Source organism: Trichosurus vulpecula, chromosome 7, assembly GCF_011100635.1.
Source record: "Trichosurus vulpecula isolate mTriVul1 chromosome 7, mTriVul1.pri, whole genome shotgun sequence".
NCBI lineage: Eukaryota > Metazoa > Chordata > Mammalia > Diprotodontia > Phalangeridae > Trichosurus > Trichosurus vulpecula.
The window spans coordinates 261,310,404-261,448,598 of NC_050579.1; the positions used below are offsets into that span (position 1 = coordinate 261,310,404).

General features: G+C 46.0%; 8 protein-coding genes and 2 long non-coding RNA genes across 15 annotated transcripts; 7 read left to right on the forward strand and 3 right to left on the reverse strand.

The window, feature by feature from the left end:
• Positions 1 to 5,086: 5,086 nt before the first annotated feature.
• Positions 5,087 to 9,591, forward strand: CLDN7 (claudin 7). The gene is made up of 4 exons (XM_036767698.1): positions 5,087 to 5,986; positions 8,536 to 8,700; positions 8,937 to 9,021; positions 9,171 to 9,591. Exons 1-4 carry the CDS (start codon positions 5,764 to 5,766, stop codon positions 9,331 to 9,333), a joined length of 636 nt encoding a protein of 211 aa, XP_036623593.1. The 5' UTR covers positions 5,087 to 5,763; the 3' UTR covers positions 9,334 to 9,591.
• A 903-nt stretch (positions 9,592 to 10,494) lies between these two features.
• LOC118856696 lies at positions 10,495 to 19,921 on the reverse strand. The gene is made up of 4 exons (XR_005010878.1): positions 19,495 to 19,921; positions 11,990 to 12,082; positions 11,736 to 11,836; positions 10,495 to 10,876 (listed from the first exon to the last, which is right to left on the reverse strand). It is a non-coding gene; the product is annotated as an uncharacterized LOC118856696 (long non-coding RNA).
• Positions 19,641 to 26,137, forward strand: CTDNEP1 (CTD nuclear envelope phosphatase 1). 2 transcript variants are annotated; one of them, XM_036767118.1, is made up of 8 exons: positions 19,641 to 20,413; positions 23,038 to 23,104; positions 23,260 to 23,378; positions 23,586 to 23,657; positions 24,060 to 24,176; positions 24,406 to 24,517; positions 25,238 to 25,322; positions 25,714 to 26,137. In XM_036767118.1, exons 1-8 carry the CDS (start codon positions 20,312 to 20,314, stop codon positions 25,772 to 25,774), a joined length of 735 nt encoding a protein of 244 aa, XP_036623013.1. In that variant the 5' UTR covers positions 19,641 to 20,311; the 3' UTR covers positions 25,775 to 26,137. The 2 variants fall into 2 exon arrangements, with proteins under 2 accessions (XP_036623013.1, XP_036623014.1); XM_036767119.1 differs by lacking the exon at positions 23,586 to 23,657 and having other exon boundaries at positions 19,896 to 20,413.
• Positions 26,138 to 26,722: 585 nt separating this feature from the next.
• On the forward strand, positions 26,723 to 29,740 carry LOC118856694 (GABA type A receptor-associated protein). Its single transcript, XM_036767120.1, has 4 exons — positions 26,723 to 27,492; positions 28,405 to 28,483; positions 28,647 to 28,765; positions 29,144 to 29,740. The coding sequence occupies exons 1-4, from the start codon at positions 27,403 to 27,405 to the stop codon at positions 29,207 to 29,209; spliced, it is 354 nt and encodes a 117-aa protein (XP_036623015.1). The 5' UTR covers positions 26,723 to 27,402; the 3' UTR covers positions 29,210 to 29,740.
• Positions 29,741 to 30,382: 642 nt separating this feature from the next.
• PHF23 (PHD finger protein 23) lies at positions 30,383 to 35,070 on the forward strand. The gene is made up of 5 exons (XM_036766021.1): positions 30,383 to 30,698; positions 32,053 to 32,084; positions 32,233 to 32,325; positions 33,232 to 34,075; positions 34,248 to 35,070. The coding sequence occupies exons 1-5, from the start codon at positions 30,665 to 30,667 to the stop codon at positions 34,460 to 34,462; spliced, it is 1,218 nt and encodes a 405-aa protein (XP_036621916.1). The 5' UTR covers positions 30,383 to 30,664; the 3' UTR covers positions 34,463 to 35,070.
• A 680-nt stretch (positions 35,071 to 35,750) lies between these two features.
• On the forward strand, positions 35,751 to 42,626 carry DVL2 (dishevelled segment polarity protein 2). The gene is made up of 15 exons (XM_036768781.1): positions 35,751 to 36,022; positions 37,437 to 37,506; positions 37,871 to 38,016; positions 38,164 to 38,273; positions 38,450 to 38,585; positions 38,717 to 38,807; positions 39,009 to 39,078; positions 39,236 to 39,375; positions 39,462 to 39,538; positions 39,838 to 39,905; positions 40,122 to 40,250; positions 40,447 to 40,578; positions 40,678 to 40,857; positions 41,316 to 41,534; positions 41,675 to 42,626. The coding sequence occupies exons 1-15, from the start codon at positions 35,841 to 35,843 to the stop codon at positions 42,100 to 42,102; spliced, it is 2,178 nt and encodes a 725-aa protein (XP_036624676.1). The 5' UTR covers positions 35,751 to 35,840; the 3' UTR covers positions 42,103 to 42,626.
• A 63-nt stretch (positions 42,627 to 42,689) lies between these two features.
• Positions 42,690 to 50,369, reverse strand: ACADVL (acyl-CoA dehydrogenase very long chain). Of its 2 annotated transcripts, XM_036767495.1 has the most exons (20): positions 50,159 to 50,315; positions 49,905 to 49,971; positions 49,536 to 49,698; positions 49,364 to 49,436; positions 49,199 to 49,263; positions 48,162 to 48,296; positions 47,267 to 47,411; positions 46,800 to 46,929; positions 46,514 to 46,639; positions 45,958 to 46,156; positions 45,160 to 45,264; positions 44,452 to 44,538; positions 44,213 to 44,275; positions 43,961 to 44,062; positions 43,774 to 43,871; positions 43,616 to 43,688; positions 43,450 to 43,522; positions 43,294 to 43,366; positions 43,132 to 43,207; positions 42,694 to 43,049 (listed from the first exon to the last, which is right to left on the reverse strand). In XM_036767495.1, exons 4-20 carry the CDS (start codon positions 49,410 to 49,412, stop codon positions 42,909 to 42,911), a joined length of 1,740 nt encoding a protein of 579 aa, XP_036623390.1. In that variant the 5' UTR covers positions 49,413 to 49,436; positions 49,536 to 49,698; positions 49,905 to 49,971; positions 50,159 to 50,315; the 3' UTR covers positions 42,694 to 42,908. The 2 variants fall into 2 exon arrangements, with proteins under 2 accessions (XP_036623389.1, XP_036623390.1); XM_036767494.1 differs by lacking the exon at positions 49,536 to 49,698 and having other exon boundaries at positions 42,690 to 43,049; positions 50,159 to 50,369.
• Positions 50,370 to 52,702: 2,333 nt separating this feature from the next.
• Positions 52,703 to 75,845, forward strand: DLG4 (discs large MAGUK scaffold protein 4). Of its 4 annotated transcripts, XM_036767213.1 has the most exons (22): positions 53,153 to 53,233; positions 62,393 to 62,557; positions 66,223 to 66,276; positions 66,462 to 66,512; positions 66,810 to 66,934; positions 67,136 to 67,305; positions 67,428 to 67,564; positions 67,680 to 67,824; positions 68,224 to 68,362; positions 68,557 to 68,713; positions 68,998 to 69,100; positions 69,275 to 69,389; positions 70,520 to 70,696; positions 71,153 to 71,189; positions 71,319 to 71,346; positions 71,463 to 71,510; positions 71,690 to 71,791; positions 72,232 to 72,404; positions 73,579 to 73,688; positions 74,672 to 74,763; positions 74,873 to 75,022; positions 75,055 to 75,721. In XM_036767213.1, exons 1-21 carry the CDS (start codon positions 53,204 to 53,206, stop codon positions 74,977 to 74,979), a joined length of 2,265 nt encoding a protein of 754 aa, XP_036623108.1. In that variant the 5' UTR covers positions 53,153 to 53,203; the 3' UTR covers positions 74,980 to 75,022; positions 75,055 to 75,721. The 4 variants fall into 4 exon arrangements, with proteins under 4 accessions (XP_036623107.1, XP_036623109.1, XP_036623108.1 ...); XM_036767212.1 differs by having other exon boundaries at positions 52,703 to 53,233; positions 74,873 to 75,845; XM_036767214.1 differs by having other exon boundaries at positions 52,703 to 53,233; positions 62,393 to 62,458; positions 74,873 to 75,845.
• LOC118856749 lies at positions 70,691 to 77,231 on the reverse strand. Its single transcript, XR_005010880.1, has 3 exons — positions 77,114 to 77,231; positions 71,122 to 71,222; positions 70,691 to 70,954 (listed from the first exon to the last, which is right to left on the reverse strand). It is a non-coding gene; the product is annotated as an uncharacterized LOC118856749 (long non-coding RNA).
• Positions 77,232 to 77,326: 95 nt separating this feature from the next.
• LOC118856748 (asialoglycoprotein receptor 1-like) lies at positions 77,327 to 85,971 on the forward strand. The gene is made up of 9 exons (XM_036767216.1): positions 77,327 to 77,503; positions 77,638 to 77,728; positions 83,618 to 83,734; positions 84,002 to 84,097; positions 84,180 to 84,251; positions 84,422 to 84,508; positions 84,635 to 84,789; positions 85,099 to 85,205; positions 85,572 to 85,971. Exons 2-9 carry the CDS (start codon positions 77,662 to 77,664, stop codon positions 85,726 to 85,728), a joined length of 858 nt encoding a protein of 285 aa, XP_036623111.1. The 5' UTR covers positions 77,327 to 77,503; positions 77,638 to 77,661; the 3' UTR covers positions 85,729 to 85,971.
• Positions 85,972 to 138,195: the final 52,224 nt, after the last annotated feature.

Here is a 138,195-nt window from a genome sequence, read left to right on the forward strand (position 1 = left end):
GAAAGAAAGAAATGAGAGGAAACATAGAGACAAAGAGAGACGAAATAGGAAAGAGAATTGGACTAAGAAAAGCATTTGTGTTGGAGATATGAGGAATCCCTATAGCACTTCTAATCTGTACCAAATATGCAATTGCTTGTCCAGTATTGTGTTAATATACATTGATTACATGTATATATCTTGTATCCCCATACCCAACTAGATTGTCAATTCCCTGAGGACAACAGCTATATTTTGGATCTTTAGTGTAATACGTATGCACAACTGGCAGTTAATATAGATGGTACCTGTGTTACAAAAGGGTTTCTAAAGTTCAGCATACTCTTTACCCTTAGGAACATTATTGTTGTATTATGGCCACAAATGTCTATTGACGTCTTACATGAAATAATGAGTACTGATAATGAGATTCAACCCAAACTCATCTTAACAGCACAAACATGTACAAAGCACTTTGAGGTTCACAAAGCTCCCTGCTCCCCCTCCCCCGTTAATTCTGGGAAGTTGAAAATGCACTTATTCGTTTCTTTTTTTCCCTTATTTTCCTATTACTTTCCTATTTTCTTATTTTTCTTTATTTTTCTATTACTTATTTTACAGATAAAGAGATCAGTTTTGAAAGAGATTTGATGACTTCCTCATGCAGCAGGTGGTAGAGTTAAGGAAAGAACCCAGGTCTTTGGACTCCAAATACATTTCCATTTCTACACTACCCTACTGTACTGTCATACTGTTGTGACACTAGGAATTAAGCAATACAGTAAAATGTAAAAATTGAATTCTAGAATCCTAGAGTTGGAAAAGAGATCATTTACTCTAGTTCCTGTTTGAATTATGAATCCCCTCCTAATTACAGTGTCATGATAGTTTTTTTGGGAGAGGGACATCTCAAAACCTGGTGTTTGAAGAAAAGCAGACTTAATTCAAGGAGTTTCCTGAAAGGCTTTACAAGGTTATTGCACTAGTTTCTTTTTTCATCTGATATGACTTTGAAACTTGTAGATTTCTTTTTTTCATGATAATGGTCTAGCACTAAAGCTGCCCTGGTTTATCAGACATGATTAAAGTGATTTGGGGCTTCCAAAGGGAATGAAGAGAGAGATTTTCCAGAGATAATCAGGCATGAATTGGAAGAAAGAAGAGAAAGAGAAAAATGGTAAAGGTGATAGGTTTGTACGAGCATCACTATTATCAGATGTCCACTACTGGCATAGAGGAGATCCTGGGCAGGGTACAAGTTGAAATTGAAGATGTATATAGATGATGAGGACCTTCAGATGATCCTATTTGGATACAATATTGTACTGGTTGCTTCGAGCCCCAGATCACCAAAGTCTCCTGAATGAGATTCATACACACTCAAAAAAGTTTGGCCTCACCATCTACAGAAGAAAAACCAAGGAGAGAGAGAGAATACCTACTGTCCAGAAATGCAATTTGGATGAACAGCCTCATCTTTTGGTATATATACCTTGGACAGGCACTAAAATGGACAGTGAATAGGACTCAGCATTAACCACAAGAAGGAGAGTAGGCTGGACCATCTATGGGGAATTGCAGAGCTCATTTCATGACACAATCTTCTCCCTGAAATAAAGGTCTAGATTTCTAATATCAGTATTCTATCAGTCTTGTTGCATGGCTGCAATATATGGAATACTTCCGTCTCTGAAGAATTAAAATGGATTATCACTCAGAGAAGAATGGAGAAGTACATAACAAATAAGGAACTAAAAGAAGTCAGAGTAAAAGATGCTATCAAAGAAATATTGATTGAAAAAGAATGTGCACTGGTCATAGATGGTAATGTAGTGTAGTGGAAAGAGGGTTGGAATTGGATTCAAAGGTCCTGTGTTCAAATCCCATCTTTCTCACTATCTCTGTGACTTTGGCCAAGTCCCTTAATTAGTTTTTTCAACTGTAAAATAAGAGATCTATGATCCTGTAATCCCATCTGAGCCCATTCACTGTCCCAACATATAGGGTAGGGCCCTCTGTAGCAAATTTATGAGAAGATACAGGGATTTATGAGAAGAGTCACACTAGATGGGCAGGCTTAGATGGATTGCCATTGTTGGATATGGTTAGATCATAGACTTATTTGAATTTTAGCATATATGTGCAAGAAAATATTTTGAGGGTGGAGTTAACTGAACTGTGACTGGCAAAATACAGAAGAAAGAGATGAAGTATAATATCCTATGGATCCCCTGAGGGAGAAAAAGAAGGGGATTGAGCATAGAAGTTGGGTCAGTCAGCTCCCAACAATAGTCACCAGGATGGTTACACAGGCCAAGGATAGCTTGGTTATTCTTTGGCTATGATAGAGGTGGGAAACTTTTGTATGTAAGGAAGGTTTAAAAATTAGGCAACCGCAATTTTAAGGAAGCGACTTTACTTATGGCATAACTGGAGACATAGGGAAGAATAAGATCAGAAAACAAAAGGCAAAAAAGGGTAAGATTGAAAGGGGAGAAAGTGAAGGATGAAGATCAGAACAGGGAATGAGAAGGATAAAGTCAGAGGGAAATGATTGGTAAAGACCAGAAGAGAAGATGAGAAGGGAAATAGAGTGAGAGAAGGAAAGATAGAGATGGGAAGAAGAGATGATGATTGAGAGACAGGAAGAAAAAAGGCAGAAATGGGAAAGAGAGAAAGCATTAGGTTGAGAGCTATCAAAAAAAGACAGAAAAAGAAATAGGATAGAGGGAGGAGAGAGATATGAGAAGAGAGATTAAAAGAGTGAGATGGAAATGGAAAAAAAGGTAGAAGGATGATGGAAAGAGGCACAGTTAGCAAGATTGAGGAGAAGAAAAATACGGATAGTCAACCAGAAACCAGTAATCTTGGGAGTAACTTTTGATGTTTTCTTTTTCCCTATGCCATATATCCAACCAGCTGCCAAATTCTCTTTAGTCTATCTTTGAAATCTCTTTACTCTTTTCTTCTATACTGCAACCAGACTCTATCTCTTCTTGCTTAGACTACTATAATAGCCTCATAATTGGTCTTTCTTTCCAAGGAATAAAGTACAAACTCCTTATCTTAGCATTGAAGTTCCTCTACAACTCCAACCTTTACAGTCATCTCATACTTTACATTTTATGTCCTTTTACAGTATATGTTTCCCATTGCCTGAATGGACTTCCATCATAAGGCAGTTGGCCCAATCTGATGAGATCCCTCCCTTTACAGCACAACCCAGGACTCACCTCACCCATGAAGTCTTCCCAGTTAGAAATTCCTCAGACTTCTCAGAGCACTTTGTCTGAACCTTTCCAATTAATTTATTGTATCCTTCTTGTTATAATCATGTTGATGCTCCTCCACTCAATTAGATTGTAAACTCCTTCAGAGTGGGTCTGTTTCATATTTATTTTTTTTTATCTTCAGCAATATGCTTAGGGAAACAGATGAGTGAGAAGGGAAGACAAATGAAAAGAATGAGATTTGAGAAAGTGAGTATGGGAAGAGAGCTGGAAAGAGAAGTATAAGATATGGTTAAGGAAACAATGGACAGAAGAAAAGTAAACAGTATAGAGGAGACAGAGATGAAGAAAGACTAAGTTAATATTGGCAGGATAATGGGGAAAGATGGAGAGAGATTGGGGAAAAAACTATATAGATAATATAGGAGAGGAGAATGATGGAAAGGGATAGGAAATGAAGGGGAAAGAAGTGGAGCAAGACATGAGGAAGAGATGGAGAGGAATTGGGGAGAGATATAGAACAGAAAGAAATGAACAAGAGATTGGGAGAAATAAGAGAGGAAAGATAGAGAGGGGAAGAGATATGAAACAGAGGTAATATGGGGTAGAAATACAGACAGGAAAGATAGAGGACAGAGACTGATAAGAAGATAAGGGGAAGAGATGCTGAGAGAGATGAGGAAGAAAAGACGAAGAAGGGAAAGTTAGAGCTAAAGAGCTCTATATAAATGTGAAATTATTATGGAGCCAGAGGCCAACAACACTGGGAGACAGGAACAAAATATACATGGCAGGAGTCGAGTATGATGAAGTCAGATAGGAACGAATATTTGGGAGGGGAAAAGGGGTTATAGTAGAAAGAATTGATATGGGGTAGAGACTGAAAGAAGGGGATGCAAGGGAGTAATGAGGAGGCAAAGCAATACCATCATTATTTGTTAAGCTCCTATTGTGAACGAAGGGTTATTACAAGGCGCTAAGAGGTCTAGCAGCTGAAAGGAAACTCAAGAGACCATGTGGTCATTTTGCAGATAGGACACTGAAGGCCAGAAGGGTCGTTAAGTGACCTACCCAAAGTCAGGCAGGTAGTAATGATCAGAGATGGGATTTGAACCCCAGCCAGAGGCCATGCTCTTGCCACCTACCAAACTTTCCTCCTCCAAGCAAATTTGAGCTAAAACATGGTCCCTATCTATAATATGGAGCTTACTCTAGGTAGGCGATAAGATGCAAGCATACATATACCCTACAAGCATAGCCATATATATGAGTTTTTATATACCGGATAGACAGAGACAGAGAAATGCGGAGCAGAGGAGGAGTTCAGGTCAGATAGACTTGCTTGCACTAGGAGGAGCTGGTTCCCCTAAAGCCATCCCTTTCCCCACAGGGTGGCACCAGGGGCATCGTTGTCCAGAGACAATTCTCTTGGGTGCGGCCAAACTAGGCTTCCGAGCTAGACGACTGGGGGCGGGGGGGGGGGGGGGGGGAGAGGGAAAGGGAGGGGAAGAGGAAGGAGAGGTCAGACGCAGTATAGAGGGGCCACAGGTGACTCAGAGGGAAAGCGGGAAGGAAAACCTCAGGTGGTCAGAAGTCCTCCCTTCCCTGAGGAGCCCCAGAGACCCTCAGCTTGTCCCCCCACCCACCCTTTCAGGAGAATCAAGTTCCCTTCAGAACCTCCTGATGAGAGGTAGCACTTCCCAAGGTTCCAGACTCCGTACTCCACTGTCTCACCTGTGCAGGTGTGTGTATGGGGGACTTCCGGTCTAGATGACTGTCCCTTTCTGTGACGTCAAGTCACCTTCTCCAGTCCCTCCTGGCCACGCCCCTGTCCCTCGCCCCTTCCACCCTCCCCTCCTCCCCCCTCCCTCAGGGTCGTATAAACAGGTGCTCAAGCTGCACCTGTCCCATCCTCGGGAGAGCTTGGCTGCCATCCTGGACTGCATTGCTCTGGGACTGAATTGTAGCCCGGCAGCAATTCGAACTGACCGAAGTCTGGGGCAGCTGTGGGCACGGAGCTTTGGTGGGGCCTTCCTACCGGCGGGGTGATCTGAACTAGCTACTCTATTGGAAGTCTCTAGAGACCCAGGGACCGAACGCTGCGTGCTGGCCCGATAGGCTTGCCCACCTTTTGTTTGAGTAGGGTTGGCTGTAGCGCTAGAACTCCCCGGAGGCCCCTAAAAACAAAGCCTGGGCGTTGGGGAGCTCTACCTTCTACTCTAGAGTACCTTCCCTTTTGTCTGACCCGGGGACTGGGGGAAGGGGAGCGGCGACCTCCTTTTTTTTTTTGTCTCTGGGTCCCTCCTTTCCACCTCTTCCTGCTCACCTAGGGTCCCCGATCTGCCCCCCAGGTAGAAGTCCCATCTGTTTACTGTAGCGTGTTCAAAAGAAAAAAGTAATTAGAAAATTGTAAAGGCTCTGACCGCAGAAGTACTTTTTCAGGGTTCTCTCAGAAAACGCCGCCAAGTAGGGGGGTGAGTTGTACTTTTTATAGATTTTATAGCCCCAAAGATTTTTTTTATTGTAAGATCGTCTTTTTAGGGGGGTAGGGAGGATGGCAAACTCGGGTCTTCAGCTGTTGGGGTTCGCCTTGGCCGTTCTGGGGTGGGTGGCATTGATAGCCTGCACCGCGCTCCCTCAGTGGCAGATAAGCTCCTATGCGGGAGACAACATCATCACTTCCCAGGCGATGTACAAGGGGCTATGGATGGAATGCGTCAGCCAGAGCACGGGCCTCGTCAGCTGCAAGACATACGACTCAGTCCTCGCTCTGTCTGGTGAGGCTGGGGAGCACTGGTTATTTGGGTTCCGACGGGAGATGGTGGGAGGGAAGGGCGGGAAGCGAAGGAACTGGGGGTGAGGGCGTAGGGGATCTAGGTCTCCGAAGGGAGAAGTTTAGCGGTCTAGGGGCTAAAGGCTCACCTGAGGTCTCTGGTTGAGGGAGCAGTTGGAGGAAAGTTGGGATGTATGTGAAGGAGGCAAATGGCCGAGGTGGGGAGGAGGGAAGAAAGCTGAGGCAGGTGGGGATGGAGACATCTTTAAGTGAATGAAGCCTAGGTAGGCCTAGGGAGGAGAGGGTCAGAAGATTCTGTGTTCAAGGAGGGGACCAAATTACGCGGGCTTACCAAAGGTGGAGAAGTTTAAGACCCTCTCCCTTTCACTTCCGATTTCTCGCCTTTCCCCTCTTCATCCTGCCCCACCCACAATAAAACTTTTGAAGTTCGACGTCCCTCACCTATATACTCTAGTCTCAGTCTCCTCTGTTTTTTTCTCCTCCACTAAGTGAGGGCCTTAGAGGCCACTGAGAGGAGAGGGGCCAGAAAGTAGAGCGATTAGAGTGGTTTAGAGTGTGGGAAGTTTGGGTCCTTAAGGGGAGGAGGGCGCTTGGGTTTCTTTGCGCCCGAGCCTGGGTGGGAGCAGAAGGAAGAACCCGCGTCTAGAAGCCTAACGTCTTGGTCCCGTAGGGACTTCGGCGAACTAGAGAGCAATGGGAAAATTGGGGACCGGAATGCCTGAGTCTCTGCGGCCACCGCCTCTAATCTTATCTTTCTGATTAGCTATAGTAACTGGCGGCCGAGGCTGCTGATAGTAAGGCCGGAGGGAGGTCAAAGGGTGGGGCTCGGCCCACGCAGCCGGGGCCAGGCGGGGCTTCGGGGTCTTTGGAGGGGCTAGCTCCGCTCCCCCGGGCAGTTTCACCGAAACTTGGGCGCCTCGGGCGTTGTCCGGGAGCTGAGGCGAGGCTCCTCGGGCGGGGCGGGGCAGGGACTAAACAGGAAGGCAAAGGCGCGGAAGGAGGGAGCAGCAATGGGGGAGAGGGGAAGGATCCGGCTACTGCTGGCTGGGTCCCAGGAAGAGAGGAGAGTTGAGAAGGGGAAGGGGGCCCAGGCCTGAGGATGAGAACAAAATGGAGACCTGTGGGTAGAGGGGGGTCCAGATATTGAAGTTAGGGATGGGGATTCGGTTTGCGTGATGGCTGAAAGATGAGCCACTCCCGAAGGGTACAGGGGTCAGTGGGAGGGGAACGAATGGAGGAATGCTATGGAGGAAGCTAGGATACCTGGATGCCGAGAGAAAATAAGTGTCCATGGCCTGCTAAGCATTCGTTCTATTCAATAAAGCGTCTTACTTGGGTGTAATAAGGTCCAATCGTGGGTACAAGAAATCAACTACAAAGATACATAACAGATCTTGCCCTCAAAGAATTTGCACTAGGAACCTCAGGTGGTTGCTGTGAGGAAAGTTCTAAATCAGTAAGCATTATATAAACTATAAATGTGAACTAGTAACTACAACCCAACAGTGAGGGGGAGGCATGAACACAGTTAAAAAACGGAGAATAGGTGTCTGAATAAGAGATCCAGGCCAAGTACCCATGAACAGGGAGAGCTTACTTGAGGCCTTCCGGAGCCAGGATTGAAAAAGGGCCTTGAAGGAAAAGAAGGCAGAGGTGGGAATCCATTTCAAATCCAGTCAAGGAAGACGACAGGAGAGTAGAGTCAGACAGAAGAGAGGACAAATAATCCGTCCCCTTTGGCAGACCATTAGAGTATATTTAGTGTCATAAAGTTGGAGCCAGATATTACAGATAACCTTGCATGGAAGCAGGAATTTATTCAGTAGACAGAGACAAATTGATGATTTTTGAGCAGACAAGTAATATGTGATCCGAGTGGGCCACTGAAAAGTATTATTTTGGCACCTGAATAAAAAATGGATTAGAGAGAGGGAAAGATTCAAAGCAGAGACTAATAAAGAAGCAGATTATTAAATTGTCCAGGTGAGAAGTGATGAGGGCCTAAACTACAGTGGTGGCAGTGTATGTGAAGAAGACCGGGTGGGAAAAATATTGTTGGAGTAGAATTGTCAGAACTTGGCAACTGTTTGGGGTGAGGAGGTTTTTTTATGGGAAAGGTGATGAATTTTAGTTTGAAGTAGTGGAAATCCAGGTGTAACTGCCCAGTACACAGTTACAAATGGGTTACTGGATCTCAGGAGAGCAACGAGACTAGAGAAATAATGTGGGACTCAATTAAAAGTGTTAAGGCAGAGGTGATGAGGCAGTGTTGTATTTGACTTTAATAATGGCTTTGCAGCTATTAAGACCTGGATTCAAGATCTGTCTCTGACATGGCTCGGAGAACCTAGGCAACTCATTTAAATTCTCAGTGCTCTGAGCAACTTACTAAGAATGTAACCTGCAGAGAAGGTACAGGTTAGCATCAGTAGACAGAATTTCCTCACCTGGCGAGTCCCCTCTACCGATAAATTACAGGTCTTGTTGCCCCCCCCTGAAAGCAGTAACAATAAACCTCCTTCCCTTTTCCAGCTTCCATACAGGCCACCAGGGCCCTAATGGTGATATCCTTGGTTTTGGGCTTTCTGGCTCTGATGATAGCTGCCATGGGCATGAAGTGTACACGATTCGGGAGTGACGATAAGGTGAAGAAGGCTAGGATTGCCATGTCAGGCGGTATAGTCTTCATTGTGGCTGGTAAGCGGTCCTTGTCTCTCTCCCTATACCCCAAGCCTAGTTTTCCCCTCCCTGATAGTATCTCCCCTCTCCTATCCCTGATGACAGTCTAGTAGTATTGCTTTAGACCGGGGACTTTGTCCAGGCTCCTCCTGGACAAATAACCTCCTGCTTTTAGACTCTCAAGATTTGTAAAGTGGGGTAGTAGGTTAAGGGATTCACAGGATCTCTGAATCCATTATTCTTTTCCTCATCAGGTCTTGCTGCCCTCATTGCTTGTTCCTGGTATGGCCACCAGATTGTATCAGACTTTTATAATTCATTGATCCCTACCAATAATAAGTAAGTATTAGGCTCTATCTGGATACCTGGGTCATAAACAGGAGCAGGGATTCATGGGAGTGTTGCAAGAAGAATGAAGGAGCCCTTAGGGCTTGTAGGCCAAATAATTGGATACTTTTGATAATAAACTCCTCTGTTTCTCTCCACAGGTATGAATTTGGCTCTGCCATTTTCATTGGCTGGGCTGGCTCTGCCCTGGTTATCTTGGGGGGTGCCCTCCTCTCTTGGTCTTGCCCAGTTACAGAGAGCAAAGCAGGGTACCAGGCCCCACGCTCCTACCCCAATTCCAATTCTGCTAAGGAGTATGTCTGAAAGAGCTGGGTTTCCTACACATCCCCCCTCACCCCAGCAGCCTGAAATATAATTCAAGACAGGAAGGGGTAGGGAGGAGACCAGAAGAGAAAAATCTGAGCCAGTGGGGAAGGGGGAGGGCATTGTTCTCCAGGCCCTTCTAACTACTTTTGATGTAGTCTACTGGAAGACCAGGGGAATGGGAATGGGGAAGGGGAGATGGGAGGCAAAGGGTATGAGCTGTTCTTTTTGTATAATAATAAAGAAGTTTGTTTTGGACCTTGGCTATTCTCCAGTGGGGCACCTGTCCTCTCTCATTCACTTCCATCCAACCCCTGCTGTCCGTCCTTTTCCCAAGATATTCAGCCTCTATTCCCATCTAAGGTTCTATACGTATAAAAATGTCAGTTACCTTCCATACTTATCTCAGTGCTTGCTACATTCTTATGTCGACTCAGTACTTAATTCTTCCTAAGTTCTCCTGAATTACTTTGGACACAGTTCCAAAACCATTCCCCAACCCTAGGCTCTCATAATATCTCATTCTTTGCAAGGGTCAAGAGATTTAGCTCTCTCATTTATATCCTCATTTTCTAGCTTTCTGTAAAAATGCCATTTTGTTTGGTATGACATTTCTCACTATAAGCAGCCCATCCTACTTCTCTCTCTAGGGAGGAGTTGCCCTACTGATAGAGTTGAAAAAAGATGTAGACAATAAAAGGATGAAGGTAAAAAGGTATCAGGATGAGTATCTTCCAGTCTTAAGAGGTCCTAGGCAAATGTCAGGCAGATGCTATATGAGTCTCATCACATACAATCTGCCTTGATTCAATTAAACTTGCTGGGCCCAAAAAAAGGGGAGAAAAACAATTTAAATGGTACAGGTAGAATCTGCCATTCCACTTAGTGAGTATAAGCCACGGAATGAGGTGACTCTAATGTCTCCTTTTCATTATACCCACAATCCCTTCTTTTGAACTTGGTTTCTGGTCAGTATTCCCTTGGGCTTCCTTGTGGTGACAAAAGAAAAAAATGCCCACTTTTAATAGAATAACACTTATGTATAAAGCCCTTTCGACAGTATGTTTTCTCCTGGTTATTGGTTTTCATTACTAGTTAAGAATGTATTTTTTTTTCTATTTGAGAAGACCAGTTACTTTCCTGATCAATAGTGAAGTTGAGTATAATGAAAAACAAAATTTATTTTCAATTATTTCTACAATAACAACTTCAATTTCTTCATTCTCTGACACAGACTGCCTTCCTTTAAAGAGACTCTAGCCCCTTTCTAGCTATAACTGTTTAAAGATACTATAATTCATTTTATGAGTCATTTCAAGGGTAATTTTAACTATATCACTTTGTGGCTTACACAGAGTTTAGAACCTAATCTACAAACTGAAGTGTGACTATATTCTGTATAGATGCAGGTTGTAGGTCAAGGTTAGTCAGGCATCACAGCCAGTCCGTCAGCACCATCAGATATCCAGGTCATTGTCTGAATCTTCCAGGTAGGTAGTCATCAGAATTAGACCCATAAAATATATGTATATAAGGTTGCTGCCTAAAGAGAAAAAAGGTAGTGTTAGAATAAAGGAATGTTCAAGCCTTTACACAGGGTACTCCTCCAGGGCTAATCCCTCAGTCCCTTCTGCTCTGGTGGTGCTTGCAATATTGTTAGGAGTATGTCGTATCTCCCCCAAAAGTGTTGGACTAGTGGTTTTGCTAAAGCTGTTTCCCCCCTAGTGGCCACATAATGCAACAGGTATTTAATGAACACCAGACAGTCTGTTCAATCTCCACTCTATCTGGAGCTTCCCAAGAAGGTGGTATAAGCGTTTGTTGTTATCATGTCTCTTTTTTCCTAAGTGACCAGCCCAGTCCACATTCCAAGAATTCTATAGTGGTAAGAGTGGGAGTGGGTTTTCTTTTTTACAAATAGAACAATGGCACTCTCATGAAGACTTCAAATTCCTTTTCCTCAGTTCTTGCTTACCCATCTCTGGGTAGTGGGGGAGCCACTCCCCAGACATGTCATCGGCTAGGAAAGGACTTTAGTCTCTACAGACGTTTGAGAGGTTAATCAGTAACTTTTACTTTAGGGAGCTAGATGGTCTCGTTGGAGAGTGCTGGACTTGGAATCAGGAAGGCTGGAGTTCAAAGGCAGCCTTAGATACTTACTAGCAGTGTGACCCTGTGCAAGTCACTTCAACTCTCAAACTCAGTTTGCTCATCTATAAAATGGAGATCATAATAGTACCCACCTCATAGGGTTGTTGTGAAGATCAAATGATCTAACATATGTAAAGAACTTTAAATGCTAGCAATTATTAATTTAAACCCCTCCACTGCCTGAGACCCACATATCTATCTGTAACAGCCACAGTCTTACTTCCACAGTGCCAATTCTTAAGAAGCCTTACTTTTCCAAACTGAAATGGAAGGGCAGGGTCAGGATATCCCAGGCTTCCCTTTTCTTCTGGGACAGGAAGAGGTTAAAGGGCAAATCTCATGGAATCCACACCTATAGGAGCAGAGGATACTGAGAACTTGTCCCATCCTTCAGATCCTTGGCCATCCTGCCCCCAAATTCTTTAATTCTCCAACTCCTAGGATATCACCCCAAGCCATTGCCAGTGCTTTCTTAAGCTATCAATGATCAAATACATGAACTTACAGGAACTGGATACATCTCATAGCCCTGGGGGTAAGGGGCTTCTTCAGTAGGGATTCCTATACTGAAGTTGGGCAGGATGGAGACCTAAGGAATCTAAATGAAAAGAATCAGGAAGAAAAGGATTAAAAGAAGGGAAGAGAGGTATTTAGAACCAAATTGTGGCTCCCTGGTTCCACCTCTGCCTCCCATCCTCTTTCAAGTTCCCTCTATTCCCCTCCTTCATAACTATGTAATTTCTACCGCTTCTTCCTCATCCTTTAATCCTACTCCTAAAAAACACAGGACTAACCTTTGATCTCATCCCCTAAATACCAACCCCTTCACTGCTTCCTTTCTCCTGTAATATCCTACTACATCTCTTCTACAGATACTGTCCCCCAGTTCTTCTCGGTAACCCTCCCAAAGGCCCACCTTTATCTTGTCACTTTAAACTAGGCCAGAATATATTCAAGGCACCTAAGAGACCGGACCCACACATACTGTCATGTAGCAGTCCCACCACACAAACTTGTCATATTCTGGAGAAAGACAGGGGGAAAGGAAAACAGGATATGAGTGAACTGAAGGCATTATGTAAAGTAGGGTTGGTTAGGGCAAGTATTGAAATGAGAATAGAAATAGAGAAAAACAGGGTGGACCAGGAAGAAGAGGCTAAACAGAAGAAGCAACAAAGGAATGAGAAAGGCCTGTTGTAGGCCAGGAAGAGGAACCCTTTTCAAGTATATTTTTATTTCGTCAAATATTTTCCAATTACATTTAAAATGTTTTTAAACACTTAAAAAATTTTTGAATTTCAAATTTTCTACCTCCCTCCTGTCCCTCCCCCACCCCTTGAGTAGGCAAGCAATATGATTCTACATATTATTTTCAAAATTGCCCTACTTATCTGTGCTTTTTTTTTCCCTGAACTTTTTTAAGTTCCCTGTATTTTTAAAGTGTTACAATGGCCCCCTTTTGCATACCTATTGCTAACCCCCACTGCTCCCAACTTAAAATGCCTTAACAAATAAGCAAAAGAAAGCAAAATGAATCAATCTACACAATGTCCAAGTCAAAAAATGCATGTCTCTGTAACTTCTGTCCATCAACTGTCAGGAAGTGGGTAAAATATGCTTTAGTTTCTCCAGAGATAGGTGGATCACCGCTTTAATCAGAATTCTTTTTTTTTTAAAGTTTATTTAGTCCAACCTTTTTATTATATGGAGGAGGAAACTGAGACACAGAAGGATTGTGATTTGCTGACTATGTATAGTTACAAAATTTCTGACTTCAAGGCATGTGTTATTCTTCACAGGGCTGCTGTAAAAAAAGTGCTTTGTAATCTCTAAAGCACCATAGGCATGTAAGACCTTATTAAACCTGGCATATGATTCAGCATTGATCCTATGAAATAATGCCCCAAATATATAGTGGTCATTTAAAACTGCCAAGGTTTGATTTGCATTTCCATCACAATATCCAGCATTACATTATAACCCTATGTGTAAACACCTAGTTCATGACCATGACTTTGTCTTGTTTGCAATCACAGTCACATATGACTCCTCAAGGTGACCCATCTTGGCCTCCCTCACCCTGTCACTCGGTGTGCGCTCCTAGAATTCAAGCTTATTTTGATGCTCATTTATCTATAAGAAACACAATAAGGAAGGTCCATCTGATGGGTGTTAGGGGGGAAATAACAGTGCCTCCATCACTGAGTGAAGCAGCGGTTATTAAATGCCCACTCGCTGCTCATGTTTCTTCGTGCACTCTTGCCTTCAAGGGGGCTTAGATTCTCTCCCTCACTCCAATCAAAGTCAACTGCAAGTCACGTCATCATTTCCTTGATGTCATGGTCCTCTCTGAGAATGAAGGACAAACACAACCTGTGAGTAGCCTCTCCCTCTCCCTCTTCCTCTCTTCTCCCTCTCCATGCTCTGCCCAAAGGAAGGTACGTGTCAATGGCTGAAGACTTCCTCCTTAACTTTGGCTAGACTTCTTTCTCAAAAATTGAGCCTTAAGCCCGATTCACTTTGGAGCTCCTAGACTGGACAATTAAGTCCCAACCCTCCTAGCAATGAGTGAATGTAAGTAACAAATAGTAACTGTTTCTCTTTTGGCCAGGAACTCTGAGGGTCCTCTCCTCCCAGTTTGATTTTTTTTTGAGTTTTGATTAAAGGGGCCATCCCTTGATTAACTTCTAAAAGAGGCCTATTCACTGAAGGGGTATTACCTCACTCAAAGTGAGAACCTTTTCAGGTTCCTGAAAAGTTGTTGTGTTTGTCCTTAGTTCTCTTTTATATTTATTTAATATATTTAGTTTTCAGCATTGATTTTCACAAGTTTGAATTATGAATTTTCTCCCCATTTCTACCGTCCCACCCACTCCAAGATGGCGTATATTCTGGTTGCCCTGCTCCCCAGTCAGCCCTCCCTTCTGTCACCCAACTCCCCTCCCATCCCCTTTTCCCTTCCTTTCTTGTAGGGCAAGATAAATTTCTATGCCCCATTGCCTGTGTACCTTATTTCCTAGCTGCATGCAAAAACATTTTTTTTTTGTTTTTGAACATGTTTTTAAAACTCTGAGTTCCAAATTCTCTCCCCTCTTCCCTTCCCACCCACCCTCCCTAAGAAGGCAAGCAATTCAACAGAGGCCACATGCATATCATTATGTAAAACCCTTCCACAATACTCATGTTGTGAAAGACTATATTTTGCTCCTTCCTAACCTATCCCCCTTTATTGAATTTTCTCCCTTGACCCTGTCCCCTTTCGAAAGTGTTTGTTTTTGACTACCTCCACCCCCATCTGCCCTCCCTTCTATCATCCCCCCCTTTTTTATCTTCTTCCTCCTTCTTTCCTGTGGGGTAAGATACCCAATTGAGTGTGTATGTTATTCCCTCCTCAGGTCAAATCCAATGAGAGCAAAATTCACTCATTCCCCCCCACCTGCCCCCTCTTCCCTTCCTGTAGGACTGCTTTTTCTTGCCACTTTTATGTGAGATAATTTACCCCACTCTATCTCTCCCTTTCTCCCTCTCTCAATATATTCCTCTCTCATCCCCTAGTTTCATTTTATTCAACTCACCCTGCGCCCTGTCTATATATATATATATATATATATATATATAAAATATATATTATATATATTATATATATGTATGTGCATACACACACACACACACACACACACATATATGCATATTCCCTTCAGCTACCCTAATATTGAGGTCTCATGAATCATACACCTCATCTTTCCATGTAGGAATGTAAACAAAACAGTTCAACTTTAGTAAGTCCCTTGTGACTTCTTTTTCTTGTTTACCTTTCCATGCTTCTCTTGATTCTTGTGTTTGAAAGTCAAATTTTCTATTCAGCTCTGGTCTTTTCACTGAGAAATCTTGAAAGTCCTCTATTTTATTGAAAATCCATATTTTGCCTTAGTGCATGATACTGTTTTGCTGGGTAGGTGATTCTTGGTTTTAATCCTAGCTCCTTTGACCTCCAGAATATCATATTCCAAGCCCTTTGATCCCTTAATGTGGAAGCTGCTAGATCTTGTATTATTCTGATTATGTTTCCACAACACTCAAATTGTTTCTTTCTAGCTGCTTGCAGTATTTTCTCCTTGATCTGGGAGCTCTGGAATTTGGTGACAATATTCCTAGGAGCTTTCTTTTTGGGATCTATTTGAGGAGGCGATGTGTGGATTCTTTCAATTTCTATTTTACCCTCTGGCTCTAGAATATCAGGGCAGTTCTCCTTGATAATTTCTTGAAAGATGATGTCTAGGCTCTTTTTTGATCATGGCTTTCAGGTAGTCCAATAATTTTTAAGTTATCTCTCCTGGATCTGTTTTCCAGGTCAGTAGTTTTTCCAACGAGATATTTCACATTGTCTTCCACTTTTTCAGTCCTCTGGTTCTGTTTTATAATATCTTGATTTCTCATTAAGTCACTAGTTCCCACTTGCTCTAATCTAATTTTTAAGGTAGTATTTCCTTCAGTGGTCTTTTGAACTTCCTTTTCCACTTGGCTAATTCTGCCTTTCAAGGCATTCTTCTCCTCATTGGCTTTTTGGAGCTCTTTTGCCATTTGAGTTAGTCTATTTTTTAAAGATGTTTTCTTCAGTATTTTTTTGGGTCTCCTTTAGCAAGTCATTGACTTGTTTTTCATGGTTTTCTCACATCATTCTCATTTCTCTTCCCAATTTTTCCTCTACTTCTCTAACTTGCTTTTCCAAATCTGTTTTGAGATCTTCCATGGTCTGAGACCAGTTCATGTTTTTCTTGGAGGATTTTGATGTAGGCTCTTTGACTTTGTTGAGTTCTTCTGGCTGTATGTTTTGCTCTTTGTCACCAAAGAAAGATTCCAAAGTCTGAGACTGAATCTGAGTCCATTTTTGCTGCCTGGCCATGTTCCCAGCCAACTTACTTGACCCTTGAGTTTTTTGTCAGGGTATAACTGCTTGTAGAGAGTACTTTGTTCCAAGCTTGAGGGGCTGCATTATTGTTTTCAGAGCTATTTCTATACATCCAGCTCTGCCACACCAGCACTCCTCCTTCCCCAAGAACCACCAACCCAGACCTGACTCAGATCTTAAGCAGGCTCTGCACTCCCATCAGAACCGCCACTTCATTCCTCCCACCAGGTGGGCCTGGGGCCAGTAGCAACTGCAGCTGTAGTTCTGTAGCTGTACCACCTCCACTGCCCCCGGGGTGGTGACTGAACCATGAACTCCTTTTACTCTTTCCCCGCAGCTTTTCCAACTAACCTTCTCTGTTGTCTTTGGTGTTTGTGGGTTGAAAAGTCTGGTAAGTGCCACAGCTTACTGATTAAGGGAGCTAGGGACTGTTTCACCCAGCTCCTGGTCTGGTTGGTCCACCCACGCTGGGCTTGGCTCCTCTCCACTCCCAGCTCCACGCAATAGACCTTACCCAGTGACCATCCAGGCTGCCCTGGGCTGGAGCCCTGCTTCCCTCTGCTATTTTGTGGGTTCTGCAGTTCTAGAATTTGTTCAGAGCCATTTTTTATAGGTTTTTGGAGGGACTTGGCGGGGAGGTCTTGCAAGTCCCTGCTTTCCAGCTGCCATCTTGGCTCTGCCCCCTTTAATCAGAATTCTTAAGCGTTTCCAGGTTTTCTTTATAATCCTGTTGTCCTTGTAATGTTTAATTCACTCTGCATCAGTTGACATTACCCAGGATTAACTGAAATAATCTCATAATTTCTTAGAACGTGATAATGTTCTTTTACATTTATGCACCACAATTTGTTCAGTCAATCTCCAATTATCAAAGAGACCATCTAAGATATAGGATACCTCCCTATATTCATCTATCCTCTTTTATTCTCCCATTAAGGATGAGAAAGTTAGTTTTACTTGTGACTATTCCCCACCCCATCCCCTATAGCCTTCCTCTTCCACCCATTCTCTTCCCCAATTCTAAGCTAGGTCTAAAACTTGTAAAACCACTAGGGACCTCCCTTATCTGTAGACTTTCATACTTTTGTTAACCAATCAACCAAATCAAATTTAAGGAGTGTCTATTAATCGACAGTACTGTGGTAGATACAAAAAAGCCAGAAATCAAAGTGGACACTGGGAGAAAAAAGCTTCTTAAACATAATTTGAAGAAATACAGCACTTAAAAGAAAAATTTGTGGCATTTACTATCGATGAAATAGGAGAACAGAACAGAGATCAGTGTGGGCTGGAGGCAACTTCACGGATTTGGACAGGGGTTCCACCACGATCAGTCACAGAAATGGGGCAACGGGGGGGGGGGGGGGGGGGGGGAGAGAAGGGGAAGAGCATTTAGTAAGCATCTACTAACATGCTGGGTCCTGGGCTAAGTACTTTACAAATATTATCTCCATTGATCCTCACAACGACTCTTTACAAGTTGAGGGAACTGAGGTGGACAGGAACTGATGAGAACAACGTACGATGAAAATATAAAGTGACTGAAATGGAGGGTACGTGCCAGGGGGCTGTGTACATGAGGGGAAGCCAACTATGCAGGGGGTCAAAAGATCCGGGCATAGGGAGCTTGGACTTGATCCAGTGGGAGCAGTCTGTGGCGGTGGTTTGGTGGAGTCTGGCTCTGGTGCGCAGCTGGTTTTATTTGTCTCGGGACACCTGTCAGATTCTACTGGACTCCTATTAGTGTCTTCCAAACGATCCTTCAATGAATGAACTGGGGGGTGGGGAATGCATGGGAAGGGGACTACTCACTCCACTTATGTACTGCTTTTTTTCTCATCCGCAGTCCAAACCTTCTTTGAATGCTTCTTCCCATCACCTCTCAACCCAAGACTTGAACCTCCCTCCCTCTGCAAAAGACACAGGGTGGGCTTTCAAGAGAGCTCCTTAAAGTAGAGGGGTGGGGGAGTACGGGCGCCTGAATCCCCAAAGTAGAGTGGGAGAGGGGCTACTCTTGACCCTCATCTCAGGGTTACTTCCTAAAGCAGGCTGTGGCCCCCTGGACAGTAGGGTGAGGATGCGCGGACAGGAGTTCAGCTCCAGTCGAAACCCCCACACCCCACCGAGGGCTCTCCTAAGCTTCAAGATCAAAGCGCCTGCCTAAACTCTGCCCCACAGAGCGAGATCAGAGTCGAAAACCACACGCTGCGCCCAAAGTCCCGGGTTTTTCGGCCCACTTTACCACGCCTCCCACTCCGCTTCCTCATTGCTCTTTAGCCAGCACCTTGACCTAGTAGAGGCCCCGGGGCGCCACCGGCCAGGGACAGCCGGAGTATTTTTGTCCGGTACTTGGCTTCCTTCCAGCGGGCCGGTCGCGCCTCGATGCCGTCACGGAAATCGGAAGCCTGCGTGGACGTACCAATTCAGCTCCCCTACCCCCCTACCCCCCTACCCCCCCCCCGCTTCCCGGCCCTTTCAAAGGCCCGTCTGAGCCCGCATTGTGACGTCAGCGGTTAGCTTCGGCGCCGGAGGGAGTGCCCAGGCAAGACTGGGGTCCGGATCTAACTTTTCAGTGATTCTTTTTGGGCATCTGAAATGGGGCTGGGTGTGGGGCGGAACTCAAGAATGAAAAGTCAAGGGTGTGGGGAAATATCGGAGGGATCTTCGGGCATGCTCCCTGTTGCCCACGAACGGAAGTTATTACGGGACGGAGTACAACCGAACTTAGAGACTTAAGGAAAAGTCGCCGGATTATAGACCGCGAAGCTTCTCTTTAAGAGAGAGGGGGAGGGGTGCAGCTCAGTAGGTCACGCGGAAGGACGTGAAAAGCCGTTGAGGGGCAGTTGAGGTTGGAGGTGGGAGGAGGGGCGGCGCGTGCGCACCGCGCTACTATATGCTAAAGAGCAAAGGTTTAGACCACAGCCTGAGGATACGTCACTCCTCTGGTCCCGCGCGTTTCTCTCATTTCCGGCTCCCTAGGAGTCGGGGGGTGGAAGGTAGAGGAGGAACCAATCCCCTTCATCCGAGATCCACCCTCCCCCCCACCCCCGCATCCCCCCACCCCCGCATCCCCCCACCCCCGCATCCCCCCACCCCCTCACCGTTCCTTTCCGGGGAGTGATTTAGTAGCTTCATTCAGGAGCTTGCGCAGTACAACCGGATGGGAGGAGAGTGGGTAGATGAGTCCGGATGTAGCCTCTACCACCATTGCTGGACGTGGGTGGGTCGCCGGAAGTGATGTCAGAAGGGAGGAGGAGGAAAGAGGGAGAGGGAGGACTCTAGGCGGTAAAATGGCGCCTGTCAGGCTCGGGGATGTGGCGGCAGAGGCAGCGGCCCTGCTTCCGAGCGGTTAAGGCATCCCCCGAGTGTGGGGGGGGGGAGACCAGCCTCAGGCCCGCGCCTCATACTCCGTGGCTCCCCCTCCCCTCTTTCCGCTCTCTCTCTTTCTCCTTCCTCGTTCCCAGCTCCGCGCGCACTGCTCGCCCAGCCCTTCCCTTCCTCCCGCCGGCTTCCCTGCACTCAACCTCCTAGTGCGCCTGCGTCGCGGGCTTCCCTCTTCTTTTTCCCCCTCCCTTCCCCCCTCCCCATCTGCCCCCTTCCCTCTCCGTCCAAGGACCCTACCCTAAAATCTGTGGCCCCCATTTAACTCGTATCTCTCTTCCCCCCCTTTTAAGGTGCGCTTCTCGTGGGTCCCTAAGGACTTGCCACATCTCTCCTCTTCTTTGGGGATATTTCTCCCCTTTGGGGGGACCTCCTTGAGCTGCATCCCCCTCTGTCCTAGCTGTAGCTTTCTAGTGCTTGAACCCCATACCTTTCCCCTCCCAGCAGCGGGAGGGGGAAGGGGAGGCACTGCCCCCTGGGGGCCTGGCTGAGCCGGGCCCCGGGGCCCCCAGGGCCATCAGGGCCAGGGGCGTCGGGATGATGAGGACTCAATGTCTCCTGGGTCTGCGCACCTTCGTGGCCTTTGCTGCCAAACTCTGGAGCTTCTGCCTGTACCTTCTGCGGAGACAGGTCCGAACGGTGAGACTGGGGTGTCAGCAAGCCGGCTGGAGCTCTCTCTCCTCCCCCACCCCGCTGGATTTTGGGGGGATCGGGAGAAGCAATCCGGAGTAATTGGTGGGCTACTCTCGTTGGGTCTAGGACAGGAGTTGGGTAAGCATGTATATTGTGAGGTTCCTCCTGCTGGGGGAACCTCCACCCTTGAGCTGGTTGAGACTTTAGTAGGGCAGGAATTTGGAGGGGTACTTCCTAAAGAGCCCTGGTGACAAGACCCCGAAATTTGACCTGTTGGTATGGGGGAGGGCTCTGTAAATAAACTGTAATTGTTTTTGAAGAAACTAAGTTTTACCCAGCGATCCGGGCTGGTAGAGGGGCTCTTCTGTGGAAATTTTGTGTATATAAGGGGTCCTTAAATTTCGACTCACCTTTTGTAACAAGAATTGAGTCACGTTTGCCAAGGGGAGGAGCCATTGTGAAGTTAGAATTGAAGGAGACCCCTGTGGAAAAGGACCTGGAGTTTAGGCAAGATGGTGAGGGTAAAGAGAGCCTGAAATAATAGGGGTTCTTGCCAGAGGAGACCTAAAAAGCCTTTAGGAAAAGTTCGAGGTGTGGAGGTGTATGTGGCATAACGTTTTGGTGAGTCCTCTGGGTGGTTGGTTTTCCTTATCTGTAAGTCTTAGTTGGACTGAGTTATACTTTGAGTTGGACCTCTATTAGGTGAAGCCTGAATGACCCCTTAGCTGGAAGGACCATAGAGAGGGAGAGAGAGAGAGACACACACATGTTGGGCGGGAGAACCTAGTGAGGCCCCAGTGCTTCATGGAAATGTTTGGGTGAATTACTTTTCCCCTTAGGATAGAGTTTATTAGCTTTTAGCTTTTTACTCCAGAGAAAAATCTTCTAGGAAGGGAGAATTTAGGGGCAGAGAGGGGCGGGTATTGAAGAGTCTCTAAGTCGGCCCCACAACGTTCACTGAAATTCCAAGTAAAACAAGACACCCATCCTATGAAAGGAAAGGTCCTCTGGATTTTAGGGAGTATTGATTGAGCCCTTCAGTTTGAGGCCATGGGCTTAACCTTTGATTTATTTTTTTCCTATCACAGGGTTCTGAGAGGGCTTCCACCACTCTTCTTAAGGCCTGAGCCCTTGAATACCTCTAAGAGGGGAGAGCTAGGACTGGGAAAGAGAAGTAGGGGACAGGGAATTTGAGTGGGTGGGGGTGGGGGGATTCCTGGCTCTGACACTTAATAGCTATATGACTCTTCAGCAGATTACTTAACCTCTCTGCCTCAATTTCCACGTCCTGAAAATAGGGCTACTCACAGAACAGTGAAGAAAGTTATTTTCAAACAGGTGCTACATGAATGTGAACCATTACTAGTTTTGCTGTCCCCACCACACTAGGTTTATTTTCCTGAGATACCTTTCTGCTTGACCTTGCCTTACATCCTCTTTCTCTTTACAAACCCATGCTTCGTTTTATACCAGGTATAGGAGGAGGAATTCCAGTCTGTTTTGGTTTTGGGACTGGGGATAGGGACCTCCTAAATTACCCACTGTGTTGGTCTGTATCCCAGAGCCAAGCCAGACTCCCAAGTCCTCTTATCTCCAAGTAGCAGCTGCTTAGAGCATTTCCCTACATGCTTAGCATATGCTGTCCAACATAGTATAGGGTGCCCTAGCTGTCATCTGTCCCGGTCACAGCCTATCCTGGGGTGGAAAGAACAGAGAATGGGGAGATACCATGGACGCGGGGGAATAAGACTTTTGAATTTCTAGAAGACACCTCTGTGTCAAGAAGTCTAGGTACTTATAGGAAGTAAGATCTGGGCTCAGGTAAACAAGGATATCAATCCAAGAGGGCTTTATGCTTATGTAGGGTGGGGTATCTGAGCTTCTCTAGGAGAGACCTGGGTTCAAATTCCACCTCAAGATTCAAACCTCACACTGGCTGTGTGAGACAAATCACTTAGCCCCTCTGAGCTTAATTTCCTTATGTATAGAGTGAGGAGATTGATTCTTTCTGGTCCTATGAGAACTAGGAATTAGAAAGTATAATTCTGAGCAGGGGGGAAGGAGAAAGAGCAGGATCGGAGGGAGAAGAGATATGCATCTGTCTCAACTTTCCTTGGAAATTAATGCTTTGGACTTTCTGATAAACTAATCAAATCTACCTAAAAGGTTGGGGCTTTCAGCAATTAGACTGAGCACCTAGGGAGAGTTGCCTTGGGGGCCAAGGTCCTATGTAACCCATGACTGCTAGTGATGATGGAAGTGGACAGGTGGCTGGTTAAAATAAGCTTCATGGCCCTTGGCCTGGAGAACTTAACTGACCTAACAATCTCTGAACATGCACAGGCCCAGGTGAGACAGATCCTAGGGGACTGACCCTTCAGTCCCCCTCCGACCCAAGAATTTATCCCAATCTTCTTTTCCTCAGAAGAATAGTCATTCCAATTGACACTAATCAGGGATCAGAGACCCAAGTATCTGACTCCATTTCAGTCTGCAATGTTAAAGACAATATTAATTGCTTCTATAAAACATCTTTTGGATATAGTGAGGGTAGAACTTGCGCTTGGCTCTTATTGGGAAAGGGCTTCCTCTAGTCAAAAGTCCTAATACTTCCTTCTTGTTGCCTCTAGATAATTCAGTATCAGACTGTTCGATATGACATCCTTCCTCTATCCCCTGTTTCCCGAAACCGGCTTGGTGAGTACCTGGGACCTTGGGAAACCATCGAAGGTTAAAAGTGTGAGTAAGATGGATGGAGTCTGAAGGTCACCTGCTAGTCAGTGCCTTGGAGAAGCCAAAGAACTCTGGAACAAAGTTCTCATCTGTTTATTATTTTTTTTCTCTGCTTCTAGGCCAGGTAAAGCGAAAGATACTAGTACTGGATCTGGATGAAACTCTTATTCATTCCCACCATGATGGGGTCCTGAGGCCTACAGTTCGACCAGGAACACCTCCTGACTTCATCCTCAAGGTCTGAGGGTGGATGGGATGGACGTATCTGCCACTACTCTGCCCTTTCCTTTCCGTGTCCCCATCACCTTTTATTCCTCTTCAACTTCTCCTGGGGTTTTCTGTTCCCTGTCCCTTGGGACTGGGGTAAGCCTGCTGGGGCAAAAGTCTCCCCAGGGAGGGGATGCTAGTAGGGCCTCCCCCCAGCCCCTCCTTGTCCCCCCCACAGGTCGTAATAGACAAACATCCTGTCCGTTTTTTTGTACATAAGAGGCCCCATGTGGACTTCTTCTTAGAAGTGGTAAGTCATGGGGAGTTCAAGGGGATTGGGGGGGCTGTTTTAGAAAAGAAAAATAATTTTCGGGATCTAGGAGCTGTGTAGAATTGAGACTATGCAATGAGTGTGGGGATCTGGGGAAGGGGAGGATGGAGGTTAGTTCTATGTAGGAGATTGGAGGAAAGGCAATATAGGAGTGATGGGAATTAGGGTGGTTTTATTGTGGTCTTATTCTTCAACTCTAGCTGTTGCCATGAGCTTCTGTTTATTTTTGAGCCTTTTGTCCTTACACTTTTAAATTTGGGAGCAGGATATTTTGATCCTTGAATGAAAGATGTAACCAGGGATTGTGGGTTTGGTACCCATTTCATAGGAATGATGTGAGCCTCTCAGTCTGTGGTAACTCTCCATTTCCTTCCCCTTCAGGTGAGCCAGTGGTATGAGCTAGTTGTATTTACAGCAAGCATGGAGATTTACGGTTCAGCTGTGGCTGACAAGTTGGACAATAGCCGGAGCATACTTAAGAGACGATACTATAGGCAGGTAAGGGGCCTTGTTCTCTATTAGGTTAAAGGGCTAGGGAGGTGGCTTCCCTCGATTTTTCCCTGCCACCATTCTACACCCCCACCCCCACCCCCAATTCCCTGCCATTCTCTTTTGCCTAAGAAGGTGAGAACAAGAAAAAATTTGGGGCAGGTTGGGATTTGAGGAACCAGCCCCAGAGGGGGTCTGTCTCTTCTTAGCTAATGCCCTTGTCTACACCATCTCCCAGCACTGCACTTTGGAGTTGGGCAGCTACATCAAGGACCTCTCTGTGGTCCACAGTGACCTTTCCAGCATTGTGATCCTGGATAACTCCCCAGGAGCCTATAGGAGCCATCCAGGTAGGGGGGGTTAAGGGAAACCTAGAAAGTGGCCAAGGGAGGTGTGGTGGGTGCTGTATTCAGTCCCTGACTGACTTGGAGGATGTGTAACCCCTATAAAATGGACAGACTCATCATTCCTTGCACTTTTACTTCAGATAGCTGTTGTAGGAGTAAATCAGAGAGTTGTGTAAAAGCACTTTGGGAGAGAGGCTTTTGTTTTTAACCTTGTACCAACAAGAGGCCCTAATTTATCGATATCATTTGCTTAATGTAATATTCTTACAAAGTTTCTGAGTCAAAATGTTCTAAATGCAATCAAGGAGGACACTTAAAAAGAATACTTTTGTAAACTAAATTCTTTTTCCCAAATTTATTTTGCAAAGCCGCATTTTTAAATGTAGCAATTTAATTTTAATAGATCGTAATTTCTTTCTATGGTCACATTAAACAGCTATAAAATATAGCTAATTTTTATATGTTGAATAAAGGATATTCAGGAAAGAATTAAATTGGAAAGACCACTGGCCTTGGAATATTAGCTCTTTGTTCAAATATTTAGTTGTCTAACGTTGGGTAAGTCACTTAAACTATGAGCCTTTTTTCTCACCTGTGAATTTATTGTCACCTTTATGGTGATAATGCATTGCCTCACAGGGTGGTTGTAGGGCAAATGCTTGGTAGTTAATAGTTTATCTTTTCAAACTTCCTCAATCCTGTTTTCTTGATCCCTACTTCCAGATAATGCCATCCCAATCAAGTCTTGGTTTAGTGACCCCAGTGACACAGCACTCCTCAACCTCCTCCCTATGCTGGATGCTCTCAGGTGAGGCGGCCAGGGTTGAATAATTGGGTCTGGATACTGCAGAGGTGAAGTGGAATGAATGCTAGACTTAGAGTCAGGAAGACCTGGGTTTAAATCTCACCTCTGACACTTGTAGCTCTGTGATTATAGGCAAGGCCTTTAACCTGCCATCTGTGAAATGGGGATAATATCTGTCATACTTACATCACAGAACTGTTCTGCTATGATCAAATGACTATATGTAAAGCACTTTGTAGACATTAACAACACTGTATAAAATGTCTTTCATTACTGTTGTTGCTATGTTCTTGAGGAAATTAGGGTCTGGAGGAAAAGGAGACCTAGGGATCCTGGATCCTTTGTCAATGGGTAAATGTTTATCCCCTACTGTTCCCTTCTTCCCCTACCCCAGGTTCACTGCCGACGTCCGCTCTGTGCTGAGCCGAAACCTTCACCAACATCGGCTCTGGTGACAGCCACTCCCCCCCACCCCCCCACGCACACAAATGGAGCGGGGGAAGGGAGGGAGAGCCCTTGGGCTGCTTGCTCCATCCCCAGCCCATTTCTGAGGACTGCCTGGCCTGGGCCATCTACACTCCACTTGGAGGCCAGATGGACATAGAAGCCCAGATACTGAAACAGCCTCACCACGTTCACACACTCCCTGGAAACTCCAGGTTGGGATACAGACTGTGGCCCAGGAGGGCCAAAACAGCCCCCGTGTCAGGGGTGAAAGACTGGTCAGAGGTAGGGAGAGACTGACCTGGGAGGGTCAGACAGATGCTAAACCAGCTCTGTTGTGATTTGAATTTTTTTAAAAACTCTTGTAAAAAACATCTAATTCTTCACGGCTGCTCTGAGGGGTGGGTTTGGGAGGGAAACCCCGGGCTTCTTCCAGCCTACTGATGTCTACCCTTCCTCCCAACATCTTGCCAGCTCTTCATCTCTTCCCCTTCCTGCTTGTAACAATCTTCTGCCTTTTCCCAACCCAGGTCTTCTATTCCCATTGAACCATGCATTGTAATTCTGAAATTGAAGCTACCCAGGCCCCATCTCTGGGATCTTGGGAAAGACGGTGGGTGGGCCACTGGGAAAGGGTATTTATTGCCCCCTCCTCCCGTTTTGGTGAAGACTAGTGGAGAGGAGCAGTGAAAGGGGAGGGAGACTCCGAGGTGCATCTGCACCAGGGAGAGAAGCTGGTTAGATTCAGACGTGGTTGTTTACTAGCGCCTCGCTGTGATCCAGAGTCAAGTAGGACTGGGTAGGCACACAGGTTCTGGGCGGAGCCACGTTGACAGGCTGCTCTCCATTCTCGCCCTCATTGGCTCCCTTCTACGTCAGTTCCACGCCGGATCTACTTCCACTTCCTTGTCACGTGACTCCTCCGTCTTTCCACCCCACCCGCACCACTTTTATGACGCCTCACGTATCCCTAAATCCTATGTTGACGTAGTTCGCCTCCCTCCTTCATTCTACCTCTTGGGACCCTGGCGCCCCCCGACTCCAAGGTTATGCGCAGTGTGCCCTGCATGGCGATCCTGGGTGCCTTTTTGGTTTCCGACCTCCATCTCCCTTGCCCACCTTGGCACTACTTTGTTTTGGTGTCAGCAAATTCCCTCGCGTAGCAACACACTTGGTGAACCAGCTCGTCGTAACTGTTCATTTCCTTTCGGGATCCCTAGCGGTTAAAAAGCCTGCATCTGCGCCCACCCCCATGCGCCTGAAATCTGAAATACAGTCGCCTTCTCCGTGCGTATCGGGACCGCGAATCCGTTGCCGTAGCTCCCTACAGCCGTTCCGAAGCGGTTACCCCCGTGGCGTAAGAGGGCGGCGAGGTGGGCGGTTCTTGCGCCCGCCGCCTAGGAGGCCCCGCCCCCCCTGCGCCGTTGGCGTATGCAGGGCGCCTGGGCGGCTCCCTGTAGGGCCGGGGATGCGGGGCGGAGTTGGTGAATAGGGAAGTGGCGCAGGTCGCAGAGATCGCTCCGCCGAGTGAGCTCACCCGCCCGGCCGTCCGTCTCCGTCGCCGCTGCCCCCCGCCCCGGCCCCGTCCGCCCCCCCTCCCCCGCTCCCCTCAGCCCATCCCGGCCCGGTCCCTGGGAGGATGAAGTTCGTTTACAAGGAGGAGCACCCGTTCGAGAAGCGCCGCTCTGAAGGCGAGAAGATCCGCAAGAAGTATCCCGACCGGGTCCCGGTGAGGCGGGGCGCGGCGGGGTAGGGCGGACGTTATGCTCTCCGCGGCTCATCCGGGCTGTGCGTGTCGGGACATGGGCGGGGGCGCCTAGGGATGCGCAGGGTTTGGGTGGTGGAGGCCCGAGGCCGCGAGGCCTTCCCGGGTCGGGAAGGGAATTCCCCCATCCGTGGAGGCAGCCCCGGAGAGCTGGGAGGGGAGGCGGGGGAGGTGTTGGTTTGGGGGTGTGGTTTAGGAGACGAAAATGAGACATCAGAGGGACGAGAGCCGAGTTTCTAAGAAGGGGAGCTAGATATTAGGGAATCGGTGGGAGTCGGAGCTCCCGGATTTGAGTTGGTGCCAGCGTATGAGTTACGGTCCTTGCCTATTTCACACCAACTTCCAGGATTCCGGGGTGGGCTGATGAACAGGAAGCGGAATACTCGGGCATCTATTCGTAAAACTGTACTTCCTCTATTCTGAGACAGAAATTGTTCTAGAGTGTATCTAGGCTCTAGTAAGGAGCATCGCAAGGATTCCTGTCGAGGACACCTGGGATACAGAATCTCAGAGGACCTCTGAATTCAACTTGTACCTGAACAGAAAATTACATCTGCAATTAAACATTTATTACTTCTGACACTTGTTCATTTAACTCTTGCTCCTTCGAAGGGAAATTCACTAACTGGTTTCCACTTTGGGATGCTAATTGCTGGGAAGCCTAGAGAAAAATAGGGTCAGAGGGTCCTTTTACTGGTAAGGCACCCCCCCCCCCCCCCCCCAGTGTCAGGGCTTCCAAGAGTATAGCTATTAGGGGAGATGAGATTAGATTCTAGAATGTTTGTGGAAAAGCAGTGGAGTGAGGGGAGGAAAGGACTGATCTGGAGGGCACAGTGATACTACCCTTTTGATACTACGTACCCTCTCTCTCCCCAGGTGATTGTGGAGAAGGCTCCTAAGGCCCGGATAGGTGACCTGGACAAGAAGAAATACCTGGTGCCTTCTGATCTCACAGGTAGGAGCTACTGAATAAGCTGATCCATGATGGTGGCCCTGGTGGGCTGGAGTAAATTCCAGTTAGAGGCACAAAGTAGACAGCCGCTTTCTGTGAGCCCCTGAGGCTGATCTCTAGCGTGACTCCGGTCTGCTACAACCACTCCTTTTCACACTCCTTGTAGTCGGTCAGTTCTACTTCTTGATCCGGAAGCGGATTCACCTCCGAGCTGAGGACGCCCTGTTTTTCTTTGTCAACAATGTCATTCCACCCACCAGCGCCACCATGGGTCAGCTTTACCAGGTATGAAGAGGGGGGGGTGGGAGAAAAACCCTGAAAAGGCTTTAAGGAAACAACTTCCTTCTTAAGCTCTGGTAAAATTGCCAAGGAAGTGCCAGCAGTGTGTGGGTGACTAGTTGGCTTCCCACTCAACCCTGGCCCTGATCCTTAGGAGTCAATAGGAAATTGATTGCCAAAAGGGTGGGCAGGAAAGGTTAATTAGGCCTTGTGGTTGGAACAGCCATTAGCCATTCCTTTCCTGAGTCCTAGGTCTCAGCAACTGTTAGTAGGTATAATTCTGACCAACTTTCCTGGAGCAAGCTGGGATGTATGGGTCTCTAAGGAACTTGACTTACTCATGGGCAGATTACCATCGTGCCAACATTGTCCCCCTACCCCTAGGAACATCACGAAGAAGACTTCTTTCTATACATTGCCTACAGCGACGAAAGTGTCTATGGTCTGTGAAGCTGCCTGCCACCCCTGGGTAGGGGGGGCCCTTCTCTAAGAAGAGTGAGGGTTCCCCTGTCTCTTCCTCTCCTTATCCTCTAACTACCCCATTCTCCTCAGTGTCCTCCCCCCGCTGGGAGACAAATACCACCACCTCTTGTCAAGGCCTGCAGTTTTGCAATGTTAAAGACTCTCTTTCCCTCAGCCCATTCTGGCTGGGGTTGGGGAGGGCAAGGGTAGAGGAGAGCCTCCCCTCCCAATGTCTCTATTTTCTTTTTTCTTCCTTGGATCTAAACCTTTTCCGCCCCTTCCTCTCTCCCCTCCCACCCTCCCCCAATCTCTTCTCGGTTGTCAATTCCCATTTTCTTTTTGTCTCACTCACTGATTGTTTCGGTTTCCGTTCCTTCCCAGACTCCCCCAAGGGACTTGGGTTCCTACAATTCCTCCCCTCACCTCCACCCCCTTCATCTTCCCTCCCATGGGGTTGGGGTGGAGGGGTGGGAGTGGGCTGGGGGGTGGAGAAGATCAATAAAGAAACCACCAACTTAACTGCTTTGCTTCCTGCCCTTTTTCTGCTCTTCGTCGTGGGGCCCATGAAGGGAAAAAACGGGGCCATCTTCACCCGCCTCCTTCCTTTATGCTCGTCACGGTGGGAAGGATGGGTCGATTCCTCCACCGTGAGATTAGTTCAAAGACAGTATTGTCACTTGCACATTAACACAAGTAGTGTTGGGAGATCTCTTTGTGGGAAGGGGCCCTTGCCTACTATACCTGCCCGAAAGGAAAAGCTTTGGCCCGGGCTAAATAAGACGGGAATCGTGTCTCCCAGCAGTCTCTGCTTCCGCCTGATCGGAAGCGCCCTTGACTAGTGGTGGAGAAGTAGCAAAGAGGCGGTAAGGTGGCCGGAAGCTACGTTTCTCTCTTCCTTTCTCTTTACGGTCCCGCCCAGCCTACAGTTCCCGGCAGCCTATGCGGTCCATGTCCCCACACCCCCCCCCCCCACCCTCGATCCCTTAGCTCCTCCTTTCCCCGCCACAGGAGGAGGAGGAGGAAGCGGTGCGCCTGCGCAGAGACTAGGGCTGCTGGGAATTGTAGTAACCCTGACCTTCGCTGTGCACGTACGGCTACTTAAACCAGGACTACGCACCCCGTGGTGCATTGCGCGCTGGAGGCGGAGGGCGGAGAGGAAGGGGGGAGGGGAGGAGTAGGGAGCAGGCGGCAGGCGGCAGGCGACGCAGGGGGGGGGGGGGGGGGGGTCCGGTCCGGGAGTGCGGGAGGCGGCAGGAGCCAGGCGGTTCAACCACAGGGGAAAGAGAAGCTCTGGAGAAGACAGGGTAGCGGGACGGCCCCCGAACTTGGGCTGGGGTTAGGGCTGAGACAGTCTCGGGAGGGTGGAAGACTGTAGAGGCACCGGAGACAGCACCGGGAGTCTGGGGGTGGGGGGTGGGGGGGGGGAGGGGCGGTGCGGTGGCGATGCTGGAAGCCATGGCGGAGCCCAGCCCCGAAGGTGAGCCTGGGGACCTGGAGTTGGGGACCGGGAAACTTGGGGGGCGGGGAGCCCCATAGGGGCCCAGGGGAAGGGGTGATGAGTTGGGATACCAGGACCGGGAAGCGGAGACTGAAGGAACTGGAGGGAGAGGTCGGACGTTCGGAGGGGGCGAGGGGAGGGCCGGTGGACTGGGCCGGAACGGGGGAGCTGGGCAGCTTGTGAGGAACGGCCTTTGGAGCTGCTTTTCGGTCAGGGAGGAGACCTGCTGTGGATCTGGGTGCAGTTTGGGGTTCAAGGATGGGAAGTGACTGCGAAACAGGATAAAATTGGGGGGTGCGGAGCCAGATTATTTGGGGGGACGACCAGGAGGAGAAAGGATGGGGAACTGCTGCGGGGGAGGGGTGCTGTGGAACTGGGTAACTGCTGGGGGGGGGTGGCTGTGGAGTCAGGGAGCTGCTGGGGGAGGGGAAGGGTGGCTGAGGCGCTGGAGCCGGGGAGTTGGTTGGTGGGACTGGATGAGCCATGAGGACCAGGAACTGGAGACTTGTCCAGGAGTTAGTAGGAAGGGGGCACTGGCTGGGAGAAAATGGACTGGAGGGAGCGGCTGAAGAGGCTGGAAACGGAGGAGCCAGAGGGCCGGCCTCCCTCTTTTTTCCCTCTCTTCTCCCCCCCCCCCCCACCCCCAGGCTGAGAAGCCAGAGACTGGGAGAAGGTTGGAGGGAATGGAGAGTTTGGGGATGGGGAGGTATTGTGCCTGGTGGTAGTGATAGAGTAGTGACAAAGTATGGACAGAGCAGAAGCAGAAGATCTGCAAATTAGAGAATAGGGCCCCGGGAACCATCCACTTGAGTGGGGGGAGGTGAGCCGCATGTCCAGGCCTGAGTACTGATGATGAGGAGGGGTGTAATAAAGCCAGTTTAAACTCGAGAGCTTTGAGGAGTGGGACCAAGGGATTCTGCATGAACTGGTCTGAAAAGAGAACCCAGAGAACACAGCAGTGGGGCACAGGACCTGATGGTGTGTGGGAACGTCCCAACCAAAGGATGAGGAGTGGGAGCCTTGTATGAAGGGCAAAGGAGGAGCCAGGGGCCCTTGGAACCAGAAAGGGTGACAGTGGGAAGAAATAGAGGAGAACCTGGAGAAACATCAGCATGGGACCTGGGCACATGCAAGCCAGCGCACTCTGACGAGACTGGGCAATGCCATAGGGAAGATTAGTTAGGAAGAAAGTGGAAGCAGAGTCACTCAGGTGTCTCTCCTGTGGGAAGGGAGGGAGGAAAGAGGTGGGGTCCTTAAAGAGTAATAATGTTTCCGAAAAGAAGCATGTATACTTTTCTAGTACCTTGACTCAGCTCTTTTATTGATTTTTCAGATCTTCCTCCGAACCTGAAGCCAGAGGCCCAGGTGAGATTTCCCTTCCTACTCCAACCCAAGCTTTCTTTAGGGAACCAGACATGAGATTCCTCCAGATTTTCTACCCCTTCTTACCTCTGTTCGGGTAGACCACTGTTCCCTTTGAGAATCTAGCATCTGATTCCTCCTTTTTCCATAGCCCCCTGAAAAACGAAGGCGAACAATTGAGGATTTCAACAAATTTTGCAGTTTTGTCTTGGCGTATGCTGGCTACATTCCCTCCAGCAAAGAGGTAGGGGCAATGATCTTAGGGTTGGGACATGAAGGATTTGGATGAGGGGAAAGGGAGGGAAGGCTAATATAAGATTTAGGGAGAGTGGAGGGGTGAAGGGGAGTTCAGAGGTAGTTATGGAAATAAATCCAGAAGTTACGAAGAATAAAACGGTTAGGTGAATCTGGTACTGGAGATGTGATAGGATGGAGAAACGAAGGATGTTGAAAATGGAGAAGTTATGAGGATTCAAGAGAATTAGAATTAATGGAGATAAAGTTAATGCAGGCAGTTGTGGTGGGAGGGCAAGTTAGAGAAATAGGACAGTTGGGGAATGGTGCTTTTGTTTGATATTTTGGGTATGCCAGAAAAGTTTTTGAGGGTCTTGGGGGCACTCTTGGGATCTTATGGAGGTAAGGTTGAAGATATCCGATGTTGCATTTAGTGTCATGAGATTTTGGCTCAAATCCTGTCCAAGAAAATTATTAGCAATGATCAATCTATAAAATTGGGATGATACTTAAACTGTCCACTTGACAGGGTTATAAGGAAATCCCTTTGCAAACTTTAAAAGTTCTGTGTACTGTGAATGGTTATTATTACTATTATTATGATTAAGGTTAGGATAATGGATCATGGGGGAAGATAGGGGTTCTAGGGACAAAAGAGATTTCACAGAGATGTTTGGGGACTGATTGGTTTAGGGGCTGAATTGTTGGCATTTGCAGGAAGGTAGGTGGGTTGGATGGATAATCTGAATTGGTTGGGCTTGGAGAAGTTAACTGTGCAAGAGGCCCAGGGTATTAGATGACTGCTCTAGTACCTGGTTGTGGTTAAGTCTGATGTGTCTGCAGGTGTGGGGAATGGAGTTGGAATTTTGTTGAAAGTGGGCACCAACACTTAACCCTCCCTTCCCCCCACCCCTAGGAAAGTGACTGGCCAGCCTCTGGCTCTAGCTCGCCATTTCGGGGAGAGAGTGCTGCAGATAGTGACGGCTGGGATTCAGCCCCTTCAGACCTTCGAACCATCCAGACTTTTGTCAAAAAGGCTAAATCTTCCAAGAGGCGGGCTGCTCAAGCAGGCCCGCCCCCACCAGGGCCCACCTTCCCTCGACTTCAAGCCTCTGACAATGCTACACTGCTTGAGAAGATGAAGCTTAAGGACTCTCTCTTTGATCTGGATGGACCCAAAGTGGCACCCCCTCTTGTCCCTGCACCCCCAACACATGTCCCTCGGCCCCCTACCACCCTCACCCCTGTCATTGCTTCCCAGGAGGATCTCCCTCAACCCTCCCGAAAAAAGGACCGAAAGAACCGAAAGTTGGGGCCAGGTGGGGGAGGAAGCTTTGGAGTGCTTCGGAGACCTCGATCAGCTCCTGCAGATGGTGAGAAGAGGTCAAGAATAAAGAAGAGTAAGAAGCGAAAGTTGAAAAAGCCGGAAAGGGGGGATCGACCCCCCCCTTCTGGGCCCCCTCGGGCTCTTCCTAGTGACACAGACTCTGAAGAAGAGGAAGAGGAAGAGGAGGAGGAAGAAGATGAAATGGTAGCAGTGACAACAGCAGTAGCAGGCAGTTGTGGGGGTGAGGCCCCAGCTTCTGTACTCCCTCCACCCCCTGAGGCTCCCCGGCCCCTCACCTCCACCCCCCCAGGAGGTATCCCTACTGAGAGTGAAGCCAAGGAAGTGGGGAGCACAGAGACGAGCCAGGATGGGGATGGGAGCTCCAGTGAGGGTGAAATGCGGGTAATGGATGAGGACATCATGGTAGAATCAGGTAAGAAGGGTGTTTGAGGGAAGTATACTGGGGAGTAGGGGGTGGGAATAGAGGAGGACATACACTTTTGTCCCTGAAGGGAGTGGGTTCTTTGGGATGGATGGGGGAATGCTTGAAATTCTGTAGACTGAGTCCTCAGCAGAAACCTGACCACAACCATCCCTTCTCCCAGGCGATGACTCCTGGGACTTGATCACCTGTTATTGCCAGAAGCCCTTTGCAGGGAGGCCCATGATTGAGTGCAGTTTGTGTGGAACATGGATCCATCTTTCGTGTGCTAAGATTAAGAAGACCAACGTCCCTGACATATTTTACTGCCAGAAGTGCAAGGAGTTGCGGCCAGAGGCCCGTCGGTCTGGTGGTCTCTCCAAGCCCGGAGAGCCCTAGGACCCACTCAGATCTTTCCTACTTCAAGTTGGAACTCTTCACGGACATCATCACTGAGGTGGTGTCCCTATGTTGCCACTGATCCATTGGGACTTGAACACTGTCCCATGATGGAGTGGGGATTCTCCAGGAAGGCTCGCTCGGCAATGAATGGGTCTTTCCCTAAAGCCTTTAGGACTTGAATGTTGACCCGTTGAACAGGAAGGTGTCCCTATTCCTAAGATTCCCTATTTCATCCCTTCACTGTTCTGCCAGTTGACCCTGCTTACTCCCGTATCCACCAGCCCAGACTTAGGGTTGGAATCAGGGTGGGGTGAGGCAGTTGTCTATACCTCTAGTGTAATATAGCATTGCCCACCCCTTTGTTCCATCATTTGTTTTTGGACCTTTTATTTTCTCGAATCCCCTCTCCCATTTCTTTTTGAAAACCTTTTGGTTTTTAGGCTCAGGTGGCCTAAAGGAACGTAACACATGGGTCTCTTGTCTTCTGTGTGGGACGGGTGATATTTCTATCATCTACCCACTTCTTTGTTTTAATAATATTGGCCAGCTGCTTGTACATACAGCGTGTTTGTAAATAAAACGAAGTGGGCTCTTTTGTGTTTATAGCCCTGTGACCCTTGTCTTTCCTTCTTGGAAGGTTTGTGTTCCCTCCCCCACCCAAATACTGAGATCTATCCAGTTTCCTGCCCTAGAAAATGAAAGGACTTGGATGCTCCCTAAGGTCTCCTGGTTTAGACCATCGAAGACCATAAGTGAGAAGTCCCTAGCAGCCGGCTCTCAATGAGGGACTGTTCCTGGGGGGGGGGGGGGGCGGGGTATGTATGAGGACAGAGGTACAAGAAGAGGGTTGGTGGTCCGTGAAGAAAGGTGTTTTCTTGGTCCTTGGACTTTAGTGAGAGCTGGAGGTAATTTTAGAGGCGGGACTCTTGACTGGGGATTGGGAGACTGAAGATGAGGGAAGAGCGAGGGGGTGGGAGTTTTCAGGGAAAGGGACGGCGGCACCGTGGGTGGGCAGAGACTGGGGAGTCCTCACGTGACTGAGGGGAGCTGAGAAGCCGGAAGTGAGGCGCACCGTGTCACGTGAGGGGGCGGCGGTGGGAAGTGTGTGGCGTGGGGCAGGGTTGGAGGGGCGGCGGTGGGAGGGAGAAGAGCCGGGAGGGCGTCCGCTTTGAAGGTGTAAGCGGGCCCGGGGTGGGGGGGGGGCGGGGAGCGGGCCTGGGCTCCGCCCCCTCCCCCCTCACCTAGCTTGCTCGGGTTCGGTTGGCTCGGCCGGGCGCTCGTGTGCGCAGGCGCGGCGGCCGCGGCGGCTGGGCTCGGTCTGGGGGGAGAGGGGAGAGGGGAGCTTCGAGGCGGGGTGGGCGACGCGGGCGAGACCATGGCGGGCAGCGGCGGGGCGGGCGAGACGAAGGTGATCTACCATCTGGACGAGGAGGAGACGCCGTACCTGGTGAAGATTCCGGTCCCGGCCGAGCGCATCACCTTGGGGGACTTTAAGAGCGTCCTGCAGCGCCCCGCCGGGGCCAAGTACTACTTCAAGTCAATGGACCAGGACTTCGGGTGAGCGCGGGGCCCAGGGCCCGCCCGAGCGGCGGGAGGCGTGGCGGCGGCGGGGTTCGGGGGGGCCGCTGCCTCCCGCTGGGGCCGGTCCTTTCGGCCCGCCTTCCCGCTCCGTACAAGTGGGGGTCGGGGGCCCTTGGGCTCGGAGGAGTAATGCGGCGTGTCCCAGAAGTCTTAGTGCCGTTTTGAACGCTCTCGAAATCAATTAAAGCTGATTTTACAGATGAGAAAACCGAGGCAGCGCAAGGTTAAGTGCCCGTGCCCAGAGTTACACAGGCATTGAATGTCAGAGGCAGAACTAGAACCCAGGTCCCCAGACTCGGAGCCTGGCGCTCCCTTCACGCCGACTCCTGGGGGACCGTGTTTGCGCCGCTTTTCTCGCACTCATTGTCAGGAACCAGCTGGATGGTTTAGAACAAAAAGCGACGTATAAAGGCTGCTGCTGCTCCGACGATGAGCGGTGCGCGCTGCGAGGCGGGGTTTGGATGGATCAGGTCCGGGGAGAGAATGGTCAGAGTGGCTTAGTCTGGGCTGTAGGGGAGGCTCCCCGAGTACGCTGAACTGAAAGGCAAATTACGGAGGAGACGCAGCTGGGAGGCCTGGACCGAAGAGATCCCCAGCGGGAAGGAAGATGAAGGAATTTGGGCATCCTGGGGAAAGCAAAAAGGGAGAGCTGCCGTTCCTCCGGAATTTGGGGTCTAATGAGGAGATCCCCACCCTTGGACAGTCTGATAGGGTGGCCACCTAGATGCAGACAGAAATCCACGTGTAGACGGCATATATTTGGGAAGATTTCTAGACATGGGTCAGAGGGGGGGAAAAGGAGAACTCCCACTGACTGGACAGGGCTTCAGACATCAGTGCCCGCAGGTGATAGTGGAATGGAAGGTGGGGGTATATGGCATCGGTCAAGACTCCCTTTGGAACAGAATTAGGAAATTAAGGAGAGGTGTGGATTTGGGGAGTGAGGGGGGCACATCTCTGCAAAGACTCTGATGTCTGCAGAAGGAAAAGTGGGGGCAAAAGAAAGAGGGACTATATTTACCTAACTGGGGTGGACAGGAAATTGGTGGGGGGGTGACCCTTGAAAGTTAAGCTAAGGAGTTTTACGTGGACACAAGGAACATTTAGAACAGCTGCCAGGTTCCTAACTTAGGTTGAAACGAAAAGGAAAAAGAAGCAAGTAGGAAGAATTTCTAGGTAGGGGGATTCCTAGAGGGAGATGAGAAGCTGGGCAGTTGTTTGTGAGAGAGTGGGGAGGGGAAACGACAACAGTCTTTAAAAGACACCGCCCCCCAGCTACTCCCCACCACCACCACCCCACCCCCATTAGGAAGGTCTCAGAAAGAAGGCAGAACCTTTGAAATGGCAGTTTTCATCTAGCACTGTTGACTCTGTTCCCATCTCTTTGCAGAGTGGTGAAGGAAGAGATTTCAGATGACAATGCCCGATTGCCCTGCTTCAATGGGAGGGTGGTCTCTTGGGTAAGGTGGCTTGAGCTGTGAGGGGACCCTGGTTCTTCCACATTAGCATCCCCACCAGTTTCCTTAAAAGGAACTCCTCACCAGTCTGCTTCTGCCCTTGCCCCTACCTAGGGGCTTTCAGACTTTCCTATTCCCCTCCCTCAAACAACTTTTCAGTCTCATAAGCCCTAGTTTACCATTCTTTGTGACTCTCAAGATTCTTTTCTTGGAGCTTCCAGGATTTGTTTTTCCATTTTGGGTCCCCTTCAGGTTCTCCTTGGCCTCATCTCCCTCTCCGTCCCCCCTATCATTTCCCCACCAGACCTTTTATCTTGTTCTTACCTTTCCTAAAAGTCCTCTTCATCCCTGTTCCCCACCTCTGTAGCTTGTGTCCTCAGATAACCCACAACCAGAGAATGCTCTCCCAGCCCCTGAACCTCGGGCAGAGCCCTCATCTCCACCCCCACCACTACCTCCCCTCCCTCCTGAGAGGACTAGCGGCATTGGGGACTCAAGGCCTCCATCCTTCCAGTGAGTCCTGGGGAGTCTTGTTGGTGATGGGAGTGGGAAGGAGGGCCTGAACAGATTGGGTTCTAGTTAGATTCTGGGGCTAGCTGATCACCATTGTTTTTAGGAGGAATCCCGTCACCATTTTCCCTGACCTCATTCCTTTTCTAGCCCTAATGTATCTAGCAGCCGAGAGAACCTGGAACCTGAGACAGAAACCGAGTCAGTGATATCACTGAGACGGGAGCGGTCCAGGAGGAGAGAGAGCATCGACCATGTTGGTAAGGGCAGTCACACTCCTGAATTCTGGGAAAAGGAGGCATGGTTTGTGCGGTATGCACATCTGGGTCCGAAAGGGGATAGGAGCAGTGAAAGTTGGGGAAGAGAGAAGCAGGGACACAGTGCTAGACTTCTCTGGATCAGAGGTCCAGCTCCCTATGTCCCTATATCCTACTAGGTGGGGGCCATCGGCCTAGTGGTTCTTCCCGCCTGGAGCGACACCTGGCTGGTTATGAGAGTTCCTCTACTCTCCTAACTAGTGAGCTGGAGAACACCAGCCTGGGAGATTCAGATGAGGATGATACCATGAGCAGGTATATCTTCTATCTCCCCTTCTGGTTCTGTTCCCACACTCCTGGCTTCCTTCCTTAGTTGAAGCTGATGTGATGCCTCTTTGCTCTTCCCTTACACCTCTGCTCTTTTTTGCCCATGTTACCTCTATTAGGTTCAGCAGCTCCACAGAGCAGAGCAGTGCCTCCCGACTCCTAAAGAGACACCGTCGGAGGAGGAAACAGCGACCACCTCGACTGGAGAGGGTGATGTGGCCAGACACCTGAGGGAGTCTCTGAGGGAAACCAATGGGTAGAACTGGGAAATCTCAGAGAAACTGGGTCTTCGTAAGACCTGGTGAAATGGAAAGGGAGAAGGGAGAGAGGGATAAGGGTTATAGAGCTGGACACCTTAGTTCCAGAAAGGAATGAAACTTCCTCACTGTCCTTACTTCCTCCCCATCACAGACCTCATCCTTCAGCAGCGTAACAGATTCCACCATGTCTCTCAACATCATCACGGTCACACTCAATATGGGTATGGGGGCAGTTGGAAGCCTGGGACCCTAGGTTGGGAGGAGATCGTGTACGGGAGGCAGATTGCTGGGACTTGAGTAGTGGTGGTTTAGTGGGGCATGTTCATCTGAGTCTCTAGTGGTTGGGGAATCAAACTGCCAAACAAAATGCCTCCACAGAGAAGTACAATTTCCTGGGCATCTCCATTGTGGGCCAAAGCAATGAACGTGGCGATGGCGGCATCTACATTGGCTCCATCATGAAGGGTGGTGCTGTGGCTGCAGATGGGCGAATTGAACCAGGGGACATGCTACTGCAGGTGTGCATAGTAGCACAGGTTTTCCCCCTTCCTTGGGGCCCTCAGTCTCCTTCTCACCTTGATTCTCTTGCCCCCTCCCTTCCCAGGTGAATGACATGAACTTTGAGAACATGAGTAATGATGATGCTGTGCGGGTACTGAGAGAGATTGTGCACAAGCCTGGGTGAGGCAAAGAAGCAGACCTCACACTCTTTGTGTCTTCTCAGCCTTTTTCCTGTGGTACTTCTCTTACCTCTGGCTCCCTTCCCCTTTCTGCCCACCTGGCCTTTCCTCCCGCCACCTCATCTCTCCTCTTCCTCCTTCCTCTTTCAATACCCCATTCTCCTAAAGTTCTCCTTTCCTCCCTTAGCCATTTGTTCTGATTTCCCATCTAGCATCTCTCTCAACAGCCCTAGCCCATGTTCTTTCCTTCCATGACACTATCATCCAGCCTGCTGTTGACCAGCCCTTCCTCCCTTATAGCCCCATCGTGTTAACGGTGGCCAAGTGCTGGGATCCCTCACCTCAGGCCTACTTCACACTCCCCCGAAGTGAGTTATCTCTTGTGTTTTGGGGGGAGGGGGAGGGCATACAAACCAGTGGCTTAGGAAGACAGGGAGAACTAGGAGAATCCTAGGTTTTTGAAGAAGGAACCTGAGGAGTTGTGGGGTATATATACTCCAAGGGGAGGTGGGTCAAATGCCCGGGTCTGGAAAGTGAAGTGATCCAGTCCTGATCTCGTCATGTTCTTCCTTCTCCCCCGACAGATGAGCCGATCCAGCCTATCGACCCTGCAGCCTGGGTCTCTCATTCAGCCGCACTCACCGGTGCCTTCCCTGCCTACCCAGGCTCTTCTTCCATGAGCACCATAACCTCGGGCTCCTCCCTGCCTGATGGTAAGGCCCTACTCTGGGGTGCGTCCCCAACAAGGGAAGACAAGGCCAGGATCCCAGAGCTCCCTGAAGGGTAGAATGGCTCTTGGCTTAGCAAGGCCATCTCATGTTCTTCTGACTTATTTCCTCAGCTTACTCTCTTTCTCCCAGGAGAGGCGGGTCCTGTTCTTGTCCTCAGTGAGCACGTTTTTTTCCTCAGGGTGTGAAGGGCGCAGCCTCTCTATACACACAGACATGGCATCTGTGACCAAGGCCATGGCAGCTCCTGAGTCTGGGCTGGAGGTCCGCGACCGAATGTGGCTCAAGATAACCATCCCCAATGCCTTTCTGGGTATGGTGGGCTAACACGAGGATAGGGCTGAGGCCAGCTGGGGGAGTTGGGGTTCACATGTCTCTTTATGATACCCTTCTGCATCCTTGTCTGCAACAGGCTCAGATGTAGTGGACTGGCTTTATCACCATGTGGAGGGGTTCCCCGAGCGTCGGGAGGCCAGGAAATATGCCAGTGGGTTGCTCAAGGCAGGCCTCATCCGGCATACTGTCAACAAGATCACCTTTTCTGAACAGTGTTACTATGTCTTCGGGGACCTCAGTGGGGGCTGTGAAAGCTGTAAGACATTCCTTCCTTTCCCACTTCCCAACCTGGGAGGCTTCAACCCTCCCTGATTGAGAAGCTTTGCTTCGACTTTTATCCCTCACAGACCACAAGCCTCACTCTCTGATTCAGGGTTGGGGGGAGATATGAAATGTATAGGGCAAATGGAATGTTGGACACAGAGGCCTAGGTTTGAATCCCAGCTTTGCTAACTCAATTCTGTCTGACCGTGTGTAAATTATTAGGCCAGTTTCCTTGTTTCTAAAAATAAGATCCTTTCCAGCTCTAAATCCTATGAAAATCGATTCTTCACCTGTCAAAGGGGCCTTGAGAAACGTGGACTTGCAAAACAATCCTCCTCTCTTGGTCCCAGCCATACCAGTTCTAAGATGCCCTTGAAAAAGCAACTCTCCCTAGCACAGAAGCTGAAGATCTTAGAGTCTTGAACCAGGGTGTTCTCTCCCTCCCTTCAGACCTTGTGAACCTGTCTCTGAATGACAATGATGGATCGAGTGGAGCTTCTGACCAGGACACACTGGCTCCCCTGCCCGGGGCCACGCCCTGGCCCCTCCTGCCTACCTTCTCCTACCAGTACCCAGCCCCACATCCCTACAGCCCCCAGCCCCCCCCTTACCACGAGCTCTCATCCTACAGCTACGGAGGGGGCAGTGCTGGCAGCCAGCAGAGTGAGGGTAAGTTGCATATCAGTTGGGCTTGGGGTGGCTGGGTAGGTAGAACCAAGGGAGCTACGTAACAAGCATAGATGGGACTAGACAGGGAACACTCAGTGTTTGTGTGAATATTCCAAGTACTCTCACCCCTCTCTTCCCAGGAAGCCGGAGCAGTGGGTCTACACGAAGTGATGGGGGAATAGGACGGACCGGGAGACCAGAAGATCGGGGCCCAGAGTCCAAGTCAGGCAGTGGTAGTGAATCAGAGCCATCAAGCCGTGGCGGGAGCCTCCACTGGGGTGGGGATTCCAGTGATGCCACTCCTCCACCCAGGGGACTAGGTGGGGGTGGCAGCAGCCTTCGTTCTCACCCTAATCTCCATCCCTATGGGCCACCCCCTGGTGTGGCCCTACCATATAATCCCATGATGGTGGTTATGATGCCTCCACCACCACCCCCAGCAGTTCAACCTCCTGGGGCACCTCCTGTTCGTGACCTGGGCTCTGTACCACCTGAGCTAACTGCCAGCCGACAGAGCTTCCACCTGGCCATGGGCAACCCTAGTGAGTTTTTTGTGGATGTCATGTAGGACTTTTTCTATCACTTGACCAGAGTTTTCTTGTACTATCTGTGTCTTGATTAATTCCTAGCATGTGAGTAGCCCTTCCCCCTCACATTTCTGTAACCAAGACTCACTTTTGCCATTCATTGGACACCATCAGGTCTAACATGTTTTTGTGACTTAACCCAGCCAAGGAGTTGTACCACCAGCAGTGCCTGATCTGACCCTCTTCATAGGGTTACAGGAGATTTTATATAATAAACTTTTTTTAGGGGGGGTGGGGGAAAAGATACGTTTTTCTTATACTTTTTGATACTTAAAAAAGATATTTTTCTCAAATGAAGTAGCCCTGTGACAATCCCTCCCCTTCGTCTTTGTCTTGACCCTAATGGTTGGAGAGTAGGAAAGAGTTGCGGTGTTGTGGGGACCCTATTTCCACCTGCCTTTAGAATTCAGGAGTCCCAAAGCAAGGGCTCCATAGCTGCCTATGTTGCTATTTATTTTAGACTTTTGTGTATAAAACCCTAAATAAAGCAATAGATGGGAATTTCCTATTGACTCTGGCCATTTTCTTGGTAACCCTAACCTTCAAGAAGGGAACGTCTCACACAAGATTTTCCATGTTGAATATCTTTACTTAGTCAAGGCAGAAATAAAAGATTTTTAAGCCCCTCCCTAGTAAGAGGAGATAAAGAGGCCTGGCCGCTTCAGGTCCCTCAAAGCCATCCCCTCTCTCAAGGGCCTGGCTAGTGTGAGGTAGAGATGAAATGAGAAACCTGGCTTTGGCCAAAGAAAAGGCACATGAAGGGTAGTGTGAAAAAGGTTGAGAGTGCTTAGAAGCCAAGGGGGTTGCTGGTAACCACACCTCCCTTTTCCACCATTGCCTGAGAGATACCCTTAAAGTTGCGAAAGAGCTGGTGCTGTTTGGGGTCTGAATACAGGCTGGCCATGGTCTCCTGGATCCGGGCTGCTGCCTAGAAGAAAACAGATGAAGAGGGAAAGATTATTGTTCCTTCCCTAACCCCTGTTCTCTTGCAACCCTTAGCCCTCATATACCTCTATACACCAGGTGTCACAGAGCATCTTCTCGTGTTGGGCTGTGGGGTGGCCCTCACTCAGAGCTCGGGAGGCCCTGAAGTGTGAGAGAGGTGATAAGAAAGACAGAATGGAATAGGCCCACCTTACACCATGCTCCAGACTTGGCTGGCGTCTTCTTACCTGGAAAGTACCACCACCATGGCATAGAGGTCAATGGCGCTATCTGCCAATCGATGCAGGAGGAATTGCTCATCTGGAGAGGAGATAGAGGGAGTCTGTCTGGAAATATAAGGCACTTAGAGGAGATTGGGGGAATAGTCTTGGTGTCTTACTTACTGACAATCTCCTTCTTGTATTTTATCAACTTGGCCTCTACTACTCCAGCGAATTGTTCCAGAGCTCCTACTGCCTAGAGGCAAGGGAAGATGGGGGTGAGAGGGGTCCACACATACCCCCAATTACCCCAACGCTATCATCCCTCTACCTTAAGTCCCCTACTCACCAACTCACCACTCCGACTCAGATCTGGGTGGACGATCCCGCTCAGACTTAGGCCGCTGCCTAGACCTGCCCGGCTGGAGGAGGGATACCGTAAGGCAACTTAACTTCTCAAGTCCCTATCCTCCCCCTATTCCCTTCAGCCGCCTTTCACATCCTTACCGCCTGAACTGCTTCCCTGCCTCTCCTAGCAGAAGGCCAGCATTTCCAAAGGGATTTTTCAAAGCCTTACCAAGACCGGTGAGTTCCTTTCCCTTGTCCTGTTTGGGGTGGAGGGGGAAATATAGTAACAGGACCCTCCGTTCAGACCACTCCACTGCCTCTTCTCCCCAAGTCTTCCGTCTCTCACCATACATCCCTGAAGGGCCACAAACAACCTCAGAATGTCATTTGTCCCTTCAAAGATCCGGAAGACACGAACATCTCGAAGCACCTTTTCCACACCTGGTTCCTAGAGGCAAGAAAATGGGGCACTGTCAGAATGCTGGGGCTGTTTCCTCCCACCCCTAGAACCACCTAATTTGTTCACAATCAGAGCCTGGTCATGGCTTCAGGCCATCTCCACCCATAGACCCCTATGGGATGAATCAAGGATGTCCACCTGCATAAAGCCCATGCCACCCATGATCTGGACACACTCATCGGTCACTGTCCACGCCGCTTCCTGAGAGTAGAGAGACAAGAGAGACAGGGTCAGAGCCAGTTATGCCCTACCCATGCCCATTTTATACCTTAGCCCTGCTAACACATCTTCCACACTTACCTCAGCCTCTGCATCCTAGCGGACCCTCTTTTCCCTCCCTTCCATTGCTCTTCAACTGGCACATCTTGGGGACTCACCGAGCCAAAAATTTTGCTGATGGCTGCCTCTATCTGGAAGTCTTTAAATCCCTGGTCCATGTTGGCGCTCACCATATAAGCCATAGACTGAGACAATAAGGTTGGGGATGGGAGAGAAGAGGCTAGGTTTATCTCTGAAATCTCCCAAACCAAACAACATTTAACCCATCTATTCCTCCCCCCAAAATAAATAAACCCCATTTAGAAAAACACAAGTCTTTTCCATGTCTGGGGACAAGCCAAATTATAATTCCCCGGGGGGTAGTGGGCAATTTTAGACCCATATAAATAAGCATACCAGGGTTTATTGAGAATAGTACTTAACTTCCAAAAGAAGAAAACCAAGGCTCTAGTGAAAGGTATACCCCTCTTGGGTGCCTTTCTAACCCCGGAGAGGGTCACAGGGTCACCATCTTGTCAGTCTACACATCAGAATAACCAGAATACAAGTTTACAGAATCTGGGCCTCTCACCATTTCAAAAGCCTGTCTTAAATTCTTGTCCAGGGGGCTTTCCAAAACAGGAGGGGATCGATCCATGAAGGACAATCTCATCTACCTTTAGCTTCTCTATCCTCAGCAAATCCAGTAATTCTTGGCATTAATGTAAGATGCTGGTCTAAGGGGTGGTTAAGGCTGGCTAGCCTACAGTGTCCCAGGAAGAGAAAAGGTAGATGCCCTGAAGTCTTTGATGGGGAGAGCCTCTCACCTCAGTCACATACTGTAGTACAGCCATCCGAGCCAGCTTCTCCTGGATCAACCCAAAGTTATGGATTTTATCCCCAAATTGGGTGCGATTGGCAGCATGGTCCACCTGGGGCAAAGACATGGTACACTAGAATCCCAGAGAACAATTACATATCCACACCCAAGATCATTAATCCCTGACCCAAGTCTCACCCTGACCCTTCTCTGGACCTATCCACTCTTATTCCTCCTAACCAGAAGATTACGGGATAAGATCTTAAGAACAGGCAAAAAGTCTCCCACTATGGAGGTCAGGGTGTACAGAGACAGTTGGTGGCACAGTAGATAGAATACTGGACCTGGAGTCAGGAAGACCTGAATTTAAATTTAGCCTCAGATACTCATTAGCTTTGTGACCCCAGGCAAGTCAGTTAACGGGTCTGCACCAGTTTCCTTAACTGTAAAATGGAGACCATAATAGCATCTACCTCTCGGTGTTCTTAGGAGGATCAAATGGGATGATACTTGTAAAAGTGCTTAGCACATCGCCTGGACACGGGGAGGCGCTAGAGAAATGCTTATTACTACCCTTTCCCCTTCATGCTAAAGTTGCATCCAGAGGGTCATACACAAGAAAGCTAGAGCTGGTTCTAAGCACTCGGACCCTTGAGGCAGGCCAGAATTGGGAGCAGAGGACCCATACAGGATAAGATTATCAGGAGGAGCCATTCAAATTAGGCCTAAAAGCAACATGTTGACAGACTTGAAGAGACAGAAAAACTTGGCCAAACTGGCAGACCATGGATGCCTGGGAACTTACTGCTTTGGCAATGATGCTCTTCATGGTGCCAGCTAGGGCAGCAGCCATGCCAAACCTTCCATTGTTGAGGACATGCATTGCAACCTTGAAGCCACCTCCAAGTTCCCCCAGCACATTCTCTGTAGGAACCTGCACCCCATCAAAGTACACCTCTGCTGTGTTGGAAGCCTTGATTCCCATCTTCTTCTCACCAGGCCCACTACATGAGTATGGAATGGGAAAATGGGAAGTGACAGACTAGAAAAAGTAGAGGAACCATTCTGTGGGGACAAAGCTATATATAGGTCCTTGCATAAACGGGGCTGAAATCTATAACTCCCAGAAAGAGATTGGTGATGGGGCTGGGTAAACAGTATTGGTTCTCAGCCTGTTGAGGGGACAACTCCAGCCTACCTACCCTGGTGACTTAATATTGTGATGAAACTACAACTTCTAGCATTCGTGAAAGAAGAAACTGGTTCTGGGTCCCGAGGTCCCATTAGGTTTTATTTTCCCAACCCTGTCCCCTTCCCTCCCTCTCCTGCCCTCCCTCACCGCCCCACCCCAACACACTCACCTAGTAACTCCTCCAAAACTCCTTTCTACCACGAAAGCTGTGATCTTTTCCTTCACTACCCCACTGGATGCATCCTTCAATGGTGTCTTGGCAAATACTGTGAAGATCTCTGCCAGACCCCCATTACTGTGGAAGGGTGAGAAGGCATAGGATCAGATAAAGGGAGTATAGGCAGCGATGGAATAGAGGGGAGAGAGATGATCCAAGGGAAGAGGGGAGCCAAGTACAGCCCAAGATGGGAGAGGATAGAGGCACAGGGCCTAGCCAAGAGGAGGGGGCTGATCACCTAATCCACAGCTTGCTGCCATTTAGGGTGTAGTACTTTCCACAGGAGCTGGGCACAGCTGTCATTCGAATGGAAGCTGCATCAGATCCACTCGAGGGTTCTGTTAGACAAAAAGCTGCCAAGTTCTCTCCTGTCAGGGGAGGAGGAGAGAGATCATTATGGAACAAGGACCATGTAACCCCATCCCAATCCCAATATGCCCTTAGTCCTCAGCCCCAACCCCTAATAACTCCCTCATCCTTTCACAGTCACCAATGGTTTTAGCATTACTGCCAAACTGCCAACAGTCCTGTGTAGCCTCTTGCTAACTAGAGCTCTTCCTCCAATAATATCCAACCTTTGACCCCTTCAAATCCCACTGATCCCCTCCTCTACCCCAAAGATGAGTCCTTGGCTGTCCGGGGAAGGCTCTTAAAACTCTGATTCCAGCTGAACAAACTTTGAACCCTTCTGTGGGCTTCACCTACCAGATGCCAGTTTGGGGAGATATTTCTTCTTCTGGGCATCAGTGCCAAACAGCAGAATACCTTTGAAACCGATGGACTGATGGGCCCCCAGAACGATGCCCACAGCAAGGTCATGCATCCCTACAATCTCCACGAGGCGGGCATACTGGGAGGAAAGTGACTGGGCCTTAGCTTAGGTTTGACTGGGGCCGGCAACCAAAGATTATACATCCTGTCCCCCCAACCCAGAGTAGCCAGGCCACAAGGGTGAGGTAGAAGATGAATCTGATTTGGCCTATACTTGTGCAAGTATGCTTAAAGCTAGTTGGAGGGGCCAGAAGGAGGAGAGAGATGACGCTTCTGGGAAGAGTCTCAGTCTGGATCTATAGGTCTGGGGACTCCTGGAGAGGGTTGAGAAAAGGGAACTCAAGTCCTTCCCAACTTAAAACCTATGATCCTATGATCTTAGCTAAAACAGAGAAAGGACTGAGACTCCAGGCTAAGAAGGAGCTTAAGGAAAAGAAGACAGGTTTAGGGCACCGAGGAGAGAAGAGAGGGAAGGGAAGCTATGGGAGGCACCTCTTCCCTCTCTGCTTCAGGTCATGAGCTTCTGCATTACCAGACCATTTCCAGGGATCATGCTCCCTATTAATCATCCTCTCTCAGTGTCTGGTCTCAAGGGTAAAAGAGGCTCAGGCCTCACAAAGCCCCTTCCTAAGGAGAGTCTCCCCTTAGGAAATAAAGAAGGCATGTGGACAGAAAAGCTGTCTGTAAGTCTGTATGGCAGTCTTTAGAGACACAGTAGAGAAGATGTCATAGAGATATGGAGGGTAATAGATATGGAGGAGTTGGGAGAGTTGGGAGAATGGGAGACTCTGACTTAAAGTCAGGTTAGGGATAGGGTAGAAAGTCTTACCTGGGTGTTACAAAGTCCCACACCACCCAGCTCAGAAGGCACTTGGAGCCCAAAAATTCCCAATTCCTTTAGCCCCTGCATGGTGGAGTCCTCCACCTTTTCTAGGCTGTCATTCTTGGCAGGATCATTCACCTCCTACATATAAGAGAGAAAACCACAAGATCACAAAATCTTAAACAGTAGAGAAGGCCTTAGGCCAAGCCAGACTTGTATACCAGAATCCCCTCAACAACACCTCTGGCATACATAACATGTTGAATTTTCTACAGACTTACAAAAATGTGCCACATGTAACAGAGATTTGCAGTTTTGTGTATAAATCCTCTTTTTCTGTTCCTATACTAAATGGAAATGTTTCTATTTGTTGATGCTTGTCAAGTTTAGTATAATGACAAACTGAAGACAGCCATTATGTGTCCCCCTGCCCCTCAAAGAAATCTCTTCTGACAGCTAACATCCCTATTTCCTTCAACTATATTTATTGACTCGGTTTCCTGTCCTCTTACCCACCCCCACCTCACTCACCATCTTCTGGTTACACTCTAGCTTGTTGACGTCCTTCCTAAAACACAGCAACACTAAATTCCAGATGAGGACTGACCTAGGGTGGAGCACAGCAGGGCTTCCCTGGCTCTGGATGTTAGGTTTCCTACTCTCCTATCTTATGATCAGGTTTGGTTTTGGCCACCATATTCCCCTGGTAACGAGGACTGAACTTGCAGTCGACTAAAGCCCTCAGATCTTTTTCATACAAACTGTTTCTAGCCATGCTTCCTTCCTCATGAAGCCGACTCTTTGAACCCAGCCGTGGGAAGTAACAATTTTCTCTATCAAATGTCATCCTAGATTCAGTCCCTCTTTCCAGCCTGTTGAGAACTTTTTGGATCTTCATTGTGTTGTTCAGTGTGTTAGCTGCACCTCCCCGATTCATCTTATCCACAAATTTGGTCATCCGTGCCTTTGTGTAAATCACTAATAAAAAACACGGTGGCAACCACCCTCCCCTCAACTGACCCACCCCCATCCACAGCCCTCACCTCAAAGAATCGAGACACAGGCCCCACCAGCTCTTTCAGGAACTGCATCTGCTCCTCCTTCAGGACTATGAAGATCGGGGGATCGGTTAGATCGGACATCCCCCTAAGAAAGCTGGCCTTCTTCCTCTACCCGCCCCCCACCCCGGCCTGAGGAACACAATCTACCTGAAGGGAACGGAAACACCTGCTCCGTAGTAAGTTGTCCTTTAAACATCCCTACGGCGAATGACTTGGACTCCTAGGGCAGGAAGAAAGGGGAAATGTCAGGAAGTCGAACGGAAGAAAGGGAGCCCCCCTCCCCCTCCCCCCCACATCACTCAACTCAGGTGGCACCTACCACGTCACTGGGGCTATCTAAGGCTGATGGGGAACCCGAACCCGTTTTGCCCGGGCTCACCTATGGGCGAAGGGAAGGATGAATCAAGTGCTGGGAGCTGTAGGGGCAGGAATGGAAGGCCTCCTTACCTTCCAACCCTGGATCTGCGCCCCGGAAAGGAGACCTGGAAGATGGGAGGGTTTCAAAGGCAAGGAGGGGGCTGTCTAAGAAGGGATAGGTGGGGCAAAGCAGGTTCTGTAGCCTTTACCCTAATTTCTTCCCCGTGACCTTTCCCCCAGTTTCATCAGCAGGTGACCCAGAACAGTCAGATCCCAGCAGGCAGCCAGGGGGAGCCCCCAGCCTTTGGCCCGGCGCACCCTTCAAGCTTACCTCTGGGGCCCTGTCGGTGTAGTGACGGGCGACCCGCGTGCCCTGAAGTGAACAGCGGCTCTGGGGGCTGGGCGAGGGGGCAGGGCCATTAGCCTTGGCCCCCTTGACCCTACCCCCCCCAAGTTCCCAGCTGCCACCCTTGTCCCACGCTAACTCTTCCTTCCCCTCCCCCGAAGCTCCTCAGAACCAGGGGTTAGACGGAGGAGCTCCTGTCCCACCTTCCCTGGACCCCCGACCCCCCATCGCCAGCTCACCTGGCCCTCCCCTGCCTCAGCATCTGGAGCCCCACTCTGCGGACCCTCCCTGCAGCCTGCATCTTAAGACCTCCTGCTCAGCGTCTCCTGCCCGGCCTGTGCCTCCCCAGAGAACCCCTCTCTTGACTGACCTTGCACTTCTCCTCCCCCTCCCACTACATAGACTGGTCCAGCCCCTGCCCTCCCCTGACTCATCACCCACAATACAACTGGGGGTGGGCGGGGCTTATTGCCCCCAGGGCATGCTGGGATGTGTGGTCCTTAGGTCCTTTCCCCATCCCCCTGGGCTCTTCTTGCCTTAACACTGGATTCAAGTGTGCCCCTTGGTCCCCTTCTCTCATTCCCCCGTGAAGGCCCGGATCAGGGCAGGAGAGGATGAGATGGATGGGGAGGGAGGGGGGCTGCAGAGAGAAAAAACGCCAACATTGGAGAGATGTAGCCTAGACCTGAGAGGACATCCTAGGCTTAGAGTGATCTTGTCTGAGAGGCTTGGTCGGATGTGTCTCATATTCAGCCCCTTGCCTTGAAGCAACCCCATTCTCACCCAAGACAGACAGGTGTGAGCGCACACGCACACTGTGGGAATCAGTGGAATTATAAGTGTGTGTGTGGGCCTGCTCCAAGTGCCTCCTTTTCACAACCCACCTCCCCCAACCCCCCCAGACGGAGGAAGTCCCTGTGACTTTCGGACCTGGCAGTCTACAGCTCGGGGTTAAAAGGAACACGAGAGGTCATTTCAGCGCGGCTACTCCAAAAGTTCCATCATACTTAAGGACTGCTAGGGTCTTCTTAGTCCAACTGTGGAGGGCATCCTTTCTACTGAGAAGGATCCCCGCTCTTCCCCTGACTGGGAACTGGAGATGGAAATATCAGAAAGTTCCCTAAGCAACATGTACTCCTCATGGAGCAACCCATTTTCTTCCAGCCCTAAATCTAAGCTGAATCCCTTTTGCGGGAGTCTTCACATGAGTCAGGCCTAAGGAGAAAAATGCTAGTCATTCCTTGTTCTTTCTGCCGCAGCCTCCTCCAGAGAGGACCCCTGCCCTCTCCCTTCCTCTCTTCTTTTCCCCACTAAGCGGGACATCCACAATGTCACAAATACATCTGGTTAGGAGTTAGATAGACTGAGAGAGCACCGATAACAAGGGGGTTGGGAGGCCTAAGGATTTGGGAAAGAGTAAATACATTACTTAACAATCTGGGCGGGTGGAGAAGGCAGCTTAACTCAAATCCTGATGGATTAGGGAGATTAAAATGACCGAGAGAGATGCCAAGGGAACCGGGAGGTTAGAGACAGGGGCTCTGGAGGGAGGTTTTGGGATTGTAGGGGTCTGTAGAAGCTTGGAACATGGGATTCCTCTGTCGCTGACTGGGGTGAGAGGGACAGAGGGATAGGGAAGGATTGTGAAGGGATTAGCACGTATTTCTCTAGGTCATACCCTGTCTCTGTTTCACCCCAACAATCTCTCCAGTCTCTAGATCGGCCCTTTGGCTTCTGGCTCCCCCACTCTTGCAGTGGGCACCCCACCTCCTTGCGGTGCTGCACAGTGACCTCTTCCAGGCTCTGCTGGGTGAGTAGAAGAGGGGCTAAAACTATTGGACCCCTGGGAGGGTGGATTGGGGGAAAGGGTGATAGTGGTGGTAGTATTCAGGATAGTTGCTAAGGAAAGCCGGGGTGTGCAGAGCTAGATGACTGGGCAACTCACACTTGTCCCTCATAGATATCCTGGATTATTATGAAGCTGCTGTCTGTGATAGTCTGGTAAGGGTCTAAATGCCTTTATCCTTAAGGGAAATCTGTTTTTGAGGGAAGCTGGGTGTGGCAACAGAAGGAAAAGAAATATTGGAATTAAACTGGGGCAAGAAACCGAAGCTCTAGGGTAGGAGTGCAGAGCCCTGTGTCCTGGAAGGTAGTGGAAGCCAGAGATGCCACTGGCTGAATATCTCTGTTCCACCCTTCAATAGCTACTTTTCTCTACATCCCTCCCTGATTCTTTCTGCTTCCCTCTAGAGTCCTGGACATAGTCACACTTCATCCCTGCCTCCTAAAAACCACCCCAAAGGGAAGCCAAGGCCATCAGCTCCCCCCCCCACCCCAATGCAGGCAGTCAGGGATTCAGAATCCTGCCTCCTAATCCCTCTTTATCTCCCTCTCCTCCTCCCCACCCTTTGCCTCAAGAATATTTTCAGGGTCCCCTCCCACTCACAGGTGCTCCCCACCATACCATTGCCCCTGCCAAAAAATCCAGTCGGTTACATGATTTTTTTTTCCTCTGCCTTCATCCTTTTTTTTTTTTTTCTCAACGTCTCTATGCCTTTCTCCTTGTGTCTCCGTGACTCTCTGATTGTGTTTTTCTGGCTGTGACTGTGTCTCTGTCTCTCTTTGTCCTCATCTGTATGTGTGTGTCTGTGACTCTGTCTTCATCTCCGCCTTCATCTCCATCCTCATCCCCGTGTATCCGGGCTCCCCCAAGCACTGAAGGAGTTAACCTCCCTTGCTCCCCCCCCATCCCTTGCTCCCTCCCTTCCTCCCCCCTCTTCCTCTCTCCTCTCTCGCCTTCCCTTCTCAGCTCCTTGCTCCCTTGGCCGTGGCTGCCGCCTCCAACCCCCCCCTCCCCATTCCCCCTTTCCCAGCTGCCAGGAGAGACCCTCCCCAGCCCCTCTCTCAAGACGCTCCCCCCATCCCAGCTTCTCCCACCCCTTCTCCCCCTCCCCCTCCCACCCCAGCTCATGTCTCAGCCTCCGGCCCCTGGGGCTTCAAGCCCCTTGCGCCCCCACCCTTCCTGAGATTGGGGTGGGCACCCCCAAGCTCTCTGTCTTCTATTCGGGGGACCACCTTTTGGGGCCCCTCTTCCCCTCCCTCCCACGCTTCCCCTCTCTTCCTCTTCTCCCTCCCCCTCCCTCCCCTCCTCACCCCTCCCCCCACCCGCCCCCCCAACAAAAGTGGGGTACGGAGGGGGGAGGGGGGAGAGCTGGCTGAAGGGGGGAATGAGACCCTAATGAAGTCAGAGCCCCCCACACGCCACAGCGTCCAGCCCCCCAAACATGGACTGTCTCTGTATCGTGACAACCAAGGTAAGCAGGATATTGGGGGGGGGGAGTGGAGAAAGGGGTGTCAAAAGACTGATATCTAGAGGGAACAGAGTTTGTAGAGAGGTACCAGGTAGGCCTTATCTGGAGCCTAGGGTCCATTAGGGAAAGCTCAGTAGAAGTAGGGTGCTTAGGATTTGTCTCCCTGGATTGGGGAAACACAGGGACATAGATAATGCAGGGAAGACTAGAGGCAGCCATGGGGCACCCTGGAGTGATTCCCCAAGTGGCTATATGGAGCACAAATGTGGGGGGGTTCTATGGCTTGGGGGGGGAGCCTGGCAGTTTGGAATTTGTGGGTGATGTGGGAGATGCTTATCTTGGGGGAAGCCTGGCTCATACTGGGAGAGAAGTTCATATGTTTTAGGGGTGGAGGGGTCTTCACTGGTGAGAGAGGGCAGGCTTGATTTTAGGGACTATATGTCAATCTGGGGGGAGAATTAGAGGCCTTGAGAAATACTCTTGGGTTTGGGGAAATTGCTTAAAGCCCACTGGAGGAATATAACCACAGTTTGAGGACCATACTCATTTTGGGGGATCGCTCAGTATGAGGGTGACTGGGAGTAGTAAAGGTTCAGTGGGTCAAGGCCTGTGATAGGGAACCATTTTAAAGAACCAATCCAGATGAGGTTAAGATTTGGGGTGCTATATCATTGGGGATCCCCAACTCTAAGACAAGGGGAAATTAAGAATCTGAGATGGGCTTACAGGAATTGGCTGATTTGGGGTGTCATGTGGGTGGTGAATTTGGGAGACCCCCAGGCAGGTGTTCTTTGCCTTTGCCCATTCACTTTGCTCTAGCTCTCACTCCTGTCCCCAGCAGGAGAGAGAGGGAAGGAGAGAAAAGCAGATAGAAAGACAAACTCCAGCCCTGCTCAACCAGGCTCTTAAGGGGGAGGGATGTGAAGGACACCCTGGATTTGGAGGGTGACCCCCCCAGACCAAGGAAAGGATCTAGGCCTTAAGGAGTTGGATGGGGCTTGGGATGGAGGCAAATTGAAGGTAGGCAGAATGAGGGGGAGTAGTAGAAGGGGACTGGGGGTGGTGGGGGAAATTGGGGGAGTCAGGGAGAAAGCTGAATGTGGAGGGGCTAGTCTGTAAAAAGCAGAAAGGCCTGGGTGATGTTGGGGGTGGGGGAAGGAGGCCTGGCTCCCTTATGGGAGAATCTGAGATTTGGGGGTTAGATGCCTCTGTAGAGGGTTAGGCAGGTGGCAAGCTGGGAGGGTGGGGAAGAATAGGAGGGACAGGAAGTGGCGGCTGGGGATAGCAGGGTCTGGGTGAGTCATAGGATGGGGAAGGGGTTATATTTAGTGGGAGCTACAGCATCCAGGGGGAAGGCTACTCACATATCCCCCCATGCACATGGATGTTCATGTGCACACGCTGGCATAGAGTTGGGCCTCAGGAACACAGAGGCAGGATTCATGGAAACCAAGCCTGGATACCTTTTAGTCTTAGCATCTGCTACCCCAGCTCACACCTTTACCTTTCTCCACACAATTTTTTGGGCCTTTCCTCGGGGCTCTTATGCCTAATTAATCGTCTTCCTGTTTCTGCCACTTTTTTTTTCTGTTTGTCTTTCTGCTTCTGTTTTTCTGTCTCAGAGCCATGTTTTATGTCCTTCATGGCCCCCCCCCATCTTGTTCTCATGTTTCTCCCGTCAGTATTTTCCCTTCTGTGTCCGTCTTCCCCCTTTCCTACCCCAGCACATTGGGGAGACAGGAAGGAAAGGCCTGAGCAAATAAGGGACACTTGAGGACATGCCTCCTTCTCTTCTCTCCCCCTCCGCTTCCCCTCTGCCCCTCCCCACATGCCTCCCCTGGTGATGTTTTGTGTAGATAGATGCGAAGGGAAAGATCCGCGTTAAGGTATTTAGGTACAAACCTTTCTGACTAGCCATGTGAGGATAAAGAGGAAGAAACAGCCTCCCTTTATTCTGATCTAGAACTGAGCCAAAAGCTAAGAACCCCGGCACCCCCGGGTCTCCACGGGGAGCAGGAAGGAACACTTGACACATAGGTTGCTCAGGGGGAAACAGTAGATTTCTTTGCCTTGAAAACTTTTCAGCGCTGGTGAAGGTGGGACTCCAACTCCCATGAGTCCCTGGGGTAGAAGGCCCCTAAGTACACTAGAACGGTTGCCCTGGGACCTGTTGGGAGTCGTAGTCCTGCCCAGGCCACAGGCTCAGGGGGTAGAACGGGAGAGGCCGGCAGAGGACGCTATGTCCCAGCGCTCTTCGGCGGGTACTGCGTGCGCTCGTTCCTCGCCCCGCTGAGGCCTTTGCCTCTGGCCCTCTTACCCTGACGTCGGCTTCCATCTCTTGTTTCTATCTCCTAGTCTGTCTGTCTGTCTCTCCCGCCCCCGCCCCCAACCCACTTGCCTCCCCCTTCCACCTCCTATTTCCACCTCCTATTTCCCTGCGCTGGCGCCGTTGCCATGGTAACCGGCGACGACTAGAGCGGCTCGGCAGGCTGGCGGGCGGGGCCCACGGAGGTTGGGGGTGCGAGCACGGGGGCGGGGCCGTGGGGGAGGGGGCGGTTGTCTTTGACCAGAGACCTGGACGCTAAGCAGTTAAACCCTCCAGGCGGTCCTAATTGGGCAACTCGGGGACGCCGGGGGCGGAGTCGGACCGGCCACCGGCCCATGCTTATTGGCCGAGATGGGCGGGGCGGGGTTGGAACGGGGAACAATGGGGGTGAGACCGTGGGAGCGAATGGGGAGGGAGGCGTGGCCTCATGGAGGGTGGTGGGCGGGGCACTGGGGGCCGAGTTACCAGCCTAAGGGGCGGGGTTGGCCCAGAAGAAGGCGTGGCTGCGCCCGAATTAGAGAAGCTTGGAGGCGGTGGGCTTCAGGGCCGCTGAGGGAACTAGGGTCTTTGGGAGAGGGAATCTGGCAGTGGGAGTCCTCACGCCTGGACTACCTAAGATGGAGGTCTGTTCGGATAGAATCAGACACCCCTCCCACCTATCTCGTGTCCCTGGGAGACGGTTGTCAAGGCAATGGCAAAGTCCTTGATTGCTGCGTTGCTAGGCAACAGGAAATGGAAAATGGAGGGAAAAAAGGAAATGGGGGTGGGGTGGGAGGCTGAAAAGAATATTGCCCCCTGCTGGAGACCTGGGAAGTTTGTACAATTCTCCCCACTTCCCCTTTCATCCCCAGATCGTGGACCCAAAGATCCCGATTCTCCCAGCAGCCATCCCCTTCAGGGATTCATGCCTTCTCTTATTTAGAGGCTTTTCTCTTTCCGGGAAAGAAGGAACTTGGGAGCAGGGTTGGTACTTTGGTCCACGAGGAAAGCTGAACAAGGGGGGTGAGAGATTGGGAGTTTGGCTGGGCATAGTATGTCTTGGGCGGATTAGCTGGAATCTTGAATATTCCCTGGAATTTAGTGTTCATTTTTAAGGTGGGTGAGGAAGGGTTCTTTGGGGAGGTCCAAAATAGGGCAGGACCCCAGAAAGCCACGAGGGAACGCTGCCCTTTTAGGATGTCATTCCCTGTCACATTTTTTCTGACTTGGATTTTGGGGCATCACTGAAGTTTAAGGGCATCTATTAGATTAAAAAAAGTCATCCAGATCAATATGCCTAAAGAATAGTGGGAGCCCTGGGTGTCATTTTGGGGTCTGGATAACTATATAGATGGTAAGTAAAAAAGTTGATATGGCCACACTAGATTTTGACAGATGCCTCTGCTCTGAAGCGTTTTAGAGATACCAGAAAGCAATTTTTTTTAACCCAGAAAGCAAACTTAAGGTAATTGAATTTGGGGGAGCTGGAAAATCTGGGGGTTCAATGGGAATTGTTTTGGACAACTCCCTTGGAATCTGATGACAGTTTTGGGAATTTTGAAAGGTTTGGAGAAATGACAGCAATCCGTTTTAGGCACTCACTGAAGATGGTGGTCCCTCTCTGGGATCTGAGAACATGTGGTCAGTAGCTTTTGTTACTAAATTTTTGAGGAGGTAGAGGGCTTTAAGGATCTTCTAGATCATGGGAAAATGTGGAAACTAATCAGAGGCAAATATAGCACCACTTTCTTCTCTCACCCTACCCCCCCTGTATGGAAGGGAATTGTATAAGAAGGGGGTATGTCTCTGGGAGTTTAGGAACAAAGAGAAGAGTTTGGAAATGTCTCTGAAATTCAGTTTTGAGGGAGTCATGGGGGAGGGGCCACCGGATTCCAGTTGTAAAGGAAGTACCCCTAAATTAGAAAAGAGTTAAATCTTTTTAAGGCAGTTAATGATAGGTTGCATTGTTCCCTGAGATAAAGTAGGTGATTTTGTATTAGAAAGTTGGAAATGGGCCATTTCAGAGAATCCAGATAGGGAACCCCAAATACCTGGGGGACCCTAATTTGGGAATTTCAAGGGTCCTTGATTAAATTAAAATGTAATTTATTACACTATAGGTTACTCTAATTTTGTGGTATATTGGGGAGGGAAGACTCTCAGGTTCTAAGAAAGCTGAGGAAGATTTGATGGGGTTTTGATGGGCATGGATGGCATGAGAGACCCGGAATTTTTAAAGGACGCTAAATGTGGAAGGATTAGGGCTGCTACTGGACCTGCGGTTTCATTGATGTAGGGAATTTCTCAACGAGGCACATTTATTTCATTGATGTAGGGAACTTGTGAAGGAGGCACTCCCACCCCGCCTGCAGACCCGGCACCAGCTCCGCAATTGTAAATTTGAGGCCGTTGTCCAGGGCACTAGGAGGTCTGACTTATCCAGGGTCACACAGCTTTATCTGCCGGGGCTGGGCGTCCACTGACGCCGCCTCTCGGCAGTTTGGAGGTCACCCAATTTGAGGTTTCCCTGGGCAGAAAAACTTATATTGGGCGGGGTGGAGCTGGTGGGTGGTGGGACTAGGGGTTCGCCAGTGATGGGGGGTCGCGAAGAGGTTGGTTCAGGACCCGTGGACCAGCTGTGCGCGGGACGGAGGTTTCTGGAGACTGCTCGGGGAGGGGGGGGAAGGTGCGGTCCAGAGAGGGACTGCGGGGTCAAGTTTTGAGGATGTGTGGACTTGGGGCGGAGTTGAATGGGGGCGCCCAAAGGAAGAGGCAGCCTGGGGAACCCGCAGCCGGGAGGGCGGGAGGGGAGCGCTTGACTCCGGGGGGGTCTCTCCTCACTCCTCTCCCTCCCCCCCATGACGCTCTCCCGCACTGCGCAGGCGCTGCTCTCCCCCCTCCTCTCCGGCCGCAGCCTCCAGTTGCCGGCGCCGCAGCCCCCGCCCCTCCCCCTACCCTAGGACCCCCCCCCCCCCAATATCCCACTCTCCCTTCCCCCATTATCTCCCTCCCCTCCTCCATGTCGGCTCGGAACAGATTCGCCTCCATGTGTCTCTGCGTGGTACGTGCGGCGGGGTATGGGCTCCCCGCCCCCCTCCCATTTTCACGACCCCTCGGAATCTCGGGGTACAAGCTTCAAGAGCATCCCTTTCCCTGTACTGGGCATAGGGTCCCGAGGGTGGAGATTCCTTGGGGATTCTGCCCTCATTTGCTTCCCTTTCATGCCTGGGGGGCTGGGGAGGAGGGTCTCAAGGGATGTGAGCAAACAGAGCCCCTTTCTCACTTTCTCTTCAGTTTTATCTAGAGCCTAATATGGGGGAGGGGGTGTAAACATTTACCCCAGCTTCTTTCCTCTGCCCTGGGCCTCAGAGATGGTGAATCCCAGTGGGATTGGAGCAGTTGCCCTCCCCCCATCCCGTTTTACTTCTTTGGCATCTATATTTTTTGGGTGCAAGCCATAGCCCCAGATTCATATGCAGGGCCTCAGGGGTTAAAGGGTCTCAAGGAGAAAAGAGCAACAGGGTCCTTCCTGCCACTTTTGTTGCCCCTATCCTCCAGTAATTTGGGGATTCAAGCCAGCCTTCTCTGCCTCTTGGTAAGGGTGAGTTTCAGAGGAATGAGAGCCATGTCCATTTTTTAAACTGTTTCCTGATATTGGGGACATAAAAGCTTCCATCCTGGTCCCATTTTCACTGCACTTCACTGAGGTTTCGGGAATGGACTTCCTCTTCCTCTTCCCTTCACCTCAGATGAACAGACATTTTTTCTTCCTGCTCCCCCTATTTTTTAGTCTCGTATATCCTCAAATTCTCAGGGTACTGAATGTTGTCACCAATCTCCATTCTCCATTTATCTCCATTGTTGACATTTTGAAGGGTAGTCTATTCCCTGGTCCTAGACGTTTTTTCCCTCAGGCTGTTCTATTCCTGGGGTTGAGGTGAGGACTGCAGAGATAAAAGTTTCTAACCCCTTCCCCCTATCACCTACAGCTCCGTTTTAGAAGGCATCTTTGGAGTATAGTTCTCACACTCAATTTACAAGATTTAAGACTAAGATCCTTTTGTTTTTGGAGCACCTAATGATGAACAGAGATGAATTAAATCTTGTGGTCCTATGAAACTTCCTCCCTTTTTTTGTTCTCTTATTTTAACTGTACCCCAAATATTTTCATGGAAGAGGAGTTTTATCAAACCAAGCCCTTTTAGGGATAGCTCAGATTAATAATTCAGTCTTGGAGGGAATATTCTTAAGGTGGTATGAGAGATTTGTTGCCCACATTTTTCCATTCACTTACCTCAAGATTTTTGGTATATAGAACTGGAGCTTGGGTATTTTCTTGGAGTTGAGTACATCTTCTAAGTCTCAGTCTGTGGTCCAGACTGTCCTGAGCTTTTATGATCAGAACTTTTCTGCAAGATTCCCCCAAATTATTTGAGTGTTGCCTATGTCTAGTTTATCAGAAGCGTGACTCCCCTCCCTTGTTCTTTGTATTACCTTCGTGGCATGTCCCCAAATTTGGTAATCAACTATAGCACTCCCTAAAATTCTCAAAACCATGTCTCAGCATATTGAAACTGTCTGAGTAATGGGGACTTTAGCTTCCTTATTCTTTAGTTGCACCCTAAAAAATCATGAGATGCTTCTCAACAGGAAATGAATGGCATTCTGTCCCTTTCTTTTTTCTCTTCTAATGCATCCTAAACTTTATTGAGATTCAGCTTTTCTATATCATTTCCTAAAACCTTTTCCCAGGAAGAGGTTGCTTGGTCCTCCAAGCGCACTGACCCTCGTATTTACCCAGGAACCTAAGCCCCAGGGTTTGAGAGTATTTGGGCTTAGGGATCAAAGAACACCCAAAGAGCTTGGGGAGACTGCTTCTTAGGAAAATTAGTCCTGTCCAGTGGAATCATTCATAACCAGATCTGCTTAATTCACATATTATTGGATGACCCAGAGGTAGGATGTCTCAGAATTAGGGAGGGCCAGATAGAACCTTTCACTGCCTTTCTGAGTAGAATCCAACAGTGGGAACTACAGTGAGAGATGGGGAATAGAATAGAAAAGAAGAAAAGTGAGGAAGGGCAGAGCCGGGCAGAGGAAAGTGGGGAAAAGAGAACAAATATACTCTCCTCACACATACATACATACTTATCTCCATCTTTCCTTTTCCCTGTACCTAGAAGACACTCCTTCCCTTCCCCTGTCTCTACCCCTAGTTGATTTGGTGTCCCTCTTTAAACTAGAGACAATGGAAAAAGAATTAGAAGTTGGTGGGAGGAAATTGATTCCTCTCAAAGGCCCTGTTCAACCCTTTGCCCAGCCTTCACACTCCTAGCCCATCAGTGGCCTAAGCTGCGTCCAGTTGTCATGTCCCCATCCCATTCAGTAAACAAGGGCCTATGCTACCCGTTCTGTCTTGCCATCTTTCTCTTAACCCTCTCCCAGGAATATCAAGATTAATTGATCCCACAACTGAGGCTGGGGGTGGGGGTGAAGAGGAACAATGAGCATGTTGTGAGGGGGGGGCAGAGTTTCAATGCCTCAGTCTGAATCTGTGACCTTTGCAGCTGAAGAGTAGCATGATGCTGGTTGGGGAGTGCTGTTACACCCCTCCTGCCTGGGATGTTGGGTGTCTCGAAGCTGTGAATGGCTAACTCCATCTCCAGCTTTCAGGATGCAAAGTGGGCAACGATAATGTGATCTGAGAACGGAGAGGCTTTTTGAGCTGTAGGAGATGGAGGCAGAGAGAAGAGATTTGTATCCGTGAACAAGGGCTGGAGAAGCTGAAATATTAGGGGCACAGAGGGAGGATGGGATTAGATAATAGTCAACAGGCATTGAGTTCCTGCAAGATGGTACTTTAGCATGAGTGACTGAAAGCATAATTTAGGGGATGGGGGCTGAGAACTCGGCATAGGGGCAAGATTGAAGACTGAGTTGGAAGGGGGGACTGTAAGAACTGAGAAAATTGAGATTGAGGGCTGAGAGGCTGGTGAAATGAGTTTAGAATAAGGGGCTTGAAGGCCTGAAAGGTTGAGGGACTAGGGACTGAAAACAGGATTTAGGGACTGTGAGACTTGGAAAGAGGAAAATCTGAGAACTGGACGCAAGGAGACTATAAGGATTGATGGAGTAGGAACCAACCCTAAGGAGTAGTTGGAGAATTAAAAGGTTGCTGAAGAGCTGAGAAACAGAATTTAATTCAGTGAACATTTAAGTGCCTACTGTATACCAGGCACATAGTAAAGTGATAGAAGACTGAAAGAATGAGACACAGGAGACTGAGGGGATGGTAAATTGAATATTGAGATGAGCCCGAAAACTGAGGAAATGAGAAAATTGTAAAGACTAAGGAAGAAGAGGAATAAGAATAGAGGGAATTGGGGACTGGGGATGAGAGATTGAAGGCCTGGAAAACTAGGAACGGAGGGAATGGGAACCAGGACGTAAGGGATGGCGGTATTAAAGATCGGGCAATTGGGAACTGAGGACCGATAAAGGGGTGACTTGGCACAGAGAGGGTTGGAATGAAGGGAAAGGTGACCAAATAGGGGAGGGGGCAAGGAGTATATGCTATGGGAGACCAAATGGTTTAGAAAGAAGTACCCGGAGAGGTGGGAAAGTAGTGCAGAAAAGTGGACAGCGGAGCTGGAAGTTGCGAAGCGCAGAGACAGTTGTGGATCGGTCACATAGGGAAAGAGGAGCTGAATGTTTGAGGGAGGATGCTGAGGGAAGGGCTAAGAAGAATTGGGTCTGGTTGAAAGGAGGCAAGCAGGAGGGAGTGGGACGAGGAAAGACTGGAGGAACCCTGGTACTGCTGCCCTGATCCCTTCTCCTTCCCTCGCCTTCATTCCCAGAAATACCGCTATCAAGATGAAGACACGCCCCCTCTGGAACACAGCCCGGCCCACCTTCCCAACCAGGTAAACGCCCCCGAGCTGGTGCACGTGTCGGAGAGGAACTTGTCCCATCTCGAGGCCGTCAGTGGGGTCGTGGGCCACGCCCACCTCTCCCCGCTCAAGGTAGGAGACCCAGGTGGCCCCCTCCCCCGTCCCTTGGAGCTTTGGAGCCGCTGCCACCCCCCCAAGGGCCGGTACGGGGGAAGAGAGCCAGGGTGGGGGTCGGGGGATGGGAGAGGCGGCTTCCTGGGTCATGGGGAGAGCAGCGGACTCTGGACCTAGAGAAGGAAGGGAAATGGAAGTTAGGGCTCCTGGTTCCCCAGAAGGGGAGAACCCTCACAAGTGAGGTAGAAGAATTTTCTCTTTACATTAGTTCTTCCCCTGCTACAACCCCCACCAACACACGTAGAGGCAGCACAGACTCTTTATCATTTATTAATGTTTCCATTAATGCTTCATCAACTCCATTTCAGTTTGGCAGAGCCTTTTCTTCCTTCTTTCTTCCTTTCTTCCTTCCCTATGATTTTTTAACGGTGTTCCTTGTCTTAATGTATCTATCCCTGTTTCTAGTCCATGTCCCCTTCCCCCTTTCTCTTTCATTTTTTAGCCTGTTTCTGTCTCTTTCCATCATTGTCTCAGTTTTGTAAACCTTTTCTGTCTTGGTCTCTTTCTTTCTCTTCCATCCAAACTTCCTGCCCTGTTTTTCCTCCATTCATATTCTCCCTTTCTCACTCCCCTCCTAGGTACCTGCTGCAATCTCTCCCTCTCCCTCCCACGAAGTTCCTCCCACTTTCCTGATTCTCAGACTGTGTCTCCAGGCCTCAACTCCCCTGGACCCCTATGCCTTGCGGTAGTTAAGCTGAGAGCGCTGGAGGTGGGAGTAGTAGGATCCAAACAGCCCTACTCCCTCCTGTCTTTTGGTGTGTTTGTCTCCAGGAGGAAGGAGTCTCATAATTACTGTACTCTACCCCCTAGCCTGGTGAAAGGGTACTGTGTGTCTCCTTCACAGGAACTCTCATCTCATGCCATATAACCTCAGCTTCTCCGTCATCTCTCTCTTCCTCTATCTGCCTATATCATCTCAGATGACACAGACTAGGAGTAATGGATGATTGAAAGTTCATGTTAATGCATTCCAGTGGGTTGGTTGTTAGAGGAAAGAAGGTACTGGGGTCTGGGAGGAGAATGGTGGTATGCTAAGTTTATGGAAAAGGTTTTTGGGGTTTTTTGAGGCAATCAGGGTTAAGTGACTTGCCCAGGGTCACACAGCTAGTAATGTCAAGTGTCTGAGGCCAGATTTGAATTCAGGTCCTCCTGACTCTAGGGCCGGTGCTCTTTCTGCTGCTAAACACCATTTAGGGAAAGAGCTGAAGCTGAAGTAGGGGAACCTGGAGAAAGAATAATTGGATGAGACCAGTCCCAGGGAGCTGGAGGAAATAGATCATCATAGGCTGATGGACAATGGAAGGAACCCTAGAGTTCAAACCCTCCCCCCTCCTCGCTTTACAGCTGAGGAAATGGAAGTTAAGTGACTTGCCTAAGGTCATACAGCTAGTAAATTAAAATCATAGTCAGGATTTGAATTTAGATCTTCCTGACTCTAAGACCAGCGTTCTACCCACTGTACCACCTCGCTGTCTGGAGTGGTGAGGGGTAGGAAGTGAAAAGGGTCAGGAAGACAGGCGGTGGTAGAGGTATAGAGTTTGGGGTCTTTGGTATTAGGAAGTCAGAGACAAGAGAAGTAGGGAAGGGAAAGACTCAGAGAAAAGAGAACTGGGGTGCTGTGAGAAGAATGAGGGTGAGGTTATTGCCAAATTTGCTTCTGTTGAGAATAACCAGGATTAGGAATGGGAGCTGGTAGAGGGAGATGGAAAGGATTTAGCTGGGAGGTGAGATGCTACATATTACCTCTCTTCTTTCCCTTTATTATAAAAGGAAGTACTTTGTGAGTCTGGCCAGAAGTTAATATAGAGGGGCATGGAAAATAGGGTGGGGGTGCTTGGCTGAGTGGAGTCAGGTAACTGAGAAGGAATTCTATTGGAAGGAGTATGTAAAAGGTTGAAGAGTTAGAGGGAAGTAGGGGTTGGGAATGCAAGTTAGGTGATAGGTGTAAGGAGGGGATAAAGGTTTGGGGGAACAGGACATGGGGATAGATAACTAAATAGCAAGTATATTAGGACACAAGTATATAGGAGATTCAAGGGTTAGGAGAGCGAAAAATGGGGCAGAAGGAAAAATAGGAATTTAGAGTAAGGGAACCAATGGCCTGGAGAACTAGAGGCAGGTCAGAGAGGAAGTTTAGGAAAAGGTGGGAAGATGGATGTGTTTGTATCGGGGGTTAGAAAGAGATCTGGGGCAGATGATAAGGAAGGAAAATGGAATAAGAAATGGAGAATAGAGGGTAGGGATTATGGGATGAGAGATTACAAGTGGAGGGTATGAGATGTGGGACAGAGGTATGAGCTGGAGGAAAGAGAGGATGGAGGATGGGGATGTGAATGCATGATGGGAACATGGGATAATGGATGGAGATGGAAGATAGGGGTTAATGGTGGACCATAAGGAATAGTGATGGGGGGAACCCTGTAGATGGGGATCAAATGGAGGTTCTAAAGACTTGACAAGAGATGGGGTGGGAGCCAGCTTGGGGAGATCCAGGAGATGTGCATTAGGGTTTGAGCAAAGAACAGTCTGAGGACAACAGAGGGAGCACTGTCTTCTGACCTCCTTCTTCTCAGTTGTGGGTGCAGGCCCCCATCCCCTTGACAGCCCCAGGCCTTACCTTGGAAAACAGTGACATCAGGAAGAAATTTAGCCCCACCTTCCTCAAGGGTTAACTCTTACCTTGATGGAGTGAGGAGAAATCATCTGAGCAAGGACTGGGATGTCTTTCATCCTGCTCCCTGTTCCAGAGGAGATGGAGGAGGGCAAGAGTGGAGAAGGGACTGAAGAAGATTCGAGATGTATTATTTCAGATCTTGGTAACAAGAGGCAGAGCTGTGGAAGGAAGAGGGCACTCAAAGGAATCTCCTTTGAGACTAGTTGTCCCCCTCTCATGCTTATTGCTTTGATAACAGTGATATGGCGCTGCTAAGCAATAGAGGGAAGGAGTGACCCTGGGTCCCTGAAGGGAAGGGTTGTGACTAAGGGAAAGAGATGTGGAGGAGTTGAGAATTCAGGAGAAGACACCTGGAAATCCTTGGGAGAGTCCTGAGAGATAGTAGGGAAGGGGACGATGTAAGTAATGCCTTGTCCCTGAGGTCCTGGTTGTGTATGTGTGTGTGTAGCGTGTGTAAGTCATGGTGTATGCATTGAGAAACTCTCTTCTGTCACCCTTGCCCATCATCTTTTGTTCCCCTCTCTCCTTTAAAAGCTACTTCTCATAGATACACAGTCTCCCTTCACCAGCTAGCAGCCGTACACACACAACACACACATATCTAGGTACACACACACACTCAAGTGCACAAACTACCTTAAGTGTTGGAGTGAGAGAACCAAGACTCCCTTGAGACCCTCTAATCTTCCTATCCTTTTTCGGAGTTTTTAGACTTTCAAGGACTTCTAGAACCTGTCATCCAGGTGGACAATACTTGAGGGTTCCCTGAGGGAAGTGGGGAAATGAGAGCTTAGAAGCCAATGGAGGGAAAAGTGCCTGGGCCCATGAACAGATCTGAGGCAGTGGAAACTGGAAGAGGAGCTGGGCTAGTGGGGACCCTCCCCTCTACCCCAGCACAAGCTCCCTCCGGGGTCAAGGCTCATGGTATTTTCTTGTCTCTCTACCACAGGCCAACTCTCCCCCCGTGATTGTGAATACAGATACTCTTGAAGCCCCTGGATATGTGAGTTGGTCAGATTTGGGGGCAGGGACCTTGGGAGGATTAGGTAGAGAGGAGAACTAGGGAGTGGAGAAAACCTAATGATTAGGTACAAGTGGAGAGGGAAAGAAAGAGTAGGGCTGCAGGTTACTAAGGCAGGAATGTGCATCTCACTGTTTTTGTGTTTCTGACCTGTGTTGGAGCTGCAGGTGAACGGGACAGAAGGGGAGATGGAGTATGAGGAGATCACCCTGGAGCGGGTGAGTAGGTGCCTCTCTTCTCTCTATCTCTCATCTTCTCCATGCTCCTATCTTTGCTTCTTTCTCTGATTTCACGATTTCAGCCCTCTGATTTTCTAACTTCCACTTCCCTTACCTGCTAACAGCCCCTCAGATCCTCGCCGTTGTTCCTTCTCTCTTCCCCAACTCCCTTGCTCCACCCCCACCTTTTGCCCCTGTGTCTTTATTCCTGTTGATTTTATGGAGAGGACTCTTCCAGTGGAACAAGGCAGAGGTAGGAGCTGCTGATTCTTTCTCCCCCCACTCCCCTTCACCCAGGGTAACTCAGGCCTGGGCTTCAGCATCGCAGGTGGCACCGACAACCCACACATTGGCGATGACCCATCCATTTTCATCACCAAGATCATTCCTGGGGGGGCTGCAGCACAGGATGGCCGACTCAGGTGTGGGGGCCTGGATACCTGGGTCCCTGAGGGAGAGGGGACTGGGGGCTGGGGAGCTAAGGTCCTGAGAGGAACAATATAGCTGGGAGGAATGGGAGGGAGAATCACAAATCCTAATGCTTGAGTCCCTAAGGAGAATAGGGGAACTGGTGGGAGGGGGGAAATCAAAGTTTGAAGATCCCTGCTTCACTGTCCCCTCAGGGTCAATGACAGCATCCTGTTTGTCAATGAGGTGGATGTAAGGGAGGTGACACACTCAGCTGCTGTGGAAGCCCTGAAGGAAGCAGGTTCCATTGTCCGTCTCTACGTCATGCGTCGGAAACCTCCTGCCGAGAAGCTCATGGAGATCAAACTCATCAAGGGACCTAAAGGTAACCATCGACTTGTAGCTCTGCCTCTCTTCGAGGATGCAGGCCCCTAGGTTCTCTCCTGTGCCTCGGTTGTCCCTGCTCTCTCAGCTCCAGCTCCTGGCTCTCTTCCTCTCCCTCTCCAGGGCTCGGCTTCAGCATTGCAGGTGGCGTGGGGAACCAGCACATCCCGGGTGATAATAGCATCTATGTAACAAAGATCATTGAGGGTGGGGCTGCTCACAAAGATGGACGGCTACAGATTGGGGACAAGATCCTCGCTGTGAGTTCCCCTTTTCTCTTGCACCCACAAGCCTGACTTTGATCAGACAGGCCTCCCTGGCTCCCTAGTTCAGTGCCTTCTGATCTGGTTCCTCCCTTTGTTCTCCCCTTTCTAGGTGAACAGTGTAGGGCTGGAGGATGTGATGCATGAAGATGCTGTGGCTGCCCTGAAGAACACATATGATGTCGTCTACTTGAAAGTGGCCAAACCTAGCAACACCTATTTGAGTGATAGCTATGCCCCACCTGACATTACCACTTGTGAGAGCCCCCCCCAACCCCTGACATCACCCCTTATGAGAGTCTTCTCTATAGCCCAACATCACCCTCTCCCCCCTCCAACTCTGTGTTCTATCTCCATGTGAGAATCCCTAATATGCCTGCTTTTACCTGTAAGAATCTTCTAGATTCTGACATCATTCCCTGGGAAGCAGCCCAACATGACTGCCTGTGAATGCACCCTTTTCAATTCTCTTGATATCACCTTTTATGAGAAGCTCTCCTTCTCCAAGTCCCCTGATAACACAGCTTGTAAAACTCCCCCTCAGAATTTATAGTCTAAATACCAGGAGGCTCCCCAGGGTGGTGAGGTAGGTTGGGGGGAGGGGGCTTCCCTTCCCTCAACCATCTGCCAGGCCTCACTTCTATGTCTCTCCCCAGCCTATTCCCAGCACTTGGACAATGAGATCAGCCACAGTAGCTACCTGGGCACTGATTATCCACCAGCCATGACACCCACCTCCCCCCGTCGATACTCCCCGGTGGCCAAAGAGCTGCTGGGAGAGGAGGATATTCCTAGGTGGGGAAAGATCAGATACCTGGAACCCTGAGTGAAACTGAAGTTGGGAGGTGGGGAGAAAAGAGAAAGTGTCTTGGGGCCAGAATCCTGAGTCCCTAGAGTAACAGGGAATTCGGATGGGCACTGAAGATTGAGAAGTCCTAGGAAATGACTAGGTCGTGTGGTAGTGACCCCTGTACCCTCCATCCCCACAGGGAGCCACGCCGGATTGTGATCCATCGGGGCTCCACAGGCTTAGGGTTCAACATCGTGGGGGGTGAAGATGGCGAAGGCATCTTCATCTCCTTCATTCTTGCCGGGGGTCCAGCTGACCTCAGTGGAGAGCTACGAAAGGGGGACCAAATTCTCTCGGTGAGGGCATCAGCTCCCCCATCCCACGAAGCCCCGAGCCCTGGTTGTTAAAGAGGAAGTGCTTTCGGAACCCATGAATCCTGTAACCTAATCATCCTTACAGATACTGTAGCAGATACATAAGACTCTGCCTTCCATCTCAATTTGACACCAGGGCTCCTTGGCAATAGAGCCCAGAAGTCCAACCCTATCCCTCGAGCCAAACTCAGGTCCATAGGGATCTTTCTGGCAATATGATCTAGTTAGACCCAGGTGACCTCCATCCAACCCCTCTCTCTCTTCAGGTCAATGGTGTGGATCTTCGAAATGCTACCCACGAACAAGCTGCTATTGCACTGAAGAATGCTGGCCAGACCGTCACTATTATCGCTCAGTACAAACCAGAAGGTAATCGTGCGGGCGTGAGGCAGAGCAAAGCAGGTGACTCAGGTCATACCTGCCAATGAAAGAAGAGAAAACGGGAGCTGGGGTGAACTGGGAGGTGTATATGTGGGTGACTCTCTTTGGATGGGGCCATAGGGGCATCAGCCTGTGATGGAGAGGATTCTCTTTTATTCTCAGAGTACAGTCGATTTGAGGCCAAAATCCATGACTTGCGGGAACAGCTAATGAACAGCAGCTTGGGTTCGGGGACTGCGTCTCTTCGGAGTAACCCCAAACGAGGCTTTTATATCAGGTCAGAATTCAGTCCCCTCTCTCTCTCTACCCCTTGTCATCCCCCATGTCATTGTTTCCTGGGCCCTCGGTCTTCACAGTTCCTCATCCCTCTGTGTTACAGTAAGCACTTCATTGGCTTTCATTTCCCTTAAGGGCTGGGCATTCCAGGGAAAGGAAACCTGCTGCCCAGAGGCACGCTCCCCCCTGGGCAGGGAAGCATCAGCGCTTCCCTTTCCACCATGCCAGGCTGCTCTGTCTTCTCCACTTTTGTACAATGCTTTGCAGTTTTCAGAGCACTTTAAAATGTATCATGTCATTGAGTTCTCACAACAGTCCTGTGAGCTCATGGTAGAGGAGTGGTTGTCCCCATTTTGTAGGTGAAGAACCCAAGACCCCAAAAGACGACATCCTGCAGCTGTGGTCCCCCTTCATGCAAGCCTATTTCCATTCCTCCACGTTGCCTCTCCGTCTGCCTTCCTGTCCCAGTCACCTGTGTACTGATGCCAGATCATAGCCCAGGCTCCATTTTCTCTTTCTAGTTCCTCATCTTTCCTTTCTTCCTCTGCAATCTATTTGCCCATCCCTTCACTCTCTCTCATTCCCCTGACCACTCTTCCTAGTGCCCACATCCATGCCCCTTCCTCAGGAGCCCTCCTGGCTCTCCCTCATCTTTCACTCTCTCATATAGCCCTTGTCCTCCCACTACAGCACTCTTCCAGTTACCACCCCCAGCCTTCTCTCCTTATGGCCCTCCACCTGTCTATCCAAACATTTTCAGGTTGAGTGGAAGCTGGGTGGCATGGTGGATAGGGTGCAGGACCTTGATTCAGGAAAAGCTGAGTTCAGATCCTGCCTTACCTGTTTACTCGTCAGGCAGATCTGCTTCTCAGTGTTTCCCCATCTGTAAATGAGGATAGTAATACCAAAGGGCTTCACAGGGCCACTCTGAGAATTAAATGAGATAATATGTGTGAAGAGCTTTGTAAACCTTAAAACTCTGACATGAGCATTGGCTATTGTTGCCCTCACTCCCCTACGCTGCTGATTTACCTGTGTCATGCTAGACTCTGCTTATTTTTCAGGGCGTAGGGTTGGTGGGTATGTGGTGACTCCATGACCTCTCTTCCAACCTTCTCCACACCCAAACAGGGCCTTGTTTGACTATGACAAAACCAAGGACTGTGGCTTCCTGAGCCAGGCTCTTAGTTTTCGTTTTGGGGATGTATTGCACGTGATCGATGCTGGTGATGAAGAATGGTGGCAGGCACGACGTGTCCAGCCAGATGGTGAGACCGATGACATTGGCTTCATCCCTAGTAAACGGAGGTGAGTGGAGGTCCTCAATTGACCTCAGCAAATCTGAGAATGCAGCTGAGTTTGTAGGACAGATGATTCTTTAACAGAAGAGAGTATAGAATGTGTGGCTCATTAGTGAAGGAGATCATGACCTTTGAACTTTTCAAAGCTGAATTCTTCCAAGCTCCTCTGTAGGACCATAACATCCATGAGTCTTAAAGGCAGGCAGCTTCTCATTCAGAAGAACATAGGCCGCAGGGATTCCTGGATGTCGCAGTACTTAGTGGCCTGAATAGGAGTCAAGAGGGGAGGGGTCACAAGGGTCCATTTTCAATTTATTCAGAGTTTCCGCAGGATTTTTGGAAATTGGAAGCCTAGGGAAAAGGGAACAGTTTTCTACTTCTGGAGGTCAGAGATCTGGGGAGGTATTTGAAGGGAGGTATTAAAGTACTTACATATTCCCTTAACTCGAATTATGCCCCACAGGGTCGAGCGCCGGGAGTGGTCAAGGTTAAAGGCCAAGGTGAGCTTGGAAAAAGGACCAGGGATGCTGAGTCTGTGGGAAGTGGAAAGTTTAAGGAAATGAAACCTTTGGGGAGTGGAGGAGCTAAAGGGGAGGAACGCAGTGACCTCTCTCCCATTTTTTTCTTAGGACTGGGGTTCTAGCTCAGGATCTCAAGGTGGGTATGTCTCAAAGGATGGGCTTAAATGAGGTCAGGGGTTGTAATGGGGGTGGGAGTAGGCATGGTGAAGAATTAGGAGGAAGGTATATCGCAGACTTATCTGCCTTTTTTAGGTCGAGAAGACACAGTGCTGAGCTATGAGACAGTGACACAGATGGAAGGTGAAACTCCATCCCTGCCTGAATTCTTTCCCATACACAATCTCCTTTGGTGCTCTTCCTCTGGCCTCCCTTCAGCCTCCCGTCCCGACAACTCTTCTTTTCACCCATTTTCCTGATTCTATCCCCTTCCTCTGCCCTAAGATCTCTTTTAACTCTGACTTCGCTGTCTCCTTCCTCAGTGCACTATGCTCGCCCCATCATCATTCTTGGTCCAACCAAGGACAGGGCCAACGATGACCTCCTCTCTGAGTTCCCTGACAAATTTGGATCCTGTGTTCCCCGTGAGTGACTGGGTTAGGGGTGTTGGAAGTGGGGAGGCAGTATAGTATAGCTTCCAAAGATTTCCTTTCCAAATGAGCTAGTATGTCACATAATCCTTTGCCCAAGGAATGGGTTGCCCCAAAGGTTATTGGGAATTATATAGTCCATAATCACCTGGTAGCTAGGGACCAGCAAGGTGAAGGATTGCTGGAGACCACATTCCCCCAAACCCTTGAATAATAGCAGCATTCTCAAGCCATTGAGTTAGTTGCCCCAAGAAGTGCTGGGAATTATGCTTATCTCCCAATCCCCTACCCTCCCTATTGTCATCCTCCCCTCAGAAGAGCTGGCTGCATAGTTAGGCCACAGAGGGTTTGGATTCTTAAGTTCCACGAAGGCAGGCCACGCAGTGGGAGGGATGGTGACTAGATTTCAGGTTGGGTGGGGGCCTTCCTGGCAGATACGACGAGGCCAAAGCGGGAGTATGAGGTGGATGGTCGGGATTACCACTTTGTGTCATCGAGAGAGAAAATGGAGAAGGACATCCAGGCTCACAAGTTCATTGAGGCCGGCCAATACAACAGCCACCTCTACGGGACCAGCGTCCAGTCTGTACGAGAGGTGGCTGAACAGGTACTGCCCTGGGGCCCGGGCTCTGCAAGTGTCCCCTTTCCACCCACACCTCCCCCAGCCCATTGCCTTCCTCTAGCTCTCTCACTCTAACTTTTCTCTTTCTGTCCCTTTTCCCTGCTGGGTCTTGACTCCTTATCCTGCTCCTCTGTGTGATCCCACCCCCTCTACCCCACCTGCTGTGCTTCCTCATCTCCTGCTGTCCCCCAACTCCTTTGGTATGTTTTTGCCTGCTTTTCTTTCTATGTTTCCACCTTAACCCTCCTCCTTTCTTTGTGCCCTATTTCCTTTCTCCATCTGGTTGGTCTCTGCTTTGTTTCCTCCCATTCCTGGCTTTGCAACCTAACTCTCTCCTACATCTGCCCTCATTCTCTTTCACTGGCTGGCCTTTCTCCCTCTCAATCTCTCTCCGTTTTTGCCTTTGTCTTTCCTTCTCTACAATTTTGGGGGTCTCTGCCTCTTTGTTTCCTGTGTTTGTCTAACCCAAACCCATTCTTTTACTCCCTCTCTCTGTTACCTTTGCCTTCTTTCTCCCCTTTTGGCATTGTGTGGCTACCTGTCGATGGTTCCTCCCTCCCCCATCTGCCCTCCTGTTCCCATTCCTCCTCCCTCCCTTCTCTGCTCCTCCTCTCCCCATCTGCCTCCCTCCTTTGCCGTCTGTCTCTTCTCGTTTCTCCATCTGTCTGTCCTCTGTCCATTCCTCCTCTTCTTTGTCTCCTTCCCTTTCACTTTGCCTGCATACCTGTTCTATCCATCCGTCTGTTGCGTCTCCTTCCTCCCATTTCTGTTTTCTCATCTTCCTCCCGCCCTCTTGCTCCCTGGCCCTGTCTGTCCGTCCTTCCCTCTTTTTGTCATTCTGTCTCCTTTCTCCATTCTTCTCCCTCTGTCTCCTCTGTTTTTGTTTCTTTCTCCTCTTCCTTGCTTTATCTGTTTGTGCTGCTTCCTTTCCTTTCCTCTCTTTATTCTCTGTAATTTAATCTATCATTATCTGTCCTCTGTTTCTCTATATACTCTTTCTGTTCTTTCCTCCCAAACTTTCTCCTTATCCTCTTGTCTTTCTTCTCCTTCCATGCTCTCTCCCCCTCCGTACTTGGGTGCTTCTGTCTTCTCCTGCCCCACTCTATCTGTCCCTACCTACGCACCCTCCTGTCCTCTCCCCTCCCCTGCTGCCCCTCAGGGAAAGCACTGTATCCTTGACGTCTCGGCCAATGCCGTGCGGCGGCTGCAGGCGGCCCACCTGCACCCTATTGCCATCTTCATCAGACCTCGATCCCTGGAGAACATCCTGTGAGTACTGTCCAAGCCTTCAGGGGACAAGATGGGGGAGGGGTGTGCGAACCATGGCCTCATCCCTAGTGCCTCCTTCCTGGTACTGCCTGGTTCCTACCACACAGACACAAAGGCACACCAAGGAGTGGCAGAATGATTCAAGTCAATGTCAAGTTTCCAGGGAGCTTTCACGTGGGGATAGGGCTGTGGACCCTTCCCCCATCTCCCTCAATTCCACGGAATGCCCCTTTTTTAGCCCTCCTGGACCTCGGTTCTAGCAGCCTGAATGATAGCCCTAAGGATGGGAGAACAGGGTCCCAAATGCTGCTAGGAGTTATAGAGTTATGGTCCTGTCTGTAACTCCCTTGTCAACCCCTGTGCACTTCAACTACTTTCTGGTTTTGTTAACCTGTAGAGGGAGTCAGAGAAGTATCTGGCACAGTAGACAGCAGGTGAACCTTGGAGTCATGTAGACCTGGGTACACATACTGACTGGATAACCCAGAGCAAGTTGCTTAGCTGTCTCTTGCCCCAAGTGACTCTGAGGCTACAAGTTACAGTTGAATTGTTGATCTGCTCCAGTTGAGGGAATTTCCATACTGGGAGTTCCCCATACTGATGAAATCACAGGTGCAGAATAAGTTTGTTTTTTTTTAAATGGAGGAAGTAGAAATGACAACTCCTGACAACAACTTCAGGTTAGGGGAGCCTGGACCCAAATGCTTCTGGGATCATAACCCCCACCGTGGGCACTGACACCAGAGAGATGAGGTTCTGGAAGGATTTTTGTTTGGTTGGATTTTTGAAGGGTATTCCTTCGATGTAGGGGCCCTGGCTCCAGGCGCTGTTTGGTTCATGCTGTCCCTCTTTCCTCCAGACACATTCCAAAAGTACCTCAGCTTCTTACCCGCTGATTTGTGCTCTTGGCATTGAGAGGGCGTGGAGTAAGAGAGGGCTGGGACCGTACTGTCTCATTTATCTCGCCCGTTTTCTCTCCATAGAGAAATTAACAAACGGATAACGGAGGATCAGGCCCGCAAAGCCTTTGACAGAGCCACCAAGCTGGAGCAGGAATTCACAGAGTGTTTCTCAGGTATGTGGGGGAACGGGAAGAAAGAGATTGGGAATTTCTGGGGGAGAGCTGGAGACACTGAGAAACCGACAACAGTCCTCATCTCTGTGCTTTCTTTTCACCCTTACAGCCATTGTGGAGGGTGAAACCTTTGAGGAGATATACCACAAAGTAAAACGTATCATTGAGGAGCTATCAGGGCCATACATTTGGGTCCCAGCCCGAGAGAGACTCTGATCCCTTGTCTACCACCGCAGCCTGGACTCACCTGCCCTCCAAGGCCCCTCGGCCTGGACTCACCTGCCCTCCAAGGCCCCTCGGCCTGGACTCACTCACCTGCCCTCCAAGGCCCCTCGGCCTGGACTCTCCTGTCCAAGTCCTTCTCCTCTTATTTATTTCCTTTATGACCCAACCCAGATGGGGGGGACTTCTCTGCATGTGCCCCGCCCCCCTGAGCTGGATGCCTGGGTCCCAGGAGCACAGAGAAGCTAGGGGAGCTGGACACTTGGATTCCTGCTCCAGGAACCTCTCTCCTAAAAGTCCCTCTCCCCTCATCCCCCCCACACACCCCCCAGGACCTGGGACACCTCAGCTATCCCTTCCTGCTTCTTCTCCCCCTTCACATTCCAGAATGCAAGGGAACTAGCGCTTGCTAGAGCAACCCAGGCCGGGGCCTGAGGGGCCACTAGGCTCAGCCTTCTCAGCTGAGGGAGAGGCTTGAGCTCACCAACATCCCAGCTTCCCAGATCCCCTTGATTTCTCTCAAGTTTCTTTTTTCTGTTCTCCATTTTTTTCTTCTCAAAGGTGGTTTATTTTTTTGGGAAGGGTGTTGGGGGCAGTCACACAGAGCCCCCCCACCTTCCCCATGAATTTCCCTCTTTTTCTTGCTGGTTTGCATGAGTGGAAGGTCTAACTGTGGCTTTTTTTCTGGGATTTTTTGGGGAAGGGGGAGGGACAGGGTCTGGGGAGTAGGGAATATGGGAGGGGGTGGGGAGAGGGAAAAGGGGGGGTGGGCCTTGGGGAGCTGGGGGAGATTAGATATGCTGCCGCCTTCTGCAATTTATTTTTTTTTTGAGAGAGCGAAAGGAAGAGACAGATACTTGAAAATGCTTGTGGCCTGATTATTTGGGAGTAGAGGGGGGAAAGGGGGGTAAATAGGGTGGGTCTATAAATATTCAGATTTAATTAAGACTGTTTTACCATTGGAAAGGGGTTGGGACTCTGATAGAAATAGGATATGAACCTGATGAGGGATGGATATGAGGAGGATGAGTCGGTGTTAAAATGTCCAGAAGTGGGCAGGGAACTTTTGGAGATGGGACCCAAAACTGATATGAGGTTGGAGTGTCCAACCAGAAGAGTGTGAGCTTCTGGAGGGCAGGAGCCAGTCTGTCTGGTTCTTTCTCCAAACCACTCAAACCCCAAGCATGCTGTGAGATTGGTGACACGATCCCTGCAAGATGTCTCCTGCAGTGCATCTTGGGGTGGCCAAAATTGCTAAAATCAGGGCAGATCATTTGACTAGGGTTGCTAAGGTTAACCTTTGTATGAAGGAGCCAACATGGAGGAGGTATCTCTAGCCAAATGGCACACTTAAGGCCCCTAAAAGATCTATCACCTCATTCCTATCTCTCGGCCCTCCTGTCCTCAAATCCTCCAGGACCCAAGGCCTTTCTCCCCACTTGGGATACTAAAGGCAGGTCATCCTGCAAAAGATAGAATCCAGCATCCCCTCCCACGGTACATCTGGTTTTGAGAACTCTAACGTCAGCCTAATATTTACATGGAGGCATACGTGCAAATCTGCTCTGGGAAGCCCACTCCTACTGGAGTCCTCCATTTAACTTTAGGCCTACTCTTTTAATCTCCATCTCCAATTCTCCCATTTCTCTGTGTCCTAATGAGAGGGAGAAATATAAAATGCCATTTTTAGGCCCTTTTTAGTTTGTTCTTCAGTATACCGCAGACCCTATTTCATCTGGCACCTCAACCAGGCTACAAATAGGGCTTACTCTCAAGTCTAAAACCTCTTTGGTAAAGAGAGAGATGCTTTCTAATTACCTCTTTCATTGACTGGGGTTTCTGGTGACCTAGGGCTGACATTAAGCTCCCTGTTGCCCACCACAGAGACCTCCCTAGCAACTGTTTTATGTGGGGTGTGAAGAGGCACGTGAGAGATGGCGAAGTTTAATGTCTTGAGTTCTCAAGAAGGTAACCCTGAGGCAGGCAGCTCCTATGAACTAATTAGAGACATTTAGAGAAACCAGTTCTAGGACATTCAGATTCAGGAAATGAAAAGGAGAAATGGCCTTTCCCCACCCAAGGCCCATGGAATGCCTTCATCTTTAGCCAACCACCTCTTATCACTCACCGCCAATCACACTAGTAGTCTGGAAAGAATCGTAATCCTGGCCTTCAGGTACAAAACTTTGTCCCCACTTCTAGGGAGAAGGGATAGGGAGCCCCCTCTTCGTAGATATATGTTTGGAGACAGATTGAGTGGAGTTGTGTCCCACCCTTTTTACCCCTGATCCAGTTCGATTCCTGTTTCTGTTTATCATCCAAAGTCCATGGAGCCAGGGATGCTGAGGGAGGGACAGTGGAACACTGGGCATTCTTTAGGACTCTGCCCCTAAGGGATACCCTACCCCCACCTCTACTCTCTTCACATAGACCTCTGCTTCTATTCAACCTCTAGTTTACTCCCTGGTACTGGGGGCTTGCCCCCAAGGGACCCAGGTGCCCAATACCCCAAATCCTGGTAGGTGACAATACTGGGGAGGTGTGGGAAGATTATCCCAGGGTTCAGGTAGAGGTGGGCTGGGCAGAATCGGGCATGGGTAATGGACTTGGGGAGTGGAGAAGGCTGAGTCCTCCCTCTGCCCCTCACCCCAGCGGAATCCAGATTGGGGGACAGACATGGCAAAGGATTATCAAGACTTTCAGCACCTGGAGAGTGAAGACAATGGCCATCAGTTCAGTAAAGGTAACAACAGGGTTGTGGGAGGGGGAAGGAGGGCAACAAGGAGACCTAAAAATAGGGTCACCCCAAAATATTCCTTGCTTACTCTTCCATTCATCTACTTTTGTCTTTATGTGTCTTTGCCTCATTCTGTGTCCCTGTTCTTGTGTCTCTTGCTTTTGATTAGGCTTTATTAAGCATCTACTTCATCTATTAAGATCATGTATGCTCCCATGTAAAGTTTTTTGCTTAGGAGAAATTCATGTCCAGCCCAATCACCATACCCCCTATCTGTACTGGTAGCAAAGTTCTACCGAAACAATAAGAGGACGTGGCTGAGTCACCTCTTCGGAAGCCACCAGAGGTCTTGTCCCTTTCTTATACCTTTCACTGGATCCTTCATCTCCCCTGTGTGAAGGATTTGGTGCGAAGGCAAGAATCAGGGGTCGGGAAAACTGTGATCTCGTCTCAGCCCTGTTCCCAACTAGGCCAGTTCACTCACTCTCTTTGGCTCTCCATTTCCTCACCTTTTAAATTAGATGTTTGTACTAGAGGTCCCTTCAAGCTCTGAGGCCGTCTTGTGATTCTAGGCTGATGGGGAGACCACGGAGGAAGCATAGTGTGAACAGAAAACTAGATTGGATTCAGAGAATTGGGTTCAATTTGAGCTTTGCCTTTTAGATTTGATCTTAGGCAAATCATTTAGCTTTCTGGGCTTCAATTTCCTCAACTGTAAAATGAGGGGGTTGGCTAGGAAGATCTCTGAGGTCTCTTCCAGCCTGGACATTCCTACAGTACTTGAAAGTGAGAGAAATAATTCAAATCTTGACCCTACCACTTAGAACCAGTATGACTTGGCAAGTTGCTTCATCTCTCTAGACTCTAACCTCCTTGTCAAATAAAAGTGTTAGACTACTCTGAAGTCTCTTCTAGCTCTAAATGGATCACCACTGTCAGTCTCTGTTCCCCAGTTTCCAAAGGTGTGAAGGTTTATAGTACCAGACCCTTTCCTTATTTTTTGACTTAAGAAAAATTTTGTTTAAGGAATTTTCCTAATTGTGAGCCCAGATACTACTAAACTACTGTCTTGGGGATGGAAAGCAGCCATGACGAAGCAGTTTGAAAGCAGGGGAGTGATTGGAACAGACAGTTGGACCAGGACCAGGGCCAGGTGTCCAATGTTCATTGGTTCAGGGCATCTATCATTTGAGCTCTGATCGGAGTTAGAAGCCAGAGAAGTCCATCAGTCCAGTGTCAGAATGAGAAAAAAATCAGGCTGCATGCTGGTAGCAGCATAACCAAGGGAAGAAGTCATCATGCAATGTAAGCCTAGGGGCAGCTAGGTGGCACAGTGAATAGAGCATTTGTTCTGGAGTCAGGTAGATCTGAGTTCAAATCTAGCCTTAGGCACTTAATAGCTGTGTGACCCTGGGCAAGTCACTTAACCTGCCTTGCCTCAAAAAGAAGAAACCTAAGCCTGATGTCTCTGAACCACATTGGCCTCCAGAGATCAGAATCGCACTGAGTCTGGAATAGGGCCCCAGAGGCCACATGTTCCAACCCAGAGCTATTGCAGCAATTTTTGCTCTTGTGACAAGTGGCATGGAAGAGCCTCAATTCAATGTGGGGAGGGCAACAGTGGAAATATTTAGGGAAATGCAAAACAGTTGCTGGGGAGGTCTCTATAGTGAGCAATGGGGAGCAGGGTGAGACAGGGCCAGGAAAGGGCCCACCAGCACTTTGGTCAGAGGAGTGAATGATCTGATAATTGACCATACTTGCCATTCAAGTGTGTCTGTTTTAAAGGTCCAGGTGTGCCACCAGATTATAGCACCTGGAACAAAGCCCCATTGTCCAATACCCCAACAAGATTCCGTGATTCTACACAAATGAACGTCCAGACTACTTGGAAACCTCTCATGAGGGGTAGCGCGGCCCACTTTTGTACAGCCCTTCCTGATTAGGAAGGTTTTTCTGGCTTTAAGTGTAAGTCGTCCTGTCTGCAGCTTCTACCTGTCTCCTAATCCTGCTCCCAGGGCCAAGAAGAGCAAGTCTAAGAACAAGGAAGGACAGCCATTTATCACAGTGGATAAAACATAGGACCTGGTGTCAGAACAACTGGAGTTTCAATCCGGCTTTGGACACTTAGCCGTGTGCCTGTGGGCAAATTACTCCCTGTGCCTCAGTTTCCTCATGTGTAAGGCAGGGATAATGATAGCAGCCATCTCCCAGGGTTGTTGTAAGGATCAAATGAGATACCACATAAAGTACTTTGTGAAACTTAAAGGGCTATATAAATGCTATTTTCCCCATGATAGCCTTTCAACTGTTTGAACACAGCTTTAATGTTTCGCACTCCTCCCTCCCCCTCCAGATTTCTTCTCCAGGCTAAACATCCCTTTTAGTTGATCTATATGGGGTATGAACTTTACTCTCCTGGATACCTTTCTTGGGACACACTCCAGTGTATCAATATTCTTAAAATGTGGCACTCAGTACTCTAGATGTGCCCTGACAAGGATAGTAGAATACAGAGAGGCACCATCCTGTCTTCAGACAAGCTAAGATCAGTGTTGACCCACAGGAAGCTATCTGTCTGCTAAAATTCCCAAACTGAAGTGTCGCTCACCTGTGTCTTTCTCGTCTTGTATCTGAATCCAAGTATAAAACTTTAGATGGATACCACCCATGGGGGCTCATCTCATAGAGGATGTGTGGGGGTGGCCCTGCACAGGCCTACCCTCATCACCCCCTGCAAAATTTCTTTCTATTAAGTTTTATCTTACTAGATTTGGCACAAAGTTCTAACCTGTGAATTCTTTTTTTTTTAATCCTAATTCTCTCATCCAATATGTTAATTATCCTTCTTTTGTGAAAGCACTTTTGTTAGCACTTGAAGGTACATTAGAGGTCATGTCATCCTACCCTTCCCCCCCATTTTACAGAAGAAGAAACTGAACCCCAGAGAGGTTACACAGATAATAAATGGCAGAACTTTTCATCTTGTGAAAGCATGCCATCATATATTCATCCAGCTCATTAATAACCAATGGCAAATAACATCAGGCAAACACAAACTCCTAGGGCACTCCCATATTGACTATTCTTGTCTGACCTTCTTCCAGGTTGACCATGAACCATTACTAATTCCTCTTTGGGTCTAGCCATTCAACCAATTATGAATCTAACAAAGTGGGGTGGAACCTGGGGCCTCACGGCCACACGTGTCCCTCTAGGTGCTCAAGTGCAGCCCTTTGACTGAATCCAAACTTCACAGACTGAAGTTCCCCCACAGGGGGAAAAGGCTTCACTTGAGGGCCTAGAGACCCGCATGTGGCCTCAAGGCTGCAGGATTCCCCACCCTTGCTAAACTATACTGTGGTTTAGCCCCTATCTCCCATCTTGATCATAAGAATAGAATGAGAAATTGTCAAATGCTCCATTGAAGTCAGGTTAATTATATCTACAGTGTTCCCATGATCTACTAGTCTAGCGCCACTGTCAACAAAGGGAATGTTCTAGAAGAAGTCCCACAGGCTCTTTGTGATTATTGCTTCCTTTTCACTAAGTCCATCCTTTAATACATCGTAGACTTTTGCCAGGAATTGATGTAAGCTCATTGACCAAAAGTTTTTAGACATTTCTCTCTTCCTACTTTTGAAAATCAGGACAACACTCATCATCCAGTGTCATGGTGCCTACCTTTTCTATTCTCGTACTGTTTTAAAGATCACTGACAGTAGCTCAGCAATCAGAACTCCCAGTTCTTACAAGACCCTGGGATGTGGTTTATCTGTGACGGGCAACTTGAATTCACTCAATAGCAGCTAGGTGCTTTCTTACCATTTTTCCATTTATGGTGGTTTGGAGCTCTTTCGTAGGTAGCCATTTTCATTCTGTCCTTTCCAGGCCAAAGGCAATTAAAAGAGTAGCAAAGTAAGAGATGAGCAGCTCTGCCTTTCCTCTTTTTCTCTTTGCTCCATCCCCCTGGAACAGCAGTCCTTTTTTAATTCTTAGAAAAGGAGAATGGTGTAACTGACTTGGAATCTGATTCAAATCCTGCTTCTTCACATTAACTTTTATCATCCTAACCACCATAAGTCACGTTCTGTTCTTTATTCCTTTTCCGTTCCCTATTCTGGTTTCTGTTCCTAGTCTATTCCTTTTTTTCCAACATAACTTTAAAAAAAGCATTCCCCTTTTCTGTCTTCTATCGCTTTTTTTTTTTGCCAACCATAGATCATTCTGAGCTTTGATGCTCCTGACTACTTACAGAGGACTCCACTGCCCCTTCTATTTTCTGTATGTGCTTTTGTTGATGATTCCTCTGTGTCTCCCCATTGGTCTCTTTAGACAACTCTCCCTTTTCTTCCTTATCAGAATAATTTTTCATGTGTATCTTCAGAATTTCATTCTTGAGAGCTTCCTATTCCTCTGGAACTAACACCCCCCCACCACACACACACAGAATTTTAGGCCATGGAATCATACCTAACTCAATTCAGTTCCATTCCCACATGGCATTTCTCTGAACTCTGAAATTTGCTCTCCCCCAATCTCAGATGCATGTCAGGCAGACTATGTTTGACTTGACTTTCCTTTGCTATCACAAACTTTGAGTTGGGTAGAAGCTTCCTCCAAAGATTTCCCTTCATTCCTACTTCAGCAAACAGTTTTAAGACTTGGGAAGATGCAGTTTCTGTCATCAAGGGCAGAGCCAGTTACTGCCATCTGGCTAAAGAATGTGCTTCAGGCAATCAACGAACTCAGAGAAGATGGGTCAAGGTTGAAAAGCAGAGAGGGAGAAGGAGGACAGAGTGAGAGGAAGAGGGAGAAGAAGAGAGAGGGAGAAGGAGAAGAAGCTTCCAGGAACCGAGACCACTGATAACTAAATCCAATAGGGTGCTGTAGGTGACTGCTGGAGTTTGGGAAGCTGGGAAGGCTGAAGACCAACAAAGAATATCTTTGGAGATAAAAATCTTTCTGAAATAGGGAGCCAGGACAGGACTTCTGAAAGTCCATGACAAGACAGGAGATGATAAGTTTATTGAATATCAGAAGTCCAGGAGAAGGATTCATACAGAAGGAGTGAGCAAGCATACAAAAGGAATTGCCTGGCATGGACCCATAGCTAAGAGTTGGGTGTCCACATTCTGGAACAGTCTGAGACACACTAATAGCCAGACCAAATATGCCTCTGCAAGAAATGTACAATTGATCTAATCTCCATCCCAGATAGGCTTGATATAGGGGCTTAACCCATAAGAGAGAGGAAACTGAGAAAGAACAAGGCCTAATTCTAAGATATTTGCATGAAGGGTCAAATGAAAAGAGGAGGCCTTTATAAACTTTAGGATTTCTCCCTTAGTTATTTTTATCTCTGTAATATTTACTATTAAAACCCTTTAAAGGACCCCCCCAAAAAAAGAGTCCATGTATTTTTTCCTAGAAAATAGGGCAAGAGAAAAGGGGTGGACTTGCTTTCTCTTTCCTCTTTAACTGGGTAGTGAAAGTACCTCAGAGAGGAAAGTTGATGTCAGCGTGAAACTAGTAGGGTGGGATAGTGAAAAGAAGGGTATTTTAAGTGACATATACCTTTCCTCCTGGGCTGACTTCCCCTGTAGAATTTTAGGCCATGGAAGCATATCAATTCCCAGTTCAGTTCAATCCAATTTAGCAGGTTCATAGCCTTATGAGGTTGAAGGAGGAAGAGTTAGAAACAGATGATTCTGAGTTTACCCACAGGATTACCTAACTCCCCTGGTTCCTTCTCCTGACACCCACTTTGTTTCCCCTCACTTTGGTTTCCAATCCAGGTTCTTCCATATTACTGCTTTTTTGTCCCATGGGACCTCCACTTCTCCAGTGCTCCTTGAACTGACTTCCTCACTAACCTATCCTCTCCCATTTTAGGGTCCCCTTCACTCCAGCCCATCCTCCAGCGTCTCTGCCCTCTTAACCGCCTCCTCCTGGTCTCCCTGGGAATCAGCTTCTTATTGGTAGTGATCATCTCTGTGTTGGGATCTAAAAGTGAGTGATGGGAAAAGGACATGGAAGCTGGGAAATGGCTGGGAATAAGTAGAGAGACTTGAAGGAAGCAGGATCTAGAGGGAAACTTGGAATAGCCCAGGGGCACAAGAGTATAATGACTAAAATAGGTGGTGGAGATGGGACGGATGGGACAGCACTAAAGGGAAGGAGGTAGAGGAATGTCTGCGAAGGGCCTATAGTAGAGAAGAAGGGGGGCACCAGACATCTACTTCACCTCTTCATTCCTAAACATCACCTCCTTAACAGATACTCAGCTTCAGGGAGATCTACAGACACTTAAAGAAAATTTCACCAACTTCTCAGAGAAGATGATGTCAGAGATCCAAGCATTAAATAGCCAGGGTAAGGATGGGTTGTTGGTTGCAGTCCCAAGGGCAGGGGGTGGGTCCCATGTCCTAGGACCCTGAACTTATATCTCCAACAGGAAGCAGTATGAGCGAAAAGGTGAAATCTCTGGAGGCTAAGCTACAGAAGCATCAAAAGGACAGGGAAGAAGGTTAGAGAAAGGTGATGGGCTGGGCAGAGCAAGGGGAGGAGGAGAGCCACTCTGCTCAAATGTTGGGGTCCTTACTGGGGGTGGGAATCATTCATTTCTAGTTATCCCAGAGACAGAAAGTAGGACTACATATTCACTCACTTCTTATCAGCCTCTCTTGCACATTCTAGATCTATCTAGTTTCCTTTTCCATGAGCAACGCATTTCAGCAGATTTTCGAACCCTGAATTGTCAGCTGATAATGCTCCGAAGCAATGGTAAGGAGAGGGAGGGCTTTAATGTCCTTTAACCTGGCATGTGCTCTAGACACTTCTCTCCTTCCCCATGTTCCCTGCCGTGGCTGGGCCTCCGGTCCCTGTCCTCTGCTTTTCTCTTTTGCTTAGGTACCAGCGACAAGGTATGCTGCCCCCTTGGCTGGTTGGAGTTTGAGGAGAGCTGCTACTGGTTTTCTCGCAGTGGGAAATCCTGGACTGAGGCTGAGAAATACTGTCAGATGGAGAATTCACACCTGGTTGTCATAAACTCTTGGAATGAACAGGTGAGGGCTAGGGTGTCCTACTTTCCCAGATTCAATTCAATTATTCCATTCTCCAGACATTTATTGAGTTGCTGTTACGTGCCAGGCATAATGCTGCGTGATGGGAATACACAGAACGAAACAACCCTTGCTCTCAAGGGGCTTATTTTCTGGTGGGGGGTGGAGTGAGTGGCATTGTGGATACAACGTAGATGAGTAAATACAATGTCATTTAGGTAAAGAAGATGTCTAGGCACTAGGGAGGGGAAGGAACTGGACAAATGTTTATTGCCTTATCCTTCTAACCCCACCTCACTGCCTCCAACCCAGAACTTTGTTAGTCATCACACTTCACCTGCATTTGCCTGGATAGGCCTCAGTGACTTAGAAGGCCCCTGGAAATGGGTGGATGGGACAAGCTATGACTCTAACATCAAGTGAGTATCCCCTCATTCCTCCTCTGAAATGAAAGGGTCGGACTAGATAATTCTGATGTCCCATTTAGTTCTATGTGTCTAAGTCCTCTTATAGACTCAGCTCCATCCCAACCCTATAGATTATTCTGTCACATTTGAGTGCCTAACCCTTAGGCTTCCAGTCTCTATCTCCCTCAGGGACCAATTCCCTCTTCTCCCTCTTTCTCAGAAATTCCCTTCTCAAATCTTCTTTTCCTATCCTCTGTAACACAGGGGAACATCTACCCTTGTTTCCTCCGGAGTTGGGTTACCTTTGCCTGGGGACCTCTCAGGGCTTGATGGGCCTTGAAATCCTGGGGGACCTGGGGATATTTCCATCTCCTCTAGGAATTGGATGCCATCCCAGCCAGACAACTGGTACGGGCATGGGCTAGGAGGAGGCGAGGACTGTGTCCACTTACACTCTGATGGAGGCTGGAATGATGACGTCTGTCAGCGGCCCTACCGCTGGGTCTGTGAGATGGCATTCAAAAAGGCTACCTAGGCACCCTGCAGGAACATACACCATTTCCATCCTGGAATCTCCTTGGAGCAGCCCAGAAACTGAGGGAAATAATCCAGAATTCCTGAAATTTTCTAGAATTACCCTTAGAAGTGATTGTGCTTTAAGGAATCCAACAGTATCAGGTTTCCTCAGAACCATTCTAGCTCACTAGAGCCTCCTTGAAAGATTATAGAGTTCATGTGTTGGAGGTCAAACAGGAATTAAAGTGGACTCCCCACACTTCTTTTCTGTGTGTGATTGGGGGAAGGGGGGATGGAGAGGGCAGGAAATAGAGGGTGGAGAATCCCAAAGCTAGGATAAATATGGGAGACAAGAGGAGGCAGTCAATTATAGGTTTCTCAGACAATGGCCTGACGCCCTATAAAAGCAACCCAGATGTGGGATCATTAAATGTTTGAGTTTTTAGGCCCTTATAGATCAGCCCTCTCATCTTTCCGATTTGGAAACTGGGGCCCAGAGAAGGTAATGAATTTTCTGAGGTTGCATAACAAGTTAGTGATTGAATTTCAAACCCAAGTCATCTGACTCCAAATCCATATCTTTTCCATTATATTTGCTGTCTTGTTACAACTTCATTCAGAAACTAAGCACATATCTCTGGTACTAGCTGCACTTTCTCTCATACCCTCTGACTCACTAGTTCCAGCAAGGGAGTCAGAGGATTCCTTGCCCCAAATTACCACTTCCATATTCTCCCTCTACCTGTTCACTAAACAACTTCTCCTCCTTTGAGGTTCACCTATCCAAATTTATCACCCAGTCTTTTGGCTATTATTTATTGACCCCTAAAACATCTTCCTTCTTCCTCCATGAGTTCAATGCCTGGCTCATAGCCTTTCCAATCTCATGCCTTCATACTAGGGGACTTCAACTTCTGTGCTGTTGTTGGGTTTTTTTTCAGTTGTGTCCAACTCTTTGTAACCCATTGTCTTGGGATTTTCTTGGCAAAAGTACTGGAGTGGTTTGCCATATCATTCTCTGGTTTATTTTACAGATGAGGAAACTAAGACAAACAGGGTTAAGTGACTTGCCCAGGGTCACACAGCTAGTAAGTGTCTGAGGCCAGATTTGAATTCAGGAAGAGGAGTCTTCCTGACTTCAGGCCCAGCTCTCTGTCCACTGCGCCACCCAACTGCCCTTCAATATATACGTCGATACCTACATATTCAATACTCAAATACCTTAATTTCCCAGTTCTTCACTTTACACAATTCTCATGAACTCCCTCCACTCCACCTCAGCTATATCTAGAGATGCTCATATGCTTGAAGTTTCCATTACCCACAAGTGTTCCACTCTGAAATTCCTTTATTTGATTAAAATCTTTTTTTTTTTTCCCATTCCATCTTTCCCTATGCCTCACAACTCCTGTGCTTCATCCTTGTCTAGACCTCTATCCCTCACTTTTTTCCAGGTCTTTACCCCTGCACTGCTTTTATACTTTCCCTTCTTTGACTTGGTCCCAAGTGAACCTATTCAACTCTCCACTACTCTCCAATCCCTCCTACTGCTTGTCCTATAACCGATCAATCCCATATTGATGAACCCCAACTCTGCATTATTCCCCCCAACTTTCTCCTTTGCTCCTATTCATGTATTGCTGAACTGATTTGCAGGAAATCACAAAATTTACAAATTTATGTTCTCTAATCTCAATTGGGTCTTCACTTGCAGCAAGGCAATCATTCTACTTCTTAACCAAGTTGCTTTTCACAAGAGCTGTTTCAAACTCTTTCCTATCTTCTCAAGCCTCCCGTGACAATCCCTCCTCAACCCTCTCAGCTGCAGAACTTCACCCGAAACATTGAGCTTTATTTGCTTGAAAGCTCCCCCCTTTTCCTCTTCCCACCTTCTGAAATCATTCTGGAATCTTCCTCCACTGTTTGGTCTTTTACTCTGGTGCCCTCCTCCTTGCCAAAGCCAACTCCTCTTTATTCACCTTTGGTTCCAATCCCTCTAATCTTCTCTATCAGATGTTTTTCCACTTTCTCTGTTCTTTTTATCCTCTCTCTCACTTCTTCCCTACTTCCTACAAACATGTGCATGTATTCCCAATCTTTAAAAAAAAATACTCGATCCTATTGTAAGAGTGTGTATGTTGGGAGTGGGTGGGGCAGGAAGCTCAGTCAAATCAGGCAGTTGATCAATCATTAATCACAGCACCCTGCTAACAAAATGGGTGAGAACACCTCCATCGCATTTATAGATCAATCCATCCATTGTAGTGATCTAAGTGGGAACAACCTAGTTGATGAGGCTTAGGAGTAGAGATGCTTCTTAGCCACTTGATGATATATGACATGTATGATGTACATGACATATAATAAGAGCTATTATTTATTTAACACAGTAAGGTTTATAAAAGCAAATTACAGATATTATTTTATCTTAATGGTCCTGGGAGATAGATTCAATTATTATCCCCACTTTACAGTTGAGGAAACTGAGGCAGACAAAGGTTAAGTGACTTGCCCAGTGATACACAGTTACTGTGTCTGAGGCTGGATTGAAACTCAGGTCTTCCTGACCTGCCCAGTGCGCTCAATCCACTGCAACACCCCCCCCTTTTTCTAGAGGATTCTAGGATCTATTTTTCCAGCCTAGGTCTTCCTCCTGAGCTACAATCCCACAGTACCAACTGCCTTTTATTTTATTTTTTAATAGTATGTTCTTTTTTCCCAATTATATATCAAGACAATTTTTAGCATTCATTTTTACAAGATTTTGAGTTCCAAATTTCTCTCCCTTCTTCCCTCCCCTCTTCCTAAAATGGTAGGAATTTGATATAGGTTATGTACGTGCAATTATGTAAAACATATTTCCATATTAGTCACAGCTGTGAGAGAAGAAACAGATCAAAAGGGAAAAAACGCAAAAAAAATAAAGTTTAAAAAGTATTCTTCGATCTGCATTCTGAGTCCATCAGTTGGTTGTGGATAGCATTTTCCAGCATTAGTCTTTTGTACTTGTCTTGGATCATTGCGTTGCTGAAAAGAGCTAAGTCATTCATACTTAATCATCACACAGTGTTGCTGATACTATATACGATGTTTTCCCCATTTCACTTTGCATCAGTTCATATAAGTCTTTCCAGGTTTTTTTTTTTTTAATCTACCTGCTCATCATCGTTTCAACAATCCGGCTAGCAGCTTCTGTGGGGGTATAAGATCCACCCACAGTCAGCACCCGGAAAGCTGCCAACAGCACAGGTTCTTTTGATCTGCTTAACTAAGGAAAGCAAGGTGAAGGGGTTGACAAGCTTACTTTAATTCAGCATACAAATATCATTCCCTTAGTTCAGGGGAAAAAGCCAGCACACTGAACTTCAGAGCAAATTACAAACAAATTACAAACATTAACAGACAGACCAAATACCGATTCATAGTTACCAACATCTAGGTTCAGCCCGGGAGCTCAGAACAAGGGCTGGCCCAGAGTCACTGGGCCACCACTGCTGTGGGTAAGAGAGCTCCAAAGAACAAACAGCCAACCCCTGGTTTTTATATCTTTTTCAGAGTCAGGGGTGAGTCACACATGCGACTCACCCATGGTGACCTAGAATCGTCACAGAGAGGCAGACTTAAACCCACGTGGTTTAAAAGCCTCTGCTCTCCCAGACATGTAAACTAGGCCCTCCCTGGAGTTAGCCCTACCTTGGGCCCCACCTTAGTTGCCAATCCACACCCACTAAGGTTTTACACCTAATAGTGGTTTGGGACTGGTGCTTAGCACCTAGTAAGGCTCAATGAATTACTCAAAGGGAACAAAAGCCAAACTATTCAAGGGCGCTTGTTGAACTAAGTGCTAAGGAGCCCATTTTGGTTACCAACACAATCATTTTTTATTGCACAATAATATTCCATTACATTCATATACCACAACTTGTTCAGCCATTTCCCAGTTGATGGGGGTAAAATTTCACCATGAAAAGGACTTCTATAAATATTTTTGCACAAATAGGTCCTTTTCCCTTTTTTATGATCTCTCTGGGTTGTAGACCTAATAGTGGTATTGCTGGATCAAAGGGTATGCACAATTTACTTGCCCTTTGGGCATACCAACTGCCTTTTAGATATTTCAAACTAAATGTCCCATAGATATTTCAAATGCAATATGAACTCATTTTCTGCTCCCACCCCCTCCCCCTTCCCTCCTTCAAATTTCCTTTCTGGGGCCCAAGGGTGCCCAATTACCCCACTTACCCAGGTCTGCAACATCAGCATTCTCAACACTTTACACACACCCAACATATTCAATAAGTTGTCAAATCTTGTCTGTGCCTTTATAATATCTTTTGTGCATATCTCCTTTTCTCAATTCACACAACCACTTCCACCTGGTTCAGGCCTTCATCACCTCCCACCTGGACTATTGCAAGAGGCTTCTAATTGATTTCCTTGCCACATCTCTCTTTTCACCCCCATCCTTCCTCCATTCAATGGCCAAAGTGATTTCTATAAACCATAGGTCTTCCCATCTCATTCTCTTGCCCCCAACTTAATTAGCTCCAAGGCTCCCTATGAACTCTAAGGTCAAATATAGTGTCTTCTGTCTGGCATTTAAACTCTCCATAATCTGGCCTCTTTCTACCATTTTAGTTTCTTACCATTTACTTCCCTCCATGCACTCTATGCTCCAGTTATACTAGACAACTCAAATGAGATAATATTTGTAAAGCACTTAGCCCAGTGCCTGGCACGTAGTAGATGCTTAATAAATGATCTGCACCCCCTACTCCCAACTTGCCCTTAATGGCACACAACCCTCTTTCTCTCATCTCTGTGCCTTTGCATGGACTGTTCTCCATGCCTGAGGTGTCTTGTCCTCTCCCCTCAGTCTCTTTTTTTTTTTTTCCCTCAGCCTGCACCGCCCTCCTGGGCTTTTCCAGGTTCTCCACCTTGGTTTAGGTCTAGGTAGTACAGTCTTGCCTCTGGGTTGAGCTACAGTCGACAGATAGCTACTGGCCCCAGCCACATGCCTGCTTACCCCCGGTCTGTCTGGGGACTGAATCCTCTCTCATCTCAACAGGCTACTACACCATTCTCTTCTGGTCTCCAAACTAAGACTCTTTAACCTGCCTGGGGGAGAACAAGGGAAAAGTTGTTGCCGGAAGCCTGGGAAGCTTCCTCTTGTTTACCTACTCTCCTTTCCCCTATGGAGAATTTCATTCTTTTTGCCCAGGCTAATCCATGAAATCCAAATTCCCACGGCTTTTTCTTCTCTCTGCTTTTTTTGGGAGGGCATCATGCAAATTAACAATAAAATCGCTTCGGTTCTTGACAAACTCTCCGCTGGACCAACTCTCTCTCTCCCTCTCTCTCTCTCTCTCTCTCTCTCTCTCTCTCTCTTTCCCTCCCTCTTTGTCTCTGTCCTTCCCTCCCTGTCTCTCTGTTTCCCTCCTTCTCTGTCTCTGTATCTGTCTCTTTCTCCCTCCCTCGGACACCACTATCCCACCCTCAATCCCACCATTTACAGAAAGCGGTTTCTTTTTGAGAATACTTGGCTGATACAGAGACCTGATACAATTATAAAGAAACAAGGAAAGGGAAATGTGTTCAATGACTGCCAGTTTAGAGCAGGAGATGGGGGGCATGGGATTTTAACCATCATGGTTCTAGGCAGACAGGAGGCAGCTATGATCTATCTTCTTGCTCTTGCCCCTTTCCCTCCATCAGGTTCATAGCCAATCTTCCCCTCTCCTAGTCACCCGCACTGTTATGGCAAAGAAACCCTATCTAACCTCAAGTGCGTTGCTTGCCTCTTACCTCCCACAATATTTTGCTTGTCACTTTTCTTTCCTCTCTGGGGTTAGAAATTTCTCAGTCCCTTGCAAAACCAACTACAGGGACCCTAACATATGGAATTATACAGCACAGCATCAAAATAAGCACCATTACTTAACAGTACAAAGACGATTAACGCAGCATCCCAGGTAATGATCTCAGAGTGCCATTCATAGCAAAGACACATGTGACACATGTAGCACAGTATAAAGCATCATTTGAAAGAATGTTTCAATGACTACAGGTTTAAATTACATGTAGGATATATTATGTACACATGTCAGCAATTTGTCAATATCCAAATGTAAGAAATGGGAGGAAGAGTTTTGTTTTCACAGAACTAAAGGTGTGCTTCCCTGCCCTCCCCCACCCCAGCTTTAGCAGAGACCAGGCTTCAAGGTCAGACAGGTGAGAGGTCAGAGGCTTGTACGCATGTGCATGCTTTTTGAGAAGGCAGTCTGGGGAATTAGAGAGGCCAAACCCACTTGAACCAGTTCAGGCTTATCTAGGGTCTGGTCTTGGTCAAGAATCCAGGCCTGATTTGCATAATTTGCATATGTTAAAGAGGGAAAGTAGGGGAAGTAAAAGAATATAGTTTAATCCTAAACTAAGACAAGGAAAATCTAATTAACTTCACTTTTGCTTCTGTATCCTTATTATCCTACCTGTATAAACTGTATAACCTAGGAAAACTATGTAAAAAACAAAGATTGTAAACTAACCATGACTCTAGCAGGAGTGGAGGGAATGGTTACCCCTGCTCCTGCGGCTATATCAGTGTGTGAGTGTTCCTGTAAGTATTGTACCTGTTCTCTCAAGGAATGTAATAAACATGCCTTCCTCTGCCCACTCTGGTGTTGAGTTCTTTGGGTGAGAATAGGCAAATCACATGGATTTTCCAAGGGGTGTCCTGTGATCCCTACTCCAGTATTGTTAAGAGGGCTACCACTCTGGATTCCCTTGGGGAACCCTGTGGTCTGTACAGCTTTTTCAAGGGGACATCACTTTGTACTTCCAGCCTTGTCTTGGGAGCCTTGTGAACTTACTGCCATCCTAAGGGGCCATCACTGGGGTCCTCCTTAGGGTCTGACCCCTAGGAGGCCCTGTGATCCCCCCAGATTAAGGGGTGGCTACCACTTGGTCTTCCTCTGGGAGTCCTGTGGTCTGTACAGCCTTCCCTAGGGTTTATCACAGGGTTCTTCCTCAGGACTTTGGCCCTGCCTAGGAAGTCCAATGATTCCCCAAAGCCACGTGTTCTCACAATTTGGGGAAGTCCAGTGATCCCCAAAACCACGTTTCTCACACAAAGAATGCAACTATGTCTGACAGCAACACAAAGGAAAAGCATGTATAGCCTGCAGAATAACAAAATATATAAAAATACCCCAGTTGTAAATGTGCAAACAAACAGGCGTCAAGTGTATGCACAGGAGATAGACTAATGTAGCTACAATGTATGCGCAATACTAGTACAAAAGTAATCAAATATGAACTTAAAAACAATAAAACGTACCTAAACTTGTGATGATAATATGATACATCTATCAACATCCAATAGCATTCAAAGCACATATTACATAAGTAAAGATAACCATTGTCTTCAGGCTCCATGTGCAGTGATTAACACTGTCAGCCCAGTCACTTATTTAAGAAATCTGCTCTCTTTGGTCCTGCTAACCCATCTTCCCCTCAGCTAGCTGAAGACACTAGCTAGTTGGAGGCCTTATTAAAACTGTAGATCTTCATTCCCAGATCTGTACTTTTGAAAGGCCCAGGTAGGCTGACAATGTGACTACACATGGTTGTGTTTATACAATGGGAGTCCCTACAACTAAAAGTTCTAGGCAGAAAAATCAATACTTTTTCTATGGTTTCCATCCTCTCCCCTAATTTGAACTGATCTTTGGGTTACAGAACACAGTCTTCTTCACTTGAAATATCTGAAATTACTGATTCTGACAATCTTTGCACTATTGGCAGGCTGTGGTGGGAGCAATATCTGCCATGTGGGCCAGGCTAGTTTTTCCTCAAAGGGTATTAAAGCTGTGCTTTAGAATTAATTTACTCATTTAAAAAAAAAAAGAATTAATTGGCTCAGGAGAGTAAGGTTTAGGCCATTAATGTGGCTTCCTGGTCAGCCTAAGTACAAAAGCCAGCCCATGAGAAGACAGGAGTGGTTCCCTCCTTAGCTTTGACCAGTCCATCAGCATGGCCAGCAGAGGGGTAGGGAAGCTATTTTCAACTGAATCAATGCTGTGTCCTTGCTGAATATGCCCTTTCACGTTAACTGTTAGATCAGGGGTTGGCAAACTATGACAATGCTGAGGGCCAAATCAACCTGCCATTATGAAAGGGGAAAAAGATGGAAGGAGCCAGAATTGGCCTTCTGCCCAATCTGTGGTTTGCACACCCCTGGGTTAGATGGTCACCAAGTGAATTGGGCCTGGCTTGTAAGTGATGATCGTTTGAAGTATTGTATCGGAATAGCCTTGTGAATGGAGGGGGGAAAACAGCAAAGACCGAGCTTTCATGCTTCCAGTGGTGTTTTTGGCAATGCTTGCCAAATACTGTCAGGTGTCCATTTAACACTTAGGGCTATATGAATCAATAAACTACTCAGTCAATTGATTAAAAAGCATTTCTTGAGTGCTTACTATGTGCCAGGCACTGTGTTAAGCACTGGAGATATGAAGAAAGGCAAAAACAGTTCCTACCTTCAAGGAGCTCACATTCTTTTTAAACTTTAATTTCATTGTTTTTTTCCAGTTAACAAGCATTTATTTTTCTCTTTCTTTCACTTTGTTTCCCCTCCCCTCTCACTGGAACTAAAACACTGACCTCCCACTGAATAAAAAAAGAAAGAAAACCCTCATAGCAGGTATGCGTAGTCAAGCAAAACTAATCATCACATTGACCATGTCCAAAAATCTCTCATTTTGCGTTTTAAATCCATCTCCTCTCTGGCAGGGGGTAGGGAGTATTATTCACATCTTGGTTTCTCATTGCATTGATCAGAGTTCTAAAGTCTTTAGATTTGCATTTAAAGACCATAGTTTGATTAGCCATTTCTCTATAGGTGGATACCCCTTAACTTCCAGTTCTTTTCTACCACAAAAAGAGCTGCTGTACCATTTTCATACATGGGGATCTTTTTGCTCTTTTTGTTCATCTCTGTGGGGCAGATGCCTGGGAAGCCGTATCACTGGATCAAAGGGTATGTCACAGGTTAATGACTTTTGGGGCGTAGTTTCAAATTGTTTTCCAGAATGGCTGGACTAATTTACCTCTTCATCAAAAGTATGCTAAAGTGACTATTTTCCTGAAGCACCTCTAACATTTCTTGCTTTCCTTTTTTTGGTCAAACATGACAAACTAATGACTGTGAGGTAGAACCTTAGAGTTGCTTTAATTTGCTGTTCTTTAATCCTTAGAGATTTAGAACATTTTTTCATATAGCTATTGATAATTTGAATTTCTTCTTTTTAAAATACTTGTTCATATCTATTGGGGGATGGTTCTTGTTCTTACAATTGTGAATCAGTTTCTTGTATATCTTGGATATGAGATCTTTATCTGAATAATTAGCTGCAAAGATTCCTCTCTACTGCCTTCAGTTAAATTATGTAATTTCAGTTTTATGCAGACCCCATCAGATGGCTCAGCTGATGTAAATTCTTTATGTAGAGGATGCTAGGGAGTTTGCTTCTGGGAGAATTGTGAAGTTATGTAAAGGGAAGTGCATTAGAAAGACTGTGTAACTAGCATAGCACTTCCACATTTGGTTTTCTTTAGCTAATCACATGGTTGGGAAGAGCCTTTTTGACTGGTTACCTATCAACTATCAGCAACTTCAAAAAACTCATCAGTTACCTCCTCTCTTGCCTTAGTTGCTCTTGAGAGAGATTTGGGGATTTTGGTGACTCTTTCACTCAAAACACCCAATGAAAGACCGTGCTGTAAGAAGAGCTTCCTTGGGGCCTTCTCTCATCTGATGTCATGTGGTCCCTTATAAAGGTGCATTGCTTCTTTGTATTTATTAGAGGGAGAGGAGCCTCCAAAACTTCATGAGTTCAAAAGATCTGGAGGGAGCCTTTGCATCCCAGAGGTCCAAAGTCCATGCGTTTTGCAGTCAGCCCAGCGCTAATGCCCCAGAGAGCAAAGAGAAAAAACAAACAAACAAAAAAAGCAACCTTCTGGACCCATTCTAATGAAGGCTGAAACAAGGATTCCTCTAGTAATGCTGCTTCTGAACATGAACTTGGGAAGTTGCTATGCAGGAAGTGAGCTAAGTTTTGAGTGTACTCTCCCAGAAGAAAAACCCAGAGTGGTATAGAGTAGAGTATTCCTTGAGAGTATTGGCAGAAATATTTGTGCTTTGTTCTTGCTATATTTTTGAAGTGAATATACTATGCCTTTACGTTTCTTTCTTTCCTTTTTTTTCTCTCTTTTTCTTTCTTTCTTTCTCTTTCTTCCTTCCTTTCTTTCTTCTTTCCTTTCTTTCTTTCTAGTTTTCATCATTCACTTCCATAAGATTTTAATTTTTAAATTTTCTTTTTACATTTTTAAAAATTTCCTCCCCCTCCTTCCCCATCCCCCTCCCCAAGAGGGCATGCAATCTAATATAGGCTCTACACATATATTCATATTAAATATATTTTCACATTAGTCATGTTGTAAAAAAAAATTAGAACCAATGGGAGGAGCCATGATAAAGAGGAAACAACAACAAAACAATAAAAAAAAAGAGGGCAAATAGTATGCTTTGATCTGCATTCAGACTTCACAATTCTTTCTCTGGATGTGGATGGCACTTTCCATCCTGAGTCTTTTGGCGTTGTCTTAGATCCTTGCATCACTGAGAAGAGCTAGGTCTGTCAAAGTCAGTCATTGCACAATGTGTCTGTTACTGTGTACAATGTTCTCCTGGTTCTGCTCACTTCACTCAGCATCAATTCATATAGGTCTTTCTAGCTTTTTCTGAAGTCCACCTGCTCATCATTTCTTATAGCACAATAGTATTCCATCACAATCAAATACCACAACTTGTTCAGCCATCTCCAATTGGTGGGCATCCCCTCAACTTCCAATTCTTGGCCACCACAAAGAGAGCTGCTATAAATCTCTTTGTACATGTGGGTCTTTTTCCCCTTTTTATGATCTCTTTGGGATACAGACCTAGAAGTGGTATTTCTGGGTCAAAGGTATAACAGTAAGGCAGTAATAATAATGTAGATGATAATTGTCAAAATGCCTATGTAGTTCTGTATCGCAAAGTATACGAGACTCTCCACATAGAAGGTAGAAGTAGTAAACCATTTATTCAGACACCAGAAAACCACATCCCGTAACCAAATGCTCAGCTCCCACAGTCAGCCACTTTATTATAACAGCAAGGAACTTAAAACATCATGTCACAGCCTGGAGCCTCGCCATCCCAAAACCTCTCTGAGCCCCTGCTGGGGTCTTCCCAAAAACAAACTCACAGTACAGCTAAGTCAGCCTGTTCAGTTCTAACAATCACGAGAGCAGCCATTAGCAGCCATAACATCTCTCTCAGCATTTCCTGTGACATAACTTACTTTTCCTGTCAGGAAGCTCCTCCCACCACATGTCTCTTAGGCTTCCTGTGAAGTAAGCAGGTCACATGGCCTATTAATGGGTGGGAAAGATCTTCAAATCCAAATTGTTACTACAAAAGGTTATGCGTAGCCCTTTGGGCATAGTTCCAAATTGCCAATGATGCATCAGTGTACCAATTTTCCCACATCTTCTCCAATCATTTTCCTATTTTGTCAGGTTAGCCAATCTGATAGGTGTAATATAGTACCTCAGAGTTGTTTTGATTTGCATTTCTCTAATCAATAGTGATTTAGAACATTTTTTCATACTATGCCTTTTTAAAAGCTAACAGATGTTAAGTGATTACATGGAACTGGGGTGCTAGTCACATGTCCTTAACAATGGGGAGAACACAGTTGGGGACTTAGCTTACACCTATGATATTAAAAAAATGTACTCTACCTCTCAGGGTTACTTCCTGGATCCCTGAGAGATATAGCAGGCCCAGCTCTGGGAGAAGGAACCAGAGCTTATTCACTACATTTATGCAAGAAAAACTGTTCATTTTTGTTAATCTCTCGGTCCCTTATTTGGTCATGAACTCTTCCCTATCCATAGAGCCAAAAGGTAATTTTTTTCTTGCTGCTGTAATTTGCTTGCGATATAATCTTTTGTATCTAAGTATGTATCCCTTGGACGTTAAACTTTATACAATTTTGAGGTGTTGGTCTGAACCTAATTTTTGCTAAACTCTTGTCCAGTTTTCCCAGCAATTTTCATCAGCACCCACTAATTGGAGTCTTTAGGTGTTTTGAGTACTATGATACTGTTTTTTTCCTTTGTATTTTTTCTTGGAGGGGGGAAGGCAGGGCAATTGGGTTTAAATGACTTGCCCATGGTCACACAGCTAATAGGTGTGTGTCAAGTGTCTGAGGCCGGATTTGAACTCAGGTCCTCCAGAGCCAGTGCTCTACTCACCGTGCCACCTAGCTGCCCCATATGTTTTCTTTTGTATGTTGTGCACCTAATCTTTTCTTTCTTTTTAAAAAATTTTTTCATTAAATTTTTTAACATTCTTTTTTTTAAATTTTGAGTCCCAAATTCTCCACCTGCCTCTAGCACTTCCCATCCCCATTGCCTTGACCAAGGCAAGCAACATGATATCCATTATACATGTGAATTCGTACTTCATGTTTCCATATTAACTATGTTGGGGGAAAAAAGGCAAGAAAAATAAAGTTAAAAAAAAACTTCACTCTGTACCCATAGTTCATCAGTTCTCTCTGTAAGTGGATAGCATTTCTCATAATGGGTCCTTTGGAATTGCTGTGAATCATTGTATGGATCAGCATAGCTAAATCTTTCACAATTGATTATTGCTACAATATTGCTGTTATTGTTATTCAATATTACAATATTCTCTTAGTTTTGCTCACTTAACTTTGCATCAGTTCATATGTCTTCCCAAGTTTTTCTGAAACCATTCCCTTCATCATTTCTTATAGTGCAATAGTATTCCAACATAATCATTTACCACAACTTGTTCAGCCACTCCCTTCAATTTTTTTTTTTAATAGCACTAAATCATTTTGATAGTTACTGCTTCAGAACAGTTTGAAATCTGGTACTTCTAGGACCCATTCTTTTCCTACTTTTTTTCTTTAGCTCCCTTGAGATTCTTGACTTTCTGTACCACAATATGAATTTTATTATTTTTTCTAGTCATATAAATTAAGTATTTAGTAGTTTGGTTGGCATGACATTGAATAAGTAAATTGATTTGAGTAATATTACAATTTTAATTATATTGACAACGTATTCAGAAGCAATGAATGTATTTCTAATTGTTTAGAGCTATCATTAGTTCCATAAAGATATTTTAAAATAAATTTTAAATGAGGAATTGGGTGTGTATTGGTAGAGTAATTTCCAAAGATTTTATACAGTCTGAAGTTACTTTGAATTGATTTTTTTCTTTCTATATCTTCTTGGTGGGTTTTGTGATAATTAAACATTAATTGAAATGATAAAATAACAAATAAGTTCAGTAAAGTTTCAGGATATAAAAGAAAACTATATAAATTGGCTTTACTGTATCACCTACAAGCAATGATTTTGCTTTTCCTCTTTGCCTATGCTTAGCACCTCAATTTTTCTTTCTTGTCTTATTGCTAAGGCTATCATTTCTAGCACTATGTTAAGTAGTGACAGTGATAATGAGCATCCTTGCTTTACTCTTTATCTTATTTAAAAGGCCTCCAGCTTTTAGTTGTTAAATATAATGTTTGCTCTTTGTTTTAGATGGATATTATTTACCATATTTAGGAAAAACCACTTATTTCTATGCATTCTGGTGTTTGCTTTTAAAACAGATTGGTCTTGGATTTTTATCAAAGGCCTTTTTAATACTTATTGATATAATCATGTGGTTTTTATTATTTGTATTATTAATGTTGTTTATTATGTTTACACTTTCCTTTATATTGAACTAACTCCATGCTCCTGGCAAAAATCCAAGTAGTTCATAGTGTATAATCTTTCTAATATGTTGTTATATCCTATTTGCCATATTTTATTTAAAATTTTTTCCTTCAGTGTTCATTAGGGGTATTGGTATATAGTTTTCTTTTCTCTGCTTTGTTTCTTTTTGGTTTAGGCAGCAAGACCATATTTGTATGAAAGAAAAAAAATTGGAAAAGCCTATTCTTTTCCTATTTTTCAAATAGTCTAAGTAATATTGAAACTAATTTTTCTTGAAATATTTGATAGAATTCACTTGTAAATCTGTCTAATCCAGAATTTTTTTCCCCCTTGGATGTTCATTTATGGATCATTCAATTTATTTTTTTTTACATTAAGTTATTTAAATAATCTATTTCTTCTTTTATTAATCTAGGTATTTTATATTTTTTGTGAGAATTTATCAACTTCCTTTAAATGATCATTTTTAAGCATATGATTCAACTGATAATTCTGACAATTTCTTTTATTTTCTCTAAAATTGTGAATTCTCCCTTTTCATCTTTGATATAAATAATTTGATTTTTCTCACCCTTTTAAAATGTTATATTAACGATCTATTTTATTAGCTTTTCCCCCCAAAAGGCTTTTGTTTAGCAATTTGATAATTTTTCTTTCAATTTTATTAACCCCGTATTTGATTGTAATAATTTATACTTTGTTGTATAGTTAAAATTTAGTTTAAGTTTCCTTACACTGTTTCCTTTAGTTGAAGGGGCTTCATTTCTTGTTCTAATGACTGTTTTTTTTTAAAGTTACATGTCTAATTCATCATTTTGCTACTTCTCTCATTCACTGATGAAAATATTTACAGATATCTCTTAAGTTTTCATTTTTGTCTTATTATTTTAATTTTCTTTGATGAAAATTTCTATTGCTTGTAATATTTTTTACCCACCAGTTCTTTAGAATTAAATTATTTAGTCTCTAATTAATTTTTAATTTTTTCTTCAGAAGTCTTTTATTGAATACAAGTTTTATTGTATTATAACCAGGAAAGGATGTATTTAGTATTTCTGCTTTTCTGAGGTTTTTTGTATTTGGGTTTTTTTTTGATGATGTCTTTATGTCCCAATATAAAGTTAATTTTGTAAATGCAACAACATGGCTGAGAATTAAATTGCTTTCTGTTTTATTTCAGTAATCCCCAAAGATCTATTATTTCTAATTTTTCTAAAATTCTGTTCATATCCTTAACTTATTTTTTTTATCTTGGATTTGTCTAGGTTTGAAAGGGGTACATTGTAACAGGGCCAGCATTTCTCTGACTCAGTCAGTTTCTTTCCTCTCACTTACATCGTGGCTGCAGGAGAGGGGAATTTACCTAAAAGAAGACAAAGCTGCCCCCAGGACCTGCTTGGACTATGTGATTGGCTCCAGTTTCCTTGATGAAACCTCCTTCCTCAAACCACCCCACCCCACCTCTGGGACCTGATTGGACCTCTCTTTCCTGATACAACCTTTTAGTCTTCTAAGGGTATAAAAAGTTCTAGCCATGTAGAGCCTAGGCCTCTTGGACTTGGATTTCTGAAGCCCACATAGCAGCAGTCCTACCTTGATGACTAGATACATTTCTATAAACAAAGGCGGCCTTGTCCAGAGAAGCTAAGTGTCCCTGTATCATATTTGCACATCCATCCTGTGTTAAGACAAAATAAACTTCCTTGTGTTAAATGTTCAATGACTTACAAGTACTTGGTTTTGTTCCAAAACCAAAACCTGAACTGTAAGAGTGCAAGTATTGGAACCACTTTCTGACACCATTATGTAAACATTAAACATAGCAATTTCCCTTCTTATCTCTTTTTATATTCTTATCTCTGTTTATATTCATTGTAGTCTTACCGAAAATCATGATTACTATACATGCTTTTTAAAATTCAACAGAAGCATAATAGATTTTGCTTCTCTCTCTCATTTTAACTCTAAGTGAATATTTATATTTCAAGTGTGTTTCTTGTAAAAAACATATTTTTGGATTTGTCCTCTTACTTTTTATGGGTGAATTTGTTACATTAATACTCACAGTTATTATTGTTAATGGTGTATTTCCCTCCATCCTGTCCACTTGTACTTTTTTAGTCCCTTTGCTCCTACCTCCTCCCCTTTACTAGTAAGAAGAAGGTAGTAAAAGAGAGGGTCTTTGCCTAACACTTGTGATCTATAAATGAAGTGATCTGTTTCTATTCTCTTATCCTTCTCTTCCTTTTGCCTTGTCCCTATATCAGGTTTTTAGCCTTTCTTCCTTTACTTTTAATCTTCCCTTCATGTTATCCATTCCAACATTGGATTTTGTTTTGCTTTTTACTACCTATCCTGCCTTTCCTCTTAAATCTCTCTTTCCCTCTCCTCTCCTAGTTCCCTTCTATTTCCCTTTGGAGTTTAATATATTTCTATAACACAGTGTTTGAGTATGTACATGTGTGTGCATAGGTTATTGTGTTCAATCTACCTTTGTCTTCTATTATATATGAGATAGTGATTTCCTTCTGTTTCCTCCTTCTTTCCTCCCTAATAGAGTCCCTTATCCCTCCCATTTGTTTCTTGTCCAAAAGTCATCAAAACAGCACAAAATCATCTCTCAGACTGTCTGACTATCTTATTTACTTTTATCTGTGACCCTCAAAGCTATTAAGGTACTGAGAAGGCATTTGTTTCTCATTCCCCTATTAGCATGTAAGCCATTAATACCCACAGAGTCTCTTCCAAATGAACAGAGGTATATACCTTTTTATGTGTTTCTGTTTCAAAATGTCTATTCATTTCTGGAATTTTCATTAGGAATGCTTGGAAATCTATTTCATTGAAGGTCTATTTCCCACCCCCACCCCCCATATAATTAATTATATGTAGTCTTGCTGGATATGTTATTCTTGGCTGTAAGCCATTTTCTTTTACCTTTTAGAATGTCGTATTTCAAGAGCTCACCTGGAAAACAGTAGCTGCCAAGTTTTACATCATCCAGACTGTGGCTCCTTGGTTCTTGAATTCTTTTATTGTTTATTGTTACTGGGGTTTTTCGGGGCAGGGCAGGGGGGGGGGGTGGGGGTGGGGGCCGGGGGGGGGGGGGTGTTGTCTGCTCATATTTATTTTCCCTTTGGCCTTGAGGCTCTGGATTTTGGCTATGATGTTATTGGAAATTTTCATTTTGGAGTTACTTTCAGGAAGTGACTAGTGATTTTTTTTTTCTATTTTCACATTTCCTTCCAGTTCTAAGACAGCAGAAAAGTTTTCACTTATGATTTCTTGAAGTGTGGTAACGAAGCTTTTTTTGTTTGTTGTTACTCATGATTTTCACATAATCTGATGTTGAGGGTTTTTTTATTTTATATTTCTTATATTTTCTTCTCTTTTTTGGGAATCTTTTATTTTGTTTTGCTATTTCTTGTTTTTCACTAAATTGTTGTTCTCTGTTTGGCACTTCCTAATTTTCAGGGTACTTAGTTCTTAGATAAAGTTTCTCACCATCTATTCTAATGTATCAATTCTCCTTGGCATTCTTTCTTCCAAAGCTATTCCATTTTGTATCTCTTGTTTCATTTCTCCTGGTTACTCTTGTCATCTTTGTGGTCAATACATTTTTTTTTCCTTCTGAGCATCTATTTAGACTTTTTGTGGAGTTGTTTTCTTTGGCATTTACCCCTTAGCTGTCCCTCAGTCCAAGGTATTTCTTCCCAGTATTTGGTATTTTCTTTGGTTTGCTCCTATCAGTGTCCTCACTGTTTGGGTTGGGAATGTGTGCTTGAGTTGGACTGGATTGTTAAGCTCTTAGAAGTTGTGCAGGCCTTGCTCCATCCTTCGTGTGGTGGCTAAGACTGGGTTAACCCCAACCCTAACCCTAACCCTAACCCTCTGTCTACAAGGAGTGTTTTTGGCTTTGTCTCTTGTCAAGACCCGGCCTGTCTAAACTCTAGCTTAGGCCAAGGCTGCCTGGATGTTGCTCAGGGCTTTTCCGTCTTGTGGCCGGGGCTCCCTCCTGCCACTGAGGACCTTATTCCTGCTGCTGCCGCGGGGCTCCAGATCCTGCCCGTGCCTGGCTCTGCCTGCGGCCTCTCTCCCCTTCCTCTGATTGTCGCCTGTTCCGGCCCCTGCTGCTTGCTGAGGGCCTTTCTCCTGGGGCTGCAGGCATGCTTGTGTGCGGTGACGTCCTCCTGCGTTGTGTCTCTTCGGGGATTCCTGCGATGCCTGAGCCGCCTTTTTGTGCTTTTCTGAACTATTTTTGTGAACTCGCCCGAGGCCTGTATGTCTGTTTCTATTTATTTGTCTCTAAATCTGGCGCTTTAAGGGATTTACTGGGATGTTAGAGGGGGATCTAGGCTCCTCCAAAGGTAGGGGAAGAAAGGGGAAGGGGAAAGAACAACCATTCCTATAACACCTACTACGTTCCAGGCCAAACACTTGGTGTTTTGGTTTGTTTGTTTTGTTGGGTTTTTTTTCAAATATTATCTCATTTACTCCTCACAATAACTGTTTGAGATAAGTGCTATTATTACCCCCATCTTACAGGTGAGGAAACTGAGGCAAACAAAAGTTAAACAACTTGCCCGGGGTACAGAGCTAGGAAGCTGAGGTTGGATTTGAACTCAGGTCTTTCTGATTCCAGGCTCAGTACTCTGTCCTTTGCACAAAAGACAGTCTTATAAATAAACAGAATTTAATTAGGGCTGCTAGGTAGTGCAGTGGATGGAGTGCTAGGCCTGAAGTCAGGAAGACCTGAGTTCAAATGTAGTCTCAGACACTTACTAGCTGTGTGACCTTGAGCAAGTCATTTACCTATTTGCCTCAGTTTCCTTATTTGTAAAATGAGCCAGAGACAGAAATGGCAAAGCATTCCCAGTATCTTTGCTAAGAAAACCCCAAATAGGGTCATGAAGAGTTGGACATAACTGTAATGACTGAATTATTTAATTTTTTAATTTTAGTTTTAATTAATTTTAATAATTTGATTTAAAACAGGAATAAAATGAAAATACTTTTTTACCTAAATATGTGGTGGAAAATGGTGGGAGAATTTCCCAATCTCTCTTGCCAAGAAATAGATAATTTTTTTTATTTCTTATTTTTAACAAGTATTTATTAAGTGCCTACTATGTGCCAGGCAGTGTTCTAAGTGCTTTAAAAAGGTCTCACCTGATCCTCTCAGCAACCCTGGGAGGTAGGTGCTATAATTGTCCCCATTTTAACAGTTGAAGAAACTGAGGCAGACAGAGTTTATGACTTTCCAGATTTGAACTCAGGTTTTCCTGACTCATCAATACTTCGTGATTGAATTTGCCTGGTACTCACATATCATTAGTTCCCTCTGCCCATCTGATTGGACCTTTTTACTAGAGATCAGGGCCTCTATTTAAAGAAGGAGCTCAGCACAATTTTATCCCCGTTTCTCAGCCTACATTGCTCTTGGATTTCTTTGGACCTCTCCAAAGAACATCTCCCTCTCAAATACTTTCCCACTTTTCAGTTTTCTTTTGTGTGATATCTTCCCCTACAAGCTCCTTGAGGGCGGGACTATTTTTTATTTGTATTTGTGTCACAAGCACTTAGCACAGTGCCTGGCACATAGTAGGTGCTTAATACATGTTTATTGACTGGCTGACTACAGGCCTAGCAGTCTATCCTCTGTATCATCTAGCTGCCTCTCCATTTCCCACCTACCTCTGCTCTGAATGCTTCTGGTACTTCTTAGGACTTCTCCATTATGTCCCCTAACCCTAATCATTTGGACTTCTCCATCATACCCTGTGCTGGGTACCTTCTCTCCCCTCTTCTTTTGAGCTCCTTTTTATGTGTTTTCTTCCCCCATAAGAATATATACTCCAAAAGGTCAAAAGCTGTCTTTCTCTTTTGTATTATATTGCTAGCCCTTAGCACATTGCCTGGCAAATAATAGGTGCTTAATAAATGTTTATTGATTGGCTGACTAAATGGGAACCAGGGTACTATGAAGACATAGACTCAGTCATTGTGTTGGTTGGTTTTGCTGAACTGCTTTTCTTTGTCTTTCTAATTTTTGTTTCAAGGTCATGACCAAATGAGAAACAGAGAGGTTCACAGGAGGTAAAATGGACAATTTTGATCACATAAAATTAAAACAGTTTTGCACAAATACAATCAATGTAGCTAAAACTAGAAGAGAAGCAGGAAATTGGGGAAAGGGGAAAATCTTTGCATTAAGTTTCTCTAATAAAGATTTCATTTCCAAGATATATAGAGAACCGAGTCAAATTTATAAAAATAAGGGCCATTTCCCAATTGATAGATGGTCAAAGGATATAAAGAGGCAGTTTTCAGGGGAAATCCATAAAATCAATAGCCATATGAGAAAATGCTCCAAATCACTAATAACTACAGAAATGCAAATTAAAACAATTTTAGGAGTCAAGATGGCAGAGTAAGCAGTAAGTAGCTCTCACTCTCCCTTATTAACCTCTAAAAACCCAGAAAATATTGCCCCAGGAAAAATCCTGGAACAACTGAGCTAGCAGAAAAATGGGGAGGAGCCCAGGAGATTTGGGGGATCAGTGGGAAAGTTTCCTCTTGCTCTGCTGGAAGGTGAGCGCAGTCCAGGACTGGGGGTGTCCCAGTAAGCCAGTGGCAAGCCCCACCTCAGCAGCCCAGTAGGAGATCTCAGCCCCAGGGTGGTGGAGCAGGCAAGTGCCAACACCAGGACCCTCACACGTCTTGGCACAGCCAGGGGAACTGGCACACTCCAGATCAGAGAGCCACTACATGTGCCAGTAGGCAGGAGTCCTCCAGCAGCTGACTCCCGTGCTTTAGCACAGCACCGGGTGAGTAGGCATCCTCCAATAGCCAGACCCCTAGTCCCACATTGTGAGCTTCAGTGTAGCCCCAGGGAAATGCAGAAAAGCCCCACATGGACTCAGCACATGCCACACACAACTGCTAGGATCTCAGCTCAGCATGAGGTAAGCTGCCAGACTGCTACAGTCTCCAGCTGCCAGCACCTAAAGCCTCAGCACACAAAAACAGTGACCAGGCCCCTGGCCTCCAGCACAAGAAGCTTTGGACAGTGCCCCCTGTGCTCCAGCCAGAGGGCTCAACTTTAAAAGCCAGAAATAGGCAAATATCGCGAGCAAAAAGCAGAAACGGACACTGACCATAGGTTCTTTCTATGGGGATAGGTGTAACAGCAAGCACCCTAGCACACCTAGGATGGCCTGCCAGCACAGGTTCTTTGATCTGCTTTTCTAAAGGAAAGACAACTCAAAAGGGGTTAACAATCCTACTTTAATTAAATGATGTCATTCACTAGTTCAGGGGAGAAGGTCAGCACCCTGAACATGGAGAAAATATGAGCAGAGAAATTAACACAAAAATCCAATAGACAGGGCTCCAACTGTCTGGTAATCTTGGTACATACTTTAATATTTGCATACATCACCAGATCAGGGGAGCACCAACATCTAAATGTATGGTTAACGTATTTTTTGCTTGATGGGAAGATCTTTCCCATACATTAATAGGCCCATGTGACCTGCTTAAGTCACATGGAAGCCTAAGTCACGTGAGCCTGGATCGTGAGGGTTGTGATGCCCTCTGACCCTGAAGAAGTGTATATATACTCAGAAGTTAGCATATTGCTTTGGGGCTCACTCATGGGAAGAGTGTTCATGTGATATAGCCAGATGAGATTCTGGGAAGCCATTAAGGAGCCCCCCAGCTTTGAAAACCCAGATGTTGGTGCTTCTCTTTCTGGTAACTACTTACGTATGGCTTTTGGTCAGACAGTTGGAAGCCCTGTCTGTTGATCGCTGCTATTTGTATTTGCTCAGTTTATATCGTTTCTACTTGCAGTTTCTGTTTGTATTTTCTCTGAAGTTCAGGGTGCTGACTTTTCCCCTGAACTGAGTGAATGATATCTAGCTATCTATCTATCATCTATCTATCTATCTATGTTTAATTAAAGCAAGATTGCTGACCCCTTTTAAGTTGTTTTCCTTTAGAAAAGCAGATCAAAGAATCTGTGCTAGCAGCCCTCCTGTGTGCTGGTGTCATAGGTCTTACACTCCCACGACAGCTGCAAGTAACATTGTTGTTACTCTGAGTAGTGGGAGGGCTCCTCAACAAATGACTACCCAGAATCTCGTCCAGGAAATCAAAAGGTACTTCACATGAACAAGCCCCCAAAGCAAAATCTCACCTCAGAATATATATACACTTTCAGCTAATTGGCCCAGAGACAGAAGGCACCACAACCCTCATGACTCAGTGCTTAATTAGCCTAGTACTGAAAAGTGAAAAAGCCTTCCTACGAGTAAGTTTCCCCTAAGCAAGCTTCCTCTTAGGCAACTTCCTCCCCCAGTGTGACTCAGGATGTATCACAGCTGTGAGCTGGGTCAGAGCTCAAAGCAGCAAGACATCCACGATTGAAATACCTATATACCTTTAGACCTGGGAACATGGCCCCTGTTCCAAGGAAAAAAGAGGATGCATGTGGTCACATAGGCCTATTAATGGGTGGGAAAGATCTTATATTCCATTAGCCCTACAATGGAGAAGATCAAAACACAAATTCAGAAGGGGACGATGTTGTCAATATACCTACATCTGAAACCTCAAAGGGGAATATGAACTGGTCTCAAGACCAAAAAGCCTTCTTGGAAGAGCTCAAGAAGGATTTTAAGAGTCAAAAGGAGAGGTAGAAGAAAAATCGGGTAAGTAAATGAGAGGCATGCAAGAGAAAGTCAACAGCTTGGGAAAGGAGGACAAAATGTGACTGTAGAAAGCAATTCCTTAAAAAATGCAATTGTCCAAATGGAAAAAAACTCCTTAAAAAGTAGAATTGGCCAAACAAAAAAGGAGGTACAAGAACTAATTGAAGAAAACAATTTGTTAAAAACTAGAATTGGGCAAATGACTCTATGAGACATCAAGAATCAGTCAAACAAAATCAGAAGAATGAAAAAATAGAAGAAAATGTAAAATAGCTCATTGGAAAAGCAACTGACCTGGAAAATAGATCCAGGAATTATTGGTGTACTTCAGGTAGACCAGATTAGGCATGATCAAAAAGGAGCCTGGACAGCATCTTTGAAGAAATCATCAAGGAAATCTTCCTTGACATCCAAGAGGATGGGGCAAAATAATCATCAAAAGAATCCACCCATCACCTCCTGAAAGAGATCCCAAAATGAAAACACCAAGGAATATTGCAGCCTGTAATGGCAATCAGGGTGGGACTTTTTTTTTTTTACTGCTTTCTCTTTTTGAATGTTAAGGCAATCAAGTGCCTTTAATGACTCTTGCCTTTGTTTGAATGGGGCAAGTAAAGTGGGACCTTTTGTCTTTTGTTTTGGAGTGCTTCTCAGCACTGAGATACGTTTGAGTCTTGCCTTTCAAATTTTTTTTTTTCCACATTTTTTTTTGTTTTTTTTTTGGCAGGGCAATTGGGGTTAAGTGACCTGCCCAAGGTCACACAGCTAGTACATGTGTCAAGTGTCTGAGGCTGGATTTGAACTCAGGTCCTCCTGACTCCAGGGCCAACGCTCTACTCACTGCGCCACCTAGCTGCCCCGCCTTTCAAATTTAATGGCAAGCAAAGTGGGACACTTTGCTGTTTTTTGTTTGAGTGCTTCTCAGCACTAAGGTAATCAAGTGCCTTTGATTGAGTCTTGCCTTTGTTTCAATCAAGGGTCTTTGAATCTGGAGTCTTTGATGACCTGCTTAAGTCACAAGAAAGCCTAGATCACATGAGTTTGAGACACATGGTTGTGACACCCTCTGACCCTAAAGAAGCATATATATACTCTGAGGTTAGCATTTTGCTGGGGCTCTCACTCACTGGAAGACTGTTGTGTGATTTGACCAGATGAGACTCTGGGTAGCTGTCATGGAGCACCCCCTCCCCCGCCCCGGCTTTGAAAACCCAGATGTTGGTTCTTCTTTCTCTCTGATGACTTTGTATGCTGTGGTCAGATAAAAACCTGTCTGTCGATCTGTTTATATTGTCTCTGTTTGTAATTTCTATTTGTATTTGCTCTGAAGTTCAAAGTGCTGGCTTTTCCCCCTGAACTAAGTGAATGATATAAGTATGTTTACTTAAAGTGAGATTGTAAACCCCTTAAAGTTGCTTTCCTTAGAAAAGCAGATCAAAGAACCTGTGTTAGCAGCCCTCCTGTGTGCTGGTTTTATTGGCCTTACACCTCCACAGCAGCTGTGATCAACATTGTTGTTACATAGCCAAATTCCAGAATTATCAGGTAAACGAGAAAATACTGCAAGCAGTCAGAAAGAAACAATTTAAATATTGTGGAACCACAGACAGGATTACACAGGACCTTGCAGCTTCTACATTAAAAGATAGGATGGCTTTGAATATGGTATTCCATAAGGCAAAAGAGCTTGGATTACAACCAAAGATCAACTACAAAGCAAAACTAAGCATACTCTTTCAGAAGAGGAGTTGGACATTCAATGAAATACAGGACTTCCAAATTTTTGTGATGAAAAATCCAGAGCTGAACAGAAAATTTAATCTCCAAAAAGCATAAAAAGGTAAACAGGAAAAGAAAAAACCCAACATATTATTCAATAATGTTAAACTGTTTACATCCAGTAAACATGGGAAGATGATACTTGTAACTCTTGAGAACTCTATCTTTATTATGACATTTAGAAGGGGTACAAATGATAGAGGGTGTGGGTATAAGCTGACTTTGATGTGATGATAAAAAAAAATTAAGAGGTGAAAAAAAGATTGTACTGGGAGAAGAAGAATGGAGGAGGCAGAAAAGGGTTAAAACACATCACATGAAATAGCTCAAAGACCTATTACAGTAGAAGGAAAGAAGGGAAGGAGGTCAGTATTGTTTGAACTTTACTCTCACCAGATTTGGCTCAAAGAGGAAATATTCAATTGGGCATAGAAATCTGTCTTACCCTATAGGAAGTAGGAGAGGAAAGGGGGAAGAAAATGGAGGGAGTTGATAGAAGGGAGGACATAAGGGAGGGAAGAAGTTGTAGGGGAAAGGGGAAGGAAAAGGGAGGGAGGCTGATAGAAGGGAGGGCAGACTGAGAGAGGTGGCAGTCAGAAGCAAAGCACAGGTGAGGAGGAAAAGGGAGAAAGGAGAGAGAAAAACATAAACAGGGAAAAATAGGATGGAAAGAAAGACACAGCAATCATAACTGTGAATGTGAATGGGATGAACTCTCCCATAAAACAGAAGCAGATAGCAGAGTGGATTAAAAACCATAACCCCACAATATGTTGTTTACAAGAAACACATTTGAAGCAGAGAGATACACACAGAGTAAAGGTAAAAGGCTGGAGCAGAATATGTTGTGCTTCAGCTGAAGTTAAAAAAGAAAAAGCAGGGGTAGCAATCCTGATCTCAGACAAAGCAAAAGCAAAAATAGAGCTAATTAAAAGGGATACCTGCTAAAAGGTATCATAGACAATGAAGTAATATCAATACTAAACATATGTGCACCAAGTGGTATAACATCCAAATTCTTAAAGAAGTTAGATGAGTTACAGGAAGAAATAGACAACAAAACTATACTAGTGGGGGACCTCAACCTCCCCTCTCAGAACTAGATAAATCAAACCATAAAATAAACAGAAAGAAATTGAGGAGGTAGGGGAAGCTAGGAGGCACAGTGGATAGAGCACTGGCCCTGGAGTCAGGAAGACCTGAATTCAGATCTGGCCTCAGACACTGACACTTACTAGCTGTGTGATCTCAGGAAAGTCACTTAACGCCATTTGCCTGAAAGGAAGGAAGGAAGGAAGGAAAGAAGGAAGAAATTAGGGAGGTGAATAGAATCTTAGAAAAATAATTATATAGTAGGCCTCTGGAGAAAATTGAATGGGGATAGAAAGGAATATACTTTTTTCTCAGTGGTACATGGCACCTACACAAAAAACTGACCATGTAGTAGGGCATAAAAATCTCACAATCCAATGCAGAAAGTCAGAAATGCAATAAAAATTGCAGGTAATAAAAAGCCATGGAAAGATATGCTAAAAACTAATTGGAAACTAAATAATCTAATCCTAAAGAATGAGTGGGTCAAACAACAAATCATAAATAAATTACTTCATCCAAGAGAATGACAATAATGACACAACATACCAAAACTTATAGGATACAGCCAAAGCAGTTCTTAGGGGAAATTTTATATCTTTCAATGCTTACATGAATGAAATAGAAAAAGAGGAGATCAAAGCTAGAAAAAGAACAAATTAAAAATCCCCAATTAAATGCCAAATTAGAAATTCTGAAAACCAAAGGAGAGATCAATATAACTGAAATTAAGAAAATTGTTGAATTAATAAATAAAACTAAGAGCTGGTTTTATGGGGGAAAACACAATAAAATAGACAAACCTTTGGTTAGTTCATTTGATTTAAAAAAGAAAGAAGAAAACCAAATTACCAGTATTAAAAATTAAAAGGGTGAATTCACCACTAATAAAGAGGAAATGAAAGCAATAATTAAGAGCTATTTTGCCCAACTGTATGCCAATAAATTTGATAATCTTAGTGAAATGGATGAATATTTACAAAAATATAAATTGCCCAGATTTACAGAAGAGGAAATAAAATACTTAAATAACCCCATTTCAGAAAAAGAAATTGAACAAGCCATCAATGAACTCCCTAAGAAAAAATCTCCAGGGCCAGATGGATTTACAAGTGAATTGTATTAAATTTTTTTCAAACATTTAAGGAACAATTAATTCCAATACCGTATAAACTATTTGGGAAAATAGGCAAAGAAACAATCCTACCAAATTCTTTTTATGATACAAATATGGTGCTGATACCTAAACCATGAAGAGTCAAAACAGAGGAAGAAAATTATACCCTAGATCAATTTCCCTAATGAATATAGATACAAAATTTTAAAATAAAATATTAGCAAAGAGAGTACAGCAATTTACACAAGGATAATACACTATGACCAGGTAGGATTTTTACCAGGAATATAGGGCTGGTTCAATATTAGGAAAACTATCAGCATAATTGACAATATCAACAACAAAACTAACAGAAATCATATGATTATCTAAATAGATACAGAAAAAGCTTTTGACAATATATAACACCCATTCCTATTAAAAACACTAGAGAGCATAGGAATAAATGGAATCTTCCTTAAAATGATAAGTAGCATCTATCTAAAACCATCAGCAAGCATTGTATGTAATGGGGATAGGCTAGAAGCATTTCCAATAAGATCAGGGGTAAAACAAGGATGTCCATTATCACCCTTGTTATTCAATACTGTCCTAAAAATGTTAGCTTAAAGCAATAAGAGAAGAAAAAGAAATTAGAATAAGCAAAAAAGAAACAAAACCATCACTCTTTGCAGATGATATGATGGTATACTTAGAAAATCCTAGAGAATCAACTAAAAAACTACTTGAAATAATAAATAACTTTAGCAAAACTGCAGGCCATAAATAAACCCCCATACATCATCAGCATTTCAATGTGTTACTAACAAAGCCCAAAAGCAAAGTCCAAAAGAGATAGAAAGAGAAATTCCATTTAAAGTTACTATAGACAATATAAAATATTTGGGAGTCTACCTGCCAAGACTTCTATTACCCAGGACTTCTATGAACACAATTACAAAACACTTTTCACACAAATAAAGTCACATCTAAATAAATGGAAAAACATCAGTTGCTCATGGTTAGGCCGAGCTAATGTAATAAAAATGATAATTCTACCTAAATTAATTTACTTATTCAGTGCCATACCAATCAAACACCAAAAAGTTATTTTATAGAACTACAAAAAATAATAACAAAATTCATCTGGAAGAACAAAAGACTCAGAATATCAAGGTAATTAATGAAAAGAAATGCAAGAGAAGGTGGCCTAGTCATACCAGATTTTAAATTGTATTATAAAGCAGCAATCATCAAAACTACTTGGTACTGGCTCAGAAATAGTGATGGATCAGTGGAATAGGTTAGATACACAAGATACAGTAGTCAATGACTCTCGTAATCTACTTGGATAACGTAGTAATGAATCTAGTAATCTACTTTGATGAACTCAAAGACTCCAGCTTCTGGGATAAGAACTCACTATTTAACAAAAACTGCAGGGAAAACTGGAAAATAGTATTGCAGAAACTGGGCATAGACCAATATCTCACACCATATACCAAAATAAATTCAAAATGGGTATACAATTTAGATATAAAGGCTGATGTTGTAAGCAAATTAGGAGAGCAAGGAATAGTTTACCTGCCAGATTAATGGAGAACAGAAGAATTTATAACCAAACAAGAGACAGAGAACATTATGAAATGCAAAATGGATAATTTTGATTACATTAAATCAAAAAGTTTTTACAAGGAGAAAGCTGACACAACCAAGATTAGAAGGAAAGCAGAAAGCTGGGAAACAATTTTTACAACCAGTGTCTCTGATAAAGGCCTCATTTCTAAAATATATAGAGAACTGAGTCAAATTTATAAGAATGTAAGTCATTCCCCAATTGATAAAAGGCCAAAGGATATGAACAGGCAGTTTTCAGATGAAAAAAATAAAGCTGTTTTTAGTCATATGAAAAAATGCTCTAAATCATTATTGATTAGAGAAATGCAAATCAAAACAACTCTGAGGTACCACATCACACCTATCAGATTGGCTAACCTGACAAAATAGGAAAATGACAAATGTTGGAGAAGATGTGGGAAAATTGGTACACTGATACATTGTTGGCAATTTGGAACTATGCCCAAAGGGCTGTGCATAACCTTTGACCCAGCAATACCACTTCTAGGTCTGTATCCCAAAGAGATCATAAAAAATTGAAAAAGACCCACAGGTACAAAAATATTTATAGCAGCTTTTTTTGTGGTAGCTAAGAATTAGAAGTTGAGGGGATGCCCATCAATTGGAGAATGTCTGAACAAGTTGTGGTATATGAATGTAATGGAATACTATTGTGCTATAAGAAATGATGAGCAGGCAGACTTCAGAAAAACCTGGAAAGACCTATATGAATTGATGCTGAGTGAAGTGAGCAGAACCAGGAGAACATTGTCTACAGTAACAGACACATTGTGCAATGACTGACTTTGACAGACTTAGCTCTTCTCAGTGATTCAAGGATCTAAGACAACTCCAAAAGACTCAGGATGGAAAATGCCATCCACATCCAGAGAAAGAACTGTGAAGTCTGAATGCAGATTGAAGCATACTATTTGCCCTCTTTTTTTATTGTTTTGTTGTTGTTTCTTCTTTCTTATTTCTCCCATTGGTTCTAATTCTTCTTTACAACATGACTAATGTGAAAATGTTTAATATGAATATATATGTATAGCCTATATCTGTCTTGGGGAGGATGGAGGGGAAGGAGGGGGAGAATATTTAGAACTCAAAAATCTTATGGAAGTGAATGTTGAAAATTAAACAAAATTAAACAAAACATTTTCAGGTGCCACCTCATATCATCAGATTGGCTAGGTTGACAAAAAGGGGAAATGATAAATCCTGGAAGGTCTTTGGGAAAACAAATACTTTAACACACTATTGGTAGAGCTGTGAGCTAGTCCAACCATTCTGGAAAGCAATTTGGAACTATGCCCCCAAAAGCTATTAAACTGTATATCCTTTGACCAAGTGATACTGCTACTAAGTCTATGCCCCAAAGAGAGAAGAAAGAGGTAAAGGACGCATGTGTATAAAAATATTTATGGCAATTCTTATTGAGGTTGCAGAGTTAGAATCTGGGAAGATGCCCATTAATTGGAGAATGGCTGAACAAATCATGGTAGGTATATGAATGTGATGGAAGACATGCTATAACAGGGGTGGGGAACCTGTGGCCCCAAGGCCACAAGTGGCCCTGTAGGTCCTCAAGTGTGGCTCTGTGACAGAATCCAGACTTCACAGAACAAGTTCCCTTAATAAAAGGATTTGTTCTATAAAACTTGGACTCAGTCAAAAGGCTGCACCCATGAACCTAGAAGGGCACATGTTGTCCTGAGGCCACAGGTTCCCTACCCCTGTGCTATAAAAAATAATAAAAGGAGGGCACAGCTAGGTGGTGCAGTGAATAGAGCACTGGCTCTGGAGTCAGGAGGACCTGAGTTCAAATCCAGCCTCAAACACTTGAAACGCTTACTAGCTGTGTGACCTTGGGCAAGTCATTTAACTTCCCCCCTCCAAAAAAAAAGGCAAAAAAAAAAATAAAGTGAATGATTTCAGAAAAACCTGGGGAAACTTGCATGGATTAATAGGAAGTGAAGTGAGTAGAACCAATAGAACAATTTATACATCAACATTATTGTAAATACAATCAAATTTGAAAGACTCTGATCAACGCAATGTCCAACCAGGATTCCAAAGGACTTCTGATGAAATATACTAGTCATCCACAGATAAGAGGAAATGGACTAAGAAAGCAGATTGAAGTATATTTTTTCTTTTTTCCTTTTGACATAGCTAATATGGGCATTTGTTTTGCAAGACTCTACATATTTTTCTTACCTTCTTAATGGGTAAGGCAGAAAGAAGAAGGAGGAAGAGAATTTGGAACTGAAAATGAAATAAAATTGAATTTTAAAAAATCTTTGTTACAAGGGTAAGCTCACTATGTAGAAGAGAAATGATGTAAATATTCAGAAATGATGTTTAAAAAAGGTGTCCATAAAACAGAGGAAAAATAAAGTAGTCTTGTGTACAGCTGGTGGCAAGATCCTCATAAAGGAAGATAGCAAAACCCAAATATTATGTTGGCCAGACAATAACTGGACTTCTTTTTTCCTGAAATATTTAGAAATAATATTTTCATAGTATTTTTATCTAATGTCTAATCTCAATGAAAAACCTTATTAGTCTTTTGAAAATTATCATTGCAAAGGAGACAATGTTCTACTCTGAAGTTGTTGTTTTTTTTTTTTTTATCTCATGCTTATTAAAGGCCTAAAAGCTCCTGGATTCAGTCAAGGTCAAGAAGGCATTCTCTCTGCAACAGATCAAGGTGGGGATCAGATTAAGAGTGAAACTTTATTTTAAATTTTATTTTAATTCAATTAAGAAAATTATCTCTTGAGTTTGAGGGAACATTCCTTTGTTAGCCCCTTCCATAGCCTCCCTCATCACAGACTAACTCAAGGGAGGTGACCCTCTTATTATTTCTTGAACCTGACCTTAGTTTTTCTTGAAGACTTTATCTGCAAAGGTGCAGCCAACACTGATATTTCTATAGTTCCGCTAGGTGTATCAAAAATCCCAAGATTGAACTGTATCCTCTTGTTTTAATCTTTTTGTAGAATTTTGTTCTTTCCTGGTCACTATAAAATGTGACAGAATTCCATCAAGAAATAGGAATCTCTGCCTGTCCTTTGGTGTTCTCTATAAGCAGCAATGCTTGGAGTTAATTGTCTCTGACAGACAGAGCACTGAGTTTTTCTTTCACACCTCAAATGAAGTTGCTTCTTTTCTTCTCTTTCATCACCAGTATGGCATAACCATTTACTTTAAAAAAGACTGTCTTGATAGGTAGCACTTTCCTAGGCTGTGATTATATGGGGCTACTCCCTAAAGGGACCCCAAGATTACCCTGGAGGCATCTGTTTCAACATAGAATGGCCAACTTGGGTAAGAGTCATGGTATACCAGTGTGGAAACAGGCTCCTTTCTTTTCCTTCTTTCCCACCCCCTCCCAGTGATAAGCTGACAGATAGATAAATCATTCTGACAACTGGGAATACCAAGGTGAACTTTGCAGGGCCCTGAATCCCTCCTGAGAAATAAACCAGAATGTATTCCATGGTGTAAAGGAAATAACACTGGATGTAGAGTTAGAGACCCTGGTTTCAAATCCTGCCTCTGCTACTTACTACCTGTGTGATTTGGGGCAAGTCGCTTCACTTGTCTGGAGCTCAGCTTCCTAATCTGAAAAATAAAGGTCCTGGTCTAGACCGGTGGTGTTCAAACTCGAATAGAAACAGGGGGCCACTAAACCATACATAAAGATCCCTGCAGGCTGCATGTTGGCATATATTAACATATATATGTGTGCATGTATATATGTATGTGTGTATGTATGTATGCATTATGTATATTTATTAACATATCAATACATTAAAATCAGATAGGAACTACATTTTAACTGGGTGCAGGTTGAGCACCAGAGCGCTGTGGACCACATGTTTGACCCCTACTCTCTGGATGACCTCTAAGGTCCTGCTTCAGCTCTAAAATCTGTGATCTTGTGATCTTCAGCCCTTCTGGTATGGAGAAATATCCCACGTGCATCAACTAGGACTCATGTTAGTTCACATTTTATGAACTTGCAACATGAGCTACATGTTTGAAACCCTTTGTATATTTGTTAGCTATGATCCTGAGGTTGCTGGTAAAAGACTACGATTTCATTTAAGTGTTCTTTTCCATTTCACCGACTTAACAAGCATGTGCTAATATTTTGTAAATAAAATGCTGGAATGTGGACAGGGCAGCCTCCTGCCACACAGTGTTCCACAACATTCCATATGCCCGGAATAGGTACAGAGGGAGGCCTTTCCTACGTCCGCTGTGCTGTCCCAGATTCCGTTTGTGTGTGTGTGTGTGTGTGTGTGTGTGTGTGTGTCTTTGTTCTGTGAACTGTTAGCAAACAGCTATTGATCAGTGGTGATGGGGATTAATTCTGGTTTTTTATCTTATCACTTCCTGATCAATGCCCTGCTGCCATTCTCTTCCTTTTTTAGGCACGCTCTCTCTCTCTCTCTCACACACACACACACACACACACACACACACACACACACCCCCCACAAAACAAAATTACAAACACACAGCACAGGGTCATTAGACCAACAAGGCACTTTTGAGGTCATTTGGCTCAGCCAACCCTCTCTGACATAAGACTCATTCAGATTGATCTGGTAGCTTAGGTTAGTTGGCGATGATAAAAATAATAACTAACATCCGTATGGCACTTACTCCATGCCAGGCACTTAGTGCAGTGTTTGGCACATGCCCACCTCTTCCTGGCCCAGTGGACCACAGTGCGCCAATGCTGTTTGTGGGGTTTTCTTGGCAAAGATACTTGCCAATTCCTTCTCGAGGCGAACAGAAGTTAAGTGCTCTGCCAGGGTCAAACAGCTAGTAAATGTTTGAGGCTGGATTTTAACTCAGGTGTTCCTGACTCCAGGTCCAGAGCTCTAGCCACTGAGCTACTAGGCAGCTCCGCTTGGCACATAGTAGATGCTTCATAAATTGTCTTACTGGAAGAGGAGGAAGAAAAAACAAAACAAAACAGAAAGACATCACAAACAAACAAACAAACAAAGATAACAAGCAATATAGTGGTCCCCTGAAGGAGTGATCAAATACCATGTCAAATCTTGGCAGTTCACAGTGGAACTCCTGATGTAAAGAGGGGTGAAGAAAGAGGATTAGGAACAGCAACAGGGACATCAAGGCTGTAGGGTGGAGGATGTCACTTCTGGCACAAACACTGGTGCTCATCATGGGTCAGGGTCATCTATAGTCAGCAAATAAGAGGTCATTACCCTGTTGCACATTGTCTGTTCCAGTGCCAAGGTCAACACTGCCCAGTATCACCGCCTACTCAGTGTTCCCTGCTCCACTCCTCCCCCTTCAGGGAGTCACAGGGGTCAAGAAAAGAAAAAGAATATCGAGTCTTTGCGCTTTTAGAAACCTCTGCTAAGCTCTCTTCTTTTGTGAGGGCTAGGTCCCCCCCATCCTCCCTACTAGAAAGCAAGGCACTTTCCAAAGCCATCTCCCTAGTCCAAGCCCTCCCTAGGAAGGAGTTGTCCAGTGACCTTGATAACAATGTGGAGAAGTGGGATAGGACACTGAAGCAACTTCTTTCCTCCTACCCAAGACATGGGAAGCTTTACCTAAAGGAAGATGAAACTGCCCCTCGGATCTGATTGGCCCTGTCTTCCATGATGTAGCTACCTGGTTCCATGAAGTCTGGGTCTCTCAGTCTTGGTGGGTGCCTAACACTCCTTAATGGCCATAACCTGCTGACCTCATACCTAGATGGGATTCTAAATGGAAAGGAGGGGGAGCTAAATGCCACCGTGTCCTTATTACACATCCTTGAAGTGTTAGGGCAAAATAAACTAAGGTATTAAACATTCGGTGACTTCCCATTGCATTACTTCATCCCAACATTGAACCTGAATGAAGAGGGTGCTGGTTTTGGAGCTTTACCTGCCACAAAGGGATCTTCCAGTTCCAGTTTACAATAAGTGGAAGACTATTCTTGGCCCACTCCACTACATCTCCCTGTTGTGCCCACTCCCTTGCCTCTGAGACCTTCATTGCTGCCCACTCGCTGACTGCCTGGAATCCGTATTACTGCCCACCCTGCTGCTGTTGCTGGGGCCTCTGCTCCTGCCCATTCTGCTGCCTGGCACCATGGCTATATCCACCCTACCCCTAATCAGCTGGGATAAAGCAGGAGGACTAGCTGGGGCACTGCCACTGCTGGGTCCACACATGCCCATTTGTACTGGGACCTACAGAGGCCCTCCTGTATCAGAATGAGTGCTGTCTCCCTAAACCAGGGCCTGAGCACTGCTGGGGACTGTGCCAGGCACTATTACTGCTGGTTTTTAAGTTCTGACCTCTATGCCAGAGCCCAAGGGCTTTCCCCCTCCTGTACTTGGCACTACCCCACTATGCCAGAGCCTGATTACTACCAGGGCTGCTGTTATTGACCTCCTGTGACTGCCACTGCTGGGACCTGACTCTGAATCCTTAGCCTGTATAAGTGATTGCTTGCATGTGGCAGCTAGACCACATTCTGTCCTCCTCCCTCCCACCTCCAGTGATGCCCCCTTTTCCCAGGACCTGAGTACTGCTCCCCTCTACTAGGGTCTCAGTAATGCCAAAGGTGCTGGCACTACCCCTTATCACTTGATGCTGACATTACTGCAGCCTGAGCTCTTCTCACCATCTGCATCCTGGGCTGAGCATCACCCCAGGTACAGCCACTGAGAGCTATACTCCCTTATGAGCACTGGGCTTTGCTCCCTTATGCTAGAAACAATGATTTCTCCCTGTGGCAGGCTAGATGCCCTCTTCCCCCCCCACCCCCCCAGAGCTACAGGCAAGGATATCACTGCCTCTAGCTGGCCAACCATGTTAATGAAGTCAGGAATGGCTGGCCCCACATGGGAATCCCTCTGACTACTCCAAGACAGAGATCTTGGCCAGACAGACCACCAGGAGTGGTCTTTCTCTCTCATGCAGGAAATTCATCCTGCAGCCAGTCAGTTCTGACTAAAGGACTCAGGAGCTCTTGACATCTAAAAATCATTAGGCTGCTACATCCAAGGCCAGGAAGCTCCAGTTCAGGATAGATGACCTATAATCATAGAAAAATACAAAGCAAAAAGGGGTGGCCAGTATTATGGTAGAATAAAGAAACTGAGTCTGTTATGTCCAGGCAGTGATTTATTTAGCAATGCACGTAGTTGCAGAAACAAACTGAGACCAAGGCTCTCAATAGTCAAGGACATCGATTGCTGGTTTCTACACAGTTAATATACAATTTGGAGGGATTGAAAGACAGGAAAAACAGGATTATAGGTTTCTTATTGGTGGAGAGGATGGGTAGACACTGAGATGAGAGTGAGAGAGATAGTTTTGTTACATTCCTTAAGTTGAGCAACCTTTGGGAAGGGAAGTAACCTTGTGACTTCTCCAAAATCAGGTGACTTACAAGGAGGTGGAACTTAACTTCGCAAAATGGTGGATGAAGGCAAAATGGAGTCACTAATGCGATTTTGTAAATGTAACATTCTCCACTTTGATCCTGGGGTTCCGAGCCCCCAGGATCGCTCATTTAAACACCTCATCTATTAAGAATTTCTAGACAGAATGATAGTGTGTCTTAAGGGGCATCAAAGGGGTGGGGTGAGAGGCAAAAAGAGAACAAGGGGAGTCATAATGTCATATATCCCCTAAGGAGCCAACCTTGTTAAACAGACTCTATAGGTACCAGGCAGCTCTGAAGAGGGATCCTCGTAGCAGATCTGCTTCTCTGGTTGCAAGTAACTGGCAGAGATTACTAGGTAATTCTGCTAAAATTTTCCAATAATAAGACTCAATACAATTTAGTACAATTGTTGAGGTTTAGAGGTGCTGGGACCCCAAAATAGCAACATGTGGATCCTGCCTGAAATGAATTTGACTCAAGCCTTCTTTCAGCCAAAGAAAAAACAAGAGTTTAAAGATCCACAGTACTAGGTGGACTCTTAAGGAATCTCAGCATTTTTGATGCTTGTATTGACAAGCAGGCCAGGTTGAATCTGAGCACCTTTATGGAGATAAGATGGCTCTTACATACAGAAAGACTGAGGGAGGGATCTAAGGTTGGCCAAGTAGTCTGGGTAGCTGGAGTGACTAAAGGTCAGATGCCCAGAACCAAGAGTATGGGGGTAGGGGGTGGAAAGTAGCTGGAGGTTACCTGGAGGTAACAGACAACAGAGGGCTAGGCTAGGTTAAAGGTTTAGCAATAATGGAAGGCTTATGGCCTCAGGCAAAGGCCAGATCAAGTGGGAAGATTCAAGGACAGTCCAAGGGGGCTCCTAGAGCCTGTACCCTATCACAACCACCAAAATTTGCATCTCCAGCAATTCGTTTATGTAGCAAAAGTCAGTTCAAACCATATGGATCTAACCTTATTAACAACAGAGCTACAAAAGGAACCCATAATTCACCTGAAACTTCAAAGAATTTCAGTTTTTAAATATCTCTTGCTGTTTCTATCTTAACTTAAACCCTGTACCTGATATGCAAACTGCCATCGACAGGCTGAAGGAAGAATCTTAAAAAAAAAATCCATGAGGGCCTAGAAAATGAGCCCTTTTCATCTCTTAAAAATATCAGACGGAGACTGTACAGAGAAAGAGAAAATAATTTCACTTTCCTTACAATTATCAATGTAATTTTATATATAAAATCCTTAATCCAATTTTGAGAACTTATTTCTAAAACATATGCAAGGCCTATATATCCCATTAGAAAACAATTACACACACACACACACACACACACACACATACATACACACACACATTTCCCAATTACCTCTTAAATGCCATATAAAAATTCCCAAACAGCTTCCCTCCTTCCCTCCCTCCCCTCCCCTCTTCCTAAAATGGTAAACAATTTGACACAGGTTATACAGGTTCAATCCTGCAAAACATATTACTGTATTAGCCATGTAAAAGATGACACAGACCCAAAGAAAAAGAAAACATGGAAAAAATACAGAAAGGAAAAAAACAATATTCTTTGATCTGCATTTGGACTCCATCAGTTATTTCTCTGAAGGTGGATAGCATTTTTCATCATGAGTCCTTTGGAATATCTTGGAAAATATCTAAGTTATTTGCAGTTGATCAATGTACAGTATTGCTGTTACTGTGTACAGTGTTCTCCTGGTTCTGCTCGCTTCACTTTTCATCAGTTCATGTAAATCTTTTCAGGTTTTTTCTGAAATCAGCCTGTTCATTTCTTATAGCACAATAATATTCCATAACAATCACATACCACAACTTGTTCAGCCATTCCCCAATTGATGGGCATCCCCTCAATTTCCAATTCTTTGCCACTACAAAAAGAGCTGCTACATATATATTTTTGCACAAATAGGACCTCCCCATCCCCCTCCAGCTTTTTTTTTTTTAATCTCTTTGGGATGCAGACATAGTAGTGGTATTGCTGAATCAAAGGGGACATGCAGTTTTATAGCCTCTCGGGGATAGTTCTGAATTGCTCTCCAGAATGGCTGGATCAGTTTACAACTCTACCAATAGTACATTAGTGCCCTAATTTTCCCACATCCCCTCCAATATATATTATTTCTCTTTTTGTCGTTTTAGCCAATCCGATAGGAGTGAGGTGGTACCTCAAAGTTGTTTTAATTTACATTTCTCTAAGGGCCCTCCTTTGCTTAACTTCTTAAAGAGGCCAATTCATTGAATGGGCCTTATCTCACTCAAAGTGAGTACCTGAAAAGACCTTAGACTGGAAGGGCCAGGGTCTCCTAATGCATCCTGGACCATCTCCATTCATCCTGGTGAATATCACCCCACTGGAACCAGGTGGCTCTGGAGGAGAAAGTAAAGCTGGCAACCTTGCACAGCCCTCCCTCCCTCAAATCAAAGTCAACTGCAAGTCATGTCGTCTTTTCCCTGATGTAATGGTCCTCTTTGAGAGTGAAGGATAAACACAACCTGTGAGTACCCTCTCCCTCTTCCCCTCCCCTTTCCCCTCCCTTGGGTGCTTTGCCCCAAGGAAGGTACATTTCCATGGCCAAATGCAGCCTCCTTAACTTTGGGTTTACTGGCTAGATTTCTTTCTCAAAAACCAAGCCTTAAACCCACCTTACTCTGGAGCTCATAGATTGGACAAGAGGTCCCTGCCCTCTCAGCACTGAGTGAATGTAAATACTAAATAGTAACTGTTTCTCTTTTGGGCCGGAACCCTGAGGGTCTTCCCCTCCTGGTTTGATTTTGTTTTGTTTTTGAGTTTTTGATTAAAGGAGCCATCCCTTGATCAACTTCTTAAAGAGGCCTATTCACTGAATGGGTGTTACCTCACTCAAAGTGAGAACCTGAAAAGACCTTAGCCTTGCATCCTGGGCCATCTTCAGTCATCCTGGTGAATATCAGGTCACTGTGAAGAGGTTTAAGCAAAATGATGATGGTAGGTAACCGTACGTTTCTAGGGGTACCCGAGACCCCAAAATACCTACACACCAGGTCCTGCCCAAAGAATTCGACTCAAACCTTCTCAGCCAAGGGAAAAGATAAAGTATATTAAGGATTCACCATAATGGGTTGTCTTAAGAAATCCCACTCTTTGTGATGCCTGTTTTCACAAGCGGGCCAGATTCAACCTACTGAGCTAGATTGAATCTGAGCACCTTCATGGAGGCAAGATGGAGATTATATATACAAAGATTGTAGGAGGGATGGAGGGGTGGTCTGGGGTGACTAGAGGAGGGCTTTAGGGAGGGTCCTGAGGAGGAGTCTAAGGAGGACTAGATGAGGTCAGAGTCCAGGAACCAAGAGAATTGGGATTTAGGGTGGGAAATAGCTGAAGGCATGGATATTGATAGTATCAAGGGTGGGAAGTAGCTGGAAGATAAAGGGCAAGGCTAGGTAGAGATTTCGGGCCTAATGATAACGTAAGGTTTATGGCCTTAGGGGAAGGTCAGATCTAGTTGGAAGATTCAAGGAGAGTTCAAGGGGGCTCCCAGAGACTGTATTCCAGATTCAAGGGGGTTCCCAGAGACTGTGCCCTCATCAACTGGAACTAATGAAGTCAGGGAACCATATGTTTTTATGGGTGCTAGAGACCCCAAAATACCAACACACCATGTCCTGCTCAGATGAATTCAACTCAAGTCTTCTCACAGCCAAAGAAAGACAAAGTTTATTACAGATTATCCGTATTGGGTTGTCTTAAGAAATCTCACCATCACAAGTGGGCCAGATTCAATCTGATGTAGATTTTATCTGAGCACCTTCAAGGTGGCAAGGTAAAACTTATATACAGAAAGATTGTGGGAGGGATCTATGGTGGTCCTGGGGTGATGGGAGGAGGGGTTTAGGGAGGGTCTTCTGGAGGAGGAATCTGAGAAGGAGCTTGATGGGACTGGGGTGAGGTCAGACTCCAGGAACCAAGAGAATGGGATTAAGGGTGGGAAGTAGAAGTGATGAGGGCACAGTCTCTGGGAACCCCTTGAACCCTTGAACTCTCCTTGAATCTTGCCACTCGACCTGACCTTGGCCTGAGGCTATAACCATTAAGCCCAAATGCCTACCTTGCCCAGTCCTCTATTGTCCAGCTGTTTCCCACCCTTAATCCTGTTTCCCATCCTTAATCCTGATCAAAATATCTATACCCTAGCTCGGCTACCCCAGCCCTTGATGGGTTGTCATTTCCATATAGCCTTCAGCTATTTCCCCCACCCGGGAGTCTGACCTCATCCTTAAGTCCCTCCCTAGACCCCTCCTCTGGTCACACCAGACCACCCCTCAATCCCTCCCACAACCTTTGTGTATATAATCTCCATCTTGCCTCCATGAAGGTGGTCAGAACCAATCTAGCTCAGATGGGTCTGGCCCTTTTTCCCTACAGGCGTCGCAAGGGGTGGGATCTCTCGGGGCAGGCTTATTTGGCTAACTCTTAATAAACTTTATCCTTTCCCTTGGCTGAGAAAGCTTGAGTCGAATTCTTTCAGCAGGACCCGGCGTGTCGGTACTTTGGGGTGTCGAGCACCTCTCACCCCAAACCCTCATCATTTATGGTTCCCTGACCGGGAAGCACTGCTAATCTCAAGTTCTTCTCCAGCCAAGACTGAAGGTATGTGAGCCTCCCCCTCTCCCAATCTCCCTCCTCGCTCTCCAAACATTTTGGATGTGCTTCTCAGGCCTGACCTCAACAGGTCCCAGTGGGTTGGACAGCTTGGTCCAGTGGTCTCAGTGAGTCGGACAGTCACACTGTCCTGGTCAACCTGACGCTCTCTGGTGGTTCTCGGTGGGTCGGACAGCTTGGTCCAGTGGTCTCAGTGAGTCGGACAGTCACACTGTCCTGGTCAACCTGACGCTCTCTGGTGGTTCTCGGTGGGTCGGACAGCTTGGTCCAGTGGTCTCAGTGAGTCGGACAGTCACACTGTCCTGGTCAACCTGACGCTCTCTGGTGGTTCTCGGTCCACTCGGACAGCTCGGTCCAGTGGTCTCAGTGAGTCAGACAGCCAGGCTGTCGTGGTCAACTCAACCTGACGCTATCAGGTGGTTCTCGGTCCAGTGGTCATGTCGAAGGACATGGACGGATGCCCCATCCGGAAGCATGTGCCAGATCCTTTCAATTGTTTCGGCGCTGGGAATTTGGGAAAGTTTCAGGTACCTTCTGTATATTTTGTTTTCTTGTTTTATTTTGTTTGTCTCCCGACAATTACTCCTAACTTCTCCTTTACTAAGGAGGAAGGAATTTCCAGCCGAAGGGACCCCACGCCCTGCCTCTACTGCAGGCCCTGCAACATCTATCACCATGGGCCCTGCCCCCATGGCAATATCTCCTCCCCTAGCCCCTCTCTCTGAGGTAGCACCCACTTGGGTCTCTGGGGTATCTTCCCCTCTGACCTCTACCCCTCCTCAGGTACTAGCTGATCTCCCTTGCCAGGCAGATGCCCTGGCCTTGCAGTCTAATCTACCTCAGCCCCAAGCTCCAGGTCCCACAGCGCCTTCAAGGCTTTTTCCCCTGAGGGAAATGCCTGCCTCCCCTGCTAGGACAAGGAGATTGCATGTTCCATTCTCCATTTCAGATCTCATCCAAATTAAAGAAAAACTGGGGAGATACTCAGAAGATCCAACTAAGTTTACTGAGGGTTTTAGGGATCTGTTCCTGCAATTTGAACTTTCTTGGTGTGATTTGCATATCCTCTTCTCTACCTGTTGTGCCACTGAGGAGAAGAGGAGAATCTGGGAACATGCCCCAAAATTTGGGGATAGTTTGGCTAGCAATAACCCCATAAAATATCCCCCAGGAACAGCTGCTGTTCCAACTAGTGACCCAGGATGGAATTATCAAAGGAGTGAGGATAGAGAAAAGAGAGACCATATGGAAATTTGCCTTTTAGAAGGCCTAAGAACTGCATTTCAAAAGCAAATAAATTTTCAAAAAATTAGGGAGATTACTCAGGGAGAAAAAGAAAACCTTGTCCTTTTCCAAGCCCGGCTAGTAGAAGCTATTAAGAAGTATACAAATTTGGATCCTGATTCTATTGAAGGGGCGGCAATACTTAACATGTATTTCATTAATCAGTCTGCCCCAGATATTAGGAGGAAACTGCAGAAATTGGCAATGGGACCCCAAACACCTCAGGCCCAATTACTGGAGACAGCATTCGGAGTGTTCAATAATAGAGACTTAGTCCAGGCAGAGGAAAAAGCCAGAGACAGAGAACATGCCCAATTCTTGGCGGCTGCCATGGCCAGGAGATTGCCGGAGGGTGCTTCTGGCAACTTTGGCAAAGGGGAAACCTGCCTTCAATGTCACAAGGAGGGTCACTGGTCTAAGGAGTGCCCCTCTAGGGCGCCCCCCTGGAAGAAGCCTCTAGGATCCACGCCTCCAGGACCATGCCCAGCATGTCCCCGAGGTTGGAAAAGTGGTAGAGCCTCCTCCCAGTATCCTGTCCTCCAGTCTTCTCAAGACTCGGAAGGAGGGGAAAGCCTGGGGCTTGGCTGTGCTCCCACTTTCTCCACCTCTCTCGCGGAGCCCTGGGCAAAATCGAGGCAGAAGGTAAGGTTACCCACTTTATCACGGCTATGTTCTCTTGCTTTAACTAGTGGCTTTGGCCCCACATGCCCCTCGACCCATCAGGTCATGGGCATCAAGGATCTGTCGTCTGAACACTCCTTCTCTGGCCCTGCCCCCTTTTGGGGAAGGGACCTGATGGTGAAGTTGGGAAGCCAATTTTCTATAGTTAAACCTCATAACTCCCTTTTCCCCCTGTTTCCCAGACCTCCCCATGTTCCCCCAGAGGCGTGGGAGAGGGTTGAGCCAACTGTTTGGGATCAGGGAATTCCTGGGCAAGCTACTTCTGCCACCCCAGCCATAGTTCCCCTCCATAGCCTTCAATATCCAATTAAGCCCAAGGCTTGGGAGGGACGGCAACCATTAATTGGCACTCAAGGCCCTGACTCACTCCCTCTAGAGTGGGGCCCCTACCCAGCACAAGCTTTTGGGACTTTGAAAACTAAACTGACCACCACTCCAGCATTAGCTTTACCTAATCTAGAAAAACCTTTCACTCTCTATGTTGATGAAAGGAGAGGACAGGCTTTGGGAATTCTAATCCAGTCCTTAGAATCTGACCCCTGTTTTCCAAAACAATTAGATTCTCTGGCTGCTACAGCCATTCCAATTGAGGAAGCTTCTAAGCCTCTAGCAGACCAGCCCCTAGAAGCTCTGCCTTGCCAGAGCACCCTGGAAGCAGGGGGCCACCAGTGCCTGGCTAACCACAGGCTCACCAAACATCAAACCTTGCTCTTAGATATCCCTGACCTAATTTGGATGTGCTACACACTCCTGAACCCGCAAGCAGTGTGGTACACAGAACAAGTGATTAGGGGAGCTAGGTATGAAATAGTCATCTTTAATTCCCACCAGGGATATTGTCCTTTCTCTGTACTCCTGTACTGTCTGTTTTGTTGTTTGCTTAACTTCCTTGCCAGGTTTGTCTCCTCCAGTCTCCAAGCCATCAACTTCCAGATGACTGTGCACCCCTTGAACTGGACCCATCAAGCCAGCTCTACGCCCCTTGTCAGCAGGAAGCAATTCCAGAAGCTGAGACCTTCGTCCCTGACCCCAAAAGAATTTGGGTCCCATTTGTTTGAGGGGGGAATGATGAGGGCACAGTCTCTGGGAACCCCTTGAACCCTTGAACTCTCCTTGAATCTTGCCACTCGACCTGACCTTGGCCTGAGGCTATAACCATTAAGCCCAAATGCCTACCTTGCCCAGTCCTCTATTGTCCAGCTGTTTCCCACCCTTAATCCTGTTTCCCATCCTTAATCCTGATCAAAATATCTATACCCTAGCTCGGCTACCCCAGCCCTTGATGGGTTGTCATTTCCATATAGCCTTCAGCTATTTCCCCCACCCGGGAGTCTGACCTCATCCTTAAGTCCCTCCCTAGACCCCTCCTCTGGTCACACCAGACCACCCCTCAATCCCTCCCACAACCTTTGTGTATATAATCTCCATCTTGCCTCCATGAAGGTGGTCAGAACCAATCTAGCTCAGATGGGTCTGGCCCTTTTTCCCTACAGGCGTCGCAAGGGGTGGGATCTCTCGGGGCAGGCTTATTTGGCTAACTCTTAATAAACTTTATCCTTTCCCTTGGCTGAGAAAGCTTGAGTCGAATTCTTTCAGCAGGACCCGGCGTGTCGGTACTTTGGGGTGTCGAGCACCTCTCACCCCAAACCCTCATCAGAAGGACAATGGAGGGCTAGATTAGGTTAAGAGTAACCTAGAGAGCTGGGCCTAGTGATAATGAAAGGCCTCAGGCAAATGCTTCTTCAAGTGGGAAGATTCAAGGAGAGTTCTAGGGGGCTCCCACAGTCTAAACCCTATCAGAACCAGATGGCTCTGGAGGAGAAAGTGAGGCTGGTGACCTTGCACAGCCCTCCCTCCCTCAAATCAAAGTCAACTACAAGTCATGTCATCATTTCCCTGATGTCATGATCCTCTTTTGAGAATGAAGGACAAATACAACCTCTAATCAATAGTGATTTAGAGCATTTTTTATATTACTATAGATAGTTTTGATTACTTCAGTGAAAATTGCTTGTTCACATCCTTTGACCCCATTTATCAATTGGGGAATGACCTGTATTCTTATAAATTTGAATCAGCTCTCTATATATTTGAGAAATGAGGCCTTTATCAGAGACACTTGCTGTAAAGTTTCCTTGGTTGCATTGGTTTTGTTTGTGCAATACTTTTTTAATGTATTGTAATCAGAATTGTCCATTTTACATCTAGTAATGCTCTCTATCTCTTTTTTGGTCATAAACTCTTCCCTTCTCCATGGATCTGAGAGGCAAACTATTCCTTGCTCTCTGAATTTGCTTATAGTATCACCCTTTATGTTTAAATCATGTATTCGTTTTGATCATATATACATGGTGTAAGATATTGATCTATACCTAGTTGCTGCCATACTGTTTTCCAATTTTTCCTGCAGTTTTTGTCAAATAAGAAGTTCTTATCCCCAAAGCTAAGATCTTTGGGTTTATCAAACACTGGATTACTATGGTCATTTACATCTGAATCTTGTATACTGGATCTATTCCATTGATCCACTCCTCTATTTCTTAGCCACTACCAAATGGTTTTGATGATTACCACTTTATAATACAGTTTGAGATTTGGTATAGCTAGGATGACTTTCCTGCACATTTGCTTTTGTAAATTCCCTTGATGTTCTTGACCTTTTGTTCTTCCAAATGAATTTTGTTGTAATTTTTTTCTAGCTCTAGAAAATAATTTTTTAGTAGCGTGATTAGTATGGCACTGAATGATTAGATTAATTTAGGTACAATTGTCATTTTTATTGTATTGGCTCAGCCCACCCATGAGCAATTGATATTTTACCAATTGTTCAGATCTGACTTTGTGTGAAAAGTATTTAGTAATTGTATTCATATAGTTCCAAGGCTTGTCTTGGCAGTTAGACTCTCAAGTATTTTATATTCTGTATAGTTATTTTAAATGGAATTTCTCTTTCTATCTCTTTCTGCTGGGCTTTGTTGATAATATATAGAGATGTTGACGATGTATGCGGGTTACTTTATATCCTGTAATTTTGCTGAAGTTGCTAATCGTTTCTACTAGTTTTTTTTTTTAGTTCATTCTCTAGGATTCTCTAAGTACACCATCATATCATTGGTAAGGAGTGATAGTTTTGTTTCTTCGTTGCCTATTCTAATTCCTTCAATTTATTTTTCTTCTCTCATTGTGATGGCTAACCTTTCTAGTACAATACTGAACAATGGTGGCGATAATGGGCATCCTGGTCAGCAAACTTTCTTGAGAGTATTTCCTCATTTAGAGTATAAACCCACTTAACTAGGGCAGGGCAACTGGAGCTTTTCTCTAGGATGACAGCCAAGCCCTAAGAGCATGTGCCACTTGTTTAGTCTGACACAATCCTCCATGCGGACTTTTTAGGAGTATTCCCAAGAATTCAGTGACTGTTTATGATGCAACCACTAGGTGCTGAGGACAGGCTTTTTGATGGGCTTCTGAGTCAGAACTGCCTGCATCCAAAAGGCCCCACTGTATACACATCCTGGCAGTGACAAGGCAAGGACTACTCTGAGTGGCTTCCCGAAGCACCTGCCTCCTAAAAGAGCACTGGCAAAGGTAAATGAGGGAGATTGACGCCTGTACCCGGAGCCTCCAAGGTGGAGTGGAATTAGTCACTCAAAATAAAATCCACATCAGCCACAAGGTGGTGATACGAGCTCAAGTTCAAGAATCTTTCAGGCAATCTCACCAGGAAAACCCAACATAGATGTCTCTGTTCATGAACCTGGAAGTACTTGGTTCATGAATTTAGAGTTAGAAGAGACCCTAGAGACTGCCCAGTCAATCATTTTACTTTACAGAGAGGAAAATAAATTCTAGGAAGGTTAAGTGAATTGTTGAAGCTCATACAAGTTGGCAGCAGCAGAAGTGAGATTCGAGCCCCGTTCCAGAGCAGGGAGACTACAGCATTTTTCTTTTTCTTGCGGTTGTTCGGTCATTTTTCAGTCGTGTCAGACTGTCCATGGCCCCATTTGGGGTTTTTTTGGTAAGGTTACTGAGGTGGTTTGCCATTTCCTTCTCCAGCTCTTTTTATAGATGAGCAAGCTGAGGCAAACAGGGTTAAGTGACTTGCCCAAGGCCACACAGCTAGTGAGGCCAGGTTTGAACTCAGGAAGACTCATCTTCCTGATTCCAGGCCCAGCACTCTATCCACTGCACCACCTAGATGCCCCAGCTTTTCTTTAGGATGCCAAAATTTGGAGGGTGCTGACAGCATGATGCCTTCAGTGCTCACCTGGGTTCTACTCTATCCGGTTGAGCATTCAAGATACAAAATTATTAGCTTATAACTTTAATTACCACCACTCTAGTCGAGGCTCTTGTCAGCTTATACCTGAATTATTGCAATAGCCTGCCGGTTGGTCTCCCTGACCCATGTCTGTCTCCTCCATTCAGTTATCGGAGTGATCTTCCTAAATCACAGTTCTGACTGTGTCAACGTGTAACCCTGTCCCCCATTCAATAAATTCCAGCAGTTCCCTATTATAAAATCCCCCATATTATGAAACTTTTAAAGTTCTTCACAACCTGACCCCTTCTTCCTACCTTTCCAGTGTCATACCTTATTCCCTTCCCAATACTCTTAAGATTCAGTGACACTGGCCCCCTTTGCTGTTCAACCCCAAGACTGTCCATTGACTGACTCTGGGCATTCTCACTGGCTGTGCCCACATACCTGTGCCCTCCCTGTCTCTGCCTCCTTGCTTCCATCAAATTTCAGCTAAAATCCCAACTTCTATAAGAAGCATTTTCAAGTCCCACTTAAGGCTAGTGCCTTCCCTCTGAGATTACTTCTGAGTTAGCCTGTATATATTTGCTTGTTTTGGCATGTTGTTTACCCCATTAGATTGGGAGCTCCTTAAGGCAGGAGCTGCTTTTGCCTTTCTTTCTACCTCCAGCACTTAGTAGGGTAAATGGCACATCATAGATGCTTAATAAACTCTTGTTGACTTGACCTGAATATTTATTTTTTATTAGTTAATTTATTTACTTTTAGTTTTCAACATTCACTTCCACAAGTTTTAAATTCCCGCCCCCCTCCCCCCAAGATGGCGTGCGATCTGATATAGGCTCTACATATACATTCCTATTAAATATATTTTCACATTGGTCATGTTGTATAGAAGAATTATAATGAACAGGAGAAACCATAAGAAAGAAAAATACAAAACAAAACAAGAAGAAAACAGTCTGCTTCAACTCTGCATACACACTTCATGCTTCTTTCTCTGGATGTGGATGACATTTTCCATCATGAGTCCTTCGGAATTGTTTTATTGCCCTGAATATTAGATAGAATTTTTTTGTAAGCTCATCTGGTCCTGAGTTGTTGCCCCTGTGCCACTCCCCCTCCCTGATTCCCTTTGGGAACTACTTTATGGCTTATTGGTTGTTGATTTTTGTTGTTTTTTTCTGAAACTGGCTTATCTAGATTATCTAGTCCTTATTCTATTAACCTGGGTATTTCATATTTTTGTGAATATTCACCACCCACTTCATTTGTTAACAGTTTTGTTGGCATATAATCGAGCAAAAATAATTTCTAAAAATGCCCTTTATTTCTTCTTCATTTATTGTGAATTCTCTTTTTTTCATTTTTTTATTTTGGCAATTTGATTTTCTCTCTCTTTTGAAAAAATCAAATCAGCTAATATTTTGTTTATTTTATTATTGTTGTTATGATTATCTTAAAAACAGCTCCTAGTTTTATTTAGGCAGCTAAGTGGCACAGTGGAGTCCTGGGCCTGGAGTCAGGAAGACCTGAGTTCAAATCCAGCCTCCAGCATTTACTAGCTGTGTGACCCTGGGCAAGTCACTTAATCTCTGTTTTTCTCTGTTTCCCCAACTATAAAATGAGGATAATAATAGCAGCCACCACCTAGGGTTGCTATGAGGATAGAATGAGATAATATTTGTAAAGAGCTTATATAATGTCCAGCACATAGTAGATTTATATACACACACATATATATGCTAGCTGTTATTATTATATAAGTTTATCAAAATTGACTCATGTCCTCACTTGCCCATTAAGATTCTTAACTTTGCATGAAGCAAAGGAAAATAGACACATTATAAATGAAGAGTAAATTGATTGCATGTACGAGGAAGGAAAACCACAGAAAATTAAAACTCCAAGAAGCTGGTGATCCCTCACTTGTAGCAATGTTAGAACTCCCAACTCAGTTTGCAATTTAACTTTCTTAAACGCTCCTAGAGGCCGTTTGCTGATAAAAGTAATCAGGCATTCATCACTTCAATGTCACAGATGGGGAAATAACACTGATACATGTCTGAGGATGTTCCCTACCTTAACTACTGAAGAGGCAGCCATCCCTTCTTGAATGATGGCCAGACGGACTCTGGATTCCAAAAGTCTATGCATGTCCCTCAGATGTCTCTGACTTCACCTTATATCACCCCTACGTTCCAGGGTCCATTGAACTAATGCTACAAACTCCCTGTCCTCACCATGTTTGTAGCCACAGAAAACTCCACTTCTGCTCCAGTTCCAGAAAGTCTTTCCTCCAGTTAGCTGTGGCCTGGTCCCAGAGTCCTTGAGAAAGGTAGGAGACTGTTCTGGTGTTTGGTAAATGACAGTAACAAGTATAGGGAGAGGATAACATAATTGTATGGCATGAGATTGACTGAGAGTGGCAGAGTGAAGTTTTAAGGGAGTAAGTAGTATGCCCTCACCTTTTCCAGACAATTTGAGATGAGGGGAGGGGGCAGGGTCAGTATGTAAAAAAGAAACATCAAGCATTAGAAAGAACTTCCCAAGCTCTGTCTGGACTCTTCCAGAGATATGGCAGTTATGCTGATGTAAAGAGGTGGCAGGAGTATATTTAGAAGGAATTGAGAGGATAACAGATGGATGCTAATGACCCAGCGGCTGTGGGCAGAGGAGGGCACCACAAAGGGAGAGAACTGAGGATGGATAAGGGTGCAAAGAAGTCTCCAGGTCATGTGAGCAATTAGATGGCAGACTAGACATTTTCTCAGATCCCACAACCTCTCAAACCTATCCAAAACAGAAATTATACACTAAAGATAAAGCAACTTCAGCTGTTTCCATGGTCTAGAACATCAAGAAACCAAAAGAAGGTAAAAAACCAAACCAGCAGCCATCTAGGAGCAAACCCTGAGCCCATTCAGTCACCCCCTCCCCCACCTCCTATGCTACTGGCATCGAGGCTGGACCCAAGGACTTGATACAGGCTTATATCCAAACACCCTACACCCTGGTCCAGAGAAATGAGGAACAGACAGAGTGGGACAGGTCACCAGGACAGGACACTGTATGTGTGTGGGGCTGTGTAACACTCCACCAAGTTTGAGGGAAAAAGCACAGTGTCAAGCTGGGGCCATTTCTGACCACCCAAAAGTCAATTAGGGCAGAGACCTAGGCTGGTGAACTGTAAATTGTGTGGTTGTAACAACAATGTGGCTAGCAGCTCCTGCTGAGGTGTAAAACCCAGTAAGACCATCAACAAGAGCTGCCCACTGTGATCTGCTTTACTAAGGAAAGCAACTTTAAGGGGTTAACAATCTCACTTTAATCAAACATACATATATCATTCACTTAGTTCAGGAGAAAAAGCCAGTACCCTGAGCTTCAGAGCAAATACAAACAGAAATCACAAATACAAGCAGACCAAATCACAATACATAGTTACCAGAGAAGCACCAACATCTGAGTTTTTTCAAAGCTGAGCGGCTCCAGCAGCTACCTGGAGTCTTCACACCAACACTCTTCCAGTGAGTGAGAGCCCCAAACAAAATGCTAACCTCTGAGTTTATATACCCTTCTTAGGGCCCGAAGGCTTCACACCTAATCAGCAAAAGGGTGTGGGCCTGGGGCTTTGCACCTAGTAAGACTTAATCAAAGTCACTTGATTACTTTAGGATTCTAAAAGAGAAAACAGTAAAAAAAAAAAAAGTCCCACCTTAATTAATATTACAGTGGTGACCTGAGACTATTTGAGATTCAGCCCCCAAGGAAACCACAATCAAAAGGGAGCGAGTCAAAAGGGAGAGAAATTAGTGATAAGAAAAATGAGGGGGAAGAAAGACTGAAAGTACCAAAGATTTCAGGAAGAAGAAAACTCAAAGACCTTGAACATAAACAGATAAGTCTTATAGGAAAAGCAGTAACAACAGAAGGAAATAAGGCTTCCAGATATAGTAAGGTGTCTGTGAATAAATACAGCAAAGTAAAGGAAAATGATCTCACACTTGATAAGATAGAAGACCCTGTGAAATTTAAGGAGAACATGGAACCACAACACACTGTTCCTGAGTGATCCAAAAGAGAAATATGAGAATTATGAGAGCAGAATTTTGGTCTTGTACAGCAAAAAGAATATTCAATAGAATAGAAAAACAAATCTGCAGTGGCAAATCTCACCAAAGAAAGAAAAGAGAGAAGAATAGATTGAGAATGCAAATACACATAAGTGAAGGATAACCTAGAAGAAGAGAGACAAAAAAACAACAAACAAAGAAAATATGCTTATTGTGTAAGCAAAACATAATGAACATACTGAAAGACAGAATGTGCAGAGACAATCTAAGGATCGTGGGTATCCTAGAAGAATACAACAGGGACAAAAAACGTTAACACCATAATGAAGGAAAAATAGAAAAGAACTACCCAGAACTTCTAAACACAAAAAATGAAATTTCAATTGAAAGAACGCACAGGAAATAAACAAAAACAAAACACAAGCCTGCAAACTCCAAGAGACATAGCGGTTAAATTAAACAATTCAATTCCAAAACAAGCTCTACAAGGCACCAGGAGAAAGACCTTCAAATACAAAGGAAAGGACATTTGAATGAAGCAAGACTATTCCTCACCCCCTAGAAAAAGGAGAAGGGAATGGAATAATGTGTTTCAAAGAGCTCAGGATGAAACAGAACTTAGGGTGTAGCCCGGGGTGATCAATCCTACAAACCTGAGCTTAACCATATAGGACAAAAGATGAATGTTCAATAATAAAGAAGAGTTTGAAACATTTCTAGAAAGAAAACCTGAACTGAAGAGATTATTTGTTTCTCAGATGTCCTAAACAACAGAAACGCAGGATGATTGAATAAAGGGCACTGTTTGTATTCACATCATACGTGTACACCAGGAGACCTGGGTGAAGGCAGAAACCTGGTAAAGGCCACAGTGAAGAGACAGAGAGCATTATAGACAGAACCTGACAACACCCTGCCTACAGGCCAATACTTCTTTTCTGGGACAAAGTTACATGGAAGAAAGGAGACAGAAAAGAGAGAGAAATGATGCCTTGGGGTCAGATCAAGGGTTAGCCAGTAAGAAGAAGGGAAGAGCCTACAGGAGAGTGGATGAGGAAGAGGGAAAGAATGAAAAGTGGGAGGAAAGGAAGGAGGCCTTACTTTGGAGGTGGAGGGAGGTCCTTTGATGAACAATCACTGGGTCAAAGTGTTGAGGTTTAGGGGTGCTGGGACCCTGAAATAGTGACATGCGGGGTCCTGCCCGAAAGAATTCCACCCAAGTCTTCTTTTAGCCAAAGAAAAACAAAGTTTATTAAAGATTCGCCATTTGGGGTAGACACTTAAGTAATCTGGGCATTTGTGAAGCTTGTATTGACAAGTGGGCCAGATTGAATCTGAGCACTTTCATGAAGGCAAGATGGATCTTATATACAGAAGGGCTGTGGGAGGGATCTAGGGTGGCCAAGTAGTCTGAGGTGATGGGAGGAGGTGTCCAGGGAGGAACTTGAGGAGGAGGCTAAGGAGGATCTTGATGTGACTGTTGTGACTAGAGGTCAGGTGAGCCTAGAGAATGGGATTTTGATAGGATCAAGGGTGGGAACTAGCAGGAAGTAATCCAGAGGTAACCAAGGGATATTATAACCAAAGGTTTATGATCTCAGGCCATATCAAGTGGGAAGATTCAAGGAGAGTTCAAGGGGGTTCCCAGAGCCTATACTCCATCAAAAGTTTTCATGAATGGTTCAAGAACCATTCATGGATGCTTGGTGAAGAAGAAATAGTTGAAGGAAGATGAAGACCTTACACTAGATGAGGCCTGTGGGATTTGGTGCTTGAAAAATCTACTTGTCTTGGGAGTAGGGGAGGTAGAACCCTGGGGGCAACTGGAAAATAGCGAACATGAACAGAGGGAGTAGATTTCCAGGCAAATATAGACAGAAAAAAACAAGAGAAGGCATAGATCAGTGGTAGG

Coding starts and splice junctions, on each gene's coding strand:
- CLDN7 (XM_036767698.1), top strand. CDS start 5,764: ATGGCAAACTCGGGTCTTCAGCTGTTGGGGTTCGCCTTGGCCGTTCTG. Junction 5,987..8,535: donor CTCAGTCCTCGCTCTGTCTG/GTGAGGCTGGGG, acceptor TCCCTTTTCCAG/CTTCCATACAGGCCACCAGG. Junction 8,701..8,936: donor TATAGTCTTCATTGTGGCTG/GTAAGCGGTCCT, acceptor TTTCCTCATCAG/GTCTTGCTGCCCTCATTGCT.
- CTDNEP1 (XM_036767118.1), top strand. CDS start 20,312: ATGATGAGGACTCAATGTCTCCTGGGTCTGCGCACCTTCGTGGCCTTT. Junction 23,105..23,259: donor TGTTTCCCGAAACCGGCTTG/GTGAGTACCTGG, acceptor CTCTGCTTCTAG/GCCAGGTAAAGCGAAAGATA. Junction 25,323..25,713: donor CCTATGCTGGATGCTCTCAG/GTGAGGCGGCCA, acceptor CCCCTACCCCAG/GTTCACTGCCGACGTCCGCT.
- LOC118856694 (XM_036767120.1), top strand. CDS start 27,403: ATGAAGTTCGTTTACAAGGAGGAGCACCCGTTCGAGAAGCGCCGCTCT. Junction 27,493..28,404: donor AGTATCCCGACCGGGTCCCG/GTGAGGCGGGGC, acceptor CTCTCTCCCCAG/GTGATTGTGGAGAAGGCTCC. Junction 28,484..28,646: donor GGTGCCTTCTGATCTCACAG/GTAGGAGCTACT, acceptor CACTCCTTGTAG/TCGGTCAGTTCTACTTCTTG.
- PHF23 (XM_036766021.1), top strand. CDS start 30,665: ATGCTGGAAGCCATGGCGGAGCCCAGCCCCGAAG. Junction 32,085..32,232: donor ACCTGAAGCCAGAGGCCCAG/GTGAGATTTCCC, acceptor CTTTTTCCATAG/CCCCCTGAAAAACGAAGGCG. Junction 32,326..33,231: donor ACATTCCCTCCAGCAAAGAG/GTAGGGGCAATG, acceptor CCCCACCCCTAG/GAAAGTGACTGGCCAGCCTC.
- DVL2 (XM_036768781.1), top strand. CDS start 35,841: ATGGCGGGCAGCGGCGGGGCGGGCGAGACGAAGGTGATCTACCATCTG. Junction 40,251..40,446: donor GGGCTCCTCCCTGCCTGATG/GTAAGGCCCTAC, acceptor TTTTTTCCTCAG/GGTGTGAAGGGCGCAGCCTC. Junction 40,858..41,315: donor CAGTGGGGGCTGTGAAAGCT/GTAAGACATTCC, acceptor CCCTCCCTTCAG/ACCTTGTGAACCTGTCTCTG.
- ACADVL (XM_036767494.1), bottom strand. CDS start 50,220: ATGCAGGCTGCAGGGAGGGTCCGCAGAGTGGGGCTCCAGATGCTGAGG. Junction 44,063..44,212: donor GTGGCATGGGCTTTATGCAG/GTGGACATCCTT, acceptor TCTTGCCTCTAG/GAACCAGGTGTGGAAAAGGT. Junction 43,689..43,773: donor GCAGGGAAGCAGTTCAGGCG/GTAAGGATGTGA, acceptor TCCCTCCTCCAG/CCGGGCAGGTCTAGGCAGCG.
- DLG4 (XM_036767212.1), top strand. CDS start 53,204: ATGGACTGTCTCTGTATCGTGACAACCAAG. Junction 62,558..66,222: donor CCCACCTCTCCCCGCTCAAG/GTAGGAGACCCA, acceptor TCTCTACCACAG/GCCAACTCTCCCCCCGTGAT. Junction 67,306..67,427: donor ACTCATCAAGGGACCTAAAG/GTAACCATCGAC, acceptor CTCCCTCTCCAG/GGCTCGGCTTCAGCATTGCA.
- LOC118856748 (XM_036767216.1), top strand. CDS start 77,662: ATGGCAAAGGATTATCAAGACTTTCAGCACCTGGAGAGTGAAGACAAT. Junction 83,735..84,001: donor CTCTGTGTTGGGATCTAAAA/GTGAGTGATGGG, acceptor CCTCCTTAACAG/ATACTCAGCTTCAGGGAGAT. Junction 84,252..84,421: donor TCAAAAGGACAGGGAAGAAG/GTTAGAGAAAGG, acceptor TGCACATTCTAG/ATCTATCTAGTTTCCTTTTC.